The sequence below is a fragment of the Thunnus thynnus genome, chromosome 10, assembly GCF_963924715.1.
Source record: "Thunnus thynnus chromosome 10, fThuThy2.1, whole genome shotgun sequence".
NCBI lineage: Eukaryota > Metazoa > Chordata > Actinopteri > Scombriformes > Scombridae > Thunnus > Thunnus thynnus.
The window spans coordinates 11186490-11330668 of NC_089526.1; the positions used below are offsets into that span (position 1 = coordinate 11186490).

General features: G+C 39.1%; 5 protein-coding genes and 1 long non-coding RNA gene across 10 annotated transcripts in view; 1 reads left to right on the plus strand and 5 right to left on the minus strand.

Annotated features, from left to right (window-relative positions):
- Nucleotides 1–27165: 27165 nt before the first annotated feature.
- stk40 (serine/threonine kinase 40) lies at nt 27166–45843 on the minus strand. 2 transcript variants are annotated; one of them, XM_067600927.1, is made up of 11 exons: nt 45624–45843; nt 41989–42115; nt 41389–41474; nt 40593–40736; nt 39276–39500; nt 38907–38959; nt 33409–33524; nt 31852–31996; nt 31299–31418; nt 30980–31064; nt 27166–30863 (listed from the first exon to the last, which is right to left on the minus strand). In XM_067600927.1, the coding sequence occupies exons 2-11, from the start codon at nt 42104–42106 to the stop codon at nt 30645–30647; spliced, it is 1311 nt and encodes a 436-aa protein (XP_067457028.1). In that variant the 5' UTR covers nt 42107–42115; nt 45624–45843; the 3' UTR covers nt 27166–30644. The 2 variants fall into 2 exon arrangements, with proteins under 2 accessions (XP_067457028.1, XP_067457029.1); XM_067600928.1 differs by lacking the exon at nt 45624–45843 and adding an exon at nt 42289–42384.
- A 3054-nt stretch (nt 45844–48897) lies between these two features.
- oscp1b (organic solute carrier partner 1b) lies at nt 48898–56487 on the minus strand. Its single transcript, XM_067600930.1, has 10 exons — nt 56236–56487; nt 54070–54224; nt 52587–52754; nt 51574–51654; nt 51360–51463; nt 50674–50802; nt 50133–50202; nt 49866–50005; nt 49707–49770; nt 48898–49372 (listed from the first exon to the last, which is right to left on the minus strand). Exons 1-10 carry the CDS (start codon nt 56345–56347, stop codon nt 49253–49255), a joined length of 1143 nt encoding a protein of 380 aa, XP_067457031.1. The 5' UTR covers nt 56348–56487; the 3' UTR covers nt 48898–49252.
- Nucleotides 56488–61325: 4838 nt separating this feature from the next.
- mrps15 (mitochondrial ribosomal protein S15) lies at nt 61326–67033 on the minus strand. Of its 2 annotated transcripts, XM_067600932.1 has the most exons (9): nt 66773–67033; nt 63386–63454; nt 63203–63278; nt 63037–63085; nt 62807–62891; nt 62632–62690; nt 61971–62162; nt 61601–61703; nt 61326–61450 (listed from the first exon to the last, which is right to left on the minus strand). In XM_067600932.1, the coding sequence occupies exons 1-9, from the start codon at nt 66906–66908 to the stop codon at nt 61446–61448; spliced, it is 774 nt and encodes a 257-aa protein (XP_067457033.1). In that variant the 5' UTR covers nt 66909–67033; the 3' UTR covers nt 61326–61445. The 2 variants fall into 2 exon arrangements, with proteins under 2 accessions (XP_067457033.1, XP_067457032.1); XM_067600931.1 differs by having other exon boundaries at nt 61326–61703.
- Nucleotides 67034–69991: 2958 nt separating this feature from the next.
- Nucleotides 69992–80560, minus strand: csf3r (colony stimulating factor 3 receptor). Of its 3 annotated transcripts, none has more exons than XM_067600935.1 (18): nt 80409–80559; nt 79071–79118; nt 77750–77846; nt 76884–76958; nt 76343–76639; nt 75361–75493; nt 75030–75196; nt 74234–74400; nt 73915–74065; nt 73543–73625; nt 73206–73413; nt 72917–73105; nt 72600–72701; nt 72164–72310; nt 71942–72082; nt 71735–71831; nt 71576–71654; nt 69992–70594 (listed from the first exon to the last, which is right to left on the minus strand). In XM_067600935.1, exons 4-18 carry the CDS (start codon nt 76945–76947, stop codon nt 70109–70111), a joined length of 2511 nt encoding a protein of 836 aa, XP_067457036.1. In that variant the 5' UTR covers nt 76948–76958; nt 77750–77846; nt 79071–79118; nt 80409–80559; the 3' UTR covers nt 69992–70108. The 3 variants fall into 3 exon arrangements, with proteins under 3 accessions (XP_067457036.1, XP_067457035.1, XP_067457034.1); XM_067600934.1 differs by having other exon boundaries at nt 79071–79123; XM_067600933.1 differs by lacking the exon at nt 79071–79118 and having other exon boundaries at nt 80409–80560.
- A 7207-nt stretch (nt 80561–87767) lies between these two features.
- On the minus strand, nt 87768–89218 carry LOC137190578 (uncharacterized). Its single transcript, XM_067600123.1, has 3 exons — nt 89087–89218; nt 88934–88992; nt 87768–88799 (listed from the first exon to the last, which is right to left on the minus strand). The coding sequence occupies exons 1-3, from the start codon at nt 89113–89115 to the stop codon at nt 87997–87999; spliced, it is 891 nt and encodes a 296-aa protein (XP_067456224.1). The 5' UTR covers nt 89116–89218; the 3' UTR covers nt 87768–87996.
- Nucleotides 89219–140817: 51599 nt separating this feature from the next.
- The window catches only part of LOC137191103 (uncharacterized), a 10708-nt gene continuing 7346 nt past the window's right edge, over nt 140818–144179 (plus strand). The window contains exon 1 of the long non-coding RNA XR_010930355.1: nt 140818–140916. This is a non-coding gene — a long non-coding RNA (uncharacterized lncRNA). The remainder of the gene's footprint in view (nt 140917–144179) is intronic.

Here is a 144179-nt window from a genome sequence, read left to right on the forward strand (position 1 = left end):
CAGAATAACAACAACAACAAAGAAATAACACTGTGTACAGTATGTAGAGCAGATGATGTAGAGCTGTGTATGTTTTTACCAGTGATTTGCTTTACAGGATATTAGATTTTGCACTTTATAGTTAATTTAGAGCTACATTCATTCTGGTTCTGTTGGGTGTGGTTGAAAGAAGAATCTGAGCCATTTAAAGTAATGAAACATATTTATCCTCCTGGTGATAATTTTCATGAGCATATACATAACATGCTCATAATGCAGTCTCAAGTATGTTCATGCAATATAGGCTAAGCCATTTTGTGCTGTGAGAAAAAGTGTCCTAAGAGCTTCTCCAGCATGTGTGCAGTTGCAGATTTATTACATCTCATTTGTGGTCTTATGCTGCCACAGTGCTTACAATACAATGAAGAATCTTCTCAGTCCTTTTACATTTTGAATTTATCATCAATTCAGAAATGTTACGAGCATTTGCAAGTTATTACACTGGGGTCACGTTCCTAGCAGAACTAGTACACAGCTATAATGAGAAGGTTAAATGGTTTTGGTGAAAGCAACCTCACACAAAACATGGTGAACATATAAACGCAATAATATGTCAACTCTAGTGCTGAAGGAGTTGACATGCTAATTGCTAACAGCTGTGAGCTACATGAAAAAAAGACCTCTAATATCTGTTTCAATGATCACTGACAATGTTGTTTTCTAGCATCAGGATGCTGCATGTCACCTATGTCCACAGAACCTGCTTTATTGCCAACATTTCCTCAACTGTAAGAGCTTTCTACCATCTCAGCAGGCTCAGCTGTAAATCTCTGCGGTCACCGACCTCAGTCTTGACCAAATTTTATTGAAGCCGAACATTCGGAAGGGCATAGTGACATTTTTCATGAGTGCAACCCCTACTCTTCATGTGAAAAATAGGGAAGAAAAGCTGAGAGCAGTAAAATCAAGAGTTCATTTTATTCTTCCAAAGGGTCAGCATTCGAGCAGGGCTGTTATTGTGCTACACCCTGCAGATGTAGAAAGATGGCTTGAAAGAACATCTTGATCTCGATCCCACATATTCCCACTCACTAACCTGAGAAGCCTGCCCATGAAGGGATACAAAATCTTGTGATGGACTCACTTCAGTTGTCAATCAAACATTCTCAACATGCCTTATTCTCACATTTCTGCTTTTCACTCTCCCCTCATAATAAAAAAAAAAATCCTGGATGCAAACAAGAATATGATATTGCTCCCTGTCAACTCAATTGATGAAGAGGAGGTGTAGAGGCCGGGGTTTTGGGAAAAGAGTACAGTCCCCCTGCTCAGTGCCAGGATTTAAATGTTTTTTTTCTGAGCTGCATCAGTGATCACATTCCTGCCTGGATCTCCTCATGGCTGGCAGATGTCCACCTGTCCCTGGGGCTGATTTATACTCCAGCACTGGGTTGGTCTGAGGAGGGTGGATAAGTTAGGGGCAGGGGAACAGAGATGAGCACAGGAAGGAAGAAAAGAAGAAGAAAGAAACTGCAAGCAAAGGGAGAGGAGGTGAAAATGAGGCTTAAAGAGAAATGAGAGCAGTTTAATTACAGGGCACCTACTGTATGGCTGTCAAGGCAGACTTTTCCTGGATCATGTCAGACAAACCCAAGCATGCAGTGTGGCGCTAAATGTAAATACACAGTATATCATGATAAGCTGTTGTGGAGGCGGAAATGAGAAGGGATATGTGGCTGATGACTGGGGAGAGTCTGTCTGCAGGTGGGACAGGATGATGGAGACTGAAGAAGGGGGGCAGGTGTGGTGGGCAGATTTAAACAAGATAGCACTCGTTCACAAAGCTCACTGCCGGGGTTAAGCGAGGTGATACGCTCCTAACAGGTTTCATAGGAACAAATGCTAACTACCGTCTTTAACCTAGAGTAATATTTGCAATGCGTTTCATGAGAGAGTCGCTTCACCCACTCATTTTCCAAAGGTTACCACACAGAGCCTTTGTTGGTGATGTGCTCTGCAGGGAGACTGTGTGAATGAACGGGGCATGGAAACCCCTGATGAAAGGCTGGCTTTGGCTGGAGAAGAAAAGAAACACTTATGTTGTTTGCACTGTTGGATGACTTCAATATTCACAAACACAACACAATCCATTTAGAGGAAGGCAGTGATTTTTTCTCTCAAGAAAAGCAATAATCTGATAATTGTCATGACAGCATAATAATTAAAGATTCGTCTTCATTTTACCACCCCAGAGGAAAAAAAAATCCACCTCCCATAGATGACTCATCTGTACTGAAATGAATATCCTGGGAGGGCTCCCTGAGAGCATTAGCATAGTTCTTTCTTAAATCAAAAACATGCAGTGATATCAAACTGCAAACACATGTTGCTAAGAGCTTTACCTTAGTGACAACAAAATCATGAAAAAAAATCCTGTGAGCAACTTGGAAAATAGACAGAGCGAAGTGAAGGCAAAATAAAGGTTTCTTTGTCATCTTCTTGTGTGTACTATCATCAAGCTTGTCAAGGTATAAACACCCTGGAATTCACAAACTGCTCATTAAAACTTCCTTGGCAAACCTGTGGATGGATCTAGTCTGGGTCTGTACCTTCAAGTACTCTCCACACCTTCTTTCCAGTGCATGAAAACACATGTCTGAGTTTGGCCCCGGTGCCCCTTACATAAAAAGTGCACTGGAGGCATCTGCCAGCAGTACCTTCTTTATGAGACAGATGGGATCCCAGAGCAGGGAGCTCCTGTTTTGTGATCATAAGTCTGATCTCCTTCCTGCTGTGACTTTCCACTCCCTCGGCATGCATAAATAATAAATCACATGCACATATGCAGGCATATAGAAACACTTTACTGCACACATGTATGGAGACATAGATGCAAATACTGTATGTACAGACTCAGTGTCATCCTTGTCATATTATAGAGTTCACCCAACATATTTTCTTAAATTTCTGCTACCACCCCTACACTACAGAGGTGAATGGTTAGCACTGTTAAGACAACTTGCTACTTGTCAACATTGCAAAATTTCCATTGGAGTTAATCAATTTTTCTGCAAAATCTCACAGTTTTAAATGCTTATGAGACGAGGCCTTTACTCTGGATAATCCACACTATAAACTGTGCAGATTATCCAAACTAATGGGGACATTGTTTCAAAGATTTTTTGCTGCTGTATTTTTAAAATATCTACAGTATATCATATTGTCCAATATGTAAGCTTTTGGAAACATGTCAAGAAAAAGGGTGTAATACTTCCCTTCCGGCACACCCATGCAGTGTGCTGAATAGAAAAGAGCTTGAGAGAGAGGTCTGTTTGGTATTAGGCGGGAAGCTCGGGACAGGAAATGGTCCTTAGTCGCACAGAGGGACCGAGGCAGTCCATCCACAGAGCGGGCAGTGCTCCCACCACCATCATGGCTAAGGATAAGGCCGTAGTGTTCACCCCCGCATCCCAGCCCCTCCCTCTGTCACTCAGCACAGAGAAATTGACAGATATTAAACAAGCAGAGGAGGAACGCAGGGATTGCGAAAGTTGAGGAGAAGTTTGAGATTACGTAAACATCTCAACACCTTGGCAACTCCATGTGGCTCTGAGTGCTTCATCGGTTACATAGTTTCCCTTCCTCCCTAACTTTCCTCCAAATCTTCCACTCTCTTTCTCCTCATGTCTTGACAGTGAGTTGCCAAAAGCCATGAGGATCCGAGCACATTAGCTGAACCTTTCACATTCCTCCTGCTCAGCTTATCATGATGATGACCCTGATGTCAAGTTAGTTGTTTTTAAATTAAACTAAAAGATTGAAGTTTCATTTATTCAAAGTGTTGAGCAAAATGTTATTTGTCGCTGTGCAGATGATTTGCAGTCTTATGCTCTACTATAATCTGGTTTTAGAACTGATAATGTAGGAATGAAGGATTATTCTACCAGTGCACATGACAGGCAGTTTCTAGCTATTAGCAGCATGGCAATGTTGGTTGGTCCACCATTTTGGTCTTCACAGGATGAACCCTACAGACTTATAGAGTCACCATGAGGTTGAAAATATCGGTTTTATAGATGTTTATGCTTGTTGAACAGCTGGTTTCATTAGGTACTTATTGGCTTTTTACTCACAACGATTTTGTTGCACTCATTGTAACAAGCATAGTTGTTGTCAACTCGCGTAAAAAGTTATCTGTCACTTCATTCATAAGATTTAACTTTTAACTTTAAACACTTATTCTTAGAGTAGAAGCACATGACTTAAACAGTTTCTATTGGCAGCAAAGCATTTGCTAGAGTTTGCAAATTAATTGTGTGTGACTTCTTTTTTCCTGCCACCACCTTCGGGCCACGATATCACACTTAAATTTAGATCAAAAGCCTATTTTGGACCTCAACTTTTATCTATCTAACAATTTGGTTTTCTTTACATAGTCTCACAGACTTTTAGTCCTGTTAAATGTAGTGTAACATAAATGCAACTCGGCAACATTACACAAGTGCATGTATGGATTCAGTAGAGGACTGGCATTCCACTTAAACAAACTGCTGAAGCTGTGCACATCTGAACAGCATTACAAAGACCATGCAGGAGGCCACAACTGAGACAGCTGTGTTACAAACCAGTCTTCCTTTGCATATTTAAGAATGGCTCTTTGTATGAACTAAGCATTACATTAATGTGTGTTATAATACACTTCTCTGTGTGCGGAAACTATGTGACTGACCAACTTCCTTGGCAGCCTTGAAGTGTTGGATATAGAGGATATAGTGGTAAAGCCCTGTAGTCATATTGATTCACAGTCTGCCCAGAGCACACACACACAGAAAAACTGTCAGCTGCAGTCCGAGATAATGAATAATTATTTCCACTTCTGTCCACCTCTGCCTGCTGCACCACTCCTAGCGACACCAAAAATCCCCTTCTGTTTACACATAAGGCATAATGATGGGCTTTCTTTTACAGCGAACTGTAAAAGATGGTAAGTATATACCCCAAAATAAGCATGAACAATGTTGCACTGTGTTTATGGCTTCCTTCATAAATTTTCTGAAACTCGATTGGTGAAGCTCAGTCACTAAAACACTAGTTTCTATTTTGAGATGCAGAGTAAAAACATTGGAGCGGTTCAAATTCCATTAGTTATACTGTTTCAGTCAGACATAAAAGCCAACATTTTCTTTTGCACACATTTTAACAAAAGACCATTATGTCAAAAAGGAGATGAAAGGCTGAGTTGTGTCTCTGCGTGTCTCATGGTCACACAAAATGACGGATAATAATGATTATTAGTGGTGGTTTGCAAAACTCTCCTTTTTTGACATTTCATTTGACGCTTAATACTTACAGAAGCTCTACTGGATCTCATTGAAATGAAAGGTTGAGCTGCCGAGGAGTTAGAATCTCAGCCAGCATGTTTTGAAGATCACAGCTGTTTTTGCAGAACAGCAGAGAATATTATGGAGCATAACAATGGCCACCAACGCTTACACAGTATCAAATTTGAGGCTGACACTAAAAACAGCAAGAGTAGTAATTATGGTTTGATAAAGGCATCAGTCCCTGCGAGCTGGAGCCAGACACACACACACACACACATAGAGAGAGAGATATACAGAGATACAGAAGAAAGAGAGCAGCTGTTGACTGTCAAAAATGACAGTGTAATTTATTTGGCCACTATATTTAGAATATTCTGCTTCTTCGGCCCCAGCCAACCACCCATAACCTCACCGTCACCACCCATGACCTGGCCTCCAGTCCAGTGTTGCCTCCAGCAACGCAAAATAGACATTTTCTAAACACTTTGACAAATGGACTCTTTAGAAAAATACAAACACAATGACAAATGTAACAGCATGTCAACTGGTCATACAGAGAAAACAGCAACAAAATGAAAACTGGAGCTCAGATTCCTTTGCTGGCCTTTTGCACGTTGTGTCGTAATCAAGTTTATGTAACATCGGGTCAAATAGGCAGTAACATTAACATCATCTCAACATTGTTCATCACATTTAGACGTTAGGAGGTAAATGACCCCAACTGTCTCACATGGGAAACCACCAGAGATATCAGAGTTTACTGTGGATATTAAATAAAGTTCTATACAAACTGCTGCATCTTAACCTACAAAGCCTCACCCTCCTGTCCCCTTCTATGCCCAGACACCAGAACACTGTTGAGCACCACACATGTTGTGAGTGAAAGCAGACTGCAGTGTAGGTGCCTCGGGGCTTTTCAGAGGTGCTAATTTGGTTTACGCATAAACAATGTGGGCCAAATGACAAGACTGCAATTGCAGCATGTTACAAACACTTAACTATTTCTAGTAAAAACAGTTTCGGACCCTCTAACGTTTTAGTGAATAATGTGAAAATGATTTGTTGATGTATTCCTGAGGTATTTAAGCAAGAAATAATACTTAATGTGTCATAAATTATGTCTGAATGTAAAACTTTTGTGTTGGATTGTGATACACATGTTTCATCAATGTATTATAAATGAGGTGTTAACACATCTGCTAAACATTTGTACGAATATAGCTGCTAATCTAAAAGTTGCAACTGCACATTGCACCAATAACAACGTTCTCCTCTCCATTTAATGCTTTTGTCTTCAGAATCTTTTTTAATCGACTGTAGTTGTACATTTTGCAACACACATCTCTATAAACCAATCTCCAAACCAACTGAAATTCTGGTTTATTGACAGCATTTCCCACCTGAAATTTTGATATTACTGAAATGATAACAATATGTAGTGGGGTTGTATTATGTGTATTATTGTTGCTCAATTCCCAATTAGACCCAAATGGAGTAAATGTTTGCAACATGACCAAACTGTCCCATGGTATTATATACTGTAGAGTCATTATCAATGTCAAAGTTCAGTTTATTCATCCATGAAGTCATGGGAATATTAATGCTCCCATCCTTATCAACCAACGCTGATTACAAAAACATAAGATATAAATACCCGTAAAATGAAACTATTAGTAAAGAGATAAAACAGCATCAACATCATTGAAAGGATGTGAATCATCTTAATCACAGACAAAATGTAATTAGGAAATAGAAAGGTCTGTAACTTTTAATTACGTCAAACAAGCAGCAACTACCACGGCTTGAGGCTGAAGACAATGCGAAAGTACCTTAAAATGCGATACCACCAATGGCCGCCAGATGCTGGCTCCAAAATATCCCTGGCTCCAGTTGACTCTGATTCAAAAAGCGTCAACCTCTCTTTAGAAATACGAAGTCAATAATTTGGAGTCAAAGAATAATGACGAAAAGATGGCGCAGACCGAGCGGCAACTCTGGTCTTCAAACCGGCTCCAATACAAACCAATGGGTGTTGTCACACGTCGCTCTTTGTACACAGCCTATAATGTCAAAGTATTTCCAGTTAAGTATACAAAACTACTTTATTTTTATTGCCTACTTTGTGCTCTTTATCTGTTTGCTGGTTAGAACATCTCGTGCTCTCATCAAACTTTCACACTGGAATCAGTGTCCTAATTTATCATCAGACATTATCATCAAAGCATTTTGTATAGTTAGGGGCTCATTAGAAGTTCTAAGAAGAAAAAAGAACTTGTTTGGCTTCGCAGTTAAAGAGTCACTTGTTTAAGTGCAATGACCCTCCTCGTGGCTCTGGCCTAAAAGCATGCAAGCGTGTCATCAATTTATTCTGGCAAAAGTCTGTTAGCTGTGAAGGTCTCATGATGATGCAGAGCTAATGGCACAAACAAATTTCTAATGACTGATTCTTGTTTTTTTGCAGAAAGAAAGGGACATGTTTTCTTCTCTTTGTTGATAGCGATGGACACAAGGAGGTCAATCAGTTTTTCCCAAAGCAGGATATCACAGAAGGAAAATGATGGTAGTGAGATTCCAAAATGTCTGACCATGAAAACAGACAATATTACCCTGCCAGTCTCTCCCTCTAGTCACCCCCATGGGACTCATCCTGCCAATCAGGTGTCAAATAAATCCACACCTTGCCTGGTAGCTTGCACCTCAATGATATTCATCCCACACCCATAAGTTTCCCAAAGGATGCCCAACCTCATAGTCATCCACTCCTAGCTTTGTATGCTCTGTATACACACACAGAGGGTGATAGACTTTTTAGAAATGAGCTTGAACTATCCCACAGACATGAACTAAAAATACAAGCCCTCGCTGGTATTTATGACTGCTGAGAACAAGTTGAAGTGAAATGTCAAGCAGAAATGTGGGGAAGGCCTCCTTTTTGCTGTAAACCACAGGCAATTGTGCAGCCCCGGGAGCAAAGCACTCTCAAAAGCTTGCACATAATGATTTAGAAACAGGCATCAATAATATGTCAACAAACAATCTGCTTCTATTCATGCTTTTCCCACAGTTAAGGGTTTACCATTGACTGGGCTGCTATGAAGATGAATATGAAGATACCACACAGACACACTGAGCTGTACAGTAGACATATGCTTTGCAGAATGATGCAGATGAAGACGGGTAGAAACAAATGCTTGTAAGACAAATGTGAGTGTGTGTTTTTCAATACATGTGCAGGTGGCTTTATGCATCTCAGTTTATGCATGTGTAACAGTACACCGTTTACATATATGCAAGTTATTTATTTATACCTACAAGTGTTTGTGTGTGTGTCAAATGATGCAGGCCAGAACTGTCAGTTGCTGTCTTTTTTTCCCCTCCCTCTCATTAAGGTGGAGCCTGGAGGAGTGTGCTGGAGGAGTGTAATCGAGATAATAACACGGTTGCACACACAGCTGCTGATGGGGACTGCAGAGCTGAGCCAGGTTGGAAGTCAACACTGCTGAAAGTCAGAGTGCAGGTTTATTTGACAGCACATTCTGAGGACAGGATCCAACAGGCCAGAAGACAGAAGAGAGAGAGATGTGGCACACAATTTTTGTGCATGTAAAAAGGAATACTCTACTTTTTAGTATCAAATACTCACTGCATGTAGGTGTAAATTTGGTTCTGACAAATATCTAGCTTCAAATCAGTTACAATGGATTCCAGTAATGACTCAGTCATAGCAGAAAATGAGTCAAAACTTCCATAGAAACTTCTCAAACCACTCATTCAGAATAATTAACTTCTCTGTTTTTGATCTGTATCCTCAGTATGTTTCAAACAGTAATAGTTTCTCCACTACTCCCATAACAAACTAATGACCCCTAATTGCTCCAAAACTCTTCCAGAGAAGAGCATATCTAGCAACGAGAAGTGGACTACGCGGCAGGCTTAGTTTGACAAATAGTTTTTTGTTGTGAACCTCAGTCGTCATTGGAGTCTCTCGTTACTGCTCTGAATCCTACTAAACTAAAGCTTCCATCCTCAACAAATGAGTAAGCTACAAACCTATCATAGCAATAGCTCAACCCTACAGGTGGCAAGTATTTGATACTCAGAAGATTCATTTTTTGTGTGAGTGTTCCCATCAAGGAATTGTTTGACTTTTTGGGAATATGGGAGGTTATTCACTTTCTTGCAGATAGTTAGATGAGCAAAACCATACCACTCTCTTTTTTGTCCATTAAATATGAAGCTACAGCCAGGAGATGGTTAGCTTAGCTTAAAGACTGGAAGTCTTCATGCTAAGCTAAGCTAACAGTGTCCTGGCTGTAGCATCATATTCAATGGACAGAGTGGTATCGATCTTCTCATCTAACTCTTGGCATATTATTTCCCCAAACGTTTTACTATTTGTTTAAGTGTAAATTGGATGAAGGCACATGTGTCCACATGCACTCGTGCATGTGGCCTTGCCCAAACACACACACTTAAACACCCATAAACAACATCATAATTACAGCATTCTCTACCCACATCAGTTGTTACACACTGCTCACTTTTTTGCAGCTGAATCATTCAGGCATCCGCTTCCTGTTTGCCCCCCACCCAAGAAGCTTAAGCCCCATGTAATCGTTCAACACCATTGCACTTCCTCTCCTCTGTCCCTCCATCCTGCCATCCCCCTCTGCTGGGAACTGTTGACTCATGGTTGACTAAATCAACAGTTTCGGGTTAGGGGCATCCATCTGGACTGCAGTCACTGCTGTGGCCTGCTGGTCATTTACCTCTTCACCGGAACAAACCCCTGCAGTTATAGTCAACACACATTGACACTTGTGACAATAAGCTGAGCTGCTTTTCATTGGAAAACAAGCACTTTGACACCATTGCACAGTCAGTGGAGCAAAATGGTGTCAAAAAGTGAATGAAAAGCTCGTAATTGTGCCAGAACAAGTTTGTCACACGTTCTGTTTTCGAGATCTGAGGGTTTTGGGAAGCAGATGTCTTTCAATGCTCTGTTCACAAAGAGCTTCTTTAGACTCCAGATAAGTGTGACCCTCCTTTCTTTGAACAAATATAAAAGAACAGCAGGAAATTTGTTTGGTCTCAAGCCATTGGCTGCATGTTGCAGCAATTCCCATTTCAAACATCATCATCTGTCAGCATCTCGTCTTGATCTTCAGAGGATGCACTCACACCCTTTGACTTCGTAGCTGAAGTACTTAATGATTTACCCCTCCCTGTGAGGAGGTGGAACAAGAGCTGGCATGCACAGGACAAATCTCATCTTTTCGTGCACAGTCAACCCATATCAAAACACCCTCATACTGTAAGTTACCAGTTCCCTCAGGCACACCCGAGAATATATTACTGTCATTCCAAATGGAGAGCCCCTGAGTTCATGAACCATTTGATGTGTTTTGTTCTTAGCATGATAGCAGTAGTCTGTAGTTCAGTGCGGCTCAGAGTAAGATGATATATTTATGGGGCTACTCAATGTGGGGACTCATCTTCAAGGTTCAAATTTGAACCTCAGTGATTTATAACATCTACAGTTTGCTCAAGGTAAAGCTCTGGTGATTCACATCTCTCTCAGTACAGACACGGCACTGCACATCCAGCCAAAAAACTCCACTCTGACAATCCATGTAGAATGCTTTTCACATTATTTTTTGAGGCTCCCATCAAGCACAGGATATATATCAACACCTGAGAGTTCAGGGAGTATATGAAAGTGCCTGTATGAAAGTGTGTGTGCAAGTTTATGTGTCCTTATGATTGCACTGCATGTGCATACGTGCGTGCATGTGTGCTGCATTGCATTTTTCAGGTTTCCCATGACAGGGGAATGCAAAAACATGACTCCCTTGGAGTGGAAACCATCTGCCTCGCTTATAATCAGCTTGTGCAGTGTCAGGGTGTTTACATTGAGGCTGCATGCTTGGAAGAAAAAAATGGGCAAGCCTTCATAAATCAGTTTCCCGCTCAAGCCCCCAGTGTGGCTTCAGCTTTATATGATGACCATCACTGATAAAAATCATTGGCCTGCAATCTGGGAAACAGCCAAAATGCTTTGCCCTCATGTAAAAGCTATGCAATTTACTGATTGTTTTAAGCACTCTTGTGGTTTCCGGATGTTTGTAGTCAGATAGATGTGAATATTTAATCACTGATATCGTTATTTGGACTGATAACTTTTACAATACTGGTAAAAAATGCTGGATTGCCATGGTACCAAGCAGCATCCAGCACAGCACTCACACCAAGCAAAATCTTGTATTTTGCTTCATTGGCTGAAATGTATTAAACATCTCCTCTGAGAGAATGAAATTCCAGGGCTGCAGCTGTGGCGTTCAACTAAGCAAGCAGGGCAAGACAGCATGATCCAACCCCCCTAAGACAGTTCACCTCTCCCACAGCACGCAGTCTACTCCGCTCACTTTAAGACCAGATTTCTCCTGGATCCAATCTGAGGAGCTGCAGCATTAGTTGTAACATGAGGATGTAGTCAGTATTAACGGGAAATTAAATGGATGGAGTGGAAATGTACCTTCAACGTCCAAGAAAAATGGCTATACATTGAACATTCCTCTGTATGGATTCCAAGGCAAACATACACTCTGATTAGGTTTCTGCCCAGAATGCTGATTGGGTATAAAGACATATATAGTAGAAAATGTTTAAATTTCAGTTTTAAAACTTCATCCTTACCGACTCAAAAATGTTACTTACACAAACTTCAAGTCAAAGTTGTGTTCTAGGTCAACACCAATGCATATTTTCAGTATTCTTAGGCCAAGTTGACTCATCACCGCGTCATTTTCAGCATCCAGAAATAGAAGCTACAGCTCTGTTTGGTTGGACAGTACAGTGTTGGGGGTAATGTTTAGCCTGAAGGCTCAGTGAGGCCGGACATACAATCTGGACAGCACGACTGCTGAGTTCACCCCAGGACATAAGAGAGGAGAAAATAAACTATTACAGGCTCACAAAGTATTCACTGAAAGCAACCGGGCAGTTTGTGAGATTGAAAGAGATTATGCATGCAAATGTGTAGCAGTTACGCAAGTTTTAATACATTTTCGGGCATAAACACAGCTGACACCTTGTCAAAGTAGAAAAAAAATCCATAGAGCTGCCTGCACACCATTTGCTCTTAGAATATAAACAAGGGAATAGAGCAGATAGGATACAATTTTAGTATGCACTATGCATCTAAATACTTGCCTTAATGCAGAAAAGAATTGACCAAAAAACACACATTCAGCTACTATCTATTCATGTGATCTTCAAAAAGTTTGACAAAGTTTTAAGATGTCCCTCACACACTTGCTCTCTGTTTTATAACTTTTCTCTTGACTTTGTAAACTGAACCTTCTTCACCCTCCCTGGACATTAATCTCTCCAGGTCCTGTCTGTTGTCTGAATCCCTGCTGCTGTTCCTGATGGACCAGGTTTTTGGAATAAAAGTCTCTTAACCTGCTGCTATGGTGGAGAGTGTGATCGGTGGGGCGTAATAAATAACAGTCAGGCCCTCTTAAAGCCTATTTTACAGTACAGGGGATCATTTACAACAAGAATACTGCAGCAAAAATGTAATCTGGGCTTTGGTACAAAGTGTTTCCACAGATGGAAGAGAAGTTACCGTTGCGGTCAAAATTGAGGTCCAACTTTCATCATGACTGTGGAGAGACTTCAGACGTTTCAGTTTCTGTTTCATTGCTGCCTCCTCAATGTATTTGATTGCTAAACCTAAATACAGTTGTTTTTTTTTTGTTCATGGGATTATTATAGATTTATCCTCAACTATGTAAGTCTTTATCATTCAAGGCTAGTTTATTTCTTCTTCTTTCAACAAGAAGACAATTCAAAGTGCTTTGCATAAGACATAAAAAGATAAGCTATGAAAGAAAATCAAGGCTTTATAAAAAAGACACATTTTAAAATATATTTTAAAGGTGTAAAGTAAAATAGCAATATGAATGAATGAATGAATAAATACATAAATAAAATTTTGATTTAAAAGGCAGAGACAAACAGAAAAATTTTAAGCCTTGGTTTAAAAGAACTGAGAGTTGGAGCAGACCTCAAGTTTTCTGAGTTTCTAACAGATATGTGATGTATAAAAACTGAATGCTGCTTCTCCATGTTTAGTTTTGACCCTGGAGACAATAAGCAGAGAGGTCTGGACAGTTCATAATGTAGCAGCAGATCAGAATTGCATTTTGGCCCTTAACCATTCAATGCTTTATAAACCAACAGTAGTATTTCAACATCAGTTCTTTGACGCACAGGAAGCCAGTGCAAAGATCTGAGAACTGGAGTGATATAATCTACTTTCTTGGTCTTGTTTGATCAACTTTTAAGGGGGACCTGCAAAGACACCATTGAAGTAGTAGAGTCCATGATAATACCAAGAAATGTTACTTGTTTTGTGGTCTTTAACATTAGCGATCGAAGGTGACCCAAAGGTAATTATTTCTGTTTTGTTTTAAATTGCTGGAGAAGATTTTGGCACATCCAAACACTGATTTGTTCAATGCTCTTACTAAGTGATTGCACTGGACAATAATCACAAATGAATAATTACAACTTTAAAGTGATTGCATCCAATCAAACACATGGAACAGGGTGCTGTAGAGTGTTCCCAGAGTAGAAATGGCTCTCTGAATTCAATTATCACAGGAAGAGATGTTATCTGTGTAATATTCAGGCTTCTGAAACTGCTCCTTTATCCATGTTATTTCAGTGTACTTCACACAGAACACCCTGCGTCACTTCCAGAAAAAATAAAATGATATAGCTTTGCGCCACATTTTTCAAATACATTCATTATCTCGGGGGAAATGATAGCCTGTCAGGAATTTCAGCCGCTGCTGCCTTTTAAAAGGGTGTGCAGAATGGCAGAGCCCTTTTTTTAAAAGCAAGAAGAGAGTAGGTCTTAATTTTCTAGATCTAAGCAGAGCCAAAATACACATCCTGTGTGTGCAGTCATTCATGCTGTCATCTATTTTTGTCAAAATGTTAAATGATTTTCAAACATCATATACAGTATGTACTTCTTATGAATAATACATGCAACACAGCTTGATACATGTAGAGGAGCTGTGAACATCAGAATCAGAAAAACTTGATCCCCGCAGGGAAATTGCTTTGTTAGAATTGCTCAACACGCAGTCAGGAAAGAAGAAATAAATAAGTAAAAAGGTAAGAACTACTATAAAAATAAATAGGAAAAATAATAAATACACAGTAAGAGAATATAAAAATGTACAAATGCAAATGTGCAAAAAGTAATGTGTGATGTAAAATCGTAGTATGGACAAAAGTGCAAAAATTGAAACATTCAAAGTAGATTAACGGTAATTTAACAGTAAATTAACCATAATGTGTAAAGGTAAACTGAATGAGGAGTGTAATGTGGGTGAACAGTAAATTAACATAGTTTAATAACAGTGTGCTGATAGAGATGTGCAGAAGTAAGTAATTTACAGTAATTTAAATGTAAGTTAAGAGTAGTGGCAGTATATTGTGGAAGTTGTAAAAATTGTCCAATTTACAACAGAAAGGGGAGGAACTGTATATCTGGATGGCCACAAGAAGGGAGGACCTCCTGTGGGGTTCAGTGGAGCACTTAGTCATTCTGAGGCTCTGGCTGAACGTGCTGTAGAGGGTGGGAGACAACATCTTCATCTCCATGACTATATGCAGCGGGTCCAGCTCCACCTGCAGGACTGAGCCGACCTTCTGAATCAGTTTGTTGAGTCTGTTGGTGTTGGCCACCCTCAGGCTTCTGCCCCAGCAGACCACAGCATGGAAAAAGGTGCTGGCCACCACAGACTCATAAAACATCTGCAGCACGGTGCCACAGATGTTAAATGACCAGAACCTCCACAGAAAAAAGAGCCGACTCTGGCCCTTTGTGTAGAGAACCGCAGAGTTCATAGTCCAGTCCAGTTTGCTGTCCAAATGGACATCCAGGTATTTGTATCACCATACCATCTCCACCATCTCTCCCATAATGGAAAGAGGAGTTGCAGGAGTCCTGGATCTCCTGAAGTCCACTACCAGCTCCTTTGTTTTGCTGATGTTGAGCTCTAGGTAGTTCAGCTCGCACCAGTCCACAGAACTGTCCACCACCCTCTGGTACTCTGAGACATCCAACAACTGTAGAGTCATCGGAGAACTTCTGTAGGTGGCATACCTGAAGTCCAAGGTGTACGGCATAAAGAGAAAAGGGGACAGGAAAGTCCCCTGTGGAGCTCCAGTACTGCTCACCACTGTGTCTGATATACAGTACTGAAGGTGCACTTGCTGAGGACATCCAGTAAGATAGTCCATGGTCCAGGACACCATGGACTATCACCACTTCTTCCCCAGCATGGCAGGCTGAATTTTGTTAAAGGTGTTAGAGAAACCAAAGAACATGATTCTGGCCATGCCCCTTGGCTTGTCCAGGTGGGTGTAGGCATGGAGGAGCAGGTATATGATGCCATCGTCCACTCCGACATCTGGTTGGTAACTGGAGAGGGTCCAATGAAGGCTTGACCAGTAGCCGGAGGGAATCCAGGACCAGTCTTTCAAAAGCCTTCATGATGTGTGAGGTCAACACTACCAGCCTCTAGTCGCTGATGGCACTGGGACGGGCCTTCTTTGGTACAGGAACCAGGCAGGATGTCTTACACAACTCAGGGACCTTCTCCATACTTAAGCTGAGGTAACAGAGATGCTGGAGTATGACACAGAGCTGAGAGGCACAGGCCTTGAGCACCCTTAGGCTGATACCTTCAGGACAAGCAGCCTTTGCTGGGTGGAGTCTACTCAGCACCCTCCTCACCTGCTCAGCAGAGATGGTCAGCAGATCGAAGGTGTCATTGTTACTGGGTGGCTGTTGATCAACGTGGTCGATGTGAGAATGCATGTCGAATCTATTAAGAAATGGTTCAGCTCATTGGCTCTGTCGATGTTCCCATCTACTGTCTGTCTGCTGGGCTTGTAACCAGTGATGGTCCTCATGCCTCTTCAGATCTCCCTGGTGTCATTCTGCCACAGCCTCTGCTCCAGCTTCCTCCTACAGTATAGGCCTCCTTTCCTCTCTGATATTCATTGACAGCTGTTTCTGGACCCTCTTTCCTGCCTCCCTGTCTCCTGACCTGAATGCCCTCATCTGCTTTGATGTACTTGGTAACCCAGGGCTTGTTGTTGGGAAAACAGCACAGGCAGTTTTGACCTTAACAGAGGTGTCCACACAGAAATTGATGTACTTGGTCAAACAGACTGTCAGTCCATCTATGTCCACCATTAGGCATGAGAAAAACATCCCAATCAGTGCACTGGAAGCAGTCTTGCAGAGTAGTGTACGTCTCCTTAGACCACCTCCTCACAGTCTTGTTAGGGGTGGCTTTATGCATGACCAGTGATCTGTACCTGGGCTGAAGGTTGACCAGGTTGTGGTCTGATCTTCCAAGTGGGGGGAGTGTGATGACGCTGTAGGCCACTTTAACACTAGCATACAGCAGGTCAAGGGTCCTGCCTCTTCTGGTACTGCAGTACACAAATTGAGTGAAAGTGGGGAGAGTCTTGTCCAATGTCACATGATTGAAGTCCTCAGAGAACAATGCACTACCAGAAGAGACAGGACCCTGGACCTGCTGTATGCTAATGCTAAAGAGGCCTACAGCGCCACTGTATATAACTGTGCAACAGCATGGCAGACTATAAAGAGAAATGACAGGAAACATTATATTATTACATTTTCAGATAAAGCAGCTACAGAACACAAACAGAACATAAACACACAGCTAACTGTGTAAAAAGTCAATGACCTGACATGATGCAGTCCAGACTGATCCCTAACTAACCAAACCTCCCAAATGACTGTCAGCAACCACATGACCAAAAACCCTGCTGAGTAAGAAGCAGTATAACCAGGTAGCGGACACAGATGCTTCCAAACATGGACATAATCCAGATTGACAACAGACCTCTGTATACTTCTGTCCTGTTTTCTATATTCTGCTGCTACAACTGCTACAGCCCCGCACAAAAATATGGAACTGCAAAGCAAACCAGCCACCAGGATGGGACGGCTCCCAAACCAAACCCCTGAGAAATTCACATCTGGGCCAGCATGTAGATACTTTGGTCCAGACTTATTTCTTCTCCATGGGTGCCTGGAACCACTTGGAAAATCCTGGTTTGGTTTTAGTAAGTGGCACTCCACCCATGCCTCATTGGGGTTGAAGACACAACCACAAGAATTACACCTTATATGAATGTTTGTCCCCAGCGTCAACTAAGAACCACTGTGCACCCACTTCATCTTGACTGAGCGAGAATAGACCTGAGAATGCAGTCAAGCATTACCCTGGGAAGCCTATAATGACTACCTCTGGTTCTGTTTGGCTTTCTGTGGGAAGAGTGATGGTTCAGACAGAAACTGAAACAGTATGTAGAAAAAAAATATGATCTCTTTCACAATTGTAGGTGGGTTTTTGATTCTTGTTCTTACATTTCACTTGTTTTCTTTTTATCATGCAACAAAGTCAAATTATCTGTGTGGTGCGGATGTCATTGATATCACAAACAGGCCTATAATTGAAGGTTGACACTTAAGCAAGGTTTGAATTGAAGGACCATACCAGTGTTTATGCAAGTTTTACCAACTTAACTACAATTCATGTATACTTTAAATTACTGCTGGCTGTTTTCAAATGCATGCTTTACAGTTTCAGACTCTTGGATGTATTTCTGGTATCCATTCATTTCTGTACAATATGAAAACCAAACACCAGATTCCTGAAACTTGCTACACATTGGCAATTAATCGTCTTTTTGTAAGTGATTGTTTGCTTGTATAGTTAAAAGTGTGCATTGCTCTGGAAAGGTCTGCACTGCTAATTGATTCTCATAATGTTTCAAAAACATGGGTGTGAGGAGTACAGGACATATGCATTAAAAGGTCACATTTAAGGAAACATTTACACCAATATTCTTTTAGCGTGTCTCTCAGTACTTTTTAACTTCCTTTCCCTGTGTGTGGCATCAGTCCCAAGTCCTTTCATCGCTACTGAAGATTTTTTTGTGACATTTTAAAAATGGGTCACAATTATATAGTTTCATATTGGACCAGGATTAGCTCCCAAACTAATTGTGATGTCACAAATCCTGCTCGTAGGCCGACCCCTTAAAATCAGATTTTCAAAGAGCACAAAGAAACTTTCCACTTTCAGCAGATGGAAGTGAAAACAGCCGTCCAGTGTCAAACTCTGCACATACATCATTCTGCACAGTGAAGCTCAAATATCTAAATGACGGAAAAAGAAGAAAACCACATTTTTTGCGTGTAGTGGGACTTAAAGCAATATGGTAAAATGTAATAAAAATTTGTGTATCTGTTAATTATTCAAAATTAAATATTACATTCCACCTTACTACAAACACTAGACAGACTGTAAAAGATGTGCGCTCTCTCTCACTCAACTCATCTGCTTCATCCTGTGTTTATGGGCTTCCACAGATACAATTTAGCTCTGAAGTTTGACTCTTTGATTGCAGAAAGTATTTACAGCACACACAAAGGGAAAGAGACGTGTCTCCACCGCCCACACCAAAGCTTGCTTTTGAAGGGGCAGCGAGAGGAAATCCAAGAGCTGTTTGCCTTCTCCAAATACAAGAAAAAGGAGTGGGAGGCACTTGAGAAGAAGAGGAGGAGGAGGAGGATGTGAAAGTCAGAATTTATTCAAGTTTTTGGTAAATCTGGTGTATTTACCGGCATACCGAAGCCTTGTGGTTTTCTTGCTGGTGGGCTTTATTTTCCTCCTTGTTCTCATATGTTAGGTGAAATCATTTGATTTCTGTAAATGATTCAGCTGTTGAACGCCCACACGACTGACGCCAAAACTCATTGTTTCATGTGCTTTCACACAATCTTTGTCTAGTGTTAGTGTAAATTGCAGGAACACGACAAGGCCCCAGGTATTTTTTTAAAGTGCTGAATCTGTTCTGTTGAAGTGAAAAGAGCTGTTCTGCATCTTAGAAAGATCCTAATAGCAGTGGATAAAAGTTAAATTACAAACCCTAAGGCAAAAGCAGACCTACTTTTTTAAGAATGAAGACTCCTCTGTGTTCTGGTGAACAGCTGCAAGTGCCACATATGTTAATAAACCACAAAAAAATGCAGTCAGCTGTTTTTTGGACAGATTTTATTGTTTGCAGAAAAGGCCCCCAGGGATGTGTTATCAAGAGGGTCCTTACAAGACATTACATTTCACAGCCTACAATGTGGATGATGCATGAACAAACACATAAGGGCAAGTAGAGAAAAAAAGACAATCAAGCAGTGGTGGAAGGTAACTAAGTACATTTACTCAAGTAATGTACTAAAGTACAGTTTTGAGGTACTTGTACTTTACTTGAGTATTTCCATTTTATGCTACTTTATACTTCTACTCATCTACATTTATTTGACAGCTTTAGTTACTTTTCAGATGAAGATTTGATAACAAACTTTTAAAGTACAACACAATGTTAAAGATGAAACCAGTGGTTTCAAACCTTTCTGGCTTTAGACATCTTACAAAAAGCAGTGTGTAGTCAGGGTTACATTTCAGATGTCTATGAATTGTTAACAGCTCCACCAAATAGTGATTTTTCCCTCTAAACTTCTCACATGGTTTCATTCAGTCATAAATGTTCAAATGATCCAATATTTCACCGAATATCAAAGATTAGAGAAAAAGTCCAAAAACGGAAAACAGATTTGTGTATCAGAACTTTGTTTTTTCTTCTTTCCTCTCCCACTAATCATCTCACAACCCCTCAAATTTATCTGGTGACCCTTTGGAGGGGGCCAACCCCTAGATTGGGAACCACTGGGCTAAACTATCTAATTATATACAAAGTAGTTCAAACTAGCTCCACCTCCAGCAGCTACAACAGTAACATGCTGCTTACACACTGATGCTGCAGTATTAATAATCTAATGATGTCATATATAATAAAATATGAGTCTTTAAATACATTTTGCTGCTAATACTTATATACCTTTACTTAAGTAGAATTTTTCATGCAGCACTTTTACTTGCAATGGAGTATTTTTACATTGCTGTACTGGTAATATCATGTACAGTCAGTAAAGGATCTGAATACTTTTTCCAAAAAATGATTTATAAAAATAAAGATTAGAAGAAAACGCATCTTGATTTGTAATATGAAAATGATTCCAGCTGAATAGAACCTTTATTTTCCAAATATAGTCCTGTTGGCCCAAACCGAATGGAAACATCACCCCAAAATCTTCTGCACTTGCGGGAAAGTACAGTGATTTAATAATGTGTCTTTACTGTTTATATCTTTAAGTGTGAGAGAGAATGTAGTGTGAGCTTGAATGTCATTAGGGACAGAGGGGTGCTGACAGACAGCTGTTTTCTTGAGCTTTTCCACAGTATTAACAGAGAAGTTTTCTCTCTGCTGACTGTGCTGAGTGGGGACAGCTGCGAGAGTCATAATCACCACTGAGGGACAGCAGTTCTTTTTCCCAAGCCCACACTCCCACTGCCCACAAATGGACAGTGTGGGATTGGAGCGCGAGTGTATTTGGGATTGTGCGCATTCCTTTATTCTCACTTGAATCTACATTTACTGATTCTTGTTTAAAGTCCATGACACATGTTTTTTCTGATGTAAATACATGATCTCTTCAGCATAGATCACCAAAAGAAGAATGTCACATTTTCCCTAATACTGACACAGATTCACACTAATCACCCTTGAAATCTTGCTGCACAGGGTGTGATGTATCTAAGATTTTTAAATGATCATAACAGCAGGGAACTGTTGAAGAAAAATATTTTCTTTAAAACCCTTATTCCTTGCAGTCACTGAGAGGAACAAATCTTTGTCTGAGGCACACACTTTCAATTTATCATTCTGCACATATTTTGGGATAACAAAGCTCTAAAAATTCAAATAAATCTCTGGCCATCAGTTTTGGCTATATTTTTTCCATATTCCTTTGAGAAGATCGGTGCACTCGAGCCAAGCTTTCAAGTAGGGCTGCAAATAACGATTATTTTCATTATCAATTATTTTCTCGATTAATCGATCAGTTGCTGGTCCTTAAAGGTGAGAAAATGGTGAAAACATCCTAAAATATGTTCTTTTGTCACAAGCAGCTGTCCACAACCCAAATATATTCAGTTTACTATATAGAAGACTAAATAAACCAGAAAAAAGATCATTTGGACATTTTTTTTCTTTAAAAATGACTCCAAACTGTTAATTGATTACCAAAATAGTTAACAATCAATTCAATAGCTGGCAAGTAATTATTTAATCAGCTAATTGTTGCAGCTCTACTTTCAAGGCAAATGTTTGACCAAAGGGAATCCCAGTGCTTTTAATGACAGCTAAAGCACACCTGTGCTATGTTGTGCAAGTGCACATGGGAAATGCAGTTCACAACTGTAGTTCCCAAGCTCTAAATAGGAACATGGGAAACTCCACAAGGCTGCCATTATTCAAAATTCAATATGGTAGCTATAATATGGAAATATTATATATATAAGTGGACAAAAGTAGGGCTGCAACTAATGATTAACAGTTGTGTTATCTATAAAGTGTCAGAAAATAGTGAAAAATGCAGTTATAATTCCCCCTAGCATTAAATCCTCCCATTTGGGAAACTGGAAGTTGTAATTTTTTGTATTTTTGCTTTAAAAATTGCTAAATGATTATTTGATTAATAGTTGCCAATTTAATTAATTTTCTGTCAATCAGTTATTCGATTAATCGTCTATTCGTCTAATCATTGCAGGTATAGGTAAAAGTGACACAAGGATAACAAAATTTTACAGCTAAGCTTAAATTCAGTCTTTATTAAATACAGAACATCAAAGTCATTTTAGGAAATGAACAAAGTTGGTCTGTTGTAATCTGAAGAAAAATATCCATTCAAACTACAGTAGCTCCTTCAACAAATACACAGTATTTGTGAGTGGATGTATGAGCAGTGTCAGTCCATACACCCACGTTCAGCACACACATGCCTCCTTGTTCACCTTGTGGCGGGCTGTTCTCGTGGTGTTGACAGGGGAGACAAGGGCTCCCATTGACAGGGTCGCCCTCCTCCCCGTAGGACCAGATGTTCAGAGTTAGCGGGCAGTTTGAAAATGACACACTCATTCTTGCGCCATTTTGGATTTCCCACTTTGCTCCTGATGGATTGGGTTGAGGAGAAGGAGAAGAGGGAATTCACAAAGTGTGCTGAATATGTACTGGAAGAAGAATAGTTCATAAATTGTATTTAAAAAAAACATTGAACACAAACGGTCTTTCTCACTCCATGATAATCCACCATCAGCTGGCCTGGCTCATCTCAGTGTCCTCCTCTTGAGATTTATGCATGAGAAATGCTACTTCTCAATGTGAAATCAAGCCATGTGTAGGCAAAATATGCAAGGATTTTGGACGGACCATCACAACCATTCTGCACCACGTCAAATGCAAACACTCTAAAGACCGATTACAGACTGTATAAATGTCCTAAGATGTCATCTTGAAAAGAGACGAGAAACAGAGGTGTTTCGTTCCCTCGCAGAGCAGGACAAGGTCGCAGGGAGTCAGAGAGCAGCTGTAAACAATCTTCTGCCACAGGCTGATGGGTTTCAGATGATTATGAGTGAGAGGGGTTATACCCTGGGTCTGCACAAAGCTTTAGTAATAATACCCTCTGGTAGGATTAATTCACATTGTTTGTCAGACTGCTGATGTTGAATAAAAAACAAAATAACTGTTACTTGGGCTGACAAACTTTAAATACAATAATTTAAAGGAATAGAAAAAAAAACAATAAGAGAAAGAATTCACTTTCTTTTTTGAGAGTTGGAAAGGAATATTGATACCACTCATCTCTGCAAAAATTAAGTATGGAGCAGGAGCAAGTTGAGAGTTAGCTTAGCATATAAGGATTAACAGCTAGTTGGTTCTGTCCAAAGTTAAAAAATACACCCACCAACATTTATTAAGATCACTAATTAACATGTTGTAGCTTGTTTTTTTAATTCGTACACAAACAGAAGTCTAAAAATGATGGTTTTGGTTGGTTATGTTAGCTGTTAGGCTAACGTTAGCAGTTTATTGAGCTGTTTCCCTGTGCTTCCTGCTCCGTACTGAACACACAGACATTCATCACTCATCTAACACATGGAAAGAAAGTGAATAAGTTTATTTCCCAAAATGTTGAACTATTATTTTAATTAAGGTCAAATTAGGTCAAAGTTGAGGTCTATGAGATGCTATTCACTCTAACGTATAACAATTTAAAAAAAAAAAAAATTCATTTAAAGCTATGTGTTGAGGGAAATAGTTGGTTTATCACAGGAAAACAATTTGGTCAATGCCCTGTGCAGTTTTCTGCTCACATTGCCGTAGGGCCATGTGTACATGCCACAACAAAGTCCTTGCTTCTGCTGGCACCAGTTTTACAGCCACATCTAAAGTCACTGTCTGTTACTGAATATAGGCTGTTCTCTTTAATGTGGGAGGAATATGAGGACTAGTGGTTTTGTTACCTCGTTTGTTTTATTGCCTTACATGTAGGTATCATGTTAAGAGATCTTGAGTGGTGTAATATGGAACATTATTTCAAAGTCATATTAATTTAAGAGAACATGGTAGCATTTGACAACAATCTAATGAACTGCAAAGTAAATGAAAGCAATGATAAAATTTGGACACTTCAGACGATTCACATGTTTTTGTGGCCACTGTAACTCTGTTCACTGTGTGCTTGATGGTATCGTAATTGCGTTTGTCATGTTCAGATCTTCTGTTTTATCATTTTAACAGCAATCAAAAATGAGGAACAACACTTAAGAGATAGTTGTGCAAAATAAGTAGAGAAAGACCTTTAGCAGATGTTTCCTTCTTTGCTGCTCTACTGCTCATATGGAGACCGTACGCACATTCTGTTTTGAGGCCGGTTTTGTGGCCATGACAGCTTGCCAACAAAAATGAACTTTGTTCAAAATCCCCGTAGGTGCAAATCATTAGGCTGCTAATCCCATCTTCTCTTTTTTATGAGTCTTAGAGGCATTAACTGGAAACAAATTTTGTACAGAGAGTCTTCAAATAGGATACAGTATACTGGATATTATTTTTTCTCAAGATGAATTCACACAGGAACAGTTTTTTGGCCTTCAATGGAAGCAAGTGATGTCAGTTAAGTAAATATACATTGTCCCACAGGATAAAAATCTTCCTGCAGATGTTACGCCCATAGAGTGGAAGGTCACTTGAGGGGTGACATATTTCAGAAAAATAATTTATTCTGAAAGAACAAATTGACATTTTGTGAGTCGGCTGATCCTCAGTGGCTTTACTCTTAACGTTAACTGCCAACTTAAATTAGTTGGAACAGTATAACAACAATGCAAAACGATGACAATATAATATAAAAATTCAATATTTAAAAATATAGTAATCATGTATAAACTAGCCATTTCCATTTAAAATCAATAGGCTAACAGAATCACAATATATATATATATATATATATATATATATATATATATACATAAAATAGGCTATTAAAATGATCAATTCTATAACAGAGCATTGAAAGTGCTATATCAGTCTATTATCTACAATTATTTACAATTCTTATCATTTCAGGTATAAAACAATTAACAGGTCTGTTAACATTCAAACTAAAGTTTTATACATATAAAAAAATAACATTTAAATTAGTGGCAATTTCCTATGCGCCACACAGACTCCTAATTGGGCCAAAATTTTAACGTGCCTAGATCAAGTTCACTGCACATTCACTCTCCTCAGAGGATGAACCCTTTACACTACTAGACAACTATTTTTCCTATTGCACTATTCTCAGGGAGAAAACGTCAACTACATATAAGATCTCATAATCAAACAGTGAAACTTGCCGGGCACATTCATGCTCTCTAGGGGAAAAATTCTTTTGTATATAATGAGTCCTAGAGTTTCCTGTAATGCCATCCTATGGACAAATTTTACTGTCCAATACTATTAAGGCACTAAAAAAATCATCACTATGTTGTTTTTCAAATACAGCACTTCATAACATGGTATGTAATCTTTATTGCAGCCCTTGACAGCCTGAGAGTATTTTTTTGCCTTTCCTTATTTTCATTAATTGGGTTGAGTATACAGAGAGTGGACCAGGCCAGACAATGTTATTAGCCAGCAGAGGCACATGCTCAGAGGTGGGAACTTCCACCAGACACTAACCACTCAACTGCATAAAATCTGATGTTTAACCCCTTTGAGGCGTCGATCATCTGATCTCATGTGGCCTCACTTTAGGAAGTCGTGAGAACTTTATATGTGTTGCTCAATGTTGTAACTAGTCACATGTTTTGTTTTTTTGCGTAAACTTCTTGGCCTTTATGTGCTGTGTGTGTTTTGCTCAAGTGTCTGTCATGAGAGGCCATAAAGCACCAGCATGTTGGACACAGCTGGAGGCACACATTCACACGCTCCGGCAGACATAAACACAAAGTATTAACTACAACGCAGATGCAGCTGTGCACTTTAGATCAATTATTCCTAATACATTTTTAACCGTTTAATACACTGCTACTAGTAAAATACACACACACAAAGCTGTGACAACACTGCTGCATACACACATCTGTAAATGTGCAGTCATGTTTATCCTTTATCATCCATGTCCAGCTGGATAAATCCTGCTCTCTTACATTGAAAGAGAATACGTAATGCTCTCTAAGGTAATTAAGCAAGAACATCGCATATGTCTGACGTAGTCTTTAATGAACAATCGTTTGTTTGAGACACACACGAATCTGGGATAGACCTCCTCAAGGCCAGCTGGTTGTAGTTTATAGGGACAAAGCATCTGTAGCACTTTGACCCTTGAGATCTCTGGACTTTTCCAAAAGCCCAGCTTGACATGGAGGGGGAGGGAGGGTGTAATAATCCAGTGGAGAGCCCCAAATGTGACAAGCTCTCAGAAGGGTGGGAAAGGTTACTCTGTACTGACTTCTTCTTCTATTGAATGAGTCAGCACAAGAGTTTTGCTTTTAGTCACTAGTTTTTCACTGAAACTGATCTGCAACCTGCAGGTCACAAGTTTGATCCGTTGATTTGTCTGCAGATTTAACTCCCAGCTTTCAGTGGAAGACACTTCTGTGCTTTATCTTTCTGGTAAAATGTGAACACATGTAGGTGTGTATCAGTGCGGTTTACTACAAAACTGATTCTACAATGTTACAGTATGCAGTGACTCTTCATGCAACATTTGCACATACCATTATCACTAAAATAATCCAATGTGTCTGTTAGGCCTGCTTATGATGAGCTTTCCATGTGTGTTTTTTGGCAGCCATGAAACAATTTCTAATGGAATTAATGGCGTGCTCAAGAGGATGTGTTTGCATTCGAAGGCCTGAGGTGAGGTGGGGGAATCAGCAGAGCGGCCCACAGGGTCCTGCGATGCTGTCAGAATCAGCAGGAGGCTTCCTGTTTGAGCAAGTCCACCTCAGTCTGGTCCAAAACCCCACTCACCGCAAGATAGAGAGTGTATAGACGCACAGTTGATCATTCTATATTCTGTTCCTTCTTCATGCAGAGACCATCATGCTGAGACCTCATCATGTAAAGGTACATACAGATGATTGGCACAGAAGTACATTTTCTGTAGATTGTACTGTCCACATCTGTTTGAGAAATATGTGGAAGCCAACAAAGAAAAACATTCATCACAAAAAGCCAACATTGAACATACTCCTACTGCTGGCTTTAGTGTGATTTTTTTACAAACTGCTCCACCTACTGGTGGGAAAAGAAAGTGTTACAATACAAAAGGCATCACAAATTTGAATGTTTCCATATCAAAGTTTATTGCTGACATGCATGTAGAGATCTGATGAAGTAGAAAAATATGTTTTTTATACAAACGTGTTTTTCATCTGTACAATTACGCAGTTTTCTGTATCTAGATGCCCATTTCTGACCAAGCAGCTTACAACAAATTATCCCATTGGGTTTTTAACTACACATTTCATATCCTACACCAAGTTTCCAGTTGAAACAGTCAACAATATATTGGTTATATACTGAAGACTTATGACTTTAGAAGCAGGGAGAAAAATCATCATAAAAACTGAACTTTGTGAAAATTATTCATACAATTTTACTACTATCCAATTGACAGGTATATCCATTGTTGCTTTAGAGTTTCCTGTAGGACCCAAAGAGTCTGTTACTCCAGCGCACCTTGCAAGTTCAAAATCATGCAACAGTCACATGTTTTACACAGAGCTTAACCTCACACTATTTCCATGCTTTTCAATCCACATTGCAGTCTACCAATACAACTCTGTAAAACAAACATTGAATGTGGTACAATCCACTAGCTAGAAAGTGAAACACTTTTTGATTAAGGGGGGTACAGATAATAACATCTACATCAAGGGTATATTGAACCTCTAGTTACTATTCTGTAGTTGGGCTATACTGGGCCTCATGGAAGATGGCGTAAGACACTTTCCACAGACGATCACTTAATGTCAGCATTCAGCGATGGCTATGGTGTTGATGAAACACCCTCTTTTTCTGATGAACCACCTAGACAACTACAATACTGCTGTATACCCATGGAATTCACATTGAGGTGGGAGAAAGCCAACAGCTCTCTTTACATATTATTTTAGCCTCCGGATGTGGTGGTTGATGGCCAACGTGGCCTATAATGCACGTCAATCGGCATGTGTTGAAACAGAGTTGGTATCTCGCTGGGTGGAACTACATACAATAAGACTGGCGCAGTCATGATAGTACATATTTACATACTGACCAGAGAGTGCAACCTTGTGTAGGGGATTTGGGGTTACTGACAGGAAAAAAAAAAAAAAAAAAAAAAAAAAAACACTACAAAAAACCCTCCCATAAATCAAGATCATGTGCGAGTATCATTTTGTATTTTGTAAAAAATAGAACTATGCAAAAGTCAGTCTCGTTATTAGTGTAGCTTAAGTTGACCACAGACTTTGTGGCAAAATGGCAAGAAAATGATTTCGGAATCAAAAAAGGAAAAAAAACAAAACAAAACAAAAAAAAAACCCAGATGCTACTCTTTCATGAATGTGGCTGAAAGAATCAAAATGAGATGGCTAAAGTAGAACCACTGTTGGAGTTAACAACACTTCTTAAAGCTGTGAGAGCAAAGAGATTTGAGGCTTGTTTCACCAGCTTAAGTTACGCCTAGAACATTTCCTTGAAATGGAAATATCCTCTGACTAACTGATCACCGTCTGTGATACAAGCCCCAGTGGTTTGGGGGAAAAGTCTACACAAGTGAATAAATAAATCAACATGAATTACAAGGAGAAAAGAAAGAAAGACATTTGAAAATATTCCAGAGCCTATGATCATGCAACAGTATGAATATAAATAGGAAGAAGTCTAGATAGCCTAAAGCAGGTACCAATACGCAAAGGCAAGTTGCAGTGTACAGATGCCTAACAGTCACTGGTTAGTAGCTTTGCCATGGTTTGAAGAAACACTTTGAAAAAAGAGAAAAACACATCAAAAGCCAAGATGACCCAGCAACTAAACTTAAAACCTATGAATCTGTATTTTCATTTCTCTATGAAATGTTACAGTATCGATTACCAGCCACCAGCTAGTCTCGCAGAGAGCCTATAGTGGGATAATACAAGCATTTACAAGCATGTAGCTAGAGAGAGGGCTTGAGAATGGCAATAGATATGTGATACTTTTCAATCTTAACTAGGCATCCATGACTCAGTAAAACATTCAGTCAAGCCCTGTCTTTGCAAAGCCTGCTCTGGTTTTCACAGTGTCTGCCACGGAGGCGGCAGGCCAGATAACAGAACACAAAAGATTGGAGGATAGCTTAAAGGGTCTGCGACTGTCAGAGGTTAACAGCTCGACAGCTCTGCAGACCCTTGCCAGAAACATACACACACACACGCACACACGTACACACACATGATACTGCAGATGTATCAAAGTGTACAATGACAGTTCACATTCATACTGAGAAAAAAACAACAACACTTGTCCCATGATCTGTCTTGATAAAGAGAAACAGGGAAGTTGGAATACCTGGAAGCCATTTGATTCTGAATGAGGCTGTGGGTACCAGTTCCTTGGCTAAGAATCATTTTAAGACATGATTTTTGGCAATAGAAACATGACAGTGCCTGATCTTCACTATAATGGCACTGAGGAAGCGTTACCATCAATATGCCTTGGCATGGAGGATCCAACAGTTTTTCCCATTCAGTTCTTGGCATTGTGACTTCCAGGTACCTCACACTAGCTGCCTAGATGCTAAAAATAGATTTCCACAGGGATGAGCAAAAAGCAAGAGACAATGCATTCTGCAAATATCAAAGGATGCTTGTACACATACTTTGATATTCAGTATCTTCAATGCCAAAGGTAGGGATAAAATGCTACTTATTAAGGTAAATATGATAAAAAGCTTATTCAGATTTTTCGAAACCACTGAGATGGTTTCAAGCATTATCACTCTGACAGAAAACATTAATGCTTTATGTCACTGGTGGCATCAAGACTCCATTGTTACAATCCCTTGTCTCAGAACAGTGAGCATGGTTTACCAACAGAGAAGAGAGACAGAGAGGTAGATTGATTTGAAGTCAGAGTTACAAACAGGACCAGTCTGGATCATTTTCGATACAGGAAAACGGCAGAGAGGAAGAGGAAGGAGTGAGAGGAGGAGGGTGGAATGGAGGTATAGAGAAGTGACATCTGTGATCAGATGATCTGACTTGAGGCAATACCATTAACCACTAGGAAGAGAAAGGGGTTGCTACATGATTCTGGTCCTGTATTGCTCAGGAGATCCAGAGTTGATGGGAAAGTGTTAAAGTAGAGAGATCTCAAAGGAGGATGAGGAATATGGGGTTAATATTCTCTTCAACACTCCAGGCAGAGCCTTGTATTAGCCCCATGTGCGACTGTGCCATCAGGTTGGTTGCACAGTGAGATCTGACTGTGGGTGACCTGAGGGCAAGGAACCTTTGGTTCAGATCTTCCTCCAGGCCTTTCCATATTTCACTGGAGGATCTCAGACATGGGGAGTCAAGTTCTGGGTTGGCAGTTTGTTCTGGTACCCTCCTCATGCCTGCTCCACCTAGCTTGCCCAAAGCCCACCTACATATGGGGCCGTCTGTACCCTGATTTGGGCTGGGCCCCATGTATGCGAGTTCAGTTTTAGGGCTTATCCTCAGTCTTCTCTGGACTCCGCAGGTGTCTTTACTCCCTGGGGAGGCCAGAGACTCTGAGATGGGTGGTTGAGGACTACTTCCGGAGGAAACGTTGTGCCAGGATGGCAGCATCTAAGGGACTGACAGGCTGGGCATCGTGGCCCAGACGCCTTACAGGTGGGATGCTGCCAAACTGACGCTTGGTGAGAAAGCTCTTGGCCTCATGGATAGTGTTCTTCTCTTCAGCCAGCAGCAGCTGCTGGCGCATGTAGTTCTCAAACTCGTACTGTGAAGACTCTTCTATCACCTTGGCCTGGAAGAAGAAAATATATTCTGTTCAATGTGCTGCAACGTTTGCGCTAATCTAAATAAAATCTGAAAAATACTGTAAACATGATGTAAGACCAAGCAAACCAAACAAGATCTTGCCTCTTGCAGATGTTCTGAGTGATTGACCTGATCATCAATGTCCGGTACCACCTGCAGAGGGCCACTCAATGACGAAACAGATTGCCTGTGGTTTACAACAAGGATGATTATTAACAATGGTTAATAATGTGTGCAATAATTGTACAGGATTCAAATATGTGCAGACCATCAAACTGTCTATGAAACACTCATGGCAACTAGTAGTAGACATTTTACACAAACAATAAACTCAATAAATAGTTTACAATACAATAAATAGACTTGAGAATCAACCCATTCAAATGTAATGATTCTGACATCCAGCAGGGGGAGCAATTACCATGAGGCAATGATGGCACTAAGGGACTCCAGCACCTCTCCTGCAGTCAGCCTCTGCTGAGGATCCAGCACCAGCAGCTTACGGATCAGGCACACCGTGTTCTCTGACACACGACCATCCCTGTGAGGAGGTGGAGGGGGAACAGCAAGGGACAGTTTTATTGGCAAAATGTGACCATAAGTCCAAGTCTACAAGGCCAGTACTGAAGGATTATATTGCCATTATTACTTCAGATTGAAACTGATGATAAAAATGTGGTAAATTCTCAGTAAATGTTTTACATTAAAACATTTTTCAGACACATTTTTACTTCATTTGAAGGTCTGTATGCCATGCAGTCTGTTTTGGTCACATGCTCAAAAATATTCTAACAATCTTCTGTAAAAACTCATTTTATTTTAATAATTCATGTGTAATTCTACACCACCGAATGGAGGACAAACAGTACAAAGTACAGTAAGTGTGTTTAATACATTATGTTGTTAGAAGAGTTCAGTTGCAATGCTCTGGATAAATCTCCAAACACAGACACACAGACAGGGAAAGTACTCACTCTGGGATAGAGTATTCAGCAGCCTTGATCTTACGGAAGAGCTCTTGAGGTATGCTGTCATAAAAGGGGAACTGGCCATATAGCATGGTGAACAGGACCACACCAAGAGCCCACATGTCGCTAGGTTTACCGCGGTACGGCCGACCTGGGAACAAGACAGAGAGGGGATAGGATAAGCGTTTGATATCAACAGATGTAACTTTCAAATTATAAAAACAAAGTACTTAACTATCCTCCATTGGACAGAAAAGCCATAAAGGCTGAAATCAACATTTTATTAAGTGCCATGAAAGTTTTTGCCCTCTGTGACTCAGACGTGATCAACGGGTTCAATTCTTGACAAGTCACCAGGTCTAATGATTAACAAGATGAGCAAAGACAAACACAAGCGTTGACTCCACATCCATTAAATTTCCAAGAAGTTTCCAGCACACCACTGTCTTTTAAAAAGGCAAAACTGCTGTTATAATTAACCCCTAAGCCATTAAATTAGCTGTGGATTGGTGATGAATAAACTAGAGCTGGTGAGGGGGGAGCATCATGGCTGTGCATGACCATAGGCAGTATTATTACAGCCAGGCAGGCGGCAGCAACAGCAGCAGGCAATTATGTTAAAGCTTGTGACACACACAGACTCACACACACACACACAGGCAGGCAGGCAGGCAGGGGATGGGAGGGGAAGGGGGTAGATGGGAGTAGTTTCCCTCTAGTGAGTCATCACTGTGTGAGTCACTGAGGCTCTGTTTAATTGTGTGCCTGTCACGTTATGCTGATATACATGCCCGTGTTTTATCTACAGTTTGAGTGGCTAAAGGTGAACACTTTCTGTTTAAAATCTTGTACACTGCCCAGGATGAAACTCTGGAAATTAATGTTTAAACTGACAGATTTGGGGTCTATCATGAAGAGTATGCAGCATCAGCATGATTGGTGTGTAGCACTCAGGTCTGCACATTTGACAAATGAGCTGAACAATAAAAATGGATTTCCGCTTTTCACAGACAAAGTAAATGCAACATCACAGTGATTACACAAACAAAGGCAGAAAAAAAAAAGCTATTTCTAGCTTTTGTCAGTCCGAGATTGCAACACAACCTCTTTCTTGTTGCCTAATAACCGGAAAATCAAACACAAGACTGACTGCCTCACGTTACGCAATGCTCTTTAAAAGAATCCCAGGATCCCATCTGGACCCACATCAACGAGGGTCACTCTTTTAAAAGAGAGCTACTGGCCTTTAAAAACTGTCATTAAGGGAAATACATCAGACAAGTGTGTATCTCTTGCAGTGACTACAACAGTGAATCCTACTTCATATTTAACACTGGACAGTATCAAATCTAAGGCAATGAGGAAGGTTTTCACACCAGTGCACACATAGTAAGTCACTACAGAAAGGAGTGACAGACAAATACTGGCTGATGCAAACCCCACGACCAAATGTCAGAAAGGACCTTTTCAGCACTTTGCAGGGTGTCTGAAAAATCACCTTGTGTGATGTAGATATTGTGCTTTAAAAGAACATGCATGCAAAAATGTCTGTTTTTCACTCACCACTTAATACATCAGGGCTGATGTAGGCCGGACTTCCTCTCTGGTCTTTCAGCAGGTCGTCCTCGCTCACCAGGTGTTTTCCCAAGCAGAAGTTGGTGATGGTGATTCGGTGTGTTCTACAAGCACACACAAACAAGCACACACAAACCTCATGAATACCTTCCATACTTCTGATTTTGAATCAAAGCACGACTACTAGAATAATACTTTAAAATTTCCGAAGACTCTCGCTGGTGATGAACACTTTCTGGATTCTCCCCTTTAACAAACTATGGTGAATACTTAGTGGCAAGGCGGTCTTACTCATCATAACAAATGTTAAGTTTAGAATGTGAAACACTGCACACTCACAGCTCGAAGCATGAAGTAAACACAGGCTGACAGAGACGGGGAGAACTTGCTAGTATGCCTTGTTGTTTTAACAATCTTACGGTTCGCTGGGCCTTAAAAATACATGAGTATCTCATGATTGACAGATGCAAAACAAAAGTATGCAAACCCTTATTAGAAGAAAAGTCTCCCATTTCCTTGTACTATACTTGTAGTAAGAGATGTGGAGAATTCTTTAAGAATAAGAAAATATAAGACTTTTAAAACTGTCTGGAGGTCTCCCTGTGCACTGTAAATGATGTTGTCCCACAAGTTCTTCAAAAATGTATTTGATTTGATTTAGTAAATCCTTGTAGATTATCTGTCTCAGTCACACTAGAAGACGGTTTATTCTCTATTTCTATTCTCTATTTTTAAACATGCCGGTTCATCTTATAGAAAAAAAATCTGCTATTGATCTTCAGACCTTAGCAACTATTGACAAAATCTAAATTGTGCAAAAGCAGTTGTAATCAGAAAGATGTCCTACATATTTAGTATATGCAAGTACTATTACATTTGCACAAATACAGAGCAAATTTGAATTGTTCTTTAACCATGAGCAGAGTCTCTTTAACTGTCCTTTAGTTTCAACTATAGATGACTGTGTTTTTGCCACAAGGGCCTCTAAACTCTTTGGGCAGCCTGCATTAGGGATTTACTGTACATAATTCTTTAATGTGACTTTTTTCTTGAATGTGTTTTCCTGTAAAGCTTTCTGTAAACTACAATGCTCTACATGAACTAAGTTTATCATCGACATCATTGTTTTAGCCGATGGCTTTAGACATTTTAAGAACAAAACCACTCCAGACACACTGGCGCTTCAAAGTCTGTGAAGACCTACTGCTGTTAGCAGCGATGTTTGATTAATTTGGTTTCTGTGGAAACAATGCGGCACTATATTTTGTCTGACTCATCAAGGTAAATTGAGTTTGCTTTTGGCAGAGTGAAACCTAACAGTATTAAAGCTGAAGGACTGTGGACTGTTCTAAATCTCTGTGTTCCCTTGGAGGAGAAAGAGAAAATAAAAAAGCCACACTTTGACAAACATATGAGTCAACTTGTGGCTTGGGATAATTGTCTTGATGACTAAGCCTGAATGGTGATGGGCTGGCAAACGAATATATAAAGCTCACGAAGATTTAAAATATGTACACAAATGCTCAACTTCAAGTGCACCCACACAATCACTCCCATGCTAAACAAGTACACACCAGAGAACACACACACAGAAATACACTCAAGAGCACATGAGCGCACACAAAAAAGCCACGGTCTAGAGCCTGGGTCCTCTCTGGATCATGCTCCTCACCCACATCCGCTTTCTAAAAAGCCTTAGGTCAACAGCTTCCCCTATTCTCTCTCACTTTCACACCCTGCTCCATCACCCAACTCACTGCTCCCATTACAGCGTCTGGAGCCAATTCCTGTCAAACACTCAACCAAATGCTACGATCTCAATCTTTCCTTAGAACCTTCGGTCCACATAATTTCCAGCTACTTATGTGATTCAACCCTTCATCAGCTTTTGTGATCCAAGTCTCTTTAACCATATAGGGTTCTTGTGATCTGCAGAAGGATGGGCCAGAGGAACAGAGTGCAATGCTTCAAGGACCCTCGACATAAAAGCTTCCTTTATGGAGTCTGTTCTTTTGTCTGTGTGCATCACGACTCGGGCTTCTATTCTTGCACCGGAGATTGGGTAAATGAAATTGCATGTTTGCCTCGTGAGGCAAGGGTCCCTGAGGACTGAGGAGACCACACCATCGCTGCTTCCTGGTCATGTGACCCCGGGTAGTCAGGAAACCAGAAACCTAAACAGCCCCCCCCCCCGACTTCTCCTACCTCCCAGCAACATTTTGCTGAAAATACACCAGCTGACGAGAAGGGAGGTTAAACGCGGGGCAACTTTTTCTCTGAGACCAGCAAATTTCATTTCTCAGAACTGTTGGGAAGTAATGATTCGGTGGGTTTCACTGAAACCCACGCTTTACTGTAGCAAACGTTTTTATCTTTTATTTCCAAGGTGCACATTATTGCATCATGGCAACTTTTTATTTAACAGCTTTGTACGTTTCAAAAAGGTAATATCAAAATTTACAAGAATAATTCCAGTGTAAATTATCTTTCACCCCCATTTTTATTCCACACAGCACAAATAACAATCTACTCACTTCTAGTTCAGTCAGTATCAGCCTATCTGTCACCCAATACAATATTGCTGATGTAAACTGACAGGAGGACAAAAGAACTTGCTGCAGTGAGTATTTGTTTATGAATGGCCGTGGCCCCTTAGAAATACATCTAAAATGTAGGAAGTCAATAGAGCCCCAACATACATAGTCAACAACCCTGCAGATTGATTTATGACATCCTGCTTTCATAACAGCTGGCTATGCAAGAGGAAATCGCATAATTCTTGCATAAACTGCTGAGCTTGTTGATGGCATCGGTGCCTTTCCCAGAGTGACGACAAGAATCAGGAGGAGGAGGAGGAAGAGGAGGTGGAGGAGGAGGAGGAGGAGGAGGAGGAGGAGAGGGGATTTTGGGATCAGTCCATCTCTTTATTATCCTTCCCATTCTGACTGTACATTCATACACATTCAGGGTGGAGTGAGTGGTGAGGAAACATGCGTGCAAGCTGAGTATGATGCATGAAGGAGAGAGGAAAAAGTGAAAAGAAAAGAGGATATGACAAAAGGGGACAAATCATAAAGACAATAAAGGCAGGAAAGGGATTGGGGTGTAAAAGAACATAGAGAAAAAGCAGAGTAGAGGGTAAATAAATGATGACTGTGTGCGCACATGTATGTGTGTATTTGTGTGTGTGTGTGACGTGCATTGTGTAGTGAGTCAGCTCTGAGCTATGGGGCCTTTGGCAGGCCTCTCCTTTGTCTCCAGCTGGGACGGAGTGTTCCGCTCATCTGCTCCGCTCCCCGCCACCCTCCTCCCCTGACCAAAACACTCTCCTGTTTCATCACCGCCACTACTGCTGCTGCTACTGCTGCTGGTGCTGCTGGTGGGGGCAATGGGGCGTGATGCCCGAGACGTAGAGTGTGTGAGTGATAAAAAGATAAGCCGGGAACGTGACATCTCAATACACGTACTCACAAATGCAGCCCGTGTACGAGGAGTAGACTGTGAGACAACTCTGTGATTAGGCTCACTCGTGCATGATACGGGCACGCTAGATGTTTGGATGCGAAGGTGTGCGCAAGCGTGCGTAGGAACACCCGAGTGCGTGTGTGTCGGTGTTAGTCATGTTTCTCTAAATGAGAAGACTGGCTTTGTAGGATGTTAATCAGCATCCCGAAGAATGTGGACGCAGAGCTCTGCTGTTCAGACAACCCACCATAGACTAATGCAAAAGCTGTCTGAATTCCTCACAACTTGGACATATTCATTAGAGCCACGACGAATAATCGATTAGTTGCTAACTATTACATTAATCACAAACTATTTTGACAATCGATTAATGGTTTTGAGCCCTTTTTTTAAGAAGTCCAAATTCTCTGTTTCCAGCTTCTTAAATGTGAATAATTTCAGGTTTCTTCAGTCTTCTATGACAGTAAACTGAATATCTTTGGGTTGTGGACAAAACAAAACATTTGAGGACGTCATCTTGGGCTTTGGGAAACAGTGATTGACATTTTTCACCATTTTCTGACATTTTATGGACCAAACGACTTATCGTTTTTCAAGAAAATAATCAAGAGATGAATCAATTATGAAAATAATCATTAGTTGCAGGTCTAAAATTCGTATCGGAAAAGTGAGTAGCAGCTAAAATAGCGGTATTCACACTGTAAGAGTGGCTTTCAACCCCAAATACACAAACTATCTCTCTCACACACACTCATACATATGATGTTTGAAGAGGGCTTTACAGATGAGTAGTTTTCCATTCTGCAGGGCCTATCTGAACTGCAGCTGTGACCTGAGGTGCACTCACCAGGGTCCTGTTGCACCCCCGCCACCCCAAACACTCGTCTCTCCCACCGAGAACAAAGCAGTGGCATATTCTTTTCTCTGTTTTGCACCAGAGTCCAGTCCACCCTCCGCTTCAACAAAAAAAAAAAAAAAAAAAAAAAAAAAAATCCAGCCATGGGGAATGAATCATCAGCCTTTACTCAACACATAGACCCAGAGTCAAGCAAAAGAGAGAAAGAGAAAGGCTTTAGGTTCCTTCAACTGATCTCACTCTTAGTCTGAGAATGTGACCCCTGCTTGGGTTCAAAGCCAGCTGCACACTGGATACAGGCTGCTGGGGCCGGCAAAGGCCTCTCTCACACGTGAGCTGAGATAGAATGACTTACTGGCAGGCTAAAATGACTGACCCGGTCTAATGAGAGAGGTTATTGGCCATTAGACTTGTGCCCAGTGGCTTATATGATTGGCAATCGGATCGTATATTGACAGTTCATTTTTCCTAAGCCAATTATTAAGGCGATTTCAACTAACTTACTATCAGAACTAAGATGTTATAAAAGATCTCTAGAATCTGCGCTCTAATGTGCATATAGAGATGTTTCTTGTGGAGCGGCATGTCCGCCTGCTGTAATGACCCCTGTTAATCAGCACGAGTGATTAATTTTAAATCCTTAATTACAAGCTAGTTTGCGGTCTCTTTTCCACACCGCTTCTCTGTTCTCCATATGTCTGCCCAGTGTTCACCAAAACTTTGCTCTGCGCTCCATAAGAGTAGTTAACATTATGGATATGATTTGGATTGTGATATAAAAGAGAAGATAATACTGTTGAACGGAACATGATGCTGTGATATTGTCGCATCAACCACAGACACACAGACTTTTAAAAAGGGATTCAAAAAAAATGCTAAACAGATAATAAATTATTGAATAAAAACGAATAAATGTACTACTAATTCTACTCCTAATAGTAGTAGTAGTAGTAGTAGTAGTAGGAGTAGTAATAGTAATAAAAACAACATAATAGACTGTATTTGTTATCTGATAGTGGCACGAATACGCCCACCCCCCCACCCGCCCCCAACCTCAAGTATTGGCAATCTGACAGGGTGACTATAGGGCGATCCAACTATGGAGAACATCGCCCAACCCATTTTGGCCATGAAAGGCTGAATGAGTGAATGAGTTTCATCTTACCGTTTGTTCAGCACCATGTTTCCCAACTTGAGGTCTCTGTGCACAATGTTTTTCTGCAGGCAGGAAAGAGAGAGAAGAAAAAAAAAAGTTCTTGTGCTCAGTGGATCATTGGTATCAAAACAATCATTTTGTTTCTGGGAGTGGCACACGAGCATGGGAAATGAGTAATCAGAAAGGATGTGCCACCAGCAAACAAAAACAAAGCAATTTCTCTTGTAACTTACAAAAACAGTGTAGTATGAAAGCTTTCTTCATTGATGAAAATAGAGAACTGTATGTTTGTGTTTTGTAGGATCATGTGATTATTTTTTATTTAGACAAATGCGGCTTATCTTGGAGTAGTCCACCTAAATCCTGCCTTAAACTCACCTTATGTAAGGCCTCCACCACACGCACCACATCGTAGAAGATGACTATGGCCTCGCGCTCGCTCAGTCGCTTCTCCTTTATGACATAATGCTGAAGGTTTATTAGATCTGCCGTCTTGTCGCTGAAGTCATGAGCGCACAGACAGTCCAGCACGAGGCAGATCCGCTTCTTCATCTTGCGCACCTTGTTGGCCTCCATGTCCTCCACTATTTCGTAAGCTCGATCCTGGGGAACGACAACAAAGAGAAGTGTGAGCGGAGATCTTCGGGAAGGCGCTTCCTTTGTGAGTGGACACAGCTGTTGATGTAATGTATTTCAGAAGCACTTTCTGACTGCGTCAAATCAATATAAGTTGAATGCATCAAACTGATTCTTGTACTATACCGGATGATCAAGCTGATTCATTCAGCTTAGAAGGAAATAGATTCAAGCAGGGTAGAGGCCATCAATCAACAGCCTGCATGTAGCCAATGTGAATGAGACACATCTACTCCTCCACACTGGGTGGTGAAGGACGAATAACAAAGGTCATTCTTCTTCCTCCAACTCCAGTCTAAGGAGAGACACCACTTCTTATTGATTTCTGTATCAGGTTGTCATTTTTTTTTTTTTTTTTTTAGATGCAGTCCACCCCTGAAAGCTTTCATTATTAACTGGTTCTCCCAGTGAAGATGCACCATAATAATCCAATCAATATTGCAGACCTAAACGAATCAGAGCGCATGGCTCAATGCTGCTATTCTGAGAACACCGGCAGAGTGGAACAGGCAGGATGTGAAAGAGAGACAAAGAGGGAAAACAAAGAGAGAGAGAGAAGGCAGATGGAACAATAACAAAGTTAGAGGAGGAGGCAGACGGGAAGACAGGTGAGGGAGGGGGTCTCATTGTGAATGGATGGGGCTGTGAATAGAGAATGACTGCGGATAAATATGGCTTTTAATGGTATGCTCACTTCTCTATTGAAACAACCCTGATAAGGAAAATACAAGCAGCTGGCTGGACTAATGACAAGTGTACCTCTGTGATTAAAGAGCTGATAAGAGCATGTTGTTACTTGTAATTTATGATGATGCCATATTCTGAACTGAACAGAAAGTGACAGAAACTTCTCCATGATGATGTCGGTGTTTTATATCTTGCTTAATCATACAGAATGCTTGCCTATATTGTTCTGAGTAATCATAAAAAAAATAAAATTAAAAAAAAAAGAGGAACTATTTTCCTTCTTTGTCCATGAGATGAATTATTTGACAGATATATGCACATGTCAACAGGAATGTAACTTAACTGGCAAATGTAATGCAGAGCTCAGTTTACCTGGAAGAGGCCGTGATGGTGGACCACCCCATCCTGGTTGTGCAGCAGAGAAAGGAGGGAGTACTCTGTGTGCAGCAGCATCTTCCCCTGCCTCTCCTCCTGAGTCTCCCCAGCAGAGTCCACTCGCTCCTCCAGCGTCAGGATCTACCATTTACCGCACAAGAGAACAGAGCAAACATTAGAGGTCAGCCTGCACAGGATCAGACAGTGGAGACAGCTTTAACCATATTTGTTGAAGATTATCTTCAATCCTGACACTAAACGTTTTAATGAGTGAAGACATGACAGTGAGTTACATCTGTTAAGCATGTAAACAAGAAGTTACAGTCTGTGGAGTGGAGCTGGCAATCAGGAGTACAGCTTTAAAACAGTGGCTCATATCCCAATGCAAAGTAAACAAGCTGTGCAGCAGACACCGAGGCGCTGTAGTCACGGGTATGAGGGGAGGGTCATGCACTGACTCACTACATGGTCATGAGGGTTAAAAGTTGGCATTCCAGGTGGGGCGCTACCTTCCTCCCTTCCATTCCTCTCCTATAGCGCTCCGTTGTGTAACAGACATTGGATAGCCCCAATAAACAGATTGCCCTTGCTGTGGTTTTGTTGTTTGTGCCAGACTGAAACAGGGGGCCATAAAATGAACACCAACAAAGGAAGGTCAAAGGTTCAGATGTCTACTGGAACATCATAGCTTTGTTTTGAATTATATGCTCCATTTTCTGTTGAATCATGTGCTTAACTTATTGTGTTTGTCATAAAGAAAAACACAGACAAAGAGCCGACCACACACACTTACTTTAAGCTGATAGAAGTCATCGGTGCCGTCCTTTCTGGCCAGACACTGCACTATGCTGGGCACTGGTGAGTTGCCCAGGCGAGGCCCTGCAAGTATAAGAAAGGGAACAGCTGCATGACCAAAAGGCAGGCTACATGCCGGAGTGTGTGCTCTCACTGCAACTCATTAAAGACTGCATGTGCATGTACCCATTAACACCCAAAGTGTAATGTTTTCTTTGGCACTCTGCAGTTGAGTTTTGTAGTAGAGAAAACATACAAGTTTGAGAGCATGCGAGAGAAACACATCTTCCAGAGGGAAGAAATAACCTTGCTCCAACACAGTCTCAGACCTTTCTGGCCGATGTCATGGGGATCAGCAAAATTCTTCACATTCTTGTCTCAGGCGTACGTACACACAGAGACACCCCGCGACTCTTACAATCACACACACACACACACACACATACCCTTCCTGATTTCCTGCATGGATACAAGCAACACATAAACACACTACACAAAAAAATTACACTGTAGATGCAATCTTAGCCAAACAGGCGTTTCTGACAGGCTACTATTTTCATACTTTTGGGGCTTGAGCAAACACTAGTAGATTCCTTACCAAGGATGAAGGGCCCAGCTCTCTTGGCGTTACTGCCAGATATCCCAGGACATTGCAGCTTGCTGGCCCTGCCTGATGTCTCTCCAGCCCCCCTCTCCGACGAGCGCCGCTTGGACATACTGGAGCTCTACGGGGGAATAAATCAGATTAGTACACAGGATAAAGATAGGCAAGTTAAAGCGTAAGAGCATACATGTGACTGCAAGGACACAAACTTTCAACGATGACAACGATTATCACCAGTAATCTGTAACCAAACAATGGTTTTATAAATAGTCTATTTAACAATAAAGACTATACCCAGAGCTTTAGTAGTAGTCCTGCAGGCTGGTGGAGAGTGCACTGATTAGTGGTATGAGGGTGAACAGAAGTGAAAGGAGGTAAACTTCAGGGCAGCTCCTCCCAGCCTATTTTAAATATCCCTCCCACACATTTACCAACACCTCAGTGTGAATGTGAGGCCATTACGGCTCCATTCAGAATGATGGCTGCTGGTGTCAAGGGTGACACCTAAGATTCAATCTCCCCAACAGGCAATGCAAATGTACCACAATCTGCAATTTAAATGCATTCATGTAAATGCATTACACTAGCATAAGGTTCTTTAAACACAAGCCTTTTTTAATTTGTGTCTCAGCACTGAACAACACATCCATCTTTAGCTTTTCCTGTTGCAGTGGATATGGGTTTAGAAAATCCTTCCGCTCTTAATCTGCGTGTTTTATCTCAAAATCTGTACAGCCAGCTTATCTGCGCAGACCTTCCTCTGACAAGACATGCATGTACGAACAAGGCTGAAACATACACACACACACACAAAAAAAGCCAAGCCCTTACACTATGATAAGGAACTTGATTCACATGCCAGAAGAACCAGTGACAGTGTGACACATCATCATTACACATACTATTTTAACTGCCACAGCAGATCTACCTCCCAGAATTCGAGAGCAAGAGGTATGCTTTGTTTACTGATACTGAGTTCCTATGTGATGAAACCCCATCTGTTTCCCGTAACAGGGAAGTGGTGCCTTGAACCGAGAGGAGTGATTCACCCTGCTGTCGTCCTGAGTTTCCATTGGACAGAAATGCTTAAATGTCCAGGTGACGACACCAAGAAGAGCCTCTGACATGTACGTCATAAAATAAAAGAAAAAAAAAAGAAGCTCAACGAGGTTATGTCCAAAAGAAAGGCAACACAGACTGACACATGAAGTAGAAATGTCAGACTGATAACAGCTGAATGAATGTTTAAGCTACACAAGAGAGGTGATTCAGACTGATAAAATCCACAGCTCCTCTTAAATTGCAGACAAGACAGAGCGGAGAACTGACTAACCCCAAAAAACTTCGGAATATGTAGCCAGTCTTGCAAGTAGAACAAACTAAAGAAAATTAGTTTGTTAATGAATTATTAATCTTCTTGTTTTAAAACTAATCATGCACCACTCGCCAGTTGGCGTTTTTGGGCAGCATGGAGGCAGGACAGTTGGCAGTCAGTATGGGCTGGTATGAATTCTCACTTCTATGAGGCTTTTTGTGATCCCAGACAGCAGACAGTGTCATCATCATGTCTCTCGCCCATCTGTCTCCATCTCCACTAGTCATCACCCACTGAGTCTGATGAGCTGAGGTTTTCTGACAGCATTTATGGCACAAGCCAGAGTGACACCAAGTCACGCTGCCAATAGTAAGCGAGCATCTTACTCTAGACCAAGCTAAGAAAAGCAATGGATAATCAACTACTGCAATTCATGAGGCTCCTGGGTAGGAAATGGTCTGAACTTTTTTCATTCAGCAGCCAACACAGTTAGCAGAATTGACAATGTACACACTGCTTCCAGTGCTGCCTGATAAATATATTTTAAATTGTAGATCGGGTGCACAAGAACAGCTGCTTGATTAACTAAAAGTAAGCAGACAGAACCAAAACTAACAGGCATTACATTTGTGGCAATTTCCTACATTTTTAACAGTTATCTGTGATTGTACCTTGCATGCATTTACTTCTCTCTACAGCCGCATAGCCAACATACTAATCCATGCAGCTTGGACTTGTAAAACTAAACTGACTCATGGACAGAATCTGCAACACAACACACAGCAAATGGACCCAAGGCTATTCATCTACCTACTAAAAAACCAGCTGTACTGCTGCGGAGCCAACCCCCTACACATCTAAAAAGCAAAGGTCAATGCAACCAACTAATGCACACTGACCTAAATGACATCAGCGCAATGACAGCACACAGCTATCCTTTTCTGACACTGCTGTGCCTCTCTGCACAGCCAGTGATCTGGCAAGCAAGACTGCCTCTGCCTCTGACTGTACCAGAGGGAGGACAAGAACAGATACAGCCTCTGAATCATATCACACAAAAGGAGGAGAGACACGCTGCCGGTGCCCACGAGAAATGTGGGCTCCTTAAATAGTATCAGAACAAAACAACCACGTAGGTGTCTTAAAAATCCACCCACCAGACTCCATGCTACTTGTCTGGCTCTGCAAGAACAGCTTGATTGCAAAATCAAAGTAGTATCCAGACAGACAAAGAAAGCAAAAGGACACTTGAGCAGGTAGTAAACATATGAGTGAATGACAAAATCTGGAGCAACCATAAAGCCAGCGAGATGGTGTGATCCAAATCAATGGATCCACAAATAGATCAAGACAGGACAAAGAGTTAAAGCAGCTCGAAGGTCATGCAGGCTTCCGTCCTGCTGCTTGGACGACATGTCAATCAATCAATCATGTCATCTCACACACACACGCGCACACACACACACACACACACACACATCTAGCGCTATCTATCCTTCCTTTAACTGCAGTTGTTGACTAACTTACAATATTACAATCACGACGTCCTTGACCAACACAACAAGGCTGTGGGCACAAGGTCACACTGTAAATCGCTTGACGAAAAAATAATTACAAATGCACACAGTGTCACACGTTGTTTGGTGCCATTTTGCGACCACAAGGTCTGGACACCGTTCAGTTCTGGCAGCGAGCAGTGTAAACGAGACGAGCAGCAGAGTTAACGCTGACGTTATGCCTTGCAACTTGTGCAAAATGACTCCACGGACAGCTAATAACTTGGGTAGACAGGTGCTAATGTGTTTTTCCCACAACAACTAGTATTTGACTGCGCTGAGTCGTTTTAAACACACGCTAAGCCGCATTACAAGGTGCTAGATAACGTCTGACTGTGTCGGATATTTAACTAAACACTTTATGTTTTTTTACGACGTATATTTACGTAAGGTAATATTAAACCAAGCTGGAGAGCACATACAAACTTAGTACCAGAAAAAAAGCTGAGTGAATTCCTCGGCTAAAGACGCTGCCACAGCAGCAGCACACCGGCCACACAAAGGGGCACACAACACAACAAGGAGTTGAGCTTTCGGTGCAAACTACACCGAGCAGCCGTGAGCTAGGTTACGACTACTTTAGCACGTATCCGTTTGTTCCGGAGAGGTTTTAATGTCATTGCTGGCGAGCGACGTTATCTAACGCCGAGCTGACGGCTACAGAGCAGCCGGGAGGCCATTTAAACAAAGTAGGTAACATTACAGCTGGCTAGCCGTGCCAGAAAGCTAGATAGCAACGTAGTAACCACCTCGCTTACCTCGAGCCAAAACCGCCGGGTAAAGTCTGCGTTGTCTCGTTACAACATCGACATTTCGTAGGCAAAACGTTGTGGTGGACAAACTTGGCTTCAACAGGAGAGACCACAGAGGGTTGGTTTCGGATTGTTTAGCCTCTGTTACCGAAATGAGCAATTAAGGAAAAGCCTCCGCTCTTCTCTGATCGCATCTTTCCACAGCGACAGCACCACCTGACAACGGAAATGACGCACACGCTTACTTGATTGACAGCTACGCTCGACCAATGACAGCATCTATGTGTTTTTTTCCTAGTAAACGGTTGCGCACTGATGATGACATTTTTTGCATAATAAAAGTTGCTAAATGAAACAGCATTGCATCATTGTTGTCTGTTCCAGAAAAGTTTAAGAAGTTAAAATTAAGTTTGTTGTACTACAAGAAGGAACAGCACAAGCAAATATCTATCATAGTTACTTTGTTATTTATTGTGTTATGCACATACCAATACCCGGCCCATATGGACTTTTAAGCCACTAAAAATACAGTTGCAGTGGTGAAATATTGTCAGTTTATTACAAATATTTGTAATGTTTATAGTATATATATTGTCAACATATGGTATACATATAAACACATAAACATAAAATGACATAATAAACAATGCCTCTTTCTCCCCAGGAAAACCACAAAACCTGTTTATATAGTAATGCACCAGAAAGTTACTGTGCACATAGAGATCCTTGACGTTTAGTTAAATTTCTTCACATAACTGTGTCAATTGTTCTTGAGGCACATATTACAGTTCATCCAGGTATGCCTCAGCAAAACTGTCAGTCAGTCAGCACTGCATCTGATATTATCATAATATTTTCAAAATTTGAGAAACCTCCCATCAAGTTTCTGGTCCAGTTCTGCCTGTGTTGAGTAACCAAGGTTTCATTACTAACACACTACCCTCAATTCAGCTCATTGAAAAGTCAATTTCTTCCTCAGTTACTCAGCAGTTCAGTTTTGAATGACATTGACATTTAAAAGCCCACCTAAGTTCCCAATTTAGACTCCCTTATTAATCTTAAATTCCACCCACAGCTACCAGTTTCAAACTAGTGGGCAGGTGTGACAGACGTAGAGAGGGCAATCTAAATGGCAGAGGCTTATTTAAGTTGCACTAGTCTTCCTGCTTTGACTCAGCAGCGCATATGCTCCAAGCCACATTAAACACTCGTCAGCCTGTGTCCTGCCCACAGTTTTTAAAGAGGAAACTGAATCATGACTCAAGACGCGGGGTCTGTGAGCGAAACATGTTTTAGAGGCTCTTTAGGCCTGTTTATGGAAACTTAGTTTGACTGGACTTTAAAGACCTTATTGTTTGTACATTCAGGGCGGTGCAATATATCAATATTATATCAATATTGTGATGTGAGACTAGATATCATCTTAGATTTTGGATATCATAATATTCTGATATGGCACAAGTGTTGCTTTTCCTAGTTTTAAAGGCTGAATGACAGTAAAATTGTGTAATTTCCTGAACTTACCAGACTGCTTTAGTTGTTATATTATTTGCCTTTACCCACTTAATCATTATATCTACATTGCTGATGATTATTTATCAAAAATCTCATTGTGTGAATATTTGTGAAAGCACCAATAGTCATCCCTACAATGCTGTCGCAATGTCGATATTGAGGTATTTGGTCTAAATGTTGTGATATTTGATTATGTCCACAATGCCCAGCCCTATGTATGTTCATATTTTGTAATATTGCCTCTAGTCCTGATAGAAGCAGCAGTGCAAGACTTCCCTTTATAGCACTTTTTAACTTCATAAGGGAAAGAGCACTACTCTATAAATATAGTTATTTGTTATGTTAGAGACCTTTACGTTTTTTGTGAAGGATTATCCTGGCAATGAAATATATGAGCAATTTGCAAACCTTTATGGTGAAATTGTCTTTTAGTGAGCTCGCTGCAGTCTTGTAGGGTGACTGAGGTAAGCTCTGGTTTCTGTTTGTTTTTCAGGTAGGTTGTATCCTCAGGGCATGTAGTGTTTCTTGTCTCTCCTTTGCCAAGATTATTGGGAAGACCTCACCAGAATCCTCCTCCCCCGGATCAATTCAGAGAAATGTCTCAGCATGTTTTGCCTGCATGGTATGCACCATATTCATGTGTGTGTGTGAGTGTGGTTGACTGGGGGAGTGCAGACTACCACAGTCTCACTTTGACTCGTCTGCAGGCAGACTGCACACAAATATCTTGGGTACAGATAACTGTTGCTATAGCAGTTCTCATCGTGGGTCTATTCTGGGGGAGGGGACTCGAATTATGGATTAAATTGAAGCATATCACTTTTAATGTTTCTAGTTTGGTGGTTGAATATGCAAATATTTCAAGAAATAATAAACCCAACACTCCCCAGGACGGTGAAAAAGAGAAGACATTAAGCCTGAAGTGAATAACAAACAGCACTGTAGCAATGTTTGGGTAAGTCAGTTTGGACAGACCTCATATAGTACAATACAGTGTTTAGCAAAGGTCTGACAGCTCCCCCTACTGTCACATCTTTTCAACTACAACAAGCTGTTACACAGTGCATGCCATTATTTACACTACATTGCATCACTACTCAGATAATACAGTTCCCACAATAATATTTATAAAAACATAAGTTTTTATTTTTTTTATTTTATTCAACTATTAAAAATTCAACATTGCACATTCAACAATTTTACAACTGCAGCAATATGCACTTCCCTATACACAGAAAATTATACATTTGAATAAATAAAGTATTTCATAAACATATTTACATATAACAATTACTCATATTGCATTACTCTCTAAAATAATCAGGTACTCGTCAATGAGCACATTTCTGGGCCATAGCTCAACATTCAGAGACATAACAGAGTAGTGGAAAATGTCCATAACATCCTCTTTGTGTTACAAGTCATTACTCATACAGTATTAAGGTAGTACAGTGTGATGCAAGATGAACACATTTCTTATGAAAATAAAGATTTGAAGGAATCCGAATCACATTAGAAAGAGCACTTGGGTTTCCGCTGATTCCCCCACAGTATCATTTAATCATTTGTTCATTAGAATACAGACAAAGTTAACAAACTCCCTCCTCACAGTGTTTAATAAACAAACATGGAATTGTGGACTATAAACCTGAAAATCATCTAAAACTGTGATGTATTATTAAAATCTAAGACAAATGACCTGTGAAACAGCAGCACAGACTGAGTCAAATGTGTAAAATTGCAACATCTTGACATTATACAGATGTTTTGCCATTATCACATACGAATTATTCAACACACTGATATAAGCCTACTGTATATCTCATTGCACCTTACCTCTTCTCAGTTTACAGCAAACTATTACTGTGTATTACATCTCAAAGCTTGGCTCCCCACACATCCTTTGTTGTTAACTATGCAAATTTGCAGGCATTTCATCAACTGAAAAACACCTGCATACATCTGCATTTAAAAAGCACCCAAAGACAAGGCTTTCTGGCTGCATGTGAGGTTACCGCAGTTTATTTGCAGGTGCAGGCAGCAGACTAGTCTACAGTAGAACGGACTGTTGACGATGCATTGTGTCCCACCCCCTGGGTATTTCTGTCAGGGTGACCATGTCACAGGCCGTCCATCATGGCCAGTAGGTCGTCTCCTTTGCTGCTGGCGCTGGGAGATTGATCTCCAGACTCTGTGAACTCCCCCATGATTTTGGCTAGCTCAGCATTAGCCTGTTGGTCCTGAAAGACAGTGTTATCCAGTGCCAGAGTGATCAGACTTATACCTCATTACAGTAAATCCTGTTAGAATGGCAAAGCCTCGCATCTATGATAATTGACGGTATAATGAGATAAACAACATTTGGGTCAAATCACTGGGGTCGCTTATCAAGCGTAAAAGACAGGCTACTGGTAGTGAGAGGTTGGATGACAGATGTACAATCAGTTATTTTTTGTCATTAAAGCAATAGCAAGCAAGCAATATTTAGATTTTCATTACACAAATGATGGCCTCCAGCTCTTTCTTATTAACTGGGTATCACTCAAAGAGAGTGGACAGATAAATAAGCTTTACCTTTGTTGCTTGGATCTTTATGACTCCATATGAAAGCTCATCTGGTCTTGATATTAATGCCTCTCTGAGAGAAAGAAGAAGAGGAGAATGTTAGTTTTTAATAAAAATAAGTGAGTAATTTTATTTTCTTCACTCTTCACACACACAAAAGGTACCCACTCTTCCTCCTCATCAGTAGCAAAGAGGTTGATCCGGAAGCCACTGTCTGCGTTTCCTGATTTCTGAACTTCTAACCCTCCCATTAATCTGGCTAACAGATTCAGCTCCTCTTTGGCTAGAGGGTTGGGAGCAGCATTGACCTGTTGAGACAACACCTTGTTTACTGGAGTTACTTTTATTTGTATGCATGAAGTTCAAGAAATATTGTGTACTAAAAAAATAAAAAAGTCATTAATGTTTACAGTGCTAACAGCGAACCTGTTTCACCTTAGTGTGTTGAGCAGAGTTTTTAGAGGTTCCTGACATATGGGTTTCCACTGGGCGGCTCACACTGTACCTGAAAGTCAAGATAAAAAAGACAAAGAGAATGAACGCTTACAGTATGTCTATGCAACACAGTCCCAAAGATGACCTGCACAAGTAGCAGAAATACTTTATTTATATTGTTTTTCTGCAATGTGTCAGTAGATGTTGGGTTACAATGTAAACTATCACATGAAATTATTTGACATATCACCACAGAGGTTCAAATGTCTAGGAATGGATGAGCTGCGAAGCGCGTCTGTGAGTGGGATAGAATTTCATTATATTTTGGATAGTTTATGCCTTTATTACACCCATAGTAGAGAGATGGCAGGAAACGAGGGAGACGGAGATACAGTAATGGACCCAAACTGGGGACACTGTAGTTCATGGTCAGCATTTTAACCCCTAAACCACGGGGCATCTTGACAGAGAATCTTTTAACTTGATGTCATAGCATAAATATCACCGAGTCATGGTCATGTACATATTTTGAAAGTCTTACATGTTTGTGCCTAGTTTGGTGACCCTGTCTCCAAAACTCTCAAAAGATCCTTCCCGTAGAGCAGCAGTATAGTTTCCTCCATTATTGAACTGCAGCCTGCTCACCTCCTCACCGGTACAGCTAAACATCCTGGAATTATCAGATACAAAAACACACAATATTATGGACATGTAAGCTCTGAATACCTTGTTTATACACAGTAATCTCTTTTGAATTTCTGTTGCTCATGATAAAAGAAGTTCTTTGTTGTAGGGCTGTTCTGTAGGTTCTGTGGGTTTCATTTAATATTTAAACACCGTTGAAGCTCAGATGTTTTGCATGTGAGCTCTTGTTCCCTTGTTGTAGTAAATGTTGCACTGTGCACAAAGAGCCTTTAAGTAATTTAATCCAAGCTATAAGTACAACTCATCTAAACTTAGAATCCAAATGCTTGTTCTACAAAACCTCTGTAATGCAATTAGCTGCAGGCAGGCTGACTTAACTTGAGATTACGGTTTCGGTTTAAGATCAGCAAATAGACTACAGTATATGAAAGGGAAAAAAGCAAACATTAAAGATCATTAGAGGGACCAAAGGTACATTTTACTATCCAAACCATTTGTTTAATCTTAGTCTCAGTTAAGTCCATCATTCTTCAGTGTGAAGATTATTTGGGTCTGAAGGATAACAGCTGTATGCTGTGGTACCTTATCAAGCCAGGGATTTGTGTTCCATGGGGCACTGGACCACTAGTGGGAAGTACAAAGCGGCCGTTGGAGTTCTGCACTTTGTCCTTGAGGAAAATAGACACCTGGCATAGAGGAAAAAAAGGGGAATATTCTCTAATTAAGGTTTTTCAAATACTTTCCATCAATCCAAATCTGTAAGAGTGCATAAAGTTCTCCAAATGAATGGACTTACCCTTATATGCATGTCTTGGAAGAAGATAAGAAGAGTTTGTCTAATCAGCTGGAATTCACCATTAGATAAAGGTGTGTACATCTAAAAAATATACATTACAAATTAGATTAAACCAGCATTGAATAATAAATGGGTAAATAATAAACACTGAAACTGAATTTTAATATAAAAACAGATTATTATTATTATTTATTGATGTATACATTTTATTTACTTTACAGCATTATCCCTTTCAGCCCAGTACAATCATATAATAACAAGCAAATGATAAAATAACTGCTTTTGACACTTCACCCAACCTATGCAGTCATAGCTCAATATATGTAATAATCTAATTGGTTTTAAATGTTCCCGCGTATAACCACATACTGTATGACTTGCATCATTGATCACTTGAGTGAAATCGGCTGTGCTGTATATTCACATGAACACTTGACTTCACAGTTTCTCCTTGTGTTTTAAATAAGTAACTGTCAAATAAAATGTTTCTACTGAACTCTGTTGGCTTTGTAGTCAGTATGTAGTTAGGCTGGATGGTTTTCTTTTGCTTATTTTCACCGGTCTGACATATTGACCCCTATACTATTTTCGGTCATATGATTGTGACACTCAACATTGACATGCGTGTCCTATTATTGGCTATTCAAGTTGCACTTCATTCTTAAATCTTGCCTGAGGAAAAGCAATGATTCACAATGTATCACCAGCGAAGTGAACGTGAAGCCAGATCATACTCCACAGCTGACTATACATGAGTAAACTCTAATAAAAACATCACTATTTTTACATTTTAAGTTGTTTCCCTCTCTTCTTAATATAGTTAGATACGTTTGAGATCCTTTTTGCATTCTGCATCTTTTTGCAGTTGACCTAGTTCACATTCAGCCAAAAAAACTCAAAAAAAAGATGCTATGTTGCATGATGTTGCAACAAGCTGCAGGAAACAACAACAAGCCACATGTAATGTTGCTTTTCACTACTATTCATAACAAATGTGAATGCAGTTAACTCACCTCTATGAGCTTTCGGTACGTGTCATCAATCTGGCTCAGAATGCAGGGAGAGTTTTTCACAAAGTCCTTGATTGCGTCCATGTGGTTGAAGGAGACCAGAAGGATGTCCTTGGGCCGAGGGCAGAGAAGCACCTGGTACTTGAAAGCCATGGTCATCAAGTCGTAGAGCTGTGAAAAGGGACACACATGCATGCATGACTTCATCGCCTCATCCATCAAAATAAATTCATGCTTTTGTTGTATAATAAAACAGCAGAGAGAGCCACATAAAAAAAACATTAAACTAGATATTACAGTTGTAGTGAATGCTTGAATGCAACAAAATAACATGATATGCTTGTTACGCACTTGTTATATGAATATAAAGTATTGATTGATGTGTAGATTTATCTAATGTAAATCCAAAGCATGCTTGACCTTAAAATACTAATCTAGTGTATGTCCTGAAAATGCTCTAAGACAAAATGACATAACTCTGCTGTTGATGAAAAATGTGATAAATATGTGGATAAAGTTTGGGTATAGAAGTGAAAATTCAAATTAGAAGAAAACTAGAAATATTGCCTTACGGTTGTATGCCTCTGCCAACCAGTCAAGTTGCAGTTTACATCCATCATATTATATTTGTAGTGAAGACTTTCAGGGAAACTAATAAAAAGGTATTAAGTGTATTTTTTGGCGAAGTGGAAGTTATCACTATATTGACCTGTTTGATTCCAGTGAATAATTTCCAGTGAGAAACACACCGTCATCACTTAGAGACTATTTTTACAGTACAGAGTACTGATAGAAAGCTTCATCACATGGTGCAATGATAATCACCTGAAGCTCTATATCAGCAAAACCAATGAGCTTGTGGTGGACTAGCAGAGGAACAGGAGGCCCCCTGTCCTGGCTGTCATCCAGGAAGAGGAAGTGAAGAGGGTGGACTCATACAAGTACCTTGGGATAACAATATGCACAGAAGCTACAAATGCTAAAACATCACCACAGTTTCAAGGTGGGCACCCAAGATTAGTGTCACCAATTCAGTATCCGACCAAATGTAAAATATGGTCACAATCTCCCCTTCTACGCCTGAGTTATGGTGTTGAATAACGGCCAGAAAAGTGTTTTTGCAGAACATTATGATGTCACATGGAAGATGACCTTTGACCTTTTGATATAAAATGTCATCACTTCATCATTTTATCCTATTAGACATTTGTGTTAAACTTTATCATAATTAGCATATGAATTATTGAGTTATAGCCAAAAATGTGTTTTGGGAGATGTAATGAAATTCCCTCCAGGCTTTCCTGAGATATTGCATTCACGAGAATGGGACGGATGGACGGACAACTCGAAAACATAATGCCTCTGGCCACGGCGGTCAATGGCGCTGAGGCATAAAAAGAACAAAACAGCAAATGACATCTCATCATGTACATGTTACAGAACAGCATATAGCTGTCAACTACATCTGCATGCATGATCACTCTACCTTGTCCATGCTAGCTTGATTGAGTCTCATTATGGAGGCATGGGCCAGCCTGTCGAACACAGTCCGCAGGGCCTTCTTGGAGTAAAGCTCCTGTAGCTTGAAAAGCTCCTCCAGGAACTTTTTGTTGAACATGGTGGTGATGATGTCATTCATAACTAGTCAGGCAAACAGTACAACAGAGAAGTTAAATGAGGATATGCATGCGTACTTACTGTCAGCTGAATAGCAAGCAGATGAGCTTTCTATCTGCTGGGCAAAACCTGAAGCCTATCCCAAAGGCCCTAACAAAGCAGCAGCATGGAGAACCATCAGCCATGTATCCTACTTGGTAGCAGGCCCGTAGCCAGGCAGAAAAATTTGGGGATATGAGCCCCTATCATAATTTTTTTCATTTTCTCTCATCCTGATTTCTGTCAATTTCAACAGAAATTGACAGAAATGATCACAGACAGTCAAACCTTTGGGCTGACATCACCTTTTCCCAAACATTTTACAATCATTTCATGGCGCACAGGCAATACAAATCAACTACTGTATCTTAACATTTTGAGTTGCAGGAGCTTTAGTGACACTTACCCATAAGCGAGCCAAAGTTCAGGCAACAAAAGGAGCCGTGAAAAATGCAAGTTCTCAGAGCAGAAACAGAGAGACACTGTGGTCACCCCAGATGAGGTTCTTGCTCCATAAGGTAAGAGCAAATTCTATGTTCTGGCTACAGGCCTGCTTGGCACGTGGGAATGCTCTTTTATTTGAGGCTCAAATTTCGTTATATTCAGTGATCACGTTTTAAAAAATGTCTCCCTACATTGTTTAAGCGACTGTACAAATTAGGCTTTTATAACTAATGAAGTCTGTGGCCAGGAGCTAAGCACTCGAGAGACCCGGCCACTTACAGTGCATGATGCACCTGTGTGCAGAGCCAACCTCAGTACAGCATTTGAGAGCTGATCTGTGCATATGAGATCTTATCTGGACTCTGTTGTTTGTTTATCAAGTCCTCTAGTTTATCCAGCGCATTGGTTTGGTCTAGATAAAGCAGAGCAAAGAGCTACTATGCACCATTGATTATACTGTAGCTTCTGCAATAATACCTCTCTTTCTGTCATCCTCTGTCCAGCCAGCGATAATGGAGACTTTATGAATTAAAATGAGACAGACAAATGAAATGATGTTCTAACAACCAGCTTGTGTTAAAGGATGCATTCACATTTTTTCAAGTCTGTCTTAAAACAATAGTCAGGTGCTCAACTAAACACTGAAACATGTTTTTCTTGCCATAATCATTCCTCCTGTTCATACTGGCCATGATCCTGTCATAATGCACTTACAATGTAAGTGATGGGGGCCAAAATCCACAAGCCTCCTTCTGGGCAAAAATGTATTTAAAAGTTTATTTGAAACTGATATGAGGCTTCAGTTGTCCAAATAAAGTAGTGACAGAGTTCCTCTTTTTGTTATTATACTTCACCGCAGCTCAACAGGGAAACATTGTCCGAGGAAACACAAAGAGGGAATTTAATGCTAAAAAGACTGTAAATGTGGCAGATATCCATTTGATATGACTAACTCAGACTTCTGAATCCTCATATAAGCTCCAGATAAACTTTTGAATGCATTTTTGCACAAAATGACTGTGTGGACACACTGTGGATTTTCCATCACTTACATTGAAACTGCTTTTGAAGAGGTTCTTTGAACAGTCACCGTGAACAGGAGGAATGATTACAGAGAGGAAACCTCTCTCAGTGTTCATATGGGAACCTGACTGTTGTTTTAAGACATACTTGAAAAACTGTGAACCTATCCTTTAATGGCATCTCAAAACCTTACATAATATCATTTCTTATGCTAAAATGATACATACATTATCGGATATAGACTATGTGGATTTGTAGCATCCAGTCTAAATTTGTGGAAGTCAGGCCACATATTATGGTATTTTGTAGACAATTCTTAACTAATCTACGTGAATTATTATTTTAGCAAAATATGTGGAATAACAAAAGTGAACCAGCTGATTTTTCTTTATATTAGCTTCTCTGAATTAACGAAACTATCAGTCCAACAACCAGTAACCGACTGAACTGGATGTGTTTTTACTACAGTGTAACGTTTAACTACGTTTCACTGCAGGGTGACATTTGTGTTGTTAGCTTTAGCTGTTACCTTTCTCAGATTTGACAGGAGGGATATTCTGAGCTCGAAGCCGCTGGTCTAGGATGTACAGCATTTCTCCACCGAGATTGATGAAAAGCAGAGGCAGAGTCTTTGAAGACATGGTGGTATCTGGATGGTTTAAATCTCTCTGGAAAATATAGGCAGCTAGCGATTGTGGCTAGCCTTTAAACTAGCTCGAATGCTTGATGAAAGGGGGTCTGTCTAGTTGCCAAAGCCTCTTCTGGTTGCCAGGCCACGAAGTGAACAGCCAATCAGAGCTCCGTGCGTCAGTGGGTCTTGTGTCGTATAGCCCCGCCCCGTGAAACGGCGGAGGGAGCGCGCGTTGAGAAAAAAGCTCGCCCCCGAGCTCTATGCTTCCCCCCCAACTTTACTGGCCAAATATTGAAATACACCACAAACATGAAGAATACACGAATACAGGAAAACCATCACACAAACAAACAGTCGAACAAAACCACAAAGGACAGAGAGACCATAAACCATAAAGGCACAGGAGAAGAATCAAAACGAAACAAAACAAAACCTATTTTTAATCTGTTAAATGTTATATTTGAGAAGTGAAAGTCAATTTCATGCATGACTAGTTATATGTTAACAATGAGGATAAAACCTATGTTTGTGGCAGTGTTTTGATGTGTTTGTTGGGCCAACAAACTATTGTTTTTTTTCATAATTAAATCGTTTTCTAAAATTTTTCTTGGGTGCTTTGCAAGAAGATGTTTTAATTTTCTTCCAGCGTGAATCTGGCTTTAATTTCAGAGGCTATATTTGTGCATCCTCTAAATGTAAATTAAATCCTGAGTACTTACAAAGGAGAAAAACTTGGATTTCCAGGTAAACAATTACATTTTGTTGGGTAAACGTTTTTTTCATAGATGCAAATATTTAAAGTTTAAACAAAGTCTTAAATTGATTTAATCCTGTTGTGGGGAAACAGGTCACCTGTTCACATTGTCAATTTGATAGAGGTGTGAACCTCCTTTCTCATTGAACACAGGGGGTCAGTATCTGACAGTCCTCGTTGTTGTTGGATGTTGTTGAAAGTGGTTTGAAGACAAAAATGAAACCTAAAAACTTCTGGGGAGATTTTCAATCTACAGTTTCTTCCCCGGCCTTCTCAGTAAAGTGGAGTGAAAGTGTACTTGTCAGAATAGAGATCCATCAGATATAGTTTCACATAAACAACTGAACTCAAGTGGACAAAAGAGCTCTCTTGTGGCCAAATCATGCAATTGCATTTCTAAAACTACAACATACTACAGTAAAGTGAAAAAAAAAGAAAAAAGAAAGAAATATGACCAGTGCAATGAGGCATTGTGCCTCTTGGAAATGATCACATATTTAATCTATAAAATCACAGTTATGTGAATAAGCATAATTGCTCCAAACCATAAAGAACAAGTCAGTATTCATAGTGGTCCACAATATTCAAAAGGAAAACATCCTCTCACAAACCACCCATGAACATTTTAGAGAATAATTTACTGATAAAATAAAAAATATTTGGCTGTATAGTTGGATAATATTTGAACCACTATCAAAACATTGCAAAAAAAAGGAAAACCTCAGGATTGTTACCTCATTTCAACATATAAATAGACAGGCATGAAACTTGCCTTTCACTTCTAAAGTATTATATAACAGATAAAAATTGCTGCTAGAGTTCATTTTGAGCCTTATTACTCTCCATAGAACCTCAGTGGTACGAGCATGAGTAAAAGCACAACACCTCATTTTCACAGGGGCGGGGCTATGAGAGTCTCCAGGAAGGGAAGGGGTCAGATGGATGTGAAACTTTCAATATGACCACAGTGTGAATCATATAAAACTGACTTTGTGCACCCACCAAAGTGCAAATGCAATTGAATAATAAATGACTTGAATATTACAACAGATAAAAAGTAAAAATACAAACTCAATTAATTTGTTCATTGCATTTCATCATGTCACAAAAGACACTTGCAAAATTATTAGTTTAGAGCAGTGGCTCCCAACCTAGGGGTCATCAGATACTTTTATTACACAAAATAATGTGTATTTTAATGATTTTGCTTGTGTTCTTGTGAAATACTCAATACGTTCGTCTCTTCAAGCCTCTAATACTTAACACTAAGCAATCCAAGAAGGAAAATCAGTCATTGATTGAAATGCTCACAATTTATGTCCACACTAAGACCATAACCTGTGATAAAGGGTCTCAAGTACACATTATTTTTTAGAGGCGACAAGTCAAGAAGGTTGAGAGCCACTGGTTTAGAGGTTAGCACTGCAATATAGCTGCAAAAATAATCTACATTTTCTGTCAGAGCTCCATGTTGTTCATTACTAAATTGTTATAAAACCAACATTAAAAAGTAAATGAAAAAAAAAATGTATTTTTTATTGATAATATTGTACGAAATGGTCCATGCTTAAATGAAATAGATGTTTTTGTGAGTGATTTTGAGCGAACAAATCAATTCATTTAAAATTAATTTTATTCACACAGGTATACATACAATACAAGGCTACAGAAAAGATTACATTTAATACATTCTGAATTGCATAAGTTTCTCTGTCTTTGTTGTTAGCTAAGTTTCCTAAAAGCAATAAACAAATTATTTGATCAAGAAAAAAGGAAGAATGGAAGGGGTAATCACTATGTGAAAAAGACACATAGTGGGTCAGAATCCTTTAGGGCTGTTATGATGAAACTTCTCCATTCCTGATGCGGATTTCTCGTGCCATTCTGCACACCTCACAAAGTCCGCAGAAAAATGTCATCAAGGCGTCGTTGCATACTGTCCCCTGTGGTGAAATTATTGCGACAAAATCACAACACAGAACATGCTAACCTTCTCTGAAGAAATGTGCTACAGCTCAGGCTTCTCAATTACAAGGAAAACCCAAGCTTCCCTGTGTTTATGAAATCTCTGTATTTCAAAAGATACTGAAAACAAGTCAGACTTCCTCTATGTGACCTCCCGAGATGTGAGAGAAATATAACATACCTGAATACCATAGGTCAGTCTCATGTGAGTCCTCATTGCTGTTATGCCTCCTGGCACACAACCCAAGCAGCAGTTTTCTCCGTACTTATTTGCTGTATAGCAGCTCAATGCCATTGGACAGAGGCAACCAACAGCACCTGCACAAAAGAAGAGTATTTCATTATGATTGTTTGAAGGAGAAAAAAAGTTCAGTGGTGCTTGAGTGTGTCTTCATTGGACAAAAAAAAAAAACACAGTCAGAATAAACATCTTGAATTGTACTCACAGACTAAGAAGTCGCTGCAGCAGGAGCACAGGCCAGTGCTCCACTGCCCTGTTTGGACATTTGTCCCATAGCCACCTGCACCTGGTTGATGGGTCACCACTGGGTTTGACATTTCGATCACTGGTTCTGCTTGTTTAGCTTTAGCTGCCTAGTTAGGAACACATTCAACTGTTAGTGCGGTGATAGAACGAGAGAGCAGTTTTTTGCAGGTGAAAAAGCTCTAGGAGAAATTACTTAAATTGATCTTTCCATATGCCTGTTTTCATATTTTGCTGGGTGGTTACTTATATACGATTCTACTGATTTGCACAGTGGCTAAGGTCAAATTTTAACTTTTTATGGAATCATTCAGAAATATAAAGAAAGATATTTTAGTGCTCTCCAATGGAAGATAGGAACAGAATCCATACGTTATTCATACTCTTAAACTCAATCAGCATTCATGCAAAGTAATCATAGCAAGAAACATTTCATGGACTTGTTCCTTAACACTGAACAAGATGCTGGTTTGAGGGCTTTGACAGCTTTCAAGATGTACTTGCTGGTTAATTTATAATAGTTTCTCATGGTTATTAAATAAGAAATATACAAATATTTTCAGAAAATCCTTCTCAACACAGTGTATGTTAACTCAGTTCGTCCACTAATGTTGCTCAAAAATACTCTTGCTTGAAAGACTTGAAAATGTCTAAGTATTTTAAGAATATCATGTCACTTTGGAATTACCCCTGCAAGATTTGTTTTCTGTAGCCTTAAGACAGTGCTAGATCATAGTACTGTCGCAGTGTATAAAAGTTATTAACAATTAATTCTTAAGTTCATTTTGTGCAAGAGGGAAAAAAAGAGATGTCACTTACGAGAAGAGTCGTGTCAGTCTGCGCTCCTCCTGATCAAACCGACAAACTCTGCACACCACACAGGAAGCTCTGACGAGTATGAGCTGTGAAATGCTGGTTTGCCAATAAACTGTTGTTTCCGAGGATGACAAGATCTCTGTGGTGATTCACTGCTACTTTGCTTTGAGGCCAATAGTGGATATAGTGTCAAACAGCTACAGATCACAGAAGCACATGGCCTCTATTTAAAAGGTTTTTCCTCTCACATTTAATCAGCACAGTTCAGAGAACTTATGCATTTGTCACAATCTTACACCACGCCCTCAAATAACACCCTCAAATGCATCATGTTGCAGCTTGAGGTTTTAATCAACTTTCATACTTTGTCACAAGTGCAGTTTGTTTCTTGAGGTTTGAACCAGCAGAAAACTAAAATAGGCTACATTAAAAGGTTCATTTGGATGTTCTTGTCATATGCACACAGAGCTACATTTGTCAGTATTTAAAACATAGATGTGAAATAACATGAATTGATTTATGGAAATGTACAGAATGATGGAGCCTACGTACAGTGCAGTACAAAAGTAGTGATGGTCATATCTCTGTAATACACTGTTTTCTAATCAAGCACATTTGATGTTTATGCATGTGGTTAATTTCATGGTTGTGGTGATTTGGTGTTTCATGAAATTACAGGAAGATCCTTCTGTTATTTGGACTAAATGCAATGTCAGTTTCACAGCCTTTCAGCCAGTTTTACATCAAAGCCAGAAGTGTAACTTATTGTACAGGTTCAACCCATAAAGAGCAGTGCAGCAGTTTCTTGCCACATCATTCACTGTTAAATTATCTATTTAGTTGCAGCCTACGGTGGAAATTTAAGGAAAATTGTTTTTTGTGCACTTCATTGAGCCCTTATAAGCATATTCACAAGTATTGCTCATTATCTACTCCTATGCTAAATGAAATTAACTTCACTTTTGTGCATATAGTTCTTAAGTCACACATTTATTTGACAGCACAAATATATTTTTCAGTTTATTACAATACAACTTTCTGAGACATTTTATTTCCTTTGAATTCTGACATTTTCTTATCATTCTGACATCAGCCTGAAAGCAAAGGGAAATAATATTTGATGATGGTAATGCATGAAAAAGGGATCAATTTACATCACATTACCACATCCGAATAATAGAAATAAAGACATTGCTCTGGGAAAGCATTTAGCATCGTGTTTCAGTATATTATCTTTTACTGACTCTCAACAGCTTTTGTCTTGGCTGTTTCGGCCTCTGTGGTGACAACACTCTGCTTCATCTTCAACCTCTGCTCTGCTTTCTGTTTCTGCACCTCTTTGAAAACCTGAGAACAGACATACATGACCAAGTGTCAGAGGAAGCACAAAATAACACCTTCAACGTGTTAGTTAGATGAGTGCCACATCGACTTGCAGCAGGTCTGAGTAATGCTGTCAGACCATATATATACTGTTTTTTTTTTAACTCCAAATAATCTTAATGTTGTATGAAAAATGTCTTTGTTTTACACTGCCAGTAAAAAAACATTATATACCATCATGCACAAGAATAAAGAACTTTCCACTGAATAATGGGGCTGTTTGTGTGCTACCTTAATGCAAAAGGCCTTCTTGGCCAGCCAGCGCCGGGTGGCCCTTCTGTAGTACTCTGGAGGGAAAGTGTACGTGATGCCCAGCTGTTCGCATACCTTCTCGAAGGCATCATAGCGAACTAGCCTTAAGTGTTTCAAAAGCTTTTTCCTTCGGTCGATTGCCATGAGCATCCGTCTCTTATTAGCTTTGTCCTAGAATCAAATAAAACATTAAAGAATGCGGTTGTTAGATAAAATACAAAGAAAATGGGAAGTAGGTCACCAAATATGGCTCAGTTTACACACTCATTTCACTATAAGGAAGTACTTCATTTGCAACAGTTTATATCAGAATGTGCTGCTTTAATGTACTGGGAGACAGCCTCAGCTCTCTTACTATGTCGATCTCACCGAAAGTGTTAAAGGTATGATGTAACATGGAAATTTCCTACCATGACATTGCTATGCATGTCCTTGTTTGATGCGGGGGTGTACACAGGATATCCTGTAGCACATGCATGCCTCACACCAGAGGAAATGTGGAGAGCTGTATTCATACATGAAAGTTCTAGTGATGTCAACTGCCCTATCATGTTACGTCATACAAGGACACCTTCGTGAGATCTGTCCTACTTTGGCTTACAAGCGCAAAAAATTATGCTGATTCCACTCCTTCTCTCACCTTGTGATGTTTTTGCAAGTGCTCCTGATAGTTTCGGATTCTTGTCGTCAAAATAGCCACTGTGGGAAAAGACATCAAAAGGGAATTGTATGAACATACTGTAGAGTAAAATAGGCTAGATCCTGTTTTTGTACTTCAGTGAAAAACACAGCAAGACTGAAAAACAGCAACTCACCCTTGACTTCCACAGAGCTGCGGTCATTCTCATCCCTCTGAACTTTTGCAATCAGCTGTTCCTTTTTCAGCTGTAGCTTTTCACTCTGAGGACATGCACATAATGTATTTAACTGCCTGTTTATGACTTCTGCTATTGAAACAATCACATTTCAGTACAGAAAAGAAAAGTAATAATTGCCATCAGAAGTGAAAAAGAAAGCAGTGTAAAGCAAGACAGACAGAACTTACATGGCACGCTAACTCCAACGAAAGAAGCCTTTTGACAAGATCATCAGTCCTATTAACAGACGATATACTAGTGTTAAAGGAGTGATTAATGTAACAGATGTATAAAATACATGTAAAATTCATTGTTACTCATTTCATCGAAGCTACAGTGTATATGCGTGTTTACGTTTGAGCGAGAGGTACAGCTGTATAATCCATCTTCAGCATTGTTGGAGGAAGATCACTGAGCTGGCTCTCAGGACCTGGAGGAAAGAAATTGTTTGAAAAGTTAAAAGCGTGTATTTCAAGAAATGTCACAGCCTGGTGTCAAAATGTGATTTTTAAATGACAATGCAGCCTAACAACACACCTGTCTTCTTTTTCTTTGCAGCCCGAGCATAATGTCTCACCGGCGGTTGAACAGCAAAGCTTCCTGTAACTGATAAGAGAAAAAACATGTATAAATGGATGGATGGATATGCGTGAATGAGCAGTGGACAAAAATTATGGAAACTTAGACAAGGGAACCATTGCTGATTTGAGCTCAAAATAGGCCCATAGCACCTTTCATACAAGTCACATGCAATTCAAAGTGATTTACAAGTGATTGACAAACACGCAGGATGGTAAACGTGTATTGAGAGACTAATGCACACAAAGAGAAATTAAATTAAATTGTAAAATCTAAATAAAATGAAGAAATAATAAAATATGATAATAGATTAGAAAGAAAAATATTTAATAAAACCTACTTTAAAAGCATTAAGTTGGTGACTGGAGAACAGGTGAAACAACAAAAATTGCAATGAGATCCAATTGCAACACACACTTACATTAGCCAGACACACAAGAAATGACTCAGTGAATAAACAGTGTTTTCCCACCAAAGCTGTCTGTGAATTACAGATGGAAATTTTTCATAATGTGAAATAGTTTCAACAAAAAATGCATGTTGTGAGCGTCACAAAAGTGGTTTGTATATTAAGACACACAGATATCTCTTAACTAAGGCCAAGCATGGTCCCTCAGTGATGTTATAAACTAGCCTATATAAAGTATTAGGGGGGGCTGTGGTGGCCTAAAGGTAGAGAAGTGGGCATTTTGTAACTAAGTCCACCGAGTGCTTTCTGTGGCTGTATAATAACCAAGAACAAAATGCTAATAACTTTGCAATTTACAAGACCAGAGGCCTGTAATACGAAGCAGGACTTGGGGTTAGCGAGGTAACCTCAGGTTTAACTCTGGGTTTTCAGTCCTACGACAGTGGTTCACTTCTTACTGGGGTACATCACCATGGTAACTTATGCTGAACAGCTAACCTGCTCCAGAGCACTGTAAAACTGAAAAAAAAAAAGGTCATCACTCCTACAGGATCCTGACATGGACAAAAGTCCAGAGTTACAATAAAGTGACAAGTAAAAAAGAGCGATATACATTTTTATAGGTCCACTCTGATTTTAAAACAGAGCTTCTAACAAACGGAGTGAACATTTACGACACTTAACACATAATGATGACTTTAGCTGCATTTTAATTGTGCAAAGTTTATTTTATCCCCGAAGTGATAGCTGACAGTGTCAGTGACTTGATTCCATCACTGCAGCTCAGAATAATATGAGACAACTGTGTGATGATAACTGGAAATAAACATGAAATGTTGTCTTTTATTAGAAAAATAATCCACACAATGTTAGCCTAATTGGCTCCCATGATAATAAATGCAACATTTCAGTCAAATAGACCTCATCAGTCATTAACTACTTTTCCTCTCTTTGCTTCGGTAGCAGAAACATTCTGGCATTACTCTAAGTTTATTTTTTTCATATTCAGAATGGTTTCTCCATCATCCAACTAAATAGCAAAACATACTCTCTCTATGCCTACTTAAGCCATATATTTTAAGCCTTTGCCAACTTTTAATGTGTGGAAATTATTTCTAGTGTTTCTACATCTTCTTATTCTGTTGTATGATTACAGACTCGTTTACATTTCACTTCACTAACAGAAGTTTTCTGCAGGTATTTGGTATCACTGTTTCATCTCATATCATATGACGCACTTCATTCATGGTTCTGATGAAGTCACTCGTAATAAACAACCCCGCCTCTTTCACATCAACATACACACAGCTGGATAGGAAAACCCAGAGTTGACTGATCTAGTTTATAACCAGCTTCATAGTACTGGTTATCCAGGCGTCCAATGTTAGGCTCAGTGCAGCCAAATAACGAAAAGATATCCTGGGTATGTGAAAGTGCTTTGTAGTACAGGCCCTAGAGTACAGATGCAGATTAGTTGTTTGGTCTATAAAATGTCAGAAAATGGTGAAAAATGTCGATCATCCTTTCCCAGAGCCTAAGCTGACATCCTCAAATGTCTTCTTTTGTCCCAACCAAAAGCCCACAACCCAAAAATATTCAGTTTACTGTTATAGGGGACTAAAGAAATGAGGAAATATTCACATTTGAGAAACTGGAATCAGAGAATTAGGACTTTTTTCCCTCAAAAATCATTTATGGATAATCAAAATAGATGGTGATTCATTTAATAGCAACTAATAGAATAATAGTTGCAGCTCTACCTCTCATCATATTGACATACTTTGAATTTATGGCATGCCACTTAACATGAGAGTGACACTGTCTCCATTGCAAGCTCTTTTTGAAGAGAAGCTGTGAAAATAATCTTAGAGGATGATGATACAACTGATGCATGAGTGATTCAAAACAGAACGAAACAAGTATTATCTTGTAGAGCACGACAGTCCCACAACCCAGATAAAAACACAACTAAGCACATATCAGATGATGAGCGGATATTGGTTTTCTATATCATTATCGTGATGTCATTTCCTGAGAGATACTGGTGCTTCACCCTGCTTTAAGACATTTGTAAGCGTTTACTTTTTTAAATTTTAATGACAAAAGTGATACCAATGTAATCTGCACAGGGTTGCACCAGTTATCTCTCCTAAGTTAGGGTCTAAAGTCGACACTGTAGAAGCTTAGTAACTATTAGTTTGTAACTAAATCAGCCACTGAAATTGGTTGCACCACGATCACTGGGGGCATAACCTAACTAGTTTGGACCATAGACTGTATAGGTTTGGACGTAAGTCATGACTAAGGCAAGTGGCCAACCAACGATCAAAGATAAGTGTTGGTTCCATCGTCATGGTTACCATGCGCATTAGCTTTTTGGCTAGTATTAGCCACTTGACATAGTAACACATCGTAGTGAGCTAGATCGATACTGAAACATCACATCAATAAATTAGGTTTCAACTGGATTACTGAGTTGCAAAATGGTATGCAATTAAAATGGCGTGCAATTACTGAAAAAAGACGCTGTACGGCAGAAAAAACTGCTGTTTTACCCTAGGGGCATGTGTAACTAGTTGTAACTTAGAGTTATGTTGTTACTTAACTCCGTGATGTTACCACTATTATTTTAGCATCGCATAAATCACAACTTAGTAATAATTTACGTTATAACTAGGCTAAGTTTGAACTTACACACAGCTGGTGGAACAGGTTGGTTGAATCGCCTTTTCGCCACTGTTGCAACTCCCCGTCAGCGGTCAGCACTGCTGTCGGTGTTAGCTAGCTAGTTAGCCTTAACTACGATGCTCCAGCTACGTGCTGACCGTTGACTTGGCACAGTCAAACAGCCAGTAACTTACACTGAAATGCGTTAGTCAGATATTTGCTACACACGTCGGCTTATCTTCCAGTTTGTCCCTTTCTCCCACACTTACCGCAGCTGACTCTCGGTCCTGATAGCAAAGCCGAGCTGCATGTCTTCACTGTCACAGCGGAGCACAGAGCGCCGCTCTCCCGCAGAACGCCAGCTGACGACTTGAGAGCCGCCCGCAGAGCTATGCTTGCGAACATGGCTCACAGGATAGCTAATTAAGTCGATAATAAACTCCCCGAAAGTGATGAAAATGTGACAGGTGATCACACTCGACCCCTACATGAGGCTCGCCATTTTGGTTAGACCAAACTAGCTGATTGAAAACAGGAACATTTTCTCTAGGCTTTGCTATCGATGCCAGAACAAATACGTCGATAGGACAAATTTCGGGATCTGTAATAAATACAACAACAACAACAACAAAATATTGCTAGAACGTTATACAAGTGTATAAATCTGCACAAAAAATTGAAAAACACTGAAGAAATACCTTATTATTATCCAGTTTAGCCTTAAAGCCGCCCAATCAAAGCACAGATTTCTGGATATAAAACACAAAAATTATGTAAAATTATATTCAAATTACTATCTATCTAAAGCTATCTTGAGAGCTTTAGGCTTTAATTGTATGTGAAAATGGCAAAAACATAATTTCATAATCATTACTTTATATAAACATTATTTGAAAGTAAGTACAAGCAACTATCTAATATATCTACAGACTTTTCCAATTAATGTATGAGATTTATTGTATATAAACAGTATTTGACGGTAATTACAAGCAACTATCCAATATATCCGTCTGACACTCTTCTACAGAGGGATATTTTTTATATATTGTGTGTATACTGCCATTATTCTTCAAAACCTGCCACTTATAGGCTATTTGAGGCTAAAGACAACTGTGTGAAAAAATGTATGGGAGACAAATATAAACCTTGGTGTTTAATGCTGGAATCAAGAGAGAGAGGCAAGCTACACAGCGCCAGGAAATCAAATAGTTATAAAACTAGAATTTTAATAATAAAGACTGTTGTTTTATCCAATTTGTTATTTTTAGCTACCTTTTCCCTCCTAAAGAACAAACAATAAAGACACTAAATAAAGTGGCAATCAGCTTTATATGGGGAACCACTAGAAGTCACAAAGAGGCACTTACTGTAGAAAGGTAAAAAAGATGGAGGCCTTTGAGCTGTAGATCTGGGTTTAAAATTAAAGATAGCTTTTTTGTAAAAACATTGCAGTAGGCATCAAAAGAAAGGCAATGTCAATTGGTGAAGCCCTGAGCTGGACCAAAAAAAAAGGACATGCGAGAAGCTCTATTCCATATTATAAACTCATGTATCTCATATCAGGTTGAAAGTAGAAACTTTGGCATCTTTAAACCAACAATTTGTAAATTGCTGTTATACTGAGTTGTTCAGTGTTTCAGCAGTTTACTGAAGGTGGTTAAATGCATCACTGTGTAATAAGCAATACTTTAATTTTCTGAGGGCATTTGAACAGTTACTGCAAACTGTATCCGTTTACTTGTAAATCAGCAGTCATTTCCGGATTTTGCAGTTACTTCCCAGCTAGAAATTCTTGTTCTAAAAACTTTCTGAGAGTGTTACATGTAATGTTCTAATAATTTTTTCAGTGCAAATTTTTCTTTTGGTTCCTGGAACATTTTAAGATAACGTTCTCTACAAACATCCTAAAAATGTTTGGTGACATCCTTCTTCTTTAGTTATAACATTGTTGGAACATTATGTCCATATGTTCCCTAAAATGTTTTCAGCAAGAAGTTTTATTTTGGTTCCCAGAATGTTCTAGGATAATGTTGCCAAAAAATATTCTGAAAATGTTTGACAACCTTCTTAAAATATTTAGTTATAACATTGTTAGAACATTATGCCCAAATGTTCTTCAAAACATTTTCAGCGGAAAGTTTTATTTTGGTTCCAGAATGCTCTAGGATAACGTTGTCTTAAGTTGTCTTACGTTGTCTTACGTTGTCTTACGTTGTCTTACGTTGTTTTTAGAATGTTGCATTGAAAGCATTGTTTGTTATCATGTAACATTGTGGGAATGTTTTATAAAAGAACAATTTTTAATCTGCTACCTCAACAACATCACCAAAACATCTTCAGAATGTTGCAGACAAAATGCTCTATTTTTGTTAACATATCACATTAAAGGAACGTGTTATAAAGTACGTTCTGTCATCTCAGGCCTGAATAACATCCTGAAAACATTTTTAGAATGTTGCTTTGAGAACAGTGTTTGTTTGTTATCATGTAACATTGTGAGAATGTTTTATAAAAAAAAACCATTCTATAATCTGATACCGCAGCATAGAGTGGAGATGAAGAATTGTCAGCTGAAGTTGGTCTCAACACAGAGAAAGAATGGGACTTCGTATCGGTAACAAAAATCCCACTATTGCACTCCAGTGATGGTCAAAATACATGCATGTATTTCTTGTCCAGACCCGAAAACAGTGTAATTTTGATTTCTGCCCTTTAATTAGGTTGTGTTTTCACTGAAAAATGTAGGTTACTCGGTGTCCATTTTGAATAACATCCTTTAGCTACAGAGAACTTTTTTAAAAAAAAAAAATCTTGACAATGAAATATTGACCAACTATTGAGGTATAGCGGTGAATGGTCAGTCAGCAGGAAAACAGTATCCAGGATTTTGTCTTTATTTTTTATTATAAGAAGCTGTTGTTCCCTTGTCATTATAAGTATTTTAGAAAACAAGTTCACATATAACCCACAAAAGTAACATTTCAACCTTAAAAAATGTTCTTCAGTAAGAATATTTTCTTACAAAGAGAGGATATATCTGCACAGTGCGGTATAGACAAAGCATCATAATCATCAAATATTAAAGTCATTGCAGCATTGAATCTAGCAGGAATATATAGCTGTGTGCTTAGCTGGATCACCACAAGAGGCTCATTATACAAACTGAAATCTGCATCAAAATCTTGCACAGTGGCTACTCTTACAATCAGAAGGGCTGCCACTGACAATTATTTTCATTATCGATTAATCTTATTTTTTTGATTAATTGATTCATCATCATTTTGGTCTATAAACCATCAAAACAGTGAAAAATGTCCAACACAGTTTCCTACAGTCAACAGTGACGTCATCAAAGGTCTTACAGTACTTTGTCGAAAAACAGCTCAAAACCCCTCAAAAAGATATTCTCAAAGATATTCTGTAATATAAGACAAGGAAAAGCAGCAAATACTCAAATTTGAGAACCTGCGTCCATCAAATTTTGCGAATTTTTACTTTAAAAAGGGCCTAAGTGATTATTCAATGATCATAATAGTTGCTGATTAATTTTCTGTCAATCAACTAATCAATTAATCGTTGTAGCTCTAATAATCAGCGAATTACTTTTAGTCATTTTGAGTATCATTCATGGCTAATGCTTGAAGAAAAGGAAAGTCATCCCAAAGAATAACTTGATCTGTTCCTTCTTCAGGCCCATCATTATCACATGGACCAAAAAAACACTGCTCCCTTGTCATCCCATCAGCTGCCATATTCTGGTAGCACTTTGGACTAAAGGATTCTTCTGTCTCCAAAAGGGGCTGTGTGGACTCAGATCGCAGGTAGACATGATGAGGCTCTTTGGGTGGCCTGCTTGTGCAAGCACCAGAGAAGATCACAGTAGCATAGGGAACAGAGTCGCTGTTTGAACCAGAGTAGCCAGGGATGAAGGGTGAACCACAAATGGAGTCTCCGAGATCACTGGTGTCCTCTGCACTGTTTAACCACAGGTCATCATCCTGTTTATTTAGTTTCATAGGTAGGTCCAGGAAGCTGAGGTGGGACAGGTATATTGGATTTGGCTCATCAGCGTCCAAGGAAAGGCTGGTATCCTGCAAAAGGAAAATACATTAGTCGTCAGTGTCCTTAAAGGAATAGTTTGACATCTTTGGGAAATGAGAAAATGACTCTACCTACTCATGACCCCCAGTTAAACCACAATGTGTTGTTACAGTATATTATACACTTCAGTTTTTGTATAGATTAAACAAATGTGATACAAAGTGTTAATTAGTGAGCTTTAGAGGTGCTGGTCTGCTAATTTTGTTTCCTGACCTGGGCATACTGTTTTCCCATGTTTCCAGTCTTTATGCCATGCTAAGATTTATGCTAAGCTAAGCTAAGCTACGAAGCTACATAGCTTCATACTGTATTTAGCATACTGACATGAAAGTGATGTTAAGCTTGTCATCTAACTTCATCTATTTACCAAAATATCAAACTATTCCTTTGAGTAATAATGTATAGGGCCTATACTACATCACTTTTTTCATGGAATTTTCAGTAGTAATTGATTTTTTGGCCACTTGTTGGCAACAGACTGTAAACACAAGATGGATATATTATATCATAAAGTTCAGTGTTTGCCTACAGTGAACTGACTACCTGGTGTATGGAAGTCCAATATTCTTCCTATTGTAATCACAAACTCCTGAGGGAACAATGCCCCACTATGTTCACCAGCTAGTTGCTAACTTTGTGTGTGTTTGGTGCTGGGCATGTAGTGTATAGCGGATTTATTAGAGCTTCTTCACTAAAAACAGCTGCCTGCTGGAGCTGGAAACAACCCTGATGAGAGTGGTGAGACTGTTCCAAAACAGTAAAGTTGCCAAAACAATGAGCTGAAAGATGCTTAAACTGTTCATAGAGGGGAACTCAGAGTTAGGTCATAATTTTCTGTGGGTTTGTCATTATGAGCGACACATTTCATATTTGATCCATTATTCATATAAAATATTGAGAAGTGCAGCATAACCTAAACAGGTTTTTATTAAATTAAACTATTACATCTTGCACTGGTTAATTTTCCATACCCGTGTTGAGTCTGAAGTCCATCTTTTGATGCTGCTATTTGCTGGATCTGGAACAGCTGGCCAGAAACGTACCTTCAGCCTGCAAAACACGATCAAAATGTACTGAGAATAAATGACATCAAAGCTCTGCAGCTTAACACAGTGTATCTATGGTTTTACCTTTTGTGGTTGGAGAAACAAGTCATGACAACAAAAATAATCATCAATGACAGTCCAACACCAGATGCAGTCACAATCATCACAACAGCAACCGCATCTGAGAAGAGAAAATACATAAGCTGAATGAAATATCAGATGTGAGAACACAAAATGTCTTAATCTCTCAGTGATGTTTCAAGAGAGCCACCGGAATAAAATGATACCAACCAAAGGGCTCAATTTCAAAATGAATTGTTGACCCATTCCGGCTCCCACTGAGTGTGCTAACCATCAGGAAAGCTTCGTATAGAGACAATGTGTTGAGGTCTCTGAGGATCACCCTCCTCTCCTCCAGGTCCGCATTCACCACTGAAATAACAGTCACACATCAGATAGTATCAAGTGCATAAAAATGTTTTAGACCAGCAAAATTAATGGTCTTGCACCTACCGTTAATGGGTCCCTTCTTATCCCGGTAGACGACTTTGTAGTTCTGGATAATTCCGTTCCTTTGATCTAAAGGTATTTCATCCCAGGTAAGCTCAATATGAGACTGCCATGTCTTCTTAATTCTTATTTTTGGGACCACAGATGGCGCTTCAAAAAGAAATATCATCATGGGTGATTATTACAGCTACAGTGGGTTTACTGAGCTAACAAAATTTAACATTGGATATTAACCTATGATTTGAAAAATCATTTATCTTCTATCCACAAGAGGGCATCGTCCTATCACACACCATCTCCTCCTGATAAATTGCACAATATATGTTTTTTTTAACTCATGTGGCAAACTCTTTTCTCACTTCTTCAAAGTTGACGCAGCCTGACTCCCACACCTCTGCCTGCTCTTTGTGTGATCCTCCTTGTGTCTTTGGTGACTTACCCTTTTGTCTAGAGTAGGCATTAACAGTCTGAGGAAGGCCTATCCCATCCTTAAACCTAGGATACACAGAGATCCCATAGGGCTTGTATGGCTCAAAGCTGCCTATTGATGAGAGTGAAGAGGTTAGAGTGGATCAGTGCCCATAAGCTTCTAACAGTGTGTACAGGCAGGTTGTGCACAAGAAAAAGAAGACCATGCATAAGAGTGAATTCTTGAGGTGTAGGATGAGCACCAGATTAGGAAAGTCAAATCAAATGTGAGTAAAATAAGAAGGACATGGTCCTTAAAACCTACAGTATAAATACTATAAAACATACCTGTTATGGCAAGGCTCGACTGGTTCCTGTCAGCAATTTCAAACTGGATGAGGGAAAGGTCTGTTTTTAACAAAGGTCTCCATTCCACCACATAATCGGTGAGAATTGAAGAAACCAGTCTTCTCCACTGGACCAGTAGGGATCTGTCATCTTGAGGAATGGCTCTAACGTCTGATATCACAGCACGATCTACAGACACAAAACACATAATGCACATTGTGTGAAAAATGTATCGTACCAGAGCCATTTTCTAAGCCAGTTTAAGCGTGTTTAAAGATGTCTGTGTTACCTTCAGGTTGGTAAATACGAACTTCAGTCGGGGGGGATTTCCCTGCTGCATTTACAGCACTCAGATACACTTTCTTTGCTCTCCCAGGGAGCTGGAAAGCACAGTAATTCCCTGTAGTAGAGCACACCCGACCCCTTTCAACTGGCACTTTTTGCAGTGAGACAATATATGACACATTTTGGCCATTGGCGCGGAATTGTTTTGATGGCTAAAACAGAAAAAAAAACAAAAAACAGAGTAGATATTTTAAAGGCAGACCTCACACACTCAACCACAGCTATAACAGTAAATATATCAGTTTGTGATGGGTGCCAAGCAACGTGTGTTATGTGTGTACCTTCCAAAACAAGTGTATGTTGAGTTGTTGGTGCGCGTGATTCCCAGATACCTTCATCCACGAGTTTAGGCGTCCAGTGGGAGCTGAAAAGAAAAAGACAGCTGTCAACTTTACAGCTTGTCAAAAGCCTGCTCTTCTCTTCTCACTCTCAAAGTAAAAGTTTTCTATACAAGACAGGTCTATGGATTCGCTGCCAGGGTGTGCAGCAAAACTCAATACATCAATTCAGTCTGTGCTATAGAGCAAAGCAATGGGAGATGTAGAACATGACATTAGCATATATTGAAAAGGCTAGGAAATGGAAGAAAAGGCGATAGATTGGAAAATGTTAGAGTGACTGATTGTGTCACTCTTAATTGATCTAAGCCCTACCACTCTCCAAGGTGACCCCAGACTGGCTGCTGCTCCATTCACTCCACGGACTTTGCTGGTATCTGACTCTGATCTGGGCAAGATACTGAGTCCCATGGAGGAGACGACACTGGTCCACAGGTCTCATTGGCTTGACACGGTCCACAAGGATCTAAAACATATCCCAGAACACACACATTATAAAAATATGACTCCCTGCACACACACACATCTCACCTTCAGACAGGTTGTATGGCCGCTTATAGCCACTGTATCAAAAGTTAATCTTAATAACAATAACCTTTCAGTTTATATGGACACTGGAATGATTTGTACTCACTGGTTCATTCCATTGGCTGCTGTCAGCGGTCTTAAGTCGGACTTCCAGGATCAGGTAGTAGCTATGCATCCAGGCCTGGTGCTGGGATAAACACCACCTTAGCTTTAGGCAGCCATACCTTTTAGGAACTGCTTCAACCTTCAGAATCTTTGGTTGGTCAAACTTTGCTGAAATAAAACAGTTACATATAACCAATTATTTTAGTTTTCCTAATATGTATAGAAAAAAAGTACAAATTGTATGAAAGCCAAAGCATACGTGACCATGAAGATCCGAAGGGACATGTTAAAAGATCAAATAAAAGATTTACTCCAGGAATCCAGGTAATTCAAATAAGACCTATGTATGATGAAATCCACGTTGGGCACATTACACAAACTCAGAGCTGCTTTAGGAGCACTTTAACTCTGCCAGAGGATGAAGTTCACATCGCTCCAGGATATGACTGGTAGCTGTATGCTGAATGCCACACACATAGAGGGTGTGGGATGTTTCTGCATACTTCATATCACTCTCATTATTGGCCTAGGTACACTGCATATCAACAAACCCTCAAATAACATGACATTATCCAGATTCTTCCTAGAATTTAATAAATATCCTTCTGAGGTATCTCCAGATTCTTGGGGTTTTGGCGCAGCTATTACTGAAATAATTAGAGTGCTATATCAACCATTATAATCAATTACTAAATACTGGAAAACAGTTGGTAAATAAAACTTTGATGGAGGTTACAGCTCACCTACAACACGCATGAAAAAACATTCAATAAAAACATGTTTTCTATAATCATCACCTGCACTGACAGGTTCCAATGTGATGGGTGCTGAGGTTGCCTCTCCAAGTTCATTCACAGCTTTCACATATATTTCCATGTCTGAGAACAGGACAAAGTCAGAGCGAGGGATTGTGTAGTGGTTGACTCCTGGTGGCAGATTGTAAGTGTGGTTCTCCTTTGATTCCCTAAAATGAGGAAATCATAATGTGGGAAATGCAGTGGTGCAACCCCACAGAAATATTCTGTGAAAAATGACACTTTAGATATTCCTGATACCAAAATGACATTTTCTTTTGCACAACTGTGACAGTGTATTTCCGAAAGATGTTATGTTCAGGCAGAATATTACCATATCTCTGTGAAGAGGATGTACTTCGTGAGGAGGTGGGTGTCCTGCTGCCTGGGGTCCCAGTTACAGGTCAAGGTATTTGGGGTAGTGAGGTTTGTCTGACAGCTGAGGTTTTGGGGTGCTGGTGGTGGATCTATGCATAAATACAGACTAAAAAGTTAGAGATGGTAGAGGTATTTGTTCACTTTTTTACTCCCAAATTTATCCCTTTGAATTTGATTCACTGACAGCTGAGGTTCTTTATTTTCAGGCTCCTGGTATTGTGCATGCTGGCTCACTGTCAAACTGTCACGGCTTACTTGACACTTGAATAGAACAGAGCCACTGTTGTTATTAGTAACACCTGTGCTTTTCCTACTATGACAAGTCCTTTTCAAAGCTGGAAAAGCAGAGATACAATTAATGACATTAATGATGGCTGAATCCCATTTAGTTTTTCCAAATTCATACTTCTATACTCTGGTATAGTGCATGATGGTTCACCAGTATGGCTTCATTGGACACTTAATGGAACTGAACCATCGTTAATGTAATCAGATCCACCTGTGCTTTTCCTGAAATGATCTATTGGTCTATTGGTGGTCAGTTCAAGTTTCACTAAACTAGGCAATGATATCTGTGCATCATATCTACAGAACTTCAGTTTTCAATTTTAAATTTGTAGTTTTTCTGAAGCCAAAGAATGATTAATCTTTGGTTTAGCATTTAATATGTGTCTATCCATAGATCCACCAAAATGTGTCAGATCTTTTAGATAAGGTGATGAAAAATTGAGCATTTAAGTTAATTAAAATGTTTAATTTAATATTTCATTTTCTCATTTTTATGTTGAGCGCACATGTAATACATGTAATGTTTCTCTTACTGCTTGAAAAGTTAAATGATCAAACATTTTTCACTGGTAACACATGGAAAGCGATATAGGCAAGATAATTTGATTATTAATGAGCAAACGTGTAATAGAAGTTGAAATCTCTCTCACATCCAGCTCTGATCTCCACTCCTCCTACTATTTGAATGGGTGAGGCCTGGACACAGCAAGTGAGGATTGCCTTGGTGTGATTGAAGCTTGGTATAACAACCTCGGAAATCCTGCCGTTCTCAGCAGCCACAGGGCTGCTGGGAAGAAAATGATCGCCAAGGCGCCACTCAATATGAACAGCTTGTCCAATGACCAGAGGGCAGTCATCTCTAATGACACAGGTGGCTGTGACAGGTGACCCCAAAGGCACCGTTGAGCTGGACGTCTGGACCTTCGCACATGGCTGTATGTCATCCTCTAACAATGAGAAAATTAATTTAAATCACAGGGTTGTCACAAATCTGGCATGTTGAAGAGGATAATTATTGGAAATGTCTGGTGTTTTGTAAATGATAACTATTATAAAACCGACAGAAGCTTTATATTCAATTTTGACAGTATCCAAGAAAGAGGGCAGAAGGTGTAATAACAATTGTCTTTGTGACTGCTGGTTAGGTATTTCCATTTAGATTTGCTATTTCACTCTGAGAGCAACACTCACTGTTTCTGGCTCCATTCACAAATGCCACCAGCATGACAATCACTGACACCCATGTGGATATCATGATGATAAAACCTGTTAGGCAGCAAAAATGAAATACATTATTCTCAAATTACAAACTTCCTTGCCCTATCAAGACAACATTTGAATTGCCCTTCTTTCAAAGTGGCACACTGCGTTGTGCGAAGGAGGAACTGAGAGTGATAATGTCTGGCGTTTGAAAAGACATCATCAACGTGTTGTTTCAAGTGTTTGGTATGGCAGGCTGATGTGATCTCCATAATGCATGATATTTCAATATAAACAGACAGCTAGAGAATGCATTCACAAAACTATAGCAATGAATAATCTGCAGTGCTACCTGTGTAAGAGCGCATGCAGAACAAACCCGAACACTGACACGTGACACACTCATGAATAATAAAAATTAACATTCATGACAGCTTAGGTCCACATTTATGTAACATTATTACACAGAGGATGTGGTATATAAATCCCTCCTAGTTGTTACAAAATGAAATTAAAATTCTCTGTGGTGAGAATAACCTAAATAGATATCACCAGTAACTCTCTGTACTCTTCTTACACCATTCAATTAGAGGGATAAAACTCCTCCAAGCAGAGAGAAAAATTGTAATTGCCAGTTGTTAGAAGGTAACCAGCCTTGTTGGGCATGCGCTCCACAGCTGATTGGTCATGTCTAATGAGCAGAAGATGGGAGCTTGTAAAATAAGCAGATGGGAGCAATTCTCTAGCATATTGCACTTGTGATATTAAGTCAACAACCTGCTTCTTAAATTCAAGAATCAGTTGGGATCACATCACATTTATTAGCACCGGTGGGAGGGAGTTTTTGAAATACTCACCATTCCACAAACATGAACGTTTAAAAATTCATTGAATTCTGGTTCCCAGTTCACAAAGCATCACCAACAACATGATGTGAAGGCCTGTCTCTCTGTGCTGTATAGGAGGAAAGACAAAACTATTATTAGTCTGGAATAGCGCTAAAAAGATTTGTCAATTAATTAATGAAACTGACAGAAAATTATTTGGCATGTATTATCATATGTTGAACACCAGATAACGTGAAAACTTGACATATTGTGTTAAAAGACTTCACATCATGTGTGACACATTTCATGATTGATGTTTTCACATTAGTACATGTGATTTATCACGTGTGAAAGCATTTCAATGTGATGAAACATACAAACGCACATGTGGTTTTTGGGCTTATGACATCACTTTTGAAATATATTTCACGTATTTCACATGTAAGAGCTGGATTTTTTTTAGACTGATTTCACTCCCATATATGGCTTGTTGTTACTTCTCAAATGTGATGATTTGCTGTGTAAAGTTTTTGTCAATTGAACATGTTTCATGGGTCGGCCAAAACAAAAATTTTAAAGATGTAACTTTAAAAGCTCTGGAAAACTGTGATTAGCACTTTATCATTTAACTTTATTTTATTTTAAACTCACTACACCAATTAACATACGTTTTTCTTTTAATATGTATTTATGACACAGTACAATCATACATAAAAAAAGAAATACAAATAATATATACACAGTGTATATTTCCCTTTATTTCTTTATTTTTATTTGGGCATTTTAAATCTTCAATACGGAGTATCAAGCTTACAATTCATTTTTAAGTGCTACTAATTAAGTGGTACTAAAGGTAACTATTAAATGCAACTAAGAACTAAACAGGGAGGAAATCTCTCAAGTGCTATCTGACAGTATAACTGACCCTTATTGATTTCTACACCAGAAATGCATTTCACACAACATACATGTAGACACACGCTCACATGCACATATATACACACACATGTCCAAAGAGCCAGTAACTGAACCCACAACGTTGAGAAACGTCCTGTGGTCTGGTCTTGTAAAACTTGGTCTAGGTTGAGCACCTGAAGAATCTTGAATCTATTAATTATTCAGGCTAAAACACACAGGCGATTTCTACAACTGTATCGCCAATAGACTCTTGAGTGTTTAATTCAATGTAAATAGTGACGATTTGTTATTAGATTTCCAACTATCCTGCCTTCCATGTACTTCTGGTCTAGAACACTGCTACCTTTGGGTGGCAACGGTACATCAAGGCAATCAAATCGCAAGCAACGTCATAAGATGACGCGAGGTATTACTTTAAAAATGTGTAACTTACAGGCAGATCGCTGTCTTCAGTCCACAATAACCTGCCTTTTGGTGAAGTCTGTGCTAAAGAGATGTGAGAAAAATGGAATTTCTTATCAGCCGTGTGCATAAAGGCTGCTCTCCTTTTTAGAATTCCTGCTTACCTCTAACAGGCAATTGCCCTCGGTTCTGACAAAGGGCAGTAGAGAGTGAGGTAAAGAAAGAAAGAAAAAATGCTATTAAATTTAGAGTGTGTTTTGTCAACAAACACAGTTTGATATGCTTAAAATGAAGACAGGAGTGGTTATTTTCACTGTATTGGCCAATTATCTTCCTAATGTATTGATACAAATTTGTTTTCTGGATTAATTTTTGTTTATCAGTGAGTCATGTCACTACGAGTAGAGACACATTTTGCTATAACCACCATATGTTTCCTTTCCCGTTGCTGTTGGGGGTTACAAAATGCCCACTTTCATGATTTAGCAATATCCTTGACATAGAGTGCAATGACAAACTTACCACTATTTCCCCCTTTTGGTCTTATTTCCCACACTACGCTGTGTAATTTAAATAAAGAATTTGGAGACAGTTAAATGAAATTTAGTTTTCATATTTAAACATTTAAAAATCTTAGAGCAGTTCCCTCAATCTCGGGCAAACTGATCTTTGTGTCAGCAGTTGTAAAACTCTCAAAATCTAAAAAGGAGGAAAACAATCTGTTTCACATCCTCTTTTTCAATGGATGACAAGAACAGAAACATGTTTTCCATAACTTAACATGCTAATGCTACTTCAATAGTGACACCCGCAACATTAGGAAAACAGTCAAAATGACAAAACAACCGACAAAACACTGTCAGAGTTATTATTTGCAAAAAAACAAAGCTAAGAACATTACTGAGTGTTTCCTATCTCCTATCAATATGCCTAAAAAGCTTTAATAACTTTTCATTTGACACTTCTTGAGCAATACACTTTAAGTACTTTCACTTTAAAAGGAGTTTATCATCTTGGAATTCTGAAAAATAAAATCGAAATATTTGAGGATCCTCTATAACAGTAGTATTTCATGTTTTCAAAAATTTGCACTGGCATTTTTAGAAAAGGAAACTACAAAAAATATGTGGCAAAAGCGCAATACTGAATGGCCTGATTTTAAGGATGATAAGCGAGAGTTTTAAATAATATTAAGTTGATAAGTCTTTAAGATAATCAGGACGCAACTATCTAGCGTGAACCTATGTCATTCAGAAACGAGTTTTGTGAAGTTTCCCTTTTCAATGTGGCACAACTATCAAAATGAAAGGAACAGCAAGTTGCTTGATGTGAAGATAAAGGAGAGCCATCAGAGAGGCTTGCCACTCACCACAGCAGCTGCAGCAGACCCAGAAAGACGAGAGGCTCTCATCAGCCCGGATAGATCTAGATGAAACAGTGTGGCTTAGTGCAGCTCAGATTGGAGGACATATGCGTGTTAACCAAGCAACAGCAGCAGCAGCAGCAGCAACAGCAACAGCAACATCCTTGTTTTGAATTTGTGAAACTATTTTCCAGGAAGAAACACATGACTGATGGGGCCCAGTTCTGGGAAGGAATAGTGGGGGCTTTCTTGTAAGAAATGAGTTGGACAGTTCAACTAAAATCGGGAACAAATTTTTTAATTCTTTACAGGTAATAGTAGATGTTTATTTATTGTGTAGAATATATAGCCATTCTGATATGTTATGAGAAATGGGAACAGTTCAATAATTAAACGTAAATCTCTGAACATGTGAGGTGTCTGGCCTTTGGTTGTATGAGAGTAGGTAGGTATTTCAACTTTATTTGATGGTCTTTTCCCATTAAGTGTTAATATGGAGGCTGTCAAATGCCCTGCAACATGACTCCAGGGAGCCTTCTTGAAGAATGCAATAAGTCTGGTTCAGACTGACCGACCTCTCTGCATTGAGTGTGCCCCTTGAAGTAGCAGATCTGCTGTATCATAGAGGCTGTCTTAAAATGCACTCATCTCCTTCTCCGTGCCTGTCCGAGCCTTTGTCAGCATGGTAATAGAACAAGCTCTTAAATGGGATTGTAAACTGTGCCTTGACCCCCCAAGGGCACTTGAAACTACTTGCCATGTCACATTTATTAGCTTATTAAATTGTAAAATGATTCTCTGTCTGAGGCCTCATTTCAAATGGTGTGCAAGGCGAGCCAGTTAGGTCACCCACTCAACTTTTAATCTAACAGCTGTATCCCTGCTCGGTCACTCTATCGTCCTCAAAAACATAATGGAAGCTAACTGTTAATCAAGAGGCTGTTGGAGGAAGTATTAAAGACATGCAATGGTAGGTTTCTCAATAGGCGTCAACGGGAGAGAAGAAAAGCAGCTACTAATTAAAAATACATTAACTGGTTATCGTGCGTTGACATATTTTGCTTGATCTTTTTTTCCTAATCAGCAGTAATGAACGAAGTGTTCTCCATCCACTGGGTATTACATACTACATTTCAGTGAGCAGTAAAATTAGCTGAGGGCCCCTGAAGCTAAGTTGAACCGATGGAGCTTTGCTAGGTTTGATTATGGTTCTTGTACTGTACTTAATAGAATGCTGTCTCCTCTTTAGATTCTTATTCACATTAGAGATGTGACTAACCCCAAATTAGTCACTGCTGGAAATATCCTCTCATATCTATCTACTATTATGCAGAGAATTACAGTAGTTAACTGCAATCACAACTGCTGTAATCATGGCTTCTGTTAATCATGGATGCATGACATTCAGATCTAAAAATAGTTAAGTCCTGCTTTTTAACTGCTTTCTGTTGAAACGATGCCATCCTACTACTCCACTCAACCCTAAAAGTCAAAATCAATATACTGTACCCAGGGTTTAATGGTGAAGTAAATTACACATTGCATCTATAAAGGAAATAATTGTTTCTCTAACAATGCATGAAAGTGTTCTCAAATCAGTCCTATGACCTGAGAATTATCAGCCAGAGATATTTATGTGCTATTAAACACTCAATACCCGCCTCACAGCTGTAATTACTGACCAGACCTGCCAGAACTGGAGGTGTTCGCCTTTGAATAGTATACTTTTGAGTATCATAAAATGAAGGACCCCTGCTAGGAAACCTGAGCCATCACATTAACACATTTTAATGGAATACAACAAAGAAAAATTTAAATTGTACATCAGTCTGTTAAGGCTGAGTCATATGTTTATCAATCAAGTATGAAAAAGGTAAACTCTTTTAAAATAAAATAAAAATATGTGCATGAAATGTTCTGAATACATTTTTCTCAGTAAGTATAGTTGCATTTAAAATATATGTATTTTAATTTATTTTATCAGACAACAATCAATTTATCAGATTTGTGGGGAAGAAAATATATTTCACAACACAGTGAATTTAATTAAATAATTGAAAATGCATTTTTGAAACAGTAGTTTGACAAAAAAAGGTCCATTGATTTGCTTTTTCCAGAACTTTAAACCATGAAATAATCGTGACAACTGAGTAAACTCTCTTTCCATTAAGAAAACTGTGAGATATGGTTTCAAGCTCCTGAAAAAGCTAATAAATGGACCATGAGTCAAGATTTTTTGTCAAAATATATATAAAAATGTATACAGTACCTACCTTTGAATCTGACACATAGCCTGCAGTTAAAATTCAGATATGTGCTGTACTTGCTGCCCATATTATCAAAACTCCCAGATGGAGGAACCATATGTCCTGAAAAGTGGCAATAAGGATGGTGCATGTGATTAACCTTCTGTTCCCATTATCACTGTTACAATCATAACATGTGTATGGATGCAGCTTGCAAATGTGCAGAGCAAAGTGTCCTGTTATATGTATTCAAATCACACAAATGTATGAAAATATGTACAGGTGCCACTCCAGAGGGATCCAATCAATCCTGTAATGCAGCTCTATTGTAATGAGTCAGCATCAATTAAATAAGATACATCCTGATTCAGTCATGAGCTTAATCATTTGTCATATTCAACACTCACACTGGATGATGCTTAATGTGTCTCCATAATCCAGAGTTGTACACCAAGGAATGTGGCCTCTTGCGCTTCGCTGCTGTTTCCACCATGTGGGTTGGTCGAGAGAGAGAGAGCAAGACCCTGGCAGAGAGGGAGAGAGAGAGGGAGATGGGGAAGAGGGTCAGTCAAGCTTCGACTCACGCTCTTGCACCCAATCCACTCCTATCTAGTACCTGTCACACGCTGGCTGCAAAATGGAATTGACTATTGATTTCCCCCTTACCACCATCCATGCTTACCACAGGTCAGTTGTGCTGGCAGGCTATAGTGGGTTCACAGAGAGCCTGGTGTGGGACATGAAGAGGAGAGGAAAGGAACACGAGAAGTAAAAAAAAACACACACACACATTACAACACACACATAGACAGACAAGCACAGACACATATTCTTATTTACCACAGTATTTTACTGGGCTTGTTTAAAGGAAGAAGAAGACGTGTGTTACAATATGAGTAATGAAACACACCCAGAACATGGCAGAGTTTTAATAAACTCAAGGTGGGATTTTTGTTTGTGTGGCAGAACAAGTGGAATAAGCATATTCTGTATGAAATATTGTTAGGATTTGTGAGGATAGTGGTTGTCAATTTTTTTGGCCTATGAACCTTAAAAATAGAAAATTTATCAAGTATTGTTTACTTATGACCCCTCATCACAGATTATAGCAAGCATGGCACCATTTTGTTCTGCTTGGACTGTATAATTTCAGTGATTTTCATTTTGTTGCCTGAAGAAGTGAAAGTATCCAGTATTTCACAAGAAGGCAAAATTGAGGGAAAAGTCAGAAAAATACACTTAACTTTGTGTAACAGAATTTTTTTTTTTCTTTCTTATCTGTTGACCCTTGAGATTTATTCTGACCTGCAGGTTGGGAACCAATGAAAAAAAACAAGCATTTTTTTAAAAATGCTTTTACAGATACAAGCTTCATGAATACCATTCAGAGAGCTTATCACTGATCTGCAGCTACTCAGGAATATATATGAGGCTGATTTGTATACATATGAAAGTCCCTGAGCTTTAGGATTGCAGTCTCGTGCTGAGGAGGTGTTTGTTAGTCTCTTCTTGAAGGCATGAACACTACTTGATGCAATATCTCCAATGACAGCAGGGGGAAGGCTGTTCCATGTTGTTACAGCAAGTTGTATGAGAGTTATTTGAGAGTGTTGTTTTTTTCCATGTCAGAAATCAGTAGGAAGTGGGCCTCACCACAGTATGATGACATTTAGGTCATAAGTTGTATCTACAGTAAATCATGCCAAGTACCACATGCTGCGTGGTGGCCGTGGCAGCCTGGTTTACTTCTGATACACACTGACAGATTCTGACATCAACAGATGGTGAAAACAAGCACTGATATTTGCCAGAGCATAGTCTGCAATAGATTTTCAGAGCGACAACACCACCATTTCCACCTCTCAGAACAAGTTAGCCAAGGTCGTATTGGGCTTGAACCCAAGGGTGCATGTTGGCAAACAGCAAGTCCAACAGCTCGGATGGCTACCCTTGAAGGATCGAGCTGTATAACTACAGCTCAGTGTAGTTCATAATATTTTTACCAACAGAGACCCTGAGTATATGTCAAAGACCACCTTTGTAGTGTTGGGGGAACTCATGCCCACCAGACTAGAGCTAGTGTTGCCAACTTGTGCTTGCTGAGGCTTAATACCAACATGGGTGCTTTTTCTTTAAGGTTTCCAAAGTACCAGGACTTGTAAAATGTTGCTTTTGCATAATAAAGAAATAAGAAAATAAGATCAAATCACAGCTTATGGGAAACTTGGAAATGTGAGCTTACAATTCTGGATAGAATTTGTATGCAATTTGTTATAATTTATGTTTTAGATGCTTAATTTGGAGTGATTTTATTGATAATGACATCAGTATTTATTGTGTTAATTTGTTGGCAGCCATCTGGACTTCTGCATATTAATATTTTTATATCAAGGACCACAAAGACTTTATTGTATCATCCTTGACATGCTTGTAGTTCGGTGTGATTTAATGCCCTCCTTCTTGAGAGGCCAAATAAACAAAACTGTCCAACAAATGTCAGAGCACACTACCACAGAGAGATATTCAGTCCTGTAACTGTATAACCATGCACTGATAAAGTATGCATGGGTTGTCTAAGATGTTCATATCCATACTTCAGACTTTATAAAGACATTTAGGTGATTTTTTTTTGGAAAAAAAAATTATGTAGTCTAAAACCAAGCAGTGCAAGCATCACTAAGCACTTAGTTGAGCACCACCACTTTCTTCGTAGGCGCTATGAATTTTTATTGTGTTGGTCTGTGGACAATGATCCAACTGAAATAAAATATAAACTGGTCTGGTGGACCATTTTGTTGGATTCTGTTGGGGATGCCAGCACACAGGGAGTGCCAGCATGTGAAACCAGAAAGCTTGAAACTTATTTAAAGATAAACTGAAACAATCGATGCCAACCAGAACCAGAGGGCTGTGACTGTTGTAGTTGTTGCACTGTGTTTGTGTGTTCATTAGTGTTACTTTTCTGTGGCTGCTGATTGCTAAATGTGCCCAGTATAGCTGCTGCTTTATCTACTAGAGCTACAGTATTTTGGACATGTTCATTGTTTTATATGTCCCTTTCAAACAACACAAACTTACCCATTGCTCAAGGTTGAGAAGGACTATGCAGTGCCTCAGTGTTTGCACATTTCTCAGGCAAGCACAATTGCTCTCTGCAGACAAGATGAAGAGCGTAGACTTGCAGCCAAGCTGGGCTAGTCTAAGGGTTTGCAGCTGAAAAACCTCATGCACAATGCATAGTGGTGCAGGATGTATCGGCTGTGAAGCAGACTCTTTTAGCAGGGGAATTTTTCAGTGAACTATAGACTGACATCAGCACTGACTGGAGGCCAACATATATAATGAGTGGGTAAATGTTTGTTTATACAAAAAGACAACATAATGCATGGTTATATAATTACAGAAGGTGTAAATGATATCATGAGAATGTGTAAAATATGCAAATAACAAATTACCTGTTCAATTTTTGTTGAAACTTTGTCAGATTTTAGTTGAGACTGTGTCCAACATGTGGACAGTTTGTTATGGGAAATAATATGGGAGAACATAATAAGCAACAGAACAATGCATAGAGGTAGATCATCACCTCTGCTGCTTCAAAAATGACCATGCAGTTAAATAAAAATGCCTCATACACTGCCTTAACAAGCTGCACCTTATAAGCTTTACAGAATTACTATTTATTGTGTGGACTTGTGCTGGACTGCATTATTATTTGACATGTATAGTAATTGTTGTTTGACCACCATGTTTAGATAAAAAGAAAATAGTTCTTGATGTTTTTCATCCGAGTGAATCAATGCTGGGATGGACACATTGTCATGTGCTGTAAATGAATCCTATCGGTTCACTAGGTTATACTGCTCTCCCCATGTGGAATTTGTTGTCAGCCATCTTATCTGACTCTGTTTAAAAGTTGAATATACGTAACTGCACTGCAAGGGACGGGCCCTGATATGAAGAGATGTCAGATTTATTTGTCAGTCACTTTATGCTAATAAACCTCCTGTCTCACATGTTGCGCCATCAGCAAGCTGCAAGCGATATGCTCTTGGTGTATTAAAGATCATCATCTTGGGTTTTACAGCCCACATGTTAACACAAAGTTGCTTCTTCTCTTCCTGCTTCTCTCACCATCCCCCTCCTTTCTCAAACTGTATATTGGGTCATTAAGTCATTGATCGAGGGTAAAGAGGTGAACGACGGCAGGATATATGTAGATGTAGATGTATGTAGCAATCAGTGACGGTGTGTTTTTACATGCACTTTGTCTTACATGTAATACTCTGATATCGAATTATTTTATGCAAGATATACTCAACTTTTAGATTTTGCATTTCGAATCATATTTCCAAATGTGTGGTGTCCAGATAGGATTTAAACTAGCTCCCTGCTGCTGCTGAACATTGTCTTCTTCTGCCCAACCTGACATTCTGTATGATATATGGCCCCTCTTGACTGCCTTCCGTGCCGCCTCCCATAAACAGTTGATTGCTTACTTTGTTCTGTCACTCATTTCCTTATTCACGTTCCTGGATGAGTGCTCATAAGCGGCTCATTCTCTGGCTCCTGATTGATTGATTTATGGGTCGATCAGTGGATAACCTTAACCGCCTAGCATTTCACACACTCAAACATCTTTCAGTGAGGAATCAAAGCCAGGGGTTGACATGTGAAGCATTTCTTCAATTAATCTTGCCTCACAACATCTACCCATGCTTCAAGTCCCTGTTCTGCTCAGGAACAAGTAGAGCAAAGATAAATGTTCAAAATTTGCTGATATAGTTACCCAAATTCAAAATGTAAAGCTGCATTTTAACACCTCATTTTCTCTATTAGAAATACCTGGCTGCCAGTAAAACATGCCGTCACTGAAAGGCTATTTGGAGAAATTAGCATAACCACTAGTAGTACTTGAAAACAACAGATTGTAAACAGATTATGGGATTTGTCAAAGGCTGACCTTCTGTTAAGCAGCACCTGTGTACAATGTGAGCCAAAAAGATATATACCTATTAGAACCAACAGATGGCACTCTGGTAACATTCAGATCTCACAGACATTTATGATGAGGAAAAAAAAAAAAAAACAACAAAAAAAACAAGCAAGGCACTGAGAATTATAACCATTTGTAAATTTTATGTTCAAGGAGAAACGTATGCTGTGAGTTGTTTTGCTCTCTGCTACAGGTGATAATGTAATGCAGGAGCTTCTACACAGAAACTGGACATTGAGATCAGAGGAAAACCACAAAATGGGCAGATTCACAAAATGCTTGCTTGTTAACTTGGAGAACTCTTCATAAGGACATGATTGGACAAGACAGCCAAACTATGTGTCAAAACCCTTTAGTTCACCGACTTCTTCTGTTTTGGGCCTGATTTTGGTTTTATCAGACGTCTAAGACCAGGGTTACCTTGAACAAATTGTTTGACATTGAGGCGTCTGTGCAGGGCCTGAGCAAGATGGCCAGGGAACCGAGTCCTTTCCAGTCTACCAACAGCAGGGCCTTGGCTAGTCACAGCACTGACATGGCCTTTGTTGGAGAAACGAGATGAACCAAAGAAAGGGATTTTTCTTCCCAGGCCATATCCAGTCAGTCCAGGACCCCTCTGGTAAGCGCCATGACCCCTGCTTTGAGGCAGGGTGAGTGCGCTCAGAGACATGCCATGTCTATTTGGGACAGACTCATCAACAACAAGGTCATGCTCATTGTAGACAAATGAGAGCGGCTTGTTGCGACCTTGAGGATCCCTATTCACAGGGTCAGACTGGCCTGGGGCTTCAGCACGTGTTGGAGGGGCAACATGCTTGACCTCCTCAAAATTGGACTTGTGGTTGCTAACAGACTGTCCTCTGGGAAAGCTGAGCCGTTGGTTAGTGGTGTATTCACTTTGAAAAGGAATGTAAGTGCCATGTCTCAGTAGAAATGTGGTTGATTCAGCATTCCTGGGGTCATCATGTTTATGTGTCCTGTCATATAAGGAGCTCACTGCTGGCTGATTTTGTTTGTAGTGGGCCATGTTAGGTGCATTGTTATAATAAGGGAGAGGCCATATTGTCCTGCGGTGCATCCCAAGGCGAGCTGGTCCTAACAGATCCGGGGCTCCGTGGACTCCAGGATAATCCAAACCCATGGCAGCTGCACGGGCTACAGCAGAAAAACATATCGAAGAATTAACTGTATTTATTCTGCTTGTTATTTCGCTGTTGTGAAATGTCAGATATACCTGCTAATTGGTAATTATAAGAAAGCAGTAACATCAATCAAAGTGCACTACATACCTCTCGCTGTTTTAGCACAATACACACCTCCAGCTGCCACAGAGTGAAGCCCAACAGTGCTGCAAAAAACAACAAACACTGTAAGCCAAACAGCACAGCACTGAGCAGCTATGATTGTTTTTTAACCACAGGAAACATTCAGGTTTAAAATACCTAAGAAAAACCACCACAGGTACAAACATCCTGCAGTTATGTCAGCATAAACTTCATGGCAATGCAATTACTGAAACACTTGCCCCTCTTGACTTCTTTTGCAGCCACTCTGACTGCCCAAAACGTCACCCTGGCTTGATTTACTAATTACAGACAGCTGGTTGTCATAGAGCCCAGAACCCAACCACTGAATCCAGTCAGCCACTGGCAAATTGCTTCATTACAGGCAATTAGTTAAAATGCTTGCTAGCAGCAGAATTCAAACAAAACAAGACGTTTTTGTTATTTTTCATTTTAGTGAAGTGAAACACACATTTAAAACATGGCAGTATGAGCAGTAGGGATAAGAGTCATGCAAATATTTATGGTTCACTGGGATATCACTACAATTTTGTCATTCCTTATTTATATAACACACTAAATTAAACCACATCAAAAGACATGTCTGAATAGGTTGGGGTAAAATAACATTAAGGTGTGTAAATAGGCTCTATTTTGCAACCTTAGCATAATTCATAACATCACCTCAAAAACTTTAAATTACCTGAACAGGTAGCTAATTAAAACTTCTAATTCACTAGACCTAAAACCATGATAATGATATACGATTTCCGCATGATTACCATAACCACCACAAATTTAAAATGATCTCATTAAGCTTGACCTCTTTTATTAAATGGTTCAAAGAACACAGAAAACATTTGGAGGCATACATACAGCAGTAACAGTGGGTAATGTTTCTTTTGTTTGTCGTAAACATGTACAATTTTATGACTAATTGAATCTGAAGGAGAAGGAAAAGAGGCACAATTAATAGTTTTATTTTAGAGAGAAAGGAGCAGAGCTTGGATTCCTGCAGCTGGGTATGTCTGAGCCGACAATGAAGCAGCTGAGAGCAGTGGAAGCATTTAATAATTCACCCAAATTATTTCTGTCAGGACTGACAAGCTAAACGGGGGCTTGATTTAATTCTGTAATTGCACGTTCACCTTTACCCTGAACCCATACTTTGGTAATTAATAGGCCCGAGCTTTATTTGAAGTGTGGCACGGCAAGTAATGGAATTCAAATTGCAGGTGATGTGAAACCAAAGATGTGAATGCCCGCTCGGCCAAGGTGCTTGTGTTATTTTCCCACTGCAGTGTCACCGGGGGGAGAGCGATGCCAAAAAGTGGCATCAACCCTCAATCAACCTACAGACCTAATCCTCTGCTCATGCACTTCAAAGACCATCTGTCTTTTGATAAGGATGGACTAGACTTGTCTTGAACTTTGACTTGTGGGTTTCTATAGGGCACACAGGCCTGATAAACAAACAGACATACACATTAAATCTCGTGGTGTTGGCTTGTCTATCCACAAAGCAATTGTATTTTGCCCTGTGCTGGCTGACATTTATAGGAAAAAAAAGTAGACCTATATCCCATGTGGAAGAGGTTGAATCGTTTGACATACACCCTCTGGAGGTAGGTGATGGTATAAGAGGTCAGCAACGGAGGATCAGTGCTCCACCTCTCATCCTCAGGGTGAGGATGAGCCCCCCCTTGCTCGGCTCCCATTGCCCCCACTGGGCCTCATTTGTGAAGAGCAGGAGGTCTGCGGTGTCATTTCCACAAGATGTTGACACAGACAGAGCAGCCTCACCGGTCTGCCGAATGACCAATGAACTCTGACACTGGAGTGACACAATGTTCCGGTAATGGCTGTTTCAGCCGAAAGGTGGCAAGTAATATGCCTGCTATTAGATTCCTGATGAAACCACTCACATTTGTTTTGGACTAATTTTCCAAACTCGTGTAAATATGTATCAGAATCAATTAGGCCTAATAATATACAGTCCTTAGAGGATTCACATCAAAGCACATAAGCACACAATCCAATTAAGAGTGTTTACTGTTTAGATTGAAATGCTCAGCGTTCCGCTCTTAAACCCAATCCGCATATCAGTAAACAGTATTTGCCAGAGTGTCTTTTCCAGTGGTTGTGTGTGGGCGTATGTGTGTGTTTGCACACGTGTTTGTATATGCAAGTCAAGACAGAGATAAAGAGTGAAAGTGTATGCATCCTCGCAATCTTTAATATGTTTTTGTGCATTTGTTTTGCATGTTAGTGTATCTTCAGGACTCCATCTCCAATGCAGCTGTTGTAGACCACAGGAGAGTTGTTACACTGTAGTTGCTATTTTAAAGTGCTTAATACTACACTGAATTTTCTTGTAGACAAAAAACTGCTAAAGGGAAAGTATGTACATTAATTCTGCGGCAATGTTTGTCATCTCTGATACAAGAGGACATAGTCAAGAAAATAAATCTACATCCACAGACTGTACATGTATATTTATATTCATAATCATTACATGCTAAATGTATATTGGTCAACTATATTATGTGGTTTAAACTGTGTAGGATGAAGAGCCTGGATAAGAGTTTTCTTGATGCTATAAGTTGCTATGTGAGCCTGGAGTGACATGGTGACTTACAGTATTGTTTTGAGAAAATTATATAGTAAAATTTTGTTCATGGTGATAGGTTTATGGAAACCTCCAGCAACCTCATGTTTCTGATGAATAAGTGCACAAGATTCTAGCAACCTTTATTTTCATGGGAATCACCAACAAATAGATGAATAAACTGGCAGGTAGTAAGTGTTTTACTGAATTTCAGGCTTCTTTTCCTTCACATTTCTACTTTCAATTGCTGTTTTCTCATTCTTCCTCTCACCACTGTGGACAACAGATACTGAACTCTTTGAGCTCTAGGGCTCAGGCTGCCTCCAAAGCACGAATAGCAATCAGCAGAGGGAGCGAGGGAAAGGAGAGGAGGAACAGAGAAAGAGAGAGACACACACACACACACACACACAAAGAGCAACAGTTTCTGTGAGAGAGATGGTCAAAAAAAAAAAAAAACACAGTGAGTGAAATATTGAATACGAAAAATGACAGAGAGTGATCGTGCATAAGAGGAAGCAAACCATTTGTTTCCACATTACTAAATTAGCAAGCCCTCCATTTCATCTCCTGTTCATACAACATTCATTATAGCGGCTTCCCTGCACCAGACGTGCTGAGCCTGCGATTTGAGACAACAATTAATTTTGGATTTTTTGGAGCCTGCTTTTCTCATCTTTTAACTAACTGAACATAGACTATTGGTTGCAATCTGTCCCTCTCTCCGGGCTTTCCGAAACAAGAAAAAAGTGACAAGAAGATGGTGTAAGGCCTTAAATATAATTAAAAATGACAGCGCCAGAATGGTTCTTTTAAATTCCATACCAATTAGGAAAAAGAGCAGTCAGCAAATATTGCTTGTGATATCCTGAACAAATGCCCCTCACGGTTGGTTCCAGCATGCAATGAGGTTGCATTGGGGACACAGTCACCTGTCAGGCCTCATTTGGATGTTGTGGATGCCACTTTGCATGGTGCTGTCCTAAACCATCTCCCCATGCTCTGCTCAGCGTTAGGGATTAATTAGTTATGTCTACTTCTACAGGGGCCGGGAAACCCAAGTAGGCTCGTCAAAAGAAAGAAGGAAGAGAGTAATAATGAATGGTGTCTTTTCTCAGTGTTTTGCTATCCAAGCAAAAGTTGTCCCCCTAATTCCCATGATGCTCAGCAGCAAAGTCTGACAAGTTGAACTGTGGCAGCAAATCAACATGAGCCGAATCCCCATGCAGCTCTATATGGTTTAAGTTTGATGAATTGATTATGAAGGTCAGTTTATAGTTTTACAGTCTTCACATTGTATACTTTCTTCAGTTCAATGTATTTGTGTATTTTACCATGGCTTTCATATACTGCATGTTTCCTACTACACATACTGTATGTATGCATTTAAGGTTTACTGTCTATATGTTTCATAAATACAGTGGCTCTCTCATTATTTTCACAATAATAATGATAATAATAATAGTTATTTCTGTTCCCTTGTCTCAAATTGGTTTTACTGTCTGTCCTATTTTGGGATTCAATCTCAGTTTTGCTCCAATTTAGTTGTCTTATTCTATATTGCAGTGTTTTGGATCTTTTGGACATTTGTCTTTTCAATATATTTGAACATATCAGATACAGATATGTTTTGATACACAGAACTTTGCCTGTGGTCGAAGCTCCATTCATTCTCTTTAGACAAAGTGAAGTGACTAACAGTGGGAGCACTTCTACAGCATAGATAAACAATACACTCTTCGGGTTGAATCATTAGTAAAAACTATTAGCAACTGTGTTAGAAAATCTCTGATTCTTTGATTTAAAAAAAGTCAAAGGTACAAAAGACTCGCAAATTGCTTTTCGGTGATAAACATCCAAACGTTCTGTTTCATGCACTGCTAATGGTGGACAGAAACTAAAGATTACATTTTTGTGGAAAGTAATGATACAATCTGCAGTTTAAAATCAATATACTTTTGTGTTCTGGGTCCATTTTCTATTAATTCTACAACGATAGTCCCATGTTTTGTTTACAACCGCAACAATGAAGTGTTTTTAATTTGCCACAGCTCTGATATGTGCCTCTGACTGCCTTCTTCTCCATAGCAATGGCAGCTGAGGCTCACAGGTGTTGGACTATTTGGAGCCTTCTGTCACATCCTATCTGGACTTTGTGTTTTTTGGACTCTTTGGGTCCTATCTTACACCCAGCGCAAAGCGATGCCAAGCACGACGCAACTGTCTGTTAGTTTAAGACCGACGCAGTTGTCATTTTCCCGTCCAGTGCCCACATTGTTTGATTAGCAAATGCACTTGCACCCATCAGAATGCCCATGGGTGTGTTGGTCTTAAAATAAGGTGTGGTCAGGAACATTGTTGACACTTTGCTATCTTGAGGCAGCAGAGAGCAATTGCGCTATTGACCAACAAGAACCTGGTCTGAAGTCAATAGCGCAGTGTTTCACTGTTATATGCTCCTGTTAATATGCGCCTACATAGGTGGGTGCAAGTGCACTTGGCTTTTATAGGGAATGGGAGATGACACTCTGATTGGTTTATTGTATGTTATGCCCAAAACACACCCATGATTAATTAGGAGACGACGGACAACCGCTTTGAACCATGTGCCTGGTGCAGTGACCAATTCTCTGCCGTTGAAATAGCAAAAGTGGATTTGGACACACCCTAAATGCACTTGCGCCATGTGCTTCAGACCGTGCGCTTTAGATCGTTAAAATAGGGTCCTTTGTCCTTCTGGTCATATGGTTTTGCTTGTTATGATTTGAGTGGTGGGTTTGGAGGACTGCTTTTGTCGTTTAGCTTGGGGTGTTGTGTACTTGGGTTTGTGTTCATGATTGTTCTTGGTCGGGTTGATGTGGGTTGTATTGAGAGTTTGTGTTCTCTGGGTTTTGGTTTTCAGTTTGCTCTGTGTTCCTGCACTCCTCCATGGCCTGTTTTTCTCTCCAGACCTGCCCTGCATTTGGACTCGTTAGCCCTGCCCTGCTCTGTTTTCCCCACACCTGCCCTGTGTTAGCCTCATCAGCCCTGCCCTGCTCCCTGTCTTTCCCCAGCCAATCGGCCCCCTGTCTGCTCACTCCCCTCTCCTGAGTTCTCCACCCATCTCCCCACCTGCACCTCATCTCCTCGTTAGTTCAGTTACTTTTAAGTCCTGGTTTTCTGTTCAGTCTTTGTTGGATCATTTGTTCTGTTTGTTCCGTGTTGTCATATTCTGTCCTTGACTGTCCCAAGAATAAGAAGGTTTTCGTCAACCCTGCTTGTCAGTCTCTGCATTTGGGTCCATTACTGCTACTCTATACTCTGTGACACCTTCCACTGCAAAACTGAAGAACAAAACATGATTACTCCAAAAGAAAGCTTAAATGTTTAAAACTATATAGTTGTATATGTTCGTTACATTACCCAGGAGAGTCCTGTGTGTCATTGTTAAGTAACAATGTGGATATCATTAGACATTTTTGAAATGGGAATATAGAATTGGGAAAAACCATCTTGGTACCACTTCACAACTGTCAAACTTTATACATCTTAGTAATGTCCATGGCTTGTTATGCTTCCATAGTTTAACTGGATTTTAATACTCTCCCTTTTTTTTTCATAGTGGCCGACATTGAACGTTTGTTGGTCAACTTTTAAACTTACACAGTCCACAGACCTCCCACTGGGGAACCCTACAGTAGTCTACGTATCCTGAATCCCATTGTATTCATATTCTCAATGTACCCACTTTAAATCATTTGATCTGGGTGTTTGTGGGTGATGACAGATGGTGACAGGCATTTCTCCTGCACAAGACATCAGTGATGAATAAGTAGTCATAGTGACGTCATGACTTGGCACTGAATTTATCCACTGCCATCAATCTAAGGCACTATCATAGTTATCTAACTTACCATCTGTGAAGTTCTGATTAGAGTTCAGGCAAGATATAAGGATGAATCTCGTCTCTGGACGATGAACTTACTTGGAGCTGGACCAGCTTTGAATGACCCATGACTGGGAAGCCAGGAGCAAGTACTGTATTTGCTGGCTGTGACACCCTGTGAATCAGCTAAATGTCTGTGGGTGAAGGGCCTGTGGATAATGCCAGTCTGATGTACTGCACATCTGGACATGTCCTACAGTCATGGCAATGCTGGTGTGGTAGGTACTTAAGTTCTGGAGGCTTTGGCTTTGCTTTGCTTTTAGCACAATGAGGGAAGCAGGCTAAGAAGGAAGAATAGACCTTGAAAGGAAGACAGAAAACTGAAATAGACAGAGAGGTGATAGGCTGTGATGGCTGATCCTGAAGATTACTGCCATGGCTTGATACCTCCATCATCTCTATCTCACTGAAAACTAGACAAATATTTCTTTCACCCACACAGAAAGGCGGGAAAGTTTTTTTTTTTTTTTTTTTTTTTTTCTTCTCTCATGGAAATCTGCCTTCACAAAAGCGAAGCTGTGGAAAGTCAAGGTCAAGCACTCCCTCCATTGTCTCCTTTTTGGCCTGCAGAGAAGGGGTTTGCCTTTAATGCAGGGGTGGAAGGTGGTCTTGGAGGTAATTGGCCTCCGTCTCATTAATGAGAGGCAGACAGCTGTTTGTGGAGGGCAACACATCGACTATATTGATCGTATCAAGAGAAACACGCATCACAAATAAACCTCATAGCACTCACATTCTGCTTTTCTGAATTCTCACATACTCTTTGTCTTCACGAGGAGGCAGTATTCAGGTTTCACCTCGCAGTCTTTGCTACTGCAGGGAACAATGTTATTGCCTAACAAGCTTCACTGATTCATTTATCATACAGAATTATATGTTTTCAACACAGTAAATATCAGTATGAATTGGGATATGATTTAGCATGTCTTCTGAGAATGCCTAACATGGTTGCCATTGTTACAAAAATAGATATTCAAATCCACCACTTGCTATCACAGCTTTGGTGCCAGTTTTTCACAGAGCTGCTGTACGGCAGGAAAAGAGGATGAGATGATGGTGGGTAGAGAAAGGTGGAGGGATTTTTCAGCTGTACTCCATATGTTGTGTCATTTGGGGGCTTGCTGGTGTCTGTGTATGCTTGGCAGGTCTTGGCTCCTTCCCTCTGTTCATGGTGTCTGCGCACCCATCTCTATCAGCACCCACCTGCCCTTCTGCCTCCAGACCTGGCACCGCACAGTGTTTTTACCACTTAGACACCATGAAAGTGAAATGAACTTGAAAACAGGATTTCCCAAAGAAATTGAAGATGTGATACACTTTCATAACTCTTAACATGTCATGTAAAAATTCTTTGTAAACTGATCATTAGTTTCCTTTTAATTCTAAATGATAAAGTCATAATTTTATTCTTCAACACGGATACTTTAAGATCAAAGATTCCCATTCATAATAGAAATTGTGGCACTGTTTCATCAAACATTTGTAAAACATTGATCAAGGTTTAACAGTGAATTGTAAAGAGTATGATGTAGTCTATTTTTCCTTAAATAGCAGCGTGCATGCTTAGCAGTGTCATATGCGACTAGTGTAGCAGTAGTCTCATCCTCCCCTATGGTGCATTAAACAGATCTGTCGACCATCTGGAAGCCAACCCCTAAACTTTTTAGAGGAAGTTCAGTCCTCCATACTGTAGGCTTCTGCACAGCAGTCAACAGTCATTTGGTTTTGCTGAATAACAGATTCTGAGTTTTTAATTGGCCAGCATCCTTGCCGTGAAAGGAGACATTACTGCAAATACAGCGGAAATCTACTCCAAGAGACAACCACAGCTTCATGGAGCATTGCCTCAGCTATGCTGACAGGAAATGTCAATTCAGTTAAAAGACCTGCACTAAAAGTTGCTCTGATGGACTGATTCTTAAAAACACAATACCACATCAAACATCTTAGCGTAAAAACAGTTTGAATGTAAATTTACTGATTACAGTGATAATGTAAGAACTCAAGGATTACATCTCTCATGCATTGGTTCTCAAGGGTCAATCTGCCCGCCTGGGGCTGCTTCATAGCTTCCCACTCACCCGTCTAGTTCAACAGGAAGTGGCAGCAATGCTCCATGCTTCAGGGTTTCATGGACTTCATACTACAAATCAGTTATTCATTCAAGTTTTGCCACTGCCTCTGGCATGCAGCCTTGCCGAGTTCAGCTCCACCCCCACCTCGGCGTAACGCCTACTGGCTGTGGAAGCTCCCCTCCAGGTGAGGCTGCAGGTGCAATGTCAACTGAAATGTGTGAAATATGGCTTGCTCGGGAAGGTTGGCCATAATTATGAGGCCAACTAAAAGGCGGGTCATTTTCTGATACCTTACAATTTCCAATTCCGTGGATGTTGGGTGACAACAGTCATAGTTGCCAGTACTAGGGGAAGGGTCGAGCAGAGAAATGCAATCTTAAAGGATAGATTCACACTTTTTCAGGTCTGTCTTAAAACAATGATCATTGAATGAGTTTTTCTTTCTGTAATAATTCCTCCTGTTCATACTGGCTGTTTAAAGATTCCTCCCTAATGTGCTTTCAATGTCAGTGATGGAGGACAAAATCTACAGTCCTTGTTTTGTATAAAAATGTATTCCAAAGTTTATTTGAAGCTAAAATGAGGTTTCAGCCACCAGAGTTAGTCAAATCAAGTGGATAACTTCCAAAGTAATAGTCTTTTTAGTGCAAATTTCTCTGTTTTTGTTACTGCACCTCCACTGCAGTTCAACAGGGAAAGACGGTGTGAGGAAACATGGAATTTTTAATAAAAAGACTTTGGAACAAATCCACTCGATATGACTAACTCATTTTGTCCCGTACTTACCCTGAAAGCGCATTAGAAAAGGATCTTTAAATGGCCAGTATGAACAAGAGGAATGATTACGGTGAGCAAAACCTGTTTCAGTGTTCATACGGGTGCCTGGCTATTGTTTTACGACAGGCTTGAAAAACTGTGAATATATCCTTTAATTATGCTGCTGTTAGAGTGATTAAGCCTATGCAGCTTATTGGAGCCTGTGCTCATAGCACTATGGTTACAATGCATAACCTTTTGTCTCCTTTCATATGTTAAAATTTGAAGCCAACATCATACTTGTTTACTGAAGCGTTTAATTGAATAGGTTTAAATTACCATAACATAGAGAGAAATGTGATCTGAGAGTGAGAAACGACATCAACACACAGAGTCACATCTTTGGATACAGTACCAACTATGATTCATGTAAAACGTTTGTGGCAGCAGTCCTCCAATCAGACAACTATAAGAAACATAATGGTATTAATTAAAATCTAAATGACAGAAACAAGTTACTCTACTACAGAACCCCCACATGCCTCTCTCATTTGTAATCAGGTGTTTGTTTGGGTAAATTGCTTCAGCTTTAAAAACATAAAACCCTCTGACAGAAAAAAAGCATTTCAAATCAGCACTTCAATATGGCAACTTGTTCACCACAAGCCTGTATTTGTAGAAACAAACAAAAGAGACTAACTGAGGTAAAGAAAAAGAAGAAAATGAAAAAGAAAAGAAAGCAGACAAAGACAGCAAACCTTGATTGCTGAGCGAACAGTTTAAGTATGATACCTTAAAGTGGAGCCTAATCACAGTTGCCACTTTGGCACTCACTGTATAATAAAGCATTTCAAATTACCCCCAAATAAAAAAAGATGCCAATTGCTCTCTATCATTCAATGGTATTGAAAGCTGCACAACTCTTCATTCAGCGTAGCAAAAATTGCACTGGTTCATTTAAATGGACTGATCTGTGCTGAACGAGAACATATTCCTGCCTGTCCCTGTCCCTTGTTAGTTGTATTTTTGTTGTATTTTATCATTTATTGCATTTTATACTTTATATTGCTTATATTTTATACTTACATTGTTCAGATTCTGCACTCTTTATTGCTGATATTTTTTTACATTTCTGTCTTATTTATTCTTTGTAAAAATGTTTAAAGTCTTAGCTACAAATGCACCATTTGAGATTGATGCAATTGCATTTTGTTGTGCTTGCAAAATGACAATAAAGTTCTTGAATTGAACTGAATTGAATTATATTCAGTGTCCGATGACAAGAGTGATTTCAGGAGGTTTTTTGCAGGTTTTGCTTTCCTCCCTCGCCTCCCTACCTAAAACATTGCTTTTATAATAAATGATTGAAACAATGGGCCTCATGCAGCAACATTCTCTTATATCTTATATTTCTCTTATATTTTTTCACAATTTTCTTTTAAGAGAAAAAATAAGAAGTCAACTCCAGATCTGCTCCTACCCAGGTGTGCTGAATAATGAATCCCAGTTGATCATAAATTGGAGGCGCATGCCGATTGTTATTAGCACAGGGTAACACCCTGTGAACTCTATATAAGGGCAGATGTTTTGCTTACCTAATACTCTGGCACATGCCCAAAAGAAGGCTGTAAGAAGAAGAAGAAGAACTTCAGCAGTAGTGAAGCTGACGTACAGTTAATAAATTTAAACAAAGTAAATGTGATTTTCAAGAGTGTCAGTACTGGTGTTACAGGAAAATAAAAAACTCAGCAATAGCAAAACATATGTGATGCTGTGAATTCTGTGTCAGCAGAGGGACACACAGTACCTGAAATTAAAAGAAAATGGTTTGACATGAAAATGGAGGCAAAAAAATGCATTGCCCAAGCCAAGCACTCTATGATGACAACTGGAGGAGGACATAAGGAGGTGGTGGTATCGCAAGTAGAATTCAAGAAATAATTGGAGAGGTGGCACTGACAGGTGTCTAGTCAGACGCTCCACTTGACAGCGATGCCGTTCCAGGTGCATCAATTTCTGAAGCCCCCGACACAGACAGTGATCCACTGCCAGGCACATCAGGGACTCAAGCCCCCATCAGAGATGCATTTACAGACACACCAGTTGCTAAAGATACATTTTGCATGTTCATGTTGGAAATCTACTGTATATTTGCCTTAAAATTAGTTTATACATATAAGTTTTTTTCTACCTGTGTTAGTCAATAGGCTTTTTTGTTGTTATTTTAATGAACACTCAATATCGGCCCATGAATCCAATTATAATTACTCTACTCAAAACATATAATAATCTAAATTTGATTATGTGATATTCATGTGTTTTTTAATGTTCCTCAAATTTAAAACTTATGTTTCCTTGTGTTGGACAAAAAAATGATTTTCTCTTATCTTGGTAAGAGTGCTCTCAACCACTCGTAAAATTTTCTCTTACCTAAGAGAAGAGCAAAAATAAGAAAAGATTGGTGAATCCCAGAAATCAATGGGTACTAACGTATATCACTTCCTGCATGAGGCATGTTTTAAAAAAAATGTTTTTTAATTTATTTAGTTTCTTTCTTTTTTTCTTTTCTTTTTTTTTCTTTTTTTTTTTTTTTTACAAAATGGTTATTTTCACATTTGTGCACATTACAAATTTAATTGTTGAGATATGGGGTCATGGGATGCAACTAAATGTAGAAGACAATTATATAAGATACAGTATCATAGCGTTTGTGGAGGGAAAAACAAAGGTGAAAGTTAAAATTATTACCCAAACTGGTATGTTAACATCAATTATATCAACCAATCAGTCAATTAGATTATCTAATTAGAATCACTTAGATTCAAGGAATATCCTTGTCCATACGTGTTGTGCGTGTATGTGCGTTGACATACAATACAATGCCATACGTACCACGCCTGTGTCTGTATCCAGTTTAAAAACCATTAGCATAATAATGAAAACATATTTATGGGATTATTCACCTGTATTTCCACATCCCAATCACTGGTACCTGTAATATGGTTAAACCTGAGCCCTACAGACTTAAGAGACATGGCACTTTTCCGGTTGATTTAACAATCCTATAGGTTTATGTTGTGGCCAACGGTTGTAATTATTTCAACTTCATTTCATTGAGAAATCTTGTACCTTTGACTTACCAAATATTTTCTAATGTAGCTGTTAATCTTTTGTATTGATTGTTTAACCAGGAGAGTTTCATGCTGATCCAAGTCATAGAAGCTCCAACTGTGAGTCACGTAATTTTATCTAAGGGAAAAATTACTGGGATTTTTGGAACCAAGGGCGCCTGAAATAGCTCCTTGCACTTTGCAATTCTATTTTGATTTCTCTTGCAATTACCCTGAGTATAATGAATAGAAATGGTGGCACAAACTACCACAGTGAGGCTGAGGATGTAAAATGCTAGCAACTCAGTAAGATTGCACTTATGAACAGTCACATCAACATGCTAAAATGTTGACAATGACAATGTTAACATGAAAGTTCAATGTTTACCATATTCACTATCTTAGTTTAGCTTGTGCATATAGCAACATTTGCTAATGAGCACCAAACATAAAGTACAGCTGAGGCTAATGGGAATGTCATTAGTTTTGTAGGTATTTTGTCATAAACCAAAGCATTAGACAGAGTGAAATTTTGACTTGATGATGGTGTTAGAGGAAAAGCCAGAGGATCATCAAAGTAATTACAATTCATCCTGAGGGGGGAATGAAGGTCTGTTCCATATTTCATGGTGATCCATCCAATACTTGTGGAGATATTTCAGTCTGGACCAAAGTGGTGGACAGACCAAAAGAATGACCAATGGACTAACCGACTGAAATCCATAGAAAAATGTAATATTCCCTCAAAATCAGTGCTGAAGATCGTTCCACATTCTTCTTTGCCAGGCAGAATTTTAATACACATTCATCTTTCAAAATGATAAGATGTCATTGGAGACTTTACAGATTTGATGTTTCTATTCTGGGTTACAGACTGAGCATGACAGCACTTCATTTCAAGATGTTGCGTGCATTGGTGTTTCATTAACAAGTGAATAACAATCTCTAAATAAACAATTCAAACAAGTGTGGATCTGGCCGCCTAGAGATTTCATCAGAGGAATGATGGAAAGGTGTTTAGCACACAGACATTAGTATGCAAACACAGGAGTGTGTGTGTGTGTGTGTGTGTGTGTGTGTGTGTGTGTGTGTGTGTGTGTGTGTGTGTGTTACAAGCCAGCTGGAGAAGGGAGAGCCAGTGACATTGGCTTCAAGTGGAGTTAATGCTGAATATTTCAGCCAGTCTTTTTACACTGAAGAGCGGGTTTCCCTAGAGAGTACTAGTGATGTGCTCTGATTCTGAATGACGATACCTGCACTTTCACATCAAGGTAAGTATGAGAAGTATTGATCTAAGAAGGAATCAATTTCACTCATGAAGTCCGTTAGTGTATTATTCATCAATTCATCTGTTAGTCTGTTTATCCAGCCATATATCCGGTTATCAAAGGATTTTCCCTGTCACTAATTGAAATCATCTTTAATTTTTCATTCACTGTTGCCTTTCTTGCCTGGTGACACCACTGATCAAGCTGGTGTAATGCATGGAGATGATAACCTTTGCTGAGGTCCCATTCTCTCATTGTTAGTCAAAGCTGTAACCTTCATGAGCTCACCATGTAGAGAAATTCTATTATAGTGGCTCTAAGATAAAAATAAAAAGAAAATGTGAGGAATTACTTTTAGGCAGAAGCCGTCATGAACAACATTACTATACACATAAACAGATTGTACCTGTAAGTGTTCAGGTGTTGAAGGTCCAACGTCATGGCCTTCTGCATCAACTGGAATATCCTGCAGATCTGGCTTGACTGATTTTATTGATGGCTGACACCTTGATTCCCTCCTATAAATTAACAGAAAAAAAGGTATTTAATATATTTATCTAGAATTTTTTGATATTATTTGAATATTCATCCTGTTTCATATTAACATGAGCAATGCCCCAATTTTTCACAAGTATTTGTAAAATAATTTATTCTTTACTTACTGGACGCTGTAAAAATGAAGGTTATGATTTTGTAACACTAGTTCTTTAAGCAAAGGTGGAGCCCTCTATTGGACTCTATGGGTAATACTCTCCTCCAATCACATGCACGCAATTGCCCACTGAAATTTGCATGTGTGTAGCAAGCCAAACAGGACGTGCCTACTAATTCCATGTGTCTCACAGAGTATAAGAGGCAGCGTCTCACTACAGCTCCCATCCTGAAACCACTTCAGCAGATAGCATAGGAGCAGCAGGGCCCATAGGTAGAGGGCTCTACCAGTGCTTATAGAACTGGGGTTACAATATTGTAACCTTCGCTCCTTCTCACACAGGCTCCACCCTCTACTGGACTCTATGGGCACAGTAGGCAGAGCCCAATGAATGTTCGCCATGCTGCAACATGTCTGGCTATAGGTTAGTTGCCGTGGCCATAAGTGGAGCAGTGGGGGACCCAACCTAGTCCAGTTAACATGGACATGAACTGAATGAAACCATGGCCTAACCTCGCAGGGGTCACAGGTCATACAACAGACACCCTGCACAGTCACCTTGGATCATGGGAGTATGCAGGTGTATAATTGCCCAAAGGGGTGGGAGGGGATCAGGTATATCACAGCTCACACTCACACCATCCTTTTCAGAAGTGCTGAGTTGCTCCTGTGAGCACAGACTTTGAAAAGGAGCCCATCACATCCAAGAGACAAAACCTCATGAATGGACAAGGCGTAGATCAAGACGCTGCTATATGTATGTCCTCGATACTCACCTCACTGAATAAGGCCATAGATGCCGCTACACCACTTGTGGGATTCGCTTAGACCACAGTGGGGGCTGTAAGCTTGAGAGAAGTACTCACAAAGCCAACTAGCTAGGCGCTTCTTGGATAGCACTTCGACACACTGCCAAATGTCCGAGAGAGGAAGCAAAACAAAGGAGCTTTGAGTCGGATGAGCCGGGCCATAAAAGCCATCACAAAGCCAGTTGACCAGTTTGGGCAGGATAGAAGTTGGCAGAGAGAGCCCTATATGCTCTGCTGCCATGGCCATAACCTTCAGGATATCATGACGAACTGAAATCGGTGGCAGATTGTCAAAGGTCAGTGATGTTGCAGACACAGACAAGAGGTTGTCATCATTGTCCATCGGTGAAGCCACTCAGAGAGTCTCAGCTGGGGCATCTGGCAGCAGCGGCGGAGGGCCGGATGAAGCGGTGAAATCATCTTTGCCACAGAGATCAATCTCTCTTGCTCTCGTCGCAGTGGAGTGAGATGTCACACAGTCAAAAATGGACCCACCGTTGCTGGTGTTGAGTTGGAGAAAGTGCCCGGCAGTGCATGCAGGGCAGTGACTGCATCATGCCGCTCTCTGCATGGACCCATCCAAGGCACTTGAAAAAGAAGAGATGCCCGTCAATGGTGGTGATGTGAGCAGGGCATGACGGGGAAGACAAGCTTGGAGCAGCAACTCCACCCTCAGAGTAGTAAGTAAGGTCAGTGAGCTGATTTTGCAGTCGCTGAAGTGAGATGGATAGGAACTTTAGCAAGACGCCGCCTTTTATACTGTGTGAGACGCACGGAATTGGCGCGTCCTGATTGGCCGGCTACGTACATGCAAATTTCAGTGGGTGATTGCGTGCATGTGATTGGAGAAGAGTATTATCCAGTCCAATAAAGGGCGGAGCCTGTGTGAGATAAAACTGTCCTGATTCAGTAAACCCCAATCATCTGGCACTCCAAGCAAGTTCAAAACACTAAAACACTAATAATATGCAAATTCTGTTTGACCCGGGTATAATTAACATGCCATGCTGCATACATATTCATAAAGTCCTCCTTGCTCAAAGTCATAATAACTAAGGTATTTACTGTCTGATAGAATAAAATGACTATAATACATCTGCAGGGCTGGTTCTGCCAGCTGGTGATGAATGGCTTTTAAACCTTATTTGTTTTGGTACAAAAACATCACCTCTCACTCACATTTGTGCACATCTGCTCTTCAATGATGCCAGACTTTGTGACAAGAGAATGGCCAGCATAGAAACACATGTTTTCAAACCATTAAAAATACACATTATAATTTATGTAAAGGCATTATTATTCTTGGAGTATATTTCATTGTGCCATATGACCTCCCTACAATGCATATGTCTCGAATTACAGTATTAATTGTAATTAGCTATATTTTACTTGTGTCTCAGGAAATTCAGTCAATGAAAGTGCATAAATGAGACCACGTTGATTAAAATAATTGATTCCTTAATCAATATCATAAGAGAAAGAAAGAAAGACAAGAGCCAGTTGTATGAAATACCTAATGAGTTGAATAGTTCTGTGTCACAATGTGTTGGGGCTTTGAGATGTGTCCATGGTCTGCCAAACTTTCAAGTGGACTCAAAGAGAAATAAGCAATCTCTGATTTAATAGGGGATTGTTATTTATTAATGTAGCACATTGTCACCTGCTGCACTCTGCCTTACTCTCACAGGAGCAGCAACTCTTTCAAGTGAGTGAATGCAAAGTAAAACGTTGATTAGGAGCCAAGGCTGTTGGCAATCAAAAAGGAAATTACTTTTCCTATGAATGAATAGCATATCAGGATCAATTAATGCTGTGGTTAATTAACTCACAACAGATGATATATTATGAATAAATATGGTGTGAGGGAAGCCTGATGCATAGAGTCAAGCACTTTACCAGGTATGGGTGGAGAAATTATGCAGAATACAATGAAAACAGTTTAATCACAGAAAAAAATGCCTTTTTCTTCTCAATCAGAGTTTTGAAACAATTAAATTCAAAAATTCATCTACATGAAAAGAAAACCATGTAACTTCCATTTTATAGTATAAGCAATTAATCACTCTCAGATTTAAGCTTTTTTTTTTAAAGGAGCACATTTGGAAAGTAGATTTCCACCTGGATTTTATGTCTTTATTAAACAAAATATTATGTTTTGTGCTATAAGAAGACACTGCAGTTTGTAGAAAACATGATTTAAAAAAGAAACACTCAGACAATGCTTCCAATAAAAGACTGTGAAGTGAAAAATGTGAATGACAAGCTAGAATCCCTTTCAGTAAGCATATAAAAGCAATAGATGGTTAAACTGCTGTTTAACTGTTTACACTCTGAATAGAATTTTTAAAAGTGTGATTTATACCAGATATTTGTATAATTGAATACCTTTTGATTGTATTTTCACTTGTTTTTAATAGTTAAAAACACAGATAATACCTTGTGTGAGGGACTGTGCCAAAAAAAGAAAAGAAAGAACATAATTAGCTTCTCTGTAAGTAGGAAGCATAATGTCCAACCTGTTTTACTCTGGTTCTTCTCTCTGTTAGAATTATAGAAAAACAAAATCATCAGTTTTGATCTACAACAACTGGGCTCTGTTTGTTAGGTGAGAGCTCTGCCATATGGTGCACATTGTATGTGAGACTGTAAGAACTTTTCTTTTATATGCTCGCATAGCTCAAATCTGATCCATCCTAATCAGATACAATTAAAATAAAAAGCATGTTAGACAATATGAAATTGCAAATTAAACATTAAGATACAAGCTGACTGAAAATGAACAATGTGACACAGTGGAAGCAGTTCTCCATGTTTTCCTCTGTGACACCAGGCAGTTGCCCAGGCAGAGTGGTAATGTGTCCAGGGCTCATGTTGCTGAGCTGATGCTCCCTCTGCCCACCTGCTCACAGTGTGCTCTCCAGAGGAAGGCCTCCCATCGACACTGTGCACGCACCTCCATGATTTATGAGCCATCTGTCGCGTCTGATGTTCCTGACGCCTAAGACAGGATGTTCCCGGCTGGCATTCTGCACCACTCTGCGTGGGCACTGACTAGGCATGCCAAGGTCCACTGTAATTAAATTACAGCAAGTGGGAACAGAGTGGTCCCCATAATGCAAAAAACCTCCAAAACAAGGCAGAGAGAGAGTGCATCAAATAAATTCTCTGTTTTATGTCATCTTATGCTATGTATCTACTGTTCAGTGGAGTAAGATGAAGATCATCAAAACAAATTTTTCGCTCTCCAATAGGGGGAAAAAATTGTGATGTTAGTGTGAGATGATTACAAATAATGAAATATGTATATTAAACTAAGCTCAGTTATGTTACCAAAGTTCAGACCCAGAAGTTATTTGAGTTTCTCTGGAGATCTACAGTCGAGGAACCCAGATGTGCCCTCGCACAGGAGACAGAAAAACGCATCAGCATGCACAACATGGCAGCTAAAGAAACACAGATTGGAGAACAGAAACCCCAGAGAAAAACAAACACTGATACACTTTGCACTGAAACAGCAGCATTGCCAGCTCCCTCTCTTAAACTGTTGTGGTTTTACCTGCAGTGGCACAGCATAACTAGGCAACTACCGCCAACACATCTACGGGTGAAATTACTGTCCATCTAACTAAACAGTGGGAATGTGGCCTGCCTCACATTTGTTAAGCTGAGGTAGTTGCAAGTGTCCAAGTGAACAGCAATCAAAGTAAACAACAACGTAGAAATATGCAATAGTCTGTTATGTCTCAGTCTTGTTTTGTGACATCCCAACTTGTCCTGTCTTAGTGATGTTTTGTGATGCAGTGTGTTTTGACCTGTTGTCCTGTGCTGCCCCGTGTTGTCTTGTCATGGCTTGTCTTTTGACTTCCTGCCCGGCACAGAATGAACCTGGCCTGATCTTCAACAGGACTGTTACTGTACCCGCAATATTGATGTAATGCTGTATAACATTTTCCCATTAAAATGAAATTAATAAAAAGCTTTGTTGTGGTCTGGTCTACCAGGTGAACACATCTTTTCGGACTGCCCTGAATTATGTGACTTTTAGGAGAGTGAAAGTTGAAATAACAAGACTAAGAGTCTACAGCCATGCTAACATGCTGACGTTTAGCAGGTAAAATGTCCATGTCCACTGTCTTAGCTTAGTGTGCTAACATTTGCTAATTAGCACACAAAGTGCAGGTGAGGGTCATGGGAGTGTCATTCATTTTGTAGATATTTGGTCCTAAAGTGACAAAATTAAACTTAACCTGGTTGTGGAACTAGATAAAAAGTCAGTGTACCAAAGTTGCAATTCATCCTGAGTGGGACATGAATGTCTAAACCACATTTCATACATTTCATGGCAATCCATCCGATAGGTGTCAAGATACTTCAATAAAAAACTAAAATGTCAACTTCATGGTGGCGGTGGAACTAACTAATTCTGGGGGAATTTCAGAAAACATTGGATAAAATGTTGGATAAAAATAAATCTACATGCTCAGAGTCTTGGTACTAATTATCCATTAAATTATCAACATTATTTATTTATTTATATATCTTTTTATTTAACCTTTATTTAACCAGGAAAAGTCGCATTGAGATTAAAAATCTCTTTTACAAGAGCGTCCTGACCAAGACAGGCAGCAGCACAATTAACAGGGTTGCAGACATAAAAAAAACAATTTACAATGAAAATAGAGAATAAATGACAGAATCATACAATATTAAAATATTCATCATTATTCATTGAAGTCATCAACATCAGGGATCAAACAGGGGCAATATGAGTCAGTCAAAACATCTACAGCCAGATGTGCGTGCCTTCAAGTCATTTAGAATTACTTTAAATGCATCCAGTGAGACCAGCTCTCAAAGTTTCAGGTAGTTTTGCAATTGATTCCAAGCTGAAGGAGCAGCATATTTAAACAGCCTTTTTCTCAGCTTTAGGGACAGATAGAAGGAATAAGTCCTGAAGTGAAGACTATAACTTTCCTGACTTTTCTGAAGGACGTAGATCTGTAAGTAAAATGGGAGCAGATCACAAATGGCCTAATAAATAAGAATATGCTAATGTTTAAGTCTACGGGTGGACAAGGCAGACCATCCAACCCGAGCATACAAAGAGCAATGGTGGGTAAGAGCATTGAAATTTGTAATAAACCTCAGTGCTCCACGGTAGACAGTATCCAGTGCATGCAAAGATGCATGCATGTATATAAAATCACCATAGTCCATTGGTAATTAGCTTGCCATAGTAATTAGCTTGAGCCTGAGCCCAACTCTGAATCAATGTGACGTATGGCTTGATTCTTTTGGGGGAACTGAAACATATGTATACAGTATGTAAGTCTACAAGTGATTTTGTAATGATGACTCCCGACCCTTTTTAAAAAAAAACAAACTATGTTTATTTGTATGAAATATAAAGGTGTCTGTATGTATATTTGTTAATTGATTATATGAAGATATGTGTATATTTAATTTTTTTACTGATTTAATGTATGCTTTCAATAATAGCCTACACTGACATTATTTACTTTTTTAACTCGTGTTTTTTGTGTGTTTTTCCCAGTGTTCTCCGTTTGCTTGTCATCACCATCTTTCTCCCTTTGTTATTTTTCTCCTCTCACAGTCTCCTATTTATAATGGTAGAATGGCAAAACAGTATTAAAAAAAGCTGTGTAATGACAGCTGAATATTCAATAATGTTTAAGGCTTGAGTCAAGGAAAGTTTAAAAAAAAAAAAGCGAAGTTGTGGATTCTTGGTCACGGTGGTGAACATCTGGCAGGCATGTAAACAGACACTAGATTGATAGGTCCATCTGTGCAGAGTCAAAAATAATTCTCTTAGGAATACCTTAGTTAGACTTGGACAGCTTTTCTTGTGAAACTAGCTGGCATGATACTGGCTGTCTTTTTTTTTTTTTTACATGGCATTTGCTGTTATTTATCCAAAACATTTTGAAGTTAGAGATCTCCACCAGACATGTTTTAAGACATACTGTACATAAATGATTTGCTTGGAATAATTATTTATGTCTGATATTGTTCTTCCATAAAAGAAAGTTCATTTAACAGTGAAAAACTCTTAAAATGACATCTACTCCTTCTCTCTCGTCAAAAATACAGAAACTGCCAATATGAAAATACTGATTATTTCAAAAGTTTAAGTCATGGAAAAAAGTTGTCTTTTACTTCACTGAGAAGTCAGCATGTATTTTGCACTGAAAGCTTCACATTTCAGATCACATCATGTTTGTAGGCACACATCTTAAATTGCGACTTAAGGTGACTACAGAGAAACTTTTAGTAGATAAATATGAAAACAGCCTTCTCATGTCAAACTCTGCACATACACCGTTCTGCACAGTGAAGGTCAAACAGCCAAATGAAGTAACAATACACGAAAAAACACTGTGCTGAGTGGAGGTCAATGTTAACCTTTATGCTGCCGTATCTTAACCTGGAGAAGTCAGGTGTGATTTGTTGTTGAAAAGTTTTATTATGTGGCAAAGAACTCACTCTTTCACATCATGCTGTCTGGTGTCATGGACTGCAAGCAAAAAATCTTAGCATTTCATTATGTTTTTGTGTCCATAAAATGTTGCTGTGGGGAAATATAGTGTCATTCTTTAGAAATAGTTTCAGTGAAGCAAGTGTTTTTGTCATAATCAAAGGCTTAAAATTGATACAAGATATTTTCTGCAGTATATGAAGTCCTCTTTGCAAGAGAGGTTAAACATTTTTCTACAACAGTGGAGGAGCTCATGAAAGGCTCCGCTGTAGAGCTGTGCAAAGGAGCGCAAAGATAGCTTAATCTTTAGAAAATGATTGAGCCTGAGAGGAACGGCCTTCACCAGCAGCTGCAGCACCTGGCATCAGATCCACCCTCTCTGCCCTGGTTATTCCCTGAATGACACCCCATTCATCTCAGATCACTGAGTCTTCAGGTGGAGTTGCTTCATTCTCCTCACCCAAAACACCAGACAAGTTCTCTATTGAAGCTATATTTATAAGCAGGTAGTTGCAGAGTGAAAAGGGATGATGTGCTGCAGGTCTCCTCACCTACACTGTATCAACCCACAAGTTCCTCTAAGCACAAGAAACTCAGGTTATCTGACATGAACTAAAGCTTTGATACACACTGACATACATCATGTTATAGTATGCTTGTGACAATAAATGTGATGATGTACCTGTATGGACATCATACTAATGGTGTAACATACAAATGGCAGAAATGCCTGGTTCAGGAGTGAAGAGGAACACACTGTTCCGATCTGGTTGATACACGCATTTGTTGTTCCTAAATCTGACTTTGACAATTTCTGAGTTCATAAATCAACTCTGTGTCGACTGCTGTTGCTGGCATATCAAGGCAAAACCTCACACACTGAGGAAAGGCAGACCATCCAACCATCCATCCATCCATCCATGCATCCAACCCTATTGACAGACTGGGCAGTGGAGCTACTGTTGCATAGTGATCACAGATTTTAGCACACAGTAGCCATATGTTGTACCTACTGCTCAGTCTGTAAATATATGACAAAAAAGTTGCGAATAAATGCAGTGTTACCACAATATATCACACTGGATAGGTTTTAGTAATGTATGTATACAGTTCAGTATTAACATGTAATGTATGTACAGTACTAGTCAAAGGTTTGGACACATTTTCCCATTCCGTTAAATGAGAGAGTATGTCCAAACGTTTGACTGGTACTATATGTATAATTGTATGCATGCAAGGTGTAAGCATCTTTGTGTAAGGGAGTGCATTCTCATGTGGGGTATTCTGTTGATAATGCCACAATCATTTACGTCCTGTCTGGGAAATACAGCTCTTACATTGACAGCTTTACAGTTTCATATGGTCAGAGAACTGTTCTCTACCAAATAATTTATATGGTGAAATGAAGGTAGTTCAACAATAACAAGAACACTTGGAAAAAAAAATGTTAGCATGCTGAGGAAGAGGAAACAACATTATGATTCAATGAACTCCTTCTCTGTGTCTCTTTGTTGTCTTGCCTGGGGCAATATGAGAAGCTCCTGAGGAAACATCTGGCATATCAAGGAGAAAGTTTTCTCCATCTCACTTTTCCACATGTCTAAAACAAATCCATAAACACTGAGTGCTGGTGACTGCTGAAAGTGCATGCACTCTGTACCAAAAACAGTCAGACGATATGAGCAGGAATCTTAAATATCACTGTATTTTCATAAGATAAGCAGAACATTCAGAGGACATGTACATACTCTATGTTTGATCCAGTTGCCTAGAGGCCTAAAGATGCCAATGTGTATCAGTCTATTTGTCCATCTAACACTTTGCTACAGAGCATATATTATATTATTATATATTATATTGCAACACCTACAAGCCAGATTACCAGAAATGTGGAATGGATAGTTATCACCTCCAACTTTGGTGATATTGTGACTTTTCATTTAAAGCTGCCACCCACCAAAAATTTCTACTTGCACACAAGATACTGAATAATGTAATAGCCTAATGCAATGACATTTGATGAACACATTACTGCTTCCCAGAATAAGAATTTAAACTTTTATAAAGTGTTCTAGTTACTAACTGCGGGGTATAATGAATATCACAGCCACTAGGGGCAAAAAGTGGGCCGTTAAACTTTTAGTGTTGCTAAAATTCTACACAAAAAAACCCCAAAAAACAAAATTCATCCCAATGCGACCAAATTAAATTGTCCTGTTTCATGTTAGAAAAATAAAAATGCCAAAAAAGTGTTGAAATTGTTTTACCTGTTAGACATCAGCTACACACTGATTGCCAGGAACATCTGTGAGCCTCTTTGAGGGGTAGTCGTAGCATGAGGGATCTGCAAGATGGATCAATATGCTGCTTGCATGCTGAGATAGTGACATGGGAGACAAAGAACAAGGCTATTCCCTTTAGAAACTGCCTCGAGCATGCTGCGAACAAGCTTAAATGTTTCAGAAGAAACACCAACATATGATTGACTTACAATATCAATGAAAACACTTTATGTGTGGAGATGCATACACAGCAGAACCCGGAGCGTCCATAGTATGCCCTTGAGAAGGTGTGACACTGAACTCTGTGTGACCTCCTGATTTCCTCATGGTTTGAAATATCTCCAACCCCTTTGGAAAACCGAGGTCTAATGGTTAATTATGTATCTTACATATTGCCTGAAGCAATATGTAGTACACAGAAAAACATTTCTTCAGCTCTAAACAAGTCAGTTATCACATTTTGTTTAATTTTAAGTTAAACTTTCCTTCATTTCCCAGGATTACTTTAACAAGTCACCAGAGAAATTGACCTCAGCCTCTTTGGATTTCTCATGTATGGATACTAGTAAAAAAAAACCCAACAAAAACCATGATGAGTCTGTAACATAGCCTACAATTCTGATATGTAAACCAGTTTCACCAGTTTGCAGGATTAAGAATAAAATACACAAGGAATTATAAGGAACACTATCGCCAAGAACTGCAATGTTTGGGTTTTACATTTAGGTCTGAACTATTCCTGTAGTTGCTGTTATGTATTTGATGTGAAATATTTGAGTAACGTTGTCAAGTCAAGTCAAATGAGGTCAAGTCAGTTTCATTTATATATCCCACAATCAAAGATCACAAAACTGCATGAAAGGGCTTTACAATCTGTACAGCATACTAGGGCTGCAACTAATGATTATTTTCTCGATTAATCAATCAATTATTTTGTCTATAAAATGGCAAAAATGTGTGAAAAATGGCAATTAAACTTTCCCAGTCAAAAGCTACGTCTTCAAATGTTTTGTTTTTGTCCAAAAATCCAAAGATAATCAGTTTACTATCATGTGTGACAAAGAAGAACATTAAATTATCACATTGGAGAAGTTGAAATGAGCTAATGTTTGGCATTTTTGCTCAAATAATGACTAAAAAATTATTTGATTAACTCAGCAACTAATCAACTAATCATTGCAGCTCTACAGCATACAACACACTCCATCTGTCTATCCTTAGGGCCTCAGTCGTTGCTTAGAAGAGATGAATTATCCAGGTCATCTGTCCAGGCAATTCCACCACAAAGCAATCTAATGCCAAGTTATCCAACTAGAAAGATGTCCAGTCCTCTCTAAACATGAACATCCGACAGATCTATCATGTCCTGTTTACTGTGTTTCATCAACTGTCAAACATCATCATTATGTAAAAATGTACACACGTAGACTATAACACCGCTGCAAGAGTAACAGCGGTATTAACATCAAAACTGAAAGTGCACGCCACATCTAATCACCCCAATCAGTCTGAGGTAACATTTAAAATCTTTCCTGCCAAATGGCATTTAAATGAGACCTATTAATTTTCACTGCACTGCAAGACAGAACACCACCCTTTCACACACAGGGTACTGATATGACTACTGACTCAATATTCTTTTATTGATGCATACATAGTATAGACTTTTCTTATTCTGACAATTCTGTGTGATTGATAATGCAGGTGTAATGGATAACATTAATAATGGCTACACAGTCATCGTTAATGTTATTAGCTACACCTGTGCATTTCACGCTATAACAAATCAAATCGTGAGAAAGCTCAATTACCTTTAACTACCTGTCAGTTTTTATACGTGAACAGTAATTCTTGTTTATCATTGGGATCTTGCCAATTACCTTCTATGGATATTGGCTGCAGCTCTGCAAATAATTATAGTGATGTTTCACAGATAAGGAAAGGAGGGTAACAGAAATAGGTTTAAGCCCTCAAAACATTTTCATATGCATACATAATTATTTCAGAATAGTTATAAAGGTCCTAGAAGGATCCCAAATTTGGAATATTTTAACTGTGACATTGGTAAAAGTCACAATAGGCCCGCGAGGAACACATTTTTTTTTTTTTTCCTGATGAGAATGAGGACAAGAGCTCCTAGAGCTCCAGTGACCTCTGTAATCATCGGGTGGTGAAATTGAGGTTACATTTGCTTTAGGTGTTGGCAATTAATTCAGACTGGGGCCCACTCCAGACTTTTTTCCCCATTTTTTCCTCTAGAATATGCACCTCACCAACCTTCCACCCACCATCCACCCACTTACCTACTACACAAATATAGTACAGTCACAAATAATTGCATGAAAGGAAAATCAAATGCTTCCACTATTTACCAGTCTCTCATGTTTCATCATTTTCAGAATCCACAAGCACAAACTAGATAAGTGCTGGTTGCAGGATGTCACATTATGTTGGATAATTTTGCTAAGTAAAACCTAGAACTGGTCTTTTTTTTTTTCATATTTCAGATTTGAAGGTGTTCTGTGTTTTATTCAGTTAAGTTGCCCAGGTAAACCTACTTAATTTCTGAAGGCATCCTCCACTCCTGATAGAATTTCTTTGTCAGTGCTGCCCATGTGCGACTAAACTTATTTCATGGCAAAGGAAGCAAATCGTTCTCTAAAATGCCAATGTCCAAGCAGAACCAAACCTTTAGCATTTCAAAATTCAGGCAAATATCACATTTATTTTACATTTATCTACTTATCTATTACAGTTATTTTAGGACATTATTATTATTTTCAAGCAGTTGTAAATGTATTTTACAAGGATACATGTGTTTGCTGTTGAAACCTAAGCATATCCTCAAATCCCTCTGCACTGACAGAAGTTTCTGTGAAATATGTACATCTGGTCAAGTGAATTGGTAAATTTTAACTGCAAGAGAACACAAGAGCAGCGAGGTTTGACTTTTGTGACAAGGGTGTACTGAACATGAACAATGTGTGCTCACTGGGCAGGAAAATTGATGACAGCGTATATCTGGAGGCAGTATACCTGCAGTGTTAAAGATGTCACGACGCTACTGGGGGATAGTTGAGCACTGGTGATTAAAAAAGAAAAGGACCAGAGGATTGCTATTCAACAGCAGCCACTTTAAAATATGATATGTTTGACAGCTCCACAACCGCAACACATTTCGCTGGTATATTTTGGTTTTGCTCTCTTTGCTTGCTAACAGGCTGGGCCTGCCCTGCTGAAGACAGTCTTGCTCCAGTTTTGGTTGCATCACTTTTTTTTTTTTTTTTCCCAAATAGGATCAGTAAGGGATTAGTTATGTGGGGAGAACAGAATCAGCAATCACAGTGACATGTTGCCTTCTTTTCACCTGGAGAGGATCTGAGCATGTGCATGTGCTGGAGACAGATATCACCTCTCATCATCTGATACAAAGAATGCACACCTGCAGAAATGCGGGTGACACCTGCACAATATTCAACTTCAGGCTGTTTCTCTCCAATTTTGCTCTGTCTCCTGTCGCCTGAGGCACCTCTAGATGGCACTGTGCAGCTGTTTGTGAGATGTCGCCCAGAACAGTGATGCTGCGCTTCTGTCTTTGTGAGCAGCCTGGCTTGTCTGTCTGGATCCACTGCTGCTTTCTGAGGGGCATTTGAATGCCTCATTTCACTCTCATGCTATCCCTCTTTTTTTGGTTATTTTTGTTTTTCACAGCCAATTGTGCTTAGAGAAAATGGCACTTTGGTCAGTCAGTAGGTCAATAACAGATAAGGAATGGCTCAGTGGGAATTTTCAGCCTGATCAACTGTGTCTTTCAATAGTTTGGCTTCATATATTTTGGCAATAATAACTGAAGCTTGTCTTGATTTTCAGTGTTGCAACACTCAACTTCACTTAACTGACAGAAACACTGAGAAGCTTAAGCTAAATAACCATGATGCAACCTCTGGCAAAATACTCAAAGCCAAGCTCCAGGTCTGGTCAAGGTCACCACATTACTTTCACAGGGGGTGGAATACTCTTCCTGATCGGCTTCCACTTTCAAAAATTTGATCCCATTCTGCTTATTATACAGCCAGCTAGCTTTGACCCACCTGGATACATTAGTTACCCCTCTGCAGCCCCTCTGTCCTGCTCTATATGTCACACAAAGGACAAAAAGGAGCCATGCAAGCAGAGTGAGGGGAAGCCTGAGCCACCATATTATCTCTCCTAGTGGAATTAATCATTTAATATCTCTGGTGCTTGTTAAGATTATAGAGCATGTCTGAGAATGTCTATTAAATGTATACATTTCTTTATAGCCCACTATAAAATATGGAGCAGAATTTCATAAATAAACTGGACAGGGGCAGATATACTCCATATTTTTCAAAAGTTGTCTGAACAATTTTGATGCTTCGTATACCCTCCAAAGCAAAATGTAAAAAGTACCAACTCTCAACCTACTCACTTACTGACAATTGTGCCATTGTCATGTTGTTAAAACTAATTTTCAAGTAAAAGTACACACCTTGTTTTAAGAAAGGTAGAGGTGGAATGTAACTTTGTACATTTATTGAAGTGTTGTTCTTGAGTACAATTTTGAGACTTCTACTTCACAGTATTTCAGAGTTCAATAATATAATTTGCACTACATTTATCTAACAACTATAAATACAAGCTGACGATTTTTAAAATATGTACATATATACATATATATAAACCTATGACAATGGTTAACAAATATCATGCATTGTTACTCAAGTACCCAACAGTGTGTGTTAAATTTGCCCACTCTCCACCAGCTACAACATTAATATGCTGTTTACATGTCAATACATGAGTTATAGTGATCAAATAATCAAATCAAATAATAAATAAATCCAAGACCAAAGATTAACTTTGAATCTCAACTTTTAAGCTAAAATGAACAAGAGTCATGAGTCGTCCTTTAGGTGGTCAGGAAAAAAACTGTAATTCGAACATTTAAGGCATTTATATGATCAAAAACTCCAGAACAGCTGCTAAATGGAGTGAGGCTGTTTAGTTAAGTTTAGTTTCTATTGTAAAGACTGAATTTTTGAACCTCAAATAATATAATATCTAATAATGTAATACTGACAAGGGCCATTCTGCTGCTTAATAAATACATGTTGCTGATAATACTTCTACACTTTTATTTATGCATGATTTTGAACGCAGGACTTTTACTTCAAGAACCAGTGTGTCGGATTTACTGGCATCTAGCAGTGAAGTTACAGATTGCAACCAACTGAATCCCCCTCACCCTCCCCTTCTAAGCGTATGAGAGAACCTACGGGGGCTGCGAAACTCGCAAGAGGCCCTCTCTAGAGCCAGTGTTTGGTTTGTTCGTTCTGGGCTACTGTAGAAACACGGTGATGCAACATGGCGGCCTCCATGGAAGGAGACCCGCTCTATATGTAGATATAAAGGGCTCATTCTAAGGTAACGAAAACACAATGATTCTTATTTTCAGGTGATTATACACTAATTAAAACATACTTATGAATATTATATTCCATTTATGCCAAGTCTGTTCTGCTAGATGCCACTAAATTCTACACACTGCATCTTTAACAGATTGTTTCTAAATGACGGCATTGCCACTGAAGATTGGCACTGTAGATGTTCAAGTATTTTTGGGTCACTGTTTTCTCAAATGTTGTAGCTTTTATCAGATGTTGTATAGTATGCACATGTTAGCTGTAGATTCATATCAGTGTGAGACAAAAACATAATATTCCCAGCTCACATACACTAAAGCCCAGTCCCCTACTGGATCAGCACTGCACTTCCATGTAAACATTATCATCTGAATGCACCTTTCAGTTTTCACATTTTCACTGCTGTGTGTGGCTGTGCCAGATATGAGAATATGAACAGAGTAATGGTAAAATATCTCACATATGAGCCATAGTCACTGTGTTAAATGTCAAAAATGTCTAACTATACAGATGTTTATCAGTGATAGCCACTCCTGTCGAAATAACTTCACCCTGCCCTCAACTATGACAAAATTCTTCAGTCTCAGCTGCTACATTTGCTTTCATTTGAATTGCTGGGAATAGTACAAAAACCAATGTGGAGTATAACGGAAATGTAGAATGCCCTTCTAGTGTGTCCATGTCAATAACACCTGTAAAGTTGAGTAAACGTATTTGAGTTTCCTGGAGTTCTCTCTGACTAAATGAGGGAAGATAGTGTTTAATACTAGGACTTGGCAATGGCTTTCATACTTTAAGATCCCGCAAATCCATCTGCAGAAAAAGCAAGGGTAAAAAACATTTTGGTTGTTATTGTCAATTCCCACTGGAGCTGTGGCGGTACTAAGACTGCAGAGGATACTGATAAGACGGCAAAAGAGACTCTACACCTTATCTCACTGGCACAGTCCTTGTTCACTCAGATTCCTTCCTTGCTGTACGTGGGGGAAAAAAAAAAACAAACAAAACAAAACACATTTTTTCTTTTTTTTAATTAATGTAACCGTTTCTTATTGTAAGAATCCAGACAATCCAGTTAATGCTGAAAAAGAGAACACTTTGTTTGACAATGATGATTACTAAAACGGGGTGGGGGGGAGAGTTCCTCGTTTACATTTTTTAGTATTTTTAATGATGTCTCTCAGTGTTTTTCCCCAACATCTTTTGAGGGCATATGCTCATTGCGAAATCAATTATATGAGATCATAACCAAGTGTTTCTGCTGCTGACGATAAGAGCATCTGTATCAGGCTGGAAAATGACAGAATATACACCATATTTAGAAACACATTGTGACATCTTACTTAAACAATCTGACTTTATTAAGGAAGACTAATAACGGTGTCCTTTGGATTCTACAGGCTTGCGTTGTGGGTCATTAAGCCCACCAGGGTAAGAAGCAGCAGCACTTGTGAGATACTAAACAGCTGGGATGGTGACAGTGACAAAGTTGGTGGTTGTAAACAAAAGTAAGGGTCTCTTTCTACTATCTGATCTGAGTGCTCTGTCTCAGACACAGAGTGTAATGGAGGTTATACACGACCCGTGCACACATGACAAGTCACCTTGCCGGGGACCTGAATTTGTCCGGCTCAGTGATCTAGCTGCAGTCGTGACACAGCAAGGACCTGTAGTCATATACATATGTCATATACTGCTCTGCTGCAGACAGAGGCAGTTTAAACAAGGTGACATACTCTTATCTGCTACCAGCCTTCAATATGAGTGATTTTGTCTGTCTAAACTCTCATGATTGCAGTTCTGTATAGCTCATTGAGTATATTATAGCTCACATATTCTCTAGATCCACTCGTGCTAATAATGCATGCACTTGCAGCACCGTGAGTCACTTTGGATAAAAGCATCCACAAAATGGCATATATCATGTATCACTTAGAATCTGCTAAATACCCTGTCAAATAGAGAAAAAGGTTCAGAGTCAATTTCCACCGGCAACAGTGTGTCATTTCACTCCCCCTCAACACGCTGAAGATAAGAGCAAACAAGTGGGTCAAGTTGAGAAGAGATGATATTTTTGGGAGGCAGCCATCTTTCTGTCAGGATCAAAGTGAAGTGGCTGTGTCTTGTGCCCCCTGGGCTTTCTATCAACAACTCTTTAAGTCTCAAAGGGGATAATCCGGAAGGTAGGCATTATGTTAAGCCATTTCAGTCTTATGGTGTAATTTTCTGTGAAAACCTTTGAAAAACCAAACCATTGCATGTTCAACAACACTGCACCGCAGGAACCCATATATCTTTCATCAGGCATGCTTACCTGACGTGGAATCATTTATTTAAGTTTAAATTGACACTACAGGTAAGCCTGGCATGTTTTGTCATCCAAGTAGCATTATTCCCTGGGTCTATCCCTGTTGTGCATTAACAACAGTAAGAGTTAACTCCCCTCGTCGCAAATCCACAGCTGTTGCACATTTAGCAGCACTATGTTGGATGGTGTCGGATATGTGAAAGGGCTTCACCAAGCTACAGGCTTAATGAACTAAACGTAGAGATTACTTCATGGTGAATTTCCAGCTTACACTGCAGGCACTGCTGAGACGCTTATCCACTCATTAATAGATAAACAGATCTGAAATGTGATTGGTTGCTGCTTCCTGGAGGGATGTGTCTGAGTCTGCGACGTTCATTAGCATCCCCCTATCTTTATCATTAAAGAAGCGTATTGGAAATTTATGAAAAAATGTTTTCAGGTGTATGCTTGTTGAACTCTATGAATAATCCTAATTGGATGGCAAATAGCTACCTGCTGCTCCATTTCCCTTCATGGATAAGGACAATCTTCAAACGGTAGTGAGCGCAAATCTGTGTCTGCTGTGCATGTCATTCACCACCCCTTTTTCTGTGCATCCTGAGTTCTAAACAATTACACTGAGACAACAGCTATTACTGCCTGTTATCCTTTATGATTGGTTTTCACATACAATATGACTTGTTAATAACTGTGCTGAGGACATCAAAAGGACACCTGCCCCATCCTATCAGCATCACTGTCAATGAGCCTCCGTCCCCTCAGCATAAAAAGAAAGAAAAAAATATTTCATTGCATCACAGATGGCTCGAGGTGGCTCACGACTAGAGGCAAACGTGTTCCTGTGTTGAAAACCGACAACATACTGACCAATGCCAACACACTAAGATGAATGAGAGACACACACAGGTGGAAAAACATGTAGCTCCATTGTTTTTTTATCCTTTGATCTTCCTTAAAAAAGCTCACTTAGTATGCTAATTTGACATTCACAGTACGTTTTACATCAAAACGTGGTAAGCTTTACATTTAATTTAAAATAAGGCCAACCGTAGTTGTCTGATGTATAACTACATCCTTATCAGATGAGCTCAAGTAGCCTTTCATCAACAACACCCATCATGTCCTTAGTGTGCTCATTGTAAATTATTTTAAACTGGATGTTATTTAAGACTGTTTATTATTATACTACTTTATATTTTAAACAAATGTATAGACATGGTCACTTCTTTTTTTCAGTGGGTTTGATCAAGCATTTGTACTACTACCTCTCTTGGATTGGCAGAGGCAGGCCAATTTCAACCATTTATCCAGTACTTAAAACAGTCTATTTCGACTTCGCTGCTCACTTGTTAACTCGTTTTCACACATTTCTAATTGTAGCACATGATGACACAGTGTCAGGTTTGTGAGAGGCGTCTCCTGTGCAGTCACCTTATTTAAGTTGGTTATTGTGATAATAAGTATACTATAGATCAGCCTCACACCAATTTATAATCCTTGTGTCTTTATTAGTCTCTATTTTATTTTATTTTTTTTACAAATTAGATGAGCTACCCCACATCTTTCCATGTATCCCCTGGAAACTGCAGAAATAGCCCCTGGGGTACACATACCCCTGCATGGGAATCACTGATTTACACGTCTTAAAAAGTAAGGAGGAATTATTTGTTGATATTTCTTTTTAAGTCCAAGGTGATTTCTTGATTAAAATGTGTGGTATGTAGTATTGCAAGTTGAAGGAGAGTAAGACTGCTTGAACCTGCAACTAAAATATACATAAAGTACATCTGGTCGTGTATGAGAAATCTATGATCCTCATCTTTGATATTTGATATGTTTTGATCAATGATTACTGTTGTATAGAATGATATCTGAACAGTGTACAGTACTATAATGCACCAGAAAGTGAGTTTGAACATTATTTAGGTTGCACCACAATTACAGTATATTGCCAACATGTCAATAAGGATGATCCTATAATGAAATCAAATATTTAGATCGATTTGGGCATTATTAAAACATAAAATGATAAAACACACTGTTTAAGATACAGAAGTAGCCACATCATTACCCAGGGCTAACTGGTTAGTCATGAGATTAAACTCCCAATTGTCAATTCAGATGGGGGGTGTTAACCGTCAAGACTGGAGGCTCAGTGTGAACTCCAGCCAGTGACAGGGTGGAGAAAGTCTCTCTCTTGATTTCCCTGTACTGCTTTTGAGCCACAAGCTTGACAGTTTATTGATCTCCTTCTCGTCTAATCAGTAGCCTTGTCACATTATAACAAAGGGGAGCCTAGCCAAAATGAAAGCAATTTACTTCAGCCCAGTGAAGATTGCAGGGCAGGGTGTAGTAGTTTTCTTCCCCCTTCATAGACAATCTGATACAGGCAGTAGTGGAGCTCAGGCTGAAATCAAAACAATGTCTCAGCTTATTCAGCCTGGCAGGGTGAAGCTGGGGGCAAACAAACACTCCAACTTATTGTCCATCTGAAAGTCATCCATGAATGCTGTTATTCAGTCAAACCAGTTTGTGAGGATAAAAATGGTAAATGAGTAATAAAATATGACTGAGTAAGGAAAGTTTTCAGATTTCATGGCAAAAGATAACTAATGATAAGAAAGTGACTCATTTGAAATAAATTAAGATTAGAAAAATAACATAAACTACAGTTACTTTGTCTCCATTTACCTCTAAATGACTCTTTATTCATGCCATTTACAAAGCGATGGCTGCTTTACCAGGGATTAAACATAATCATTATGTCAAGCATCCCATGAGGTAATGAAAATATGTTGGTGGAGGAGCGTCCACGCAAGGTACTAATATAACACTACTGTTAGAATCCGCAGCAAAAATAAATAGGCTTGCGATTACCATTTAGATTGTGAAGCCTGGCCTGCAGGCTAGATACATGCACAAATAAGTAATTGAATTTGCACTTTCCCCTGTATAGGAGAAGCAAACCTGTCTGGAAACAGCAATTTCTGCATCAGCCTGTTGTCATGTTTCTGAGGCCATCACTTTAGTCCTACAGGCAGTATAAATAATACTAAAAAGTCAATGCTTAAACTAAAGATACACTCATATCTCATCTTCATGCCTGTCCACTGATTTTTTTTACTTTCAAATGAAGCGTGCTTTCTGAATAAGTGGACCACTGAGGGCATGTAGTCATCCAAAACAGCTCCGATATGTTCTTATTGGCACTATGTGGAACGTGCTGTTCAAATGTGCAAAAAAACATTTGCCTTCACGTGTTATTACACTGAATCATCTAACCTCTCAGATCAAGTGTGCAGTACTCTGTGTACAGGCAGACTCGACGGTTTAGCCATCACTATGTTGTTTCAATTTACAGTCCCTCAGGCAACATGAAATGATTTACTTTTTTATCCCTCAGGTCATCACTGGAGAGTCTTGTTTACACACTTGTCACTCGTCCGCCTCGACTGAAAAAAAATTAAGGTAATAATTCACATGCATCTTTTTAAGTAATTCCAAATGAGCCATTATTAAGTTAATCCTAAGAGTTTTTTATAGTCACACTAGCTCAATTAGTTTAGTGCAACCAACATGATTTGCTTTGACTGCTAAAAGCTTAGTTAAGTTGAACGAACTTTATAATGATTCAAAAGTTGTGGTGATTTTAAGTGGTTAAATTGCTTAATTTAAAAATATTTTAAAATTTAGAAATGTTGATGCAAATTGTTACCTTTTTTGAGTGTTAGTAATTCATTTCAATTTAGTCAGAATAAAGAACACATAGCCATTGCAGTTTTTATCATCAAACTGTTTATTATAAAATGTAAAATGTTTTGTATTATCATTTGTGCACAAAATAAACATGCCCACATCTAACAATAATTAGACAAAAAAAAGATTTAAAAAAAAACCAACACATCAAATGGCTACATGTACTCTCCCAGATGAATATAGAATATACAGCATGTTTTCTGATTCAGTTTTGTAGAGAACATGGTAAATGCACCCCTGTTTTACTTAAAACAACAACAACAAAAAACTACAACTAAAGCACAAACATCAGACATTAATTTGAACAACTTACACTCGCTTGCCAGTTTATTGGGTCCACCTAGCTAAAACTAATGCAGGTTATCACAACAGTCTTGCAATAAATCGAGTGTGTTAATCATATGTAGTTTTTCATGAAACTGCTTTAGAGAGGCGTTGATTCATCTGTATTTAAATGTTGACACGGTATAGTTTGTTGCAAATGTGCTCGTTGCAAAATTGTAGCACATTATACGGAGGTGCTTCTTAGTCCACATCGTTTATATCAGTGAGGGACTAAATATTAGAAACTTCTCAGGACAACACAGCACAGTTTAACACAAACTACAGCCACCAGAAAACTCAAAAACCACTGAACATCATAACCTTGATGAGGGTAGGATTAATTGCAGGACTGTTGTATTAAACCACATTAGTTTTAGCTAGATGGACAAAATAAATAAACTGGCAACTTGATGTCAACAGTACAGCACAAAAAACTTTACATATATAACAGTGCAACATTTCTATCAAGCTTAAAGAATATCTTCTCTACCTCAAAAGTGTTTTTCAGTTCTTTTGGGTAGCTGAGGTTGAGTGCGTATATCAACCCCATTTGAAGGTATAGGCTCTGGGTACATTCAGGTCTTCCAGGATCTCTTTTCCCTCAATCCAGCCTTGTGTTGGCTACATCATATATTATGACACCTCCGGTGGGGAAGATCTTCATCACTTCATCAATAATATCCCCACCATCCTGGCATAAGGAGGCCAGAATCAACATTTCAGTGCTTTGTCATCATATTTAAAAACTAGACTAACACAAAGTACAGTGTGTATGAACTTCAGTGTCTGATTAACCTTCCTAGTATTCTTTGAATCATCCTGTGTAGGAGAAAAATAAATCTTAACTGCTTACTGATTGTCATCTTAACTAAAAGGTGTTAGCTATTGTTGCCACCTGTCAAACATTATGGAACAGATTATTGAACGGGAATAAAAATTGTATCAAATGCTGTAGTGCCAAATAAGAAAAACAATTAGCTCTCTAAAATGTTACAAGCAGATTGAATAGTGCAAACTTTAGTATCAGCAGATAAAAATGGTGCACAGATGGCAATGTTAGTCTACTTAACAACAGAAGCCTGGAGTAAAATATCTTGAACTGAATAAAATATCATACTATATTTTATGTGCTAATGTTAAGTCATGCAATCAAAAACAAGTAGCTTATTTCTTAACTATGCCTTCTCTTATGGCGTTTTTCACAGCGTGGTGTTCACTTCCCAGCCTGCATTTATGCAAATTGCACCTGGACACAGACTATTCTTTTTAGCTGCGGCTCAATTAACAAACTTCAACCTATATATTTAGTAACCTAAATTTGTTACAGTCAGGTTGCAACTGTTGCTGACCAAACCTTAATCAACTTCAAATTAGAATGAAGCATTATCCTCTTACTGTTGCAGTTTGTAAAACAAAACAAAGTAACAAGACTAATTTGGAGACATTTTTGCTGGCTAAAAGTACCATTCTATCAACCTTTCAAGCTGTAATTTTGCAATTAGCACTGTGTGGTACAGTTAAAAATAGATGCCTACTAAGTAACTTTGGATATTGGATGTAAAGTCCCGTTTCTCCCCCTCCTTTCTCTTGTGGTAGGCACAATCTCACAGCAAAACAAGGCTGAGCAAATTGAGGCTTCTCCTCGGCTTTTAAAGGATGCTCACTAGATAAACAAGTTGCACTAACTTAATATTTTTTTACTGCTAAGTGAAGGCAGAAACATTTATTCAAAATGTATGTATTATTAATTTAAAACAATTTTCTTTATTTAAATTTTGACCAATTTTTTAAAATACGTTGTCAACTGACTAAAACATGTAACAAGCTTCATTTTTTATGCTAAAAAACACCTATATTATAAGCTTTTCTCACTAACCCCATTGGTGAGTTCAGGGATGTACAAGGCTGAGTTTCCAAAAGCGCCAGAATGACATTGAAAGCAGTCGCTATGCAACCGAGGGAGTCTGTGCCTTGCTGTGACCTACCAGTTGACCCAGTCTTTCTGGCTCTGTAAGCAAAAATCACAGGAAGTAAGCTGACACTGCACCTTCAAAAGCAGGAGAAAGAACACCTTCAACACAAAAATCTCCCTCCACAACACCTCCTGTATTTGTCTGCACTTCCCCGTGTCATATTCTCAACCATTAATAGAGTTCCCCTGTGAAAATGTTTACACTGCCCATTCATCACAGCCTCTTCACAGTGTAATAAACATGCCCTTTAAGACCTTATTCTCAGTCTCCAGATTTAAAAAGTGCTTCTGATTTTGATCGTCTGCCCTCCGGTTTCTCTGGAGTCCCTCTCTATTCCGTTGGGATAGAGATCTCTTTGGACTGAGTTCAGAGAGCAAATGCTTAGGGACTGTAAGGAACATAAGTTAGTGAGATGAAATCTCTGAGTTGAATAAAAATAAAAAAGCTGCAAGGTCTGTTGGTCACATGGCTTCTCTGCATGTGCCATTGGGCTTAATGGAAACTGTCAGAAGAGAAAAACTGAGAAGAATGAATTTGAAGATGAGGAGAAAAATTATGTGAATATACTGACCAAAATGATTTTATGAGCAAAGTCATAATTATGAGATAAAAAGATAAAAGCAGTTGACTTCATCTGCATTGTAATTCATTAGTAGCCAAGAAAAAGGAAATATATTGATCACAGTGGTGGGCAACTCTATCAGTTGGTATTTAGTTTCTTAATCTATAGTATAGTATAGTATATATAGTTGCAATTTATGATTATTTTCTTTATTGATTAATCTGCTGATTATTTTCTCAATTAATCTATTAATCGTTTGGTCTATAGACTGTCAGAAAAAGGTGACACCTTCAGATGTCTTGTTTTGTCTGATAAACAGTCCAAAACCCAAATATTTTAGTTTACTTCCATGTTTGACAATGAACCTAATTTTTAACATTTTTGCTTAAAATATACTACACCGATTATTCAACTATGAAAATAGTAAATTTCTGTCGATCAACTAATTGATTACATTGTTGCAGCTCTACAATAGCAGAAATTTACAGTCCTCTAAAGGATTTCCTCTTGTAATTGATTTCATCAGTATTGCATCTATCATGTTGGCAGGACTTGGACTCACGTGGCATGAATGACACCAACAAAATATGTTGGTGATGGGTCATTGATGTAATGTGTGGCATGGTTAGTTGCCTTAATGATGATGTGATAAGTAACATCATCATCAACATGATCGTGACAGCTGGGATTTACTTTTTAAATATGTACACTACTTTACAACCTGGACATAAGCGTTCTGCTAGAAACAGCTTTACAAAGGCATCCTGTGTTGGCAAAGAAAAACAAACCTTAAACAGGGTCTTTTAACAACAATAAAACTCTCTTGTGCTTCATTTAGACCAGGAGTGATCAACCATTTGCCATGTAGAGCCAACAGCCTGCAGGGTTTTCTTTCCAACCAAAGACTCCACCCACTGATTATCACTACTTCAAGTAAGGGGAAAACTATCAGTCAGCTGAGGCAATCATTGCAGTAGCCAGGTCATGTCCCTCATCCCATTATAAGAAAACAGGTTTGTCACATCCAGATAAACCTGCAGATTGAACCTGGAAGTTGCTTTGCATAGCAAAACAAAAGAAAAGAATGGATACATTGGACAATGGGACTGTTAGGATGACCATGTCGGACCATGAATGGGCTTTAAAAGCATGAGGTTTGAGCACGGACCAACCAGATTATTCCTTATATATAGTCTACCACTGACAATGATCTCAACCCCTACCAAATCTGCCCTGAACTCACCTGACATCACAAACTGCAAATCACAGAAATACATAAAACTGTTAAGTGTCTGCATTATCTTAAGTTATGTTACACATCATGTAGAACAATAGGAACTCCACATTAAAGTACACTAAACACCCTTAAACAACCTTTAAATTGTTGTTCGGACACCATGGGGAGCCTTTTAGGCCGAACACCCTAGAGAGGAGACGTGACAGCAGAGGTAAGTGATGTGAATACACACATTGCACTACTGTCTTAAGCACTGCACAAACAGTTCGACACTCAGTTCAATCGTTTGGGGTTACACAACAGTGAAATCATAATTCCATGCTGAAATAACCAAATTAGCCAAACTAAGTGTGTGTGTTTTCCTTCACAGGGTCGGCCTTCAATCAGTGCCAGCTACAATGTCTACAAACAGACCACATCATTAATTCACTTAAAAATGCAACAATCTTAGATAAAATACATTCAACCCCACAAGTTTGTGCTTTATTTCCTGTACTGTGTTATTTTATACATACTGATATAGTGCCAATCTCTGCCATGTGCCTCAGACCAATCTATACAGTCGATGCAATGTGCTACAAACGAATAATACTAGTAATGAAGACATCTTTTAGTACAGGGACACTGGACTATGTTATTAATTTTTTTTCTCTGTAACCTTCCAAACAATACAGCAAGGATATTATGTAGTTCTGGGTATAGTTGCCAGTTTATTAAGTACACCTTAACAAAATTCATGCAGTCCAATAACTAACAATAGGCCCGCAATAAATCCTACTTTCATGATGTGCAGTTTTTGTTGAAACAGTTATAGAGAGGTTGATTCAACTTAATGGGCAATTTCGAGGTTGCAGTTTGTTGTGCTACTGAGTTGTAATGCGTTACTGTATGCTGAGAGATGTTATTAATATTTTCTCCAGCCCATTAATATCAGTGAGCGTAGTCTACATCTCTATTAATCTGTCCATTAATGTATTCATCTATCATCCACACTTGCACATGTTTTTTCCTGAATACTGCCATAAATCGTGAACATCCATGTTCACTGTGTATCTCTCCTCCCTTGTGGCGTCTGTGAGCCTTTATTTCCATATCCATGTGTTGTTATAATCCCGGCAACGCACAGAGAGGGTAATGAAGCATCTGCTCATCTGCCTCGGGGTCACATATAAGTACATCACTGCCATGCCATAAACATGAGCTGCCTTCACCTCTCTTCTTATCACAAAACCGAAGCTCCAGAGCTGTGGGTGTTGCACATCTGGCGTGGAAGACGTGGAGTGACTCCAAGAAATACAATGACCCTGAAAAGATAGAAATATTGCACTGCACATATCTCTGACTCCATGTCAGTGAACAGAACCCTCTTTAGAACAAAAAAAAAGCACCAGTCTAAATGGTAGGTATTAAAATGTACTCTATTTTTCAGAGGTGGTGTATTCAGGTTCTTACTGTTTTACATACAAATCTTTCAGCCATATCTGACTGGAAGATATAATTATGGGATCGACATCAGCTCTTGAATGACAAAGAGATGGATTAGAACAAATGGAGGCTCCCTGTCGATAATCCCATGAGAAAATGGGAGTCACTGGACCGTGAATGGGTTTCCAAATCAAATGTAATGGAATAAGGGGCATGGGTTCAGCGAGGAGGTGAAGAATACATGAGCAGGATGGGATTTTCTGCTCATCCCATGTCACATATCAAAGGCTGTGAGGTCAAGGCCTTTAATTAGATATAACGAATGTCCATACAATGTTTACAACCATGTGTTTCAAAGCTTTATCGAATATGGATCATTCATCCAGAACACGATTTTGAGGGTCAAGAGACTGGCCTCAAGATTGTTTGGAAGAAATACTGGAGACTGAACATTTCATTTCATTCAAATATCCTAAATGTTCAAACTGACTCTATTAATCTGTGACCGATAAGGCGCTATGTTACTCTTGATGGCCTTCATCAGTTTGATCTCATTAGAGCCAGTGTAATTGACTGCTTGCATTAAACAATGACCCAGGCCCTTCATTCTGTTCTCTGTTTCACAAATTAAACTGAATTAACTGCATTTCCAATGTCTGAAAGCAGACCATGAATAACAGCAACCGAGAGACTCTGTTCGGAGAAAGAGTGCTGAAAAAACAAAATCATTACTGAAACATGGGTAATGATAATTGAGAATTTGGCCATTCATAGGGAAAACATTGTTTTAGATTTGATGTCACCGGAGAAAGTGCATCCAGCAACGGTGGTGAAGAGATTTCTCCACATGTAGTGTATGAGCTGCATGTAAATCATACCAGCATGCAGTAAGTAGGCGAAATAAAACCATCATGTCTTTTCCCCCACTGCACCAGATAGATAGATTTTCTTTGTTTTTGGCCTGGAGGCACATAAATAATCATGAAAATGTGCAGTAAGGCACATTCAACTCAGCATTCCAAATTGTCCTATTACTCCTTAAACGAAGCATTGCATAAACTGACCTCTTATTTGTATTAATTTTAATTAGAGCATGTATTTTTATTTCTTTCAATCAGATCTTTTATTTTTATTTCTTTATGAAAAAAAGATTTTTTTTTTGGCTGAATGTGATGTTCAGGGTCACTCTTCATAACAATAATCTGATCAGGTTTTAACTCATAAGCCCAAAGGGGGTTACTAAAAAAAAATGCTGCATTGATGAGGGTGGGAGCATAAAATTCAGTTCTGCAACAATTTCACATCATTTGACATTTCATATCATTTGGTTTGATATTATGGAGCCTGTGGCATTATCTTCAGTTCAATGCCTTTTCCAATTTGAGATCCACTGCCTTCCTGATTTTACCCTCATTTGTAAATGTCACTTAAGTAGAAGTGATGGAAATAATTTTGTGGTGTAAAAAGAATGATATAAAAATAGAAGACGAAAAAAAAGTGAAAGGAGGGAGTGGAGGCAACATGGTGTCGCTGTATAGTGAAAACCATGCATCTGATTTGAATTTTTTTAGATAAGTTGAAGGATCGCATTTATAGGTTAAACATGTTTTCCTAGGCTCAAAAGATTATAAAAATATATTGTATATTATAAAAAATATATTGTTAACATGCTCACTAACTTTTTGTTAGTTTAATTTTGATCTGACAATAGCGATGGGAAGGTTTGTCATGCTGTCATGCTGGAAATGAATCAAGTCTGATACTGTCCTCTGACTACGGTTCCTAGGGGAAATTTCCAAGCATATGGCTTTGGGAACCAAAAAAACAACAACAATTGCAGCTACAATATTTGCATTTCCTGAAGAAAATGTGCGTGATTGCTGCTGCAGCTGCTGCTGCTGCTTGCTGGCCCAGCTTCTGAAAGAGTCCCAGCAAGAAGTGTCGGTGACTTATGTCCGAAGATACCACCCAGAATAAGTGGTAATTCAATCATGAGTTCAAGAGACATGGTGGTGTTTCATTAATAACTACAAGGTGGAGCTATTGGTGCCATACTTCAATATGTCGTGCACAAGCTCATGGAGAATTAGTGTACCACGTTTCATTTTATAATAAAAGACAACAGAATTGTAGAACTATGTTATATTATTACTTTAGTGCCCCATGTGGTTAGAATTGCATCAAATATTACACACTTGTGCAATGTGACTGTATGTGCAACAATCCCAAATTTGGTTGCAATCAGTTCTGCATAGAGGAGTTAAGTGCATCAGGCCACACCTTCAAAATTTTGGTAACCAATTACAGACAAATGGTAATCCAAAAAAAAGCTCATAAGTGCTCAATATATTAAAGCATGTATTCAATAGTCGATTATTGAGGATTTTACATTTTGTCTAATAACTCATGAACCGTTCGGAGTAGAAGAAACATTTTTGTACTTTAGGTTCCTCGGATGAAGCCGATTCAACTGAAAGCCCTGCAAAATTTGCGACTGTAAATGTTTTTCGCCATCTTGGATTTTTTGGTAAACACGTCTTTTGCTTCTTTTGGCACATATTTCATTCATTTGATACCTACCATAATTAGATGACCCTGAACTAAGCTAGATCTCAAAAACTGTAACTCCTATGGAAAATATATTTACATTTTGAGAGAAATGTCAATATATTTTTTATGTTCTAGAAATATCTCTGCTCTCTCCAGTGCCTGATAATGTCACACAATGATGAGATCTGAAAACTGCTGCAAAAGCCCTCACTTTGGACTTAAATTGCTCCAAAAGCACAAAAAGGTATCATAAGTAATCAGATTACACCCACAGTTTGTCAAACTTCTATCTGTCCGTCCAGTCATCCCTCAGCCTGCAGACTATAAGTACATTTTCACCGATATACAGAGAAAATCCTCTTCTGATTCTGTTTTTATTCAGCTGCAGCCTCACTAATCCTTTAAGAACTCTCACCAAACTCCATACAAATATTTCACCTTTTTAAAGTTCATGGTGAAAATACTGCTGCAGGACTTGTGTCATGATATGTAGAGATTTGACTCACCAGCACAGCCAATGAAAGGAGTGAGCTTTGGAATAGTCTGGAGAAGGTTGGGATGGTTTTGGAGAAAGGTATTGATAGTTTGGAGGATGTTTGGAACAGTTTTGGAGTTTCACAGTGTAGCAGCGTCGACGTCTCCACAGTGGTTTACAGAGTTTATTTTTGTTCTCAATTTCATTCTCTGATTTTTGTTATTATTACTAATACATGAACACTGTAACGGCTGAGAGGAGATAAAACATGAACCATCAGTGTTAGAAAATATTTTTACACAGGCCAATGTTAGCACTGACCAAGGGAACACAGGCCAATAGCAGCATTGACTGGGGGACATGAAAATCACATGATTTTTGTGGAACACAGGCCACTGACAGCATTGACCAGGGGACATGAATGTTGTTGTTGTTGATGTTCCTGGATGTTAACTTACCTGCCCACACACAAATGCACACATAGTCCCTTGGGCTCCCTTTCACACTAACCTGGCTGTACCTGGATGTCCACATACCTGCCCACACTCAAATGCACCAACCTGGCATTCTTTCACAGGGCCCAGTGGAGCGTGCTGGTGAGACTTTGCTCTCAGGCTCTACTGACGGAAGAAACTGCTGCTCCGAGATGGGAGGATGAAAAAGGGAGATGGTGTGTGATGGTGGTGTTAAAGGTTATGAGTCAAACATGCATTGTCACGCAAGCATTGGCAGGATTGGCTGGCTGGCATTTCATTAAGGAAAGGTGAATAACAATGTTTATTGTGATAAGCAACACAGAGATTTTGCGATCTGTCAATCACATAGCATGAAAATATGAGATAGGACAGGATCCCCCGGAGTCTAGACGCTGGTGGTGGTGGAATGGAGCCAACAGATGGTTGATGGATCGTAGACCTAGTGGGGTCTCTCAGGACAACATGGATGTCATGGTGGTGACTGGAAGGAGGTGGGTTGCACAATAGAAGGTCTGAAACAGAGTGCAGAATTGCAAAGATATTTAAAAAGCAGCACTAAGAGTCTGATTGTCTAGAAGAACGTGGCTAGAAAGATCATTGGTCAGGTGTGGTGATGTCAGAATTGAGAATGAAGGAATTTTGACAGAGAAATAGAACAAAAGGAAATTCAAATTAAAGGATATTTAAAGGCAGAGTGTGATGATAGAGATTTTCCTTATTGAACTTACACCAAAGATTCATTTCAATAAAGAGAGATCAATTGAAAGTGAATAACAATGTTTATTGTGATAAACAACACAGAGATTTTGGTGATTAGAGTCTGTCAGTGTGAGGTGTCTGTATGAGAATAGGCCCTTATGAAGATAGGAGATAGGACAGGATCCCACAAAACAGATGAAAGCATTCTTACCATGCCGAGGATGATTAAATTCTGAGAAGACATGGGGAGAATATCATGAAACAACATACCAGACAATTACACAGTGAACATAATTAGCAATAGGAGTGATTCACCTACATGAACAATTGTTAGGAATTAAGATATGGAAAAAGAGGGAGAGATAGAAATTCTGTGAAAGAGGCTAAAGGCCGTTGGAGGCCAAACATGGATGAGGAACTAATTAATGTTATGAAATCGCAAATGAGCAACTACCAACAGCTGTATGTACGACTTACCCCACGAGCCTTGAGGGATTTTTTGAGCAGAGAGAGATGATGTGGGAGTCAGGTAGAATATATGTGGAGTATGTTGAAGATGACCAGCGGCCCATTTGTTGCAGAGAAGAGGATGCAATTCCCTGCATATTCACAGAAGTAGCAGCGCCTATCCTGAGAGAGTGGCCTGAGTACTGCAGAGGGCTTAGACCACATTTAAGAAGCACTTGCCTTAAGTTATGAATAAAGCAGGATTTAGTCATGGGATAACTAACAGGCGTTAAAAAGAGAGATGATGGGTCCAAATTTTCTGAGCTTTAAAAATGTTAATATGGAAATATAAGGACAGAAAGGGGAGTCAGTATGAGCAATAATAATGGAACAAGCACCTTTTGTTTGGAACACTTAAGAAATAAACAGAAGAATTTTGGATGAAAGGTTAAGTCAGAAAATGAAAGACTGATTCCGGAAATGAATGAATTAGAAGAGTCAGCGCAATCACCACACCTTAGAAACCCATAAAGGTTAAGACAAATTTGCAGTCAAGAAGCACATCGGCATTGGTATGAAAAAGCCATGCCGGAGAAGAGAAAGCATTCTGTGGAGAAAGGAGAGTGTAATAGTCTGACAACTATAGAGACTAAAGGGGAGACTTTAGCTTTGCTTTTTAGTGACTTTTGTTTTTTTTCGCTCTCCTCAGAATGCATAAGGAGACAGGGCAGAAAACTGCGATGACTAACTACCTGCAAACTAGCTGACCTGATAGTAAGCCTACCTCCCAAAACACACAGATGATGTTATATCTGTGAAGAATATGGTCATAGAAAAAGACACCAACCTAATGACTGAGGAGATGGAACCAGAATAAAAAACTGAACAGCATCCCTTATTGAGTGAGACTGAGGAGGAGGTTGGGCACTGAGGAGGCTACCTTGAGTAATGAGTGATGAAGAGCAGCCTGAGGGAATATGCATATGGTGAAATTACATGACGTAGCATCTACAACGTTTGTGATATTTACATCAGAGTTATTAACATGTACGAATGAATCTTTATCAACAGTCACCACTGTTGCTGACTTATTTAGTTTTATTTAATTTTGGAGTTCAATTTCAGCCTGCTAATTTTTTTAATTGAGGAATCTGAAGTTTCAGTATTTTGTAACTATTGTAAATACAGATCCTACAGTATAAATTGTCCAAAGTCATACCCACAACACAGGAAGACTGCAGTATTTATGTTAAAAAAACAAAACAAAAAATATTTCACAAGGCCAGCAACTATTTCTGTTCTGTTGTTTCCTGACAATCATGATGTAACATGCTCATAAATCCTTTGTTTTGTTAAGATTATGAAAAAAAAAAAAACATTCAGAGATTACCTTATCCTGCAATCTTCTGGACCACAAACTATCAATGTGTGGCAGTGAGAGGGGGGGAGAACTATAATTGATGGGTGAATGAAGACCAACTACATCACCTGGGGAATTGCACCCCAGGACACATGTACAACTGGGAAAAGTTATCAAATACCGATGACCTCGAGTTCAACAAGGCACACAGACTCCTTTACTGAGGGGACAGAGACATGATTCAAAGTAAATATTTATAAATATATATAAATTAAATATATAAAAAAAACACAATGGAGTTAAGATGAAGTAATGAAACTATTATTTTAAAACAAAACTATTTTAAAATATAACTAAAATCTTTTACCATTAAAAATCTATTCAAAGTGTAGTTCCAGACTATGAGTATGCTGAGGCTGGCAAATTGTGTGGTAGGCTATGCTAAAGTGTGTCTAGGGGTGCTACCATATACTCACCACAAGTGCACAGCAACCTAAACACACACACACAGCAAACAGGTGAACCACGCGTGCACCCCAGTGTCTTTAACCACAGCAAACGACCTCCCTCAGGGTGAAGTGATCTCCCCAGTAGACTGGCACTCAGCTCCACTAAATTAAAGAAATAAAATGAACTACAAACAAGGTTAAGCAAAATAAGGATACCAGTTAGTTTCTGAAGAATGTTAAAAATACAGCGTACTACAAACCCATATAGTAGCCAAGCAATAAATGCTAAGGTCATAATGCACTAAACTCTTCAGGACTACTACTGCCAAAAGGATTGTTACTTTTACAGTTTTTTCTCATTTGCTTTAACACATTTATCCATTCAGAAGTTACATTTTCGAAACAGTTCACATACAGACCAGAACTGAAAGTCGCTGGCCAAAATCACACATTTTGTTTGCAAAATACTCACAAAACATTAAAAACATGCAAAAAGGAAAATATTTCCTTCAAACAACACAATCTGTGGTCAAATTAACATATTCTTCTTGATACTTTACATATACTGTGAGCAAAAAAAGCCAAGCAAGCATATCAAAGCATGAATTTTATTCTTGTCTCCAAAGATGATTTTACTAGAGATAACAAACCCAGCTGCACTCTACACCTGAACTTTTTTACACTTTTTTGAGATGCCCTGTTGAAATATTGTAAAAATATTGTTTAAGAGAGACATTTTCTAAGAAAGCTTTCTTCATTCATTTTATTCTTGTGCAGGTCTCTCTGTGCCCATTAACCGTCGTTGACATGTAAGACCTACAGTAAGCACCTTGACTAGACATATTCAGACATTCATTACAGTATAGCTTTTTTACTGCATTCTTTCCTCACCAAAGAACCAATAAGGAATTTCACATTTTCAATTCCCAAACTCAGAAATACTCAGAGACAAAATTATGTATTGTACTGCATCAGATTTTTCCATACATTTAAAACTCTGAAATGCTGAATACTGTAAATAAAAACAAAATAAACAAAAGCTACCAAAGGAAACTTATAGGTGGAGATATCCAAAAAACCAAAACAAAATAAAGAGATAAAATACGAAGAACTTCACATTTAGTTCATTCGTTCCTGACGATTAGGTCACACATTCTCATCAACATTGCATTGGATGTTTTCCCTTGTAATGCACTGAGGGAAAACCTTCCTTGCATAGCGCATCCATCCCCGGCAGTCCTCTGCACCTATTGCCAGGCAACCAGCATTCATTGCCGCCTGGAGGAACATCTGGTAATATCGGTGATCATATACTTTCAATCTCCAAGCAGAAAAGAATTCCTCAATTGGGTTCAGAAAAGGAGAGCATGCAGGGAGGAATTGCATCATCATACAGGGCTGTGCTGCAAACCATTCATTCACAAGGCAAGAGCAGTGGAAGGCATCATTGTCCCAAATGATGACATACAGAGTCATGCCAGGCCTCAACAGCCCTCTCTCTTCGGGTAGAACCAGTCTTTCATTCAGTGCATCAAGTTCTGTATTGTATGGGCCAGTAATTGGTATGTGGTAAAGGACACCATCATTGGAGATGGCAGCACACATGGTGATATTGGCGCCCCTCTGACCTGGCACTGTAACAGTGGCCCTCTGCCCAATGATGTTCCTCCTGAGTCTCCTCACTTTAGAGAGGTTGAAGCCAGCTTCATCCACATAAATGAATATGTGATGTGCCCCTTCAGCTTCAAGCTCCATTATTCTCTGAGAAAAAATTAAATTCATAAAGCAAATGATTCCAGTTGCATGGCCGTTAAATGCAGCCGGCCATGCCTTCAAAATTTTGGTAACCAATGACAGACAAACAGTAAGTGATACTCAAAAACAAACTCATAAGTTTAGTTCGGGGTCATTTAAATATGGTATGTACTAAGTTTGGTGAAGATTAGATGAAATATGTGCCTAAAGAATCCAAAATAGCAGAAAAAATTATTGGCGCAAATGGGCGTGGCCTATATCAGTCGAATGGGCTTATTCCAAGGAATATACGGTGCGAATATTGTTTTGCTACACCCAACAGTTCATGAGCTATTAGCCAAAATGTAAAACACATAATAACTGACCACATGGTGACGCTATTGGTACCATGTTTTAATATGGAAAGCATTTCCACATGTACTTCAGCACTTGTAGTTGTTGAGATCATTTCTCCCATAGACTGCCATTATAAATTGTAATATTCTTTAAAAATTATATAAAATCACTGGAATATGCCAGAAAAAAGAAAAATAATAGCATACATCTCCTGAAGAAGATGCATGTTTTGGTGTTCAAATGCAGTTTAGACATGCGAATTGTTTTTAGTACAATAAGAAACATTACAGTGCTGTAAAGTTAAGCTGTCTCTACTTATCATCACTATCTGTCTCTCACCCCTCTCCTCCTCTCCTTTTCCCTCCCCTCCCTGCCTCATTTGGTGACCCACTAATGTTCTGTTCATTTTCTCTTATGAATAGATAATGAGCAAAAATCAAATCTCTTCATTTGCATGTAATACAATTAAGACCTTTTAAAACAATGACAAATGGAGGGAGCAGCAAGATGTCAGTCAGTCTCGTCAGTGAGAGGGCAAAGACCGCATCAGTGAACCTCTCCATTTTAACGAAAAATTAATAAAACCTTCAAATTTTCTCACCGCCGTCTGGAATAACAATCATCGAGACACCCCTAGTCTCTGGCTGTCAAATAAAATTAAAGTTCTCATGAATTTGAACTCATAATGCGGATGTGAAGGCACCAACATCCCTCTATACGCCCCAAAACCCAAAGGATTAGATTTTTTTCCATCAGTAATAATGGGATGTGTGACCCAAACTGACTTCATAGATCAATTTCTTTCTTAATCATGAGTTGATTTAAGGACAGACATCTGAAACATAAACATTAGTAAACAGGTGTTAAAGGAAATGGTGACTTCTAGCTGTATGTGGGTACAATAATATCATCTCCAGGATTCAGATAATTGCAAATGATGATTAAATAATGTTAATTTTTACTTAACCTCTACAATTCCACCCCTATTTTGGAGCAAAACCACCTAAAATGACATACTCAAAATTCTATGGTTGTAGCTCCTGAATAACAGTGACTATATGTATAAATAATGTCTTAAAATAATGTCTTAAAATTTTAAAAATTTGTCTGCGTAAAGTAAAAATGCTGTTTTCAGTCAAAATTGCCTATAGCTAAGGGCAAAAGTAGAGAGCAGTATGGGGCTGCAAACTAAATAGCAGTGAATATCTGTCTCAAATATTTTTTTCATAAAAAGGTCCAGGTGGATTTCCAAAAAGGACATTTGGAGACTTCATGTTTTTGTGAATACAAGAATATGGTTGGTGATCCTAAACACTGGCTGTGGCAACTATGGGTGTTAGAACCATCATAGTTACTTTAATTTTTAGAAACTACATTGGTAGAACTGTTACACTGTTTTATGCTTGATGTGTGTGATGTACAACTATTTGTGTATGTATTTGTGTGTTTTTGATTGTTTATCTAGGAACAAAATGATGTCAACATGAGATGCACTCTGGCCCTTCATGGCCTTCCAGTGTATCAGCATGAGGAGTCTCTGAGTTCTTCAAGACCTGCAACGTCAGTTCTCAGTATACTCACAGAAATGTCAGTATCAATCAGTACATTGTTAACATAACATACTGTATGGTAAACCAACTTAAAAATTCACATAGATTCAAGGATAGGTTTGGACTTATACAAATCTATCTCAGTACAATATTCAATGCAATGCAATAGTCGAATGCATGATGACAAAGTTAGTGGGCGGAAATTATTCCTCCTCTCCATAACAGCCATAAAGTGATCCCTTCCTAACATGACCCAACTGTAAAAAAATTAGGGACAAATCCACAATCCCTGTTACATGTAAAAATGTATTTTTAAGTTCAGTTGAAGCTAATTTGTGCCTTCAGCAGTCTCTTCTTTGTCCTGGCAGTCCTGTGTAGGTTTATTGTTTGTGTTTTGTCTTTGCAACAAACCTTCATGTGTTACAGTGAAGTATTCCTCCGCCGCTAGCTAGAATGCAATGCCAGATGCTGTGGATGTTGCGGGTTACACAGACAGTATGGACAGGAAGAATGACTACAGCTACCAGTAACTCCCAACGTATATGCTGGCATGCGAGTGTTGTAGCAAGACAGACTAAGTGTTTGGGGAGACCAGATAAGCATACAAACATAGTTCTAAAAGCAACCTTGCTTCTGGAACTATCCTCATAAATCTGGAACTATCCTCATAATTCTGGAACAATCCTCATAATTCTGGAACCATCCTCATAATTCTGGAACTATCCTCATAATTGTATTTTTTGTATTTTGCCAGATATGGCTCACACTCCTGTTGCTCTCCCCACTGGTCACTGGCAACAATACTGGTGCAACACACTTCAGCCCTGAGAGCGTCTCTGTTGTAATCGAAGATGAAATTGTCGTGAGTGGTCTCCCCAGGTTGGCTGATGCATTTGTACTGTTGTTTGGATTAATGTATGCGTTGCATTTAGACTATCCTAAGAAATTCATTCACATGTTCACCTTTATCAGGACAATACTCATGTGTCTTGATGATGGTAAACTACTAAAACAGTTCCTCCTGAAAATTACATGTTGAAAGAGTGAACCAAGTGACAAGTTTGAATGCACACATGTGCTATAACGGTACATTTATGGATCTGCTTCTATCAGGCTGTTATTAATTAAGTTCTTTTTTTGACAAAGAGACATTACAAAAACTTAAAGGAATACTCCAATGAAAACATATGTTTGGTATCAAAGACCTTGTAAGCTTGAAAGGTAGCTTAGAAATGTTTGCAACTTCCTCCTACATAATGGATTTTTCTGTTACAGTGGATGCCAGTGGTTATCCAATTTCCATAGAAACTTCAAAAAGTATATCCACAACTGAATTGTCCATCCATATGCTCAGTATGTTTCCTACAAGCTAACAGTGGGTGAGGGGTATTCAAAACATAGGTTTCTGCTGAGCATTCCTTTTTATATTGTTCTATTGCCTCATCTACCTCAACTAACAAGTTGCACTGTCTGTGATTGTTTATTTTAAACAATCACATTATGTTTGGGGATTTTTATGTACTTTCCTTTCCTTAAACTTTTGTTTTATTTCTTTATTTTTTATTTTTCTCCTTGTGTTTGTTGTTGCACTTTTTGAGAGTCTGAAAATAATTGTGTTGCTAATGGAGTTATATGGTTGCTTTTTCCATAACCATATATACTTTACAGGTATTGCTGTTAACTAGAATTTTTAGAAGTGTCTGGGGTTCTTCAATAATTGTCACCTCTTAAAATAATCAGGCCATTGCATTTTAGTTTTTATCTCTCATTTTAATGGCACTACTCATGATATTAGAGCTGCAGCTAACAATTGTTTTTTTTAGTATTGATTAATCTGCCTATTATTTTCTTTGATTAATCAATTAATTGTTTGATCTATAAAATGTCAGAAAAAAGGCAATCGCAATTTCTAAAGCCCAAGGTAATGTCCTCATATTGTTTGTTTGTCAGACCAACAGTGTAAATCCCCATCATTTGCTATCACAAAAGACAAAGACGCAGCAAATCTCACAATTGAGAAGCTGTAACTGTTTGAAATTATTGCCTAAAGGTAACTGAAAACAATCAATTGTTTATCAAAATAGTTGCTAATTCATTTTCCTACAATCAATTTATCATTTCAGCGGCATGTAAAATGTAAAATGTGAAATGTAAAATGTGCCTTTCCTGTTTTCAGCCTGATGTTGGAAATGTGTGTCAGTGTAAAATACTGGGTTTCTCCTGTGGAAAAATACTGTAGTTTCTAACAGGAGATGTTTCAATCTCTGATAATGATTGTTAATGCCTTTGAAAAGGCAAAACACAGTGTTTGGAAGAAGAGATAATCCGTAAGTTTAAGAAACAGGAGGCACCACCTGCAGTTTGTATTGGAGTCAATGAGAGCTGGACAGCGTTCTCCCTACCAATTAAGGTTTTGATCTGAAAAACTATAACTCCTATGGGAAATATATTTACATTTTTAGAGAGAGGAGGCTTGTGGCAACATGCAAAGAACAAAGTGATTGTTTGCTGCAGTAATCACACAATAATAAAGAGTGAGAAGAACAAAGTGCAATCACACAATAACACAAGGACAAAACATAATGAAACCACAAAATCATGTTTTCTTTTTATACAGATCTAAGTGCCCCTGCTTCCCCCTTTTTCCCTCCAACTCTAATGTGATACAGATCTTAGAAAACGTCTTTTATGTCAACCTGACATAAAAGACCTGTGGCACAGTAGTTATGTATATAAATGTAACTGGGAAACAGCCATAGCAAATCCTAATGCCTCAATGCATCTCATCACAAGTGGAGCTAGAAATCCTGAATAAGATGCCTCTTCTTGGTGATGTCAGGCAGAGGCGTAACCTCCCATTATTAGTCTATTGTCACTGGCTTTTTCAGTCAATGTGTCACACATACTCTCCTTCCCAATTCTCCACAGTCACAGCGTGTCCCGCAGGGTTTTACTTTGCCCTTCGTGTCTTAGACAGGGTTAGGGTTAGAACGGGCTATTATGCGGCACATAATTGCACTTCGTCATGCTGCAGATTGTCCCAGTAGGAAGAGTTGCAGCGAGGGACGTTCTTATTTGAAGGGGATATACGAGAGGAATAATACCCAGTCATAGCAAATCCATCTTTCTTTCCCCAGAGCGATGTTATGCATTCAAGCAAGAATATGCTACAGCTATTTATTGTATGTACATGCTAGCAGGTGCAAATAAGGAGCCTGGTAGTCTCCAGAGGATTGTAATTGGTTCATTAGGGGAGCATTGGATTGCCTGATGGTGATACTGGAGGAATGTCACACTCCAGGCCAAAGAAGTCATGGACTGAGGGATGTGACCTTGCCCTGTCACCACCAGAGAGATCTTAGTAGCAAGAGGTTTACAGCAGCATTTAAATTTCAGAGGTAGTGCAGGGTTGCTGACAGGCTGGAAGGTGGGATTTCATGTACCATTAGTTTACCCAGTGTTTATTTTTGCCTTCAGTAAATGTCAGTCTTATTTTATTTCCATTAGATCTCAATTATGCTATTGGTGTCATTATACAGGTACATACAGTATGTACTCAACAGTATATAGCACTGTATTCTAAATTATTTCCAAATTGTACTGATAACAGTATTAATCAATCATATGGATGGCTCAGAACTCAGATATTGAGCTGGATCTCTAGCATATCTGTTTTTTTCATATTAATTTACTTGAACCAGTTTCCTTCCATAGTCCAAAACTTGCAGGTCAGATCTATTAGAGAATAAACTGCAATACTGTTCATCTGTGTCAGCCCTGTTATGGACTGGCGACCTGTCCATGCCATTTTAATGCCTTCCATACATGGTAGTTTGGGATACTTCAGCCCCTTCCAGAAAGGGGTTGAGTAGGCAAGGCAATAAATGCTCATTCCCATGGTTTGAGATTGTTGAAATATTGTTTGTGATCAACTTTGTCCTCATGCAATAACAGGGGAACAAAAACTCCATAATTGTGATACTGATTTACACCCTGCGGCCACATCATTGACATAGCCTGCAGCTCTGACATTTTGACATTTCCTTTTTTTTTGTCTGCTTAATAGTAGGGTTGTGAGTCATTAACCAGGAGAAAACGTTTAAAAAACAAATCACTTTGTCACAGCCACCTTTTCTGTGTTT

Bases quoted from the DNA above. Each gene is read 5' to 3' on its own strand.
- stk40 (XM_067600927.1), bottom strand. From the start codon at position 42,106: ATGTCCAAGCGGCGCTCGTCGGAGAGGGGGGCTGGAGAGACATCAGGC. The intron at 39,501-40,592 runs GTAAACTGAGCT...GTCGTTCCCCAG, and splicing joins ACCATCACGGCCTCTTCCAG to GATCGAGCTTACGAAATAGT. The intron at 33,525-38,906 runs GTAAGATGAAAC...GTGTGCTTGTAG, and splicing joins AACATGGTGCTGAACAAACG to AACACACCGAATCACCATCA.
- oscp1b (XM_067600930.1), bottom strand. From the start codon at position 56,347: ATGTCTTCAAAGACTCTGCCTCTGCTTTTCATCAATCTCGGTGGAGAA. The intron at 51,464-51,573 runs GTAAGTCCATTC...CCTCTATGCCAG, and splicing joins TCCAAGACATGCATATAAGG to GTGTCTATTTTCCTCAAGGA. The intron at 50,203-50,673 runs GTAAGACTTTCA...CTTGACTTTCAG, and splicing joins ACCAAACTAGGCACAAACAT to GTACAGTGTGAGCCGCCCAG.
- mrps15 (XM_067600931.1), bottom strand. From the start codon at position 66,908: ATGTTCGCAAGCATAGCTCTGCGGGCGGCTCTCAAGTCGTCAGCTGGC. The intron at 63,086-63,202 runs GTAAACACGCAT...GTCTGTTAATAG, and splicing joins GCTGTACCTCTCGCTCAAAC to GACTGATGATCTTGTCAAAA. The intron at 62,892-63,036 runs GTAAGTTCTGTC...GCATGTCCTCAG, and splicing joins CGTTGGAGTTAGCGTGCCAT to AGTGAAAAGCTACAGCTGAA.
- csf3r (XM_067600933.1), bottom strand. From the start codon at position 76,947: ATGATATCCACATGGGTGTCAGTGATTGTCATGCTGGTGGCATTTGTG. The intron at 73,106-73,205 runs GTAACACAGACA...TTGTGTCTGTAG, and splicing joins TCGTATTTACCAACCTGAAG to ATCGTGCTGTGATATCAGAC. The intron at 71,655-71,734 runs GTAAAACCATAG...CGTGTTTTGCAG, and splicing joins TGTTTCTCCAACCACAAAAG to GCTGAAGGTACGTTTCTGGC.
- LOC137190578 (XM_067600123.1), bottom strand. From the start codon at position 89,115: ATGTTTGTACCTGTGGTGGTTTTTCTTAG. The intron at 88,993-89,086 runs GTATTTTAAACC...TGTTTTTTGCAG, and splicing joins CCTGTGGTGGTTTTTCTTAG to CACTGTTGGGCTTCACTCTG. The intron at 88,800-88,933 runs GTATGTAGTGCA...TTTCTGCTGTAG, and splicing joins TTGTGCTAAAACAGCGAGAG to CCCGTGCAGCTGCCATGGGT.